This window comes from Ictidomys tridecemlineatus, chromosome 8, assembly GCF_052094955.1.
Source record: "Ictidomys tridecemlineatus isolate mIctTri1 chromosome 8, mIctTri1.hap1, whole genome shotgun sequence".
Lineage (NCBI taxonomy): Eukaryota > Metazoa > Chordata > Mammalia > Rodentia > Sciuridae > Ictidomys > Ictidomys tridecemlineatus.
The window spans coordinates 98,051,637-98,179,716 of NC_135484.1; the positions used below are offsets into that span (position 1 = coordinate 98,051,637).

General features: G+C 34.0%; 1 protein-coding gene across 4 annotated transcripts; it reads right to left on the reverse strand.

Annotated features, from left to right (window-relative positions):
- Positions 1-47,119: 47,119 nt before the first annotated feature.
- Tinag (tubulointerstitial nephritis antigen) lies at positions 47,120-120,138 on the reverse strand. 4 transcript variants are annotated; one of them, XM_078019858.1, is made up of 12 exons: positions 119,657-120,138; positions 107,339-107,402; positions 106,554-106,643; positions 101,502-101,616; positions 92,497-92,620; positions 87,779-87,929; positions 85,457-85,637; positions 83,939-83,984; positions 80,853-80,976; positions 62,494-62,543; positions 57,625-57,670; positions 47,305-47,466 (listed from the first exon to the last, which is right to left on the reverse strand). In XM_078019858.1, exons 1-10 carry the CDS (start codon positions 120,009-120,011, stop codon positions 62,495-62,497), a joined length of 1,299 nt encoding a protein of 432 aa, XP_077875984.1. In that variant the 5' UTR covers positions 120,012-120,138; the 3' UTR covers positions 47,305-47,466; positions 57,625-57,670; position 62,494. The 4 variants fall into 4 exon arrangements, with proteins under 4 accessions (XP_077875986.1, XP_005318605.2, XP_077875985.1 ...); XM_078019860.1 differs by lacking the exon at positions 62,494-62,543 and having other exon boundaries at positions 47,120-47,466; positions 119,882-120,135; XM_005318548.2 differs by lacking the exon at positions 62,494-62,543 and having other exon boundaries at positions 47,120-47,466; positions 119,657-120,135.
- Between the last annotated feature and the right edge of the window lie 7,942 nt (positions 120,139-128,080).

Consider the following 128,080-nt stretch of genomic DNA (forward strand, 5'->3'; position numbering starts at 1 on the left):
TCCCTGCTATAGTCTGACTATTTGTTTTCCCCACCTAAATATATATGTTGAAAGCCTAACTTCCAAGTTGATGGCATTAGGAAGTTGGCCCTCTAGGATGTGAATAGGTTATGAGGTTAAAACCCTCATAAATGAAACTAGTGCTTTATAGAAGATTCTCGAAGGAACATGCTTACTCATTTTGGCATGTAAGGAGAGAAAGTGCCCTCTGTGAATCGGGAAATAACACCCCACCTAAGACCGGAACTGCCAGACCTTGATCTTAAACTTCTCAGCTTCCAGAACTGTGAAACAACTAATGCCAACTCTGGCCAATGTGAGGTAAGAAAAATATGTACTACAAAGACTGAGTGGGAGAGCCAGAAAACCAGTCTTAAAAGAGAGTTAGACTTCAGAGGAGGGTTGGTACTGAGAACCACAATGCACAACCAAGGAGAGGGCTTATTGGAACGTGATGTCTGTTTCTGCCACCTTGGGTTTGAAAACCATTGCATCTGCTAAAGCAGAGATTTGAAACCACCACTCCAGGAATTCGATGCTATTGTTGCCACTGTGTTTAGTATCTAAACTGACCTGCATCTCTTTCTCCAGGTTCAAACTCCCTGAAGGAACTGTTTTGTAGGCTGTGAATAGGCTACCTACTCATGTCCTTGATGGCAGATATGAAAATGGAGATGATTACCCACTTTGGCTCCCTTAGTGAAGGCAGGACACAGCAACCCACTAAATTAGTTAACAAATATTTATTGAATATATATATATATACTGTGTTCCAGTACTAGAAACTGGGGTACAGTAGTAAACAAAACCTGCAAAAATTTCTTCCTTCATAAACTTGGAGGGTAATAGTGTAAGAAAGTTTTTTTGACATGACTTTGCTTAAAGTTTGTTTTCTGATCTGCTATGAATCAGTTTTTGCAAAGATCCCAAAACTAGCCAAATGATTGACTGGTTTTCCGAAATCTATGCTCCCTTACGAATTTAAATCAGCTGTGGAGCTTGAGCTGCTAACAATGGAGAAGTCTTAAAAGTTTGGGAAGGCTGAAAAGAAGCTAAAACTCCTATTTAAAATCTCAGACAAGCATTTTCAATAAGTTTAGCTTTCCCTACTCCAGGTCTCACTTCACTCCTATTCTTTAATTTAACTTGCATGATATGATTAAAATTTCCACAAACCAGAAGGATTTCTCTTTAATCTTTGACAATTTTTGGTTCTAATTTTGTATGCAAAGGCATTCAAATATTCTACAAACAACTGGTTCATATCTATGTAGATTCTAATCTAGGGCTTCCTATGAGAAATGTCCCTACCTGAGGCCATTGTTCACTCAATATCCAAGTTGGAGAGAAAAATACAATTGGTTTGTTAATAAATTCATAACATTCAATTTCAATTACATAAATGTAAGGGGTGAACACCTAAGATGTTTTATGAAGAGTTGCTAATCCCATACTCCTACAGAGCAAAAGGAAACTGAAAGACTTGGTCCTAACGTCATAATGATAAATTAATGATAAATGAAGTATCCCCCAGAAAAAGTAGAATGAATGAATTCAAATGAATTAGATAATAATAATACTTTAAGTACCTAAAGTGTAAGTTATTTCTAAAGGCAGAAATATAACCAAACCAACATGGATATCTTGTCAATATAGGAAAAAGCATTCCTTCTTTGAAATAAGTTACAAATGTTTCCAGAAGACCGTCTTTCATCATTCTTTGTTTCAAGACAGGTCTTACAAAAGGCCTCAACCTAATGTGACTGCCAAACCTCCAAAAAAAAAAAAAAAATGTTTCCCAGGTCCAGAAGTCAAAATGACAGTAGAGGCTCAAACTGTGACTAAACCATGTTATGGAAGAAAATATCCGTCTCCTTGGAAACCTACATGAACCAGAATTATCACTCCTTAACTGGGGAAGATATTTCTGTACAACTCATAAATTTTTACCTGTGGTAAAATATGTTGAAAACTGTTACAAGCTACCAAAAATAAGGAAAATTTTAAAGCTAATTTTAATTTGTCAGCAAATAATTACAAAGAGCCAATATTAGGCTAGGAACTGTTGTAGCTGAGTGTACATCACTAACAAAACCAAGCAAATCTTTGTTTTCTGGGGCTGACAATCTCCCAGACAAAATCTGGGAGAACAGATTTTAAACCTAAAATAAAACATATAAGTTACATTGTCATATATTTAGGTGCATGGGGGAAAAATATAGCAAATGTCAATGATCAGGAACCTGAATTGAGGGGTGCTACATTAGGTAGGGTAGAAATGGAAGATGGCTCAGAAAAGAGAACAATGGGACAGAGAATTGTAAAATGAAGGAGGAAACCAGAAAGCAGACCAAAAATACGTCTATAGGGGACAGACAGAATAGAACAGGGGAAAGCTCTGCAACACATGTGCATTTTGTGTGTGTGACACCAATAGAAATTGTGAGCCAGCCTGTGTAGCTCTAGCAGAGCAATGAACAGCAGGGACACAGAATGTGGGCTTGAGAAGTACAGGGCCACAGCACCAAGAGTTTTGTAGGCCACGGTAAGGCCTTGGAATTCTAAGTAAAGTGGAAAATAAAGCCAGAGAGTTTCAATAGCAGGCAAAATAATCTGATTTTATTTTAAAGGAACTGCTCTGAGGCTCCTGCGCAGGAATGTGAAGGATCCCCTAAGATGTGAGGCTATACCCATAGACAATGTTATTTGCTACTTAGTTGTAATTATTTCTTATTATTTAGTTAATTTCGTTGTTCTCATTTATACATTTTTAGCATGATGTATCCTAAACTTATATGATATTCTATTGATGCCAGCAATAAAGTGAAATACTATTTTTTTTCTAAATTGCCATTGATGTGATTATTTTTTATCCTCCAAAAGTCTTGTGTTCAAACTCTAATTCTGATCTGACTTTTTAAATAGCAAAATGTCTGTTATCTGAAGGCTTCATCTCTTAATTTGCACTTCTCATAAATCTTGATAGCAATGAAAAGCATTGTCTTTGCATTCAACCAAGAAAAAATTTATCAAAAACGTAGATGGCTTGCAAACTGAGAGGGAAAGAATAATGGGATAATGTACATGGGAGGGATACTCATATATTTTATTTATGGATTAAACTCATTCAAAACACAAATTAAAATTGAAACTTAGAGACCTAGATTTAGGATGGAATCCTGGACTGAACACACAAGTAAAATAGGATTGGTATGGAACTCAGGGCATAGACAATAGCAGAGAACTGGAACTTAAAACCAAGCCCAACAAGAGCATCAAATCAGAGAGGCCAATTAGTAGGTCAGATTACAAACAAGAGGCACAAAAACCATACAGATCTCCAAACCAGTACAAGAAGATTTTAAACTGGTGCGGAAAAATCCCAGATTTGAATGAGGTTCCTGAGGATTTAGGGCTTAGCTGCAAGGCTTTCATAGGTCACCTTTAGAGTTAGCCTAGGTGGAGTGGAATTACTGAAGGCACTGAATAGACTAAGATGGACTTGACAAAATAAAATATTCAGTTATGTATTCAGGCCAAGTAAAATATTCAGAATGCAGTAGACTTTTAAATCCCCAAGGCAACATGACTTTGAAAGGAGGAATATCTTCATGTGGATAAACACTCCCTATTGATGAAATGGTGATTCGCTATGACTGCAACTGAATCATTGAAGGCAATCAAAGTATAAGATGAAAGTTGTATTTCTCTGCTTCTCTCCTATTTAGCTACTCCCACTCCAGCATGGAATGTGTTTGGCAATGGGTGCTTCATCAAAAAAATAAAATAAAGACAAGATCTAAACTCCCTGTAAGTATATGTGACATTAAGGAAAGAGGTGAATAGTCTGAAGATATCACTAGGCAGAGAGGATTTCAATGTTTACTAGCCCCACAACTACAGGTCAAAACCAGATTCATACAAAATTATGAAAGTCCTTACCTAAGTCTTTTCTCAAAGTCCATCTTTGGACCAGAAGCATCAGCATTACCTGGAACTTGTTAGGCAAACTATTGAAATCAGAAACTCCAGGGAGTAGATTCCACACTTGTATTTTAAAAAGACTCTCAGGTGATTCTGACTTAGTAGATTTTGCAACCTGCTGCTTTGGCCATGCCTCCTGTAGGCTAGAGTCAATGCAGTCTCAACCAGAACCATTTTCTGAGCACAAGCTCAGCACAGGAGAGCAGGTAGTAGAAGCCCCAAACTACAATTTGAGGAAATCTTTCATTATTGTTAGTCTTTTAAATCCAATGACTTGCTGCATCACTGAAACATCTACATGATAGTCTCTTGGGTGATGCAGGTAAAAATGGACAAGTAAGCAAATAAACACAATATTAACACATTTTTTTAAATGGACTATTAAATTGCATTGCATTTACACAGTAGAACTAGGTCATATTTGACTGTTCTCTACATACAAGGAGAAAAACTAATTTACAAAATAACCAAGAGGACTCCATTTCACTGTGCCAGAAGTACACACATGCACATCCGTCAAAAAACCTCTAAAAGACAAATTTCAATTCATATAAAATTCTTAGAAGGGTCCATTATGCTACTTATTTATTTGAAATTATTTTACCTATTTCCTTCCTTCAGATTTAAAACACACTAAAAATGCACTTACAAAAAGAGAAAATAGTTCAATCTAAAAGAGAGAAAACCTTCTTGCAATTACAGCAAATGTCCTCAAGGAAATGAAACATTAGCAAATGAAAAGGAACAGGAAAAAGGAAAGAGATGGATGGAGTTGTGCTAAGAGAAGTGCTTTCATGAAGAACTTAGGAAAACTAAAATTTCATTTCAACCTGGGTATGTTTTATCTTCATGGAAAACAAATGTTATTGACAGCTAATCACAAAAATATTTGGCAATGTGGTTAATGTGAAACTCTGGATTGGGTGAAGATTCAAATGTGCATCTATTAAAAATTTTTATTTATTTTTAATTTTAGGCAGAAATATATATTAGAAACATGTTAGAAATTTAAACTAGAAACTGAACAGTAACTACTCCGAAAACCACATGAATAATCATAGAATTTTAATATTGGAAGGAGTAATAATGGTCACAGATTCTAAACACCCAGTCTATGCAGAAATCCCTTTGCTGCATCTGTAGTAACAGGTCCTTAAGCCTTTGGTTGAAGATTTATAGCAAGAAGAGGCAGATATATTTCCCTGGAATAACATAATCATCAGACATTTTGTCTGAACTTTAGTTGATACAGTTGCCACAATGTGTCATTTGATCAACAAAAACCTCAGTTTAGGATCCTCGAAAAGTTGGTCACAAGTGTGCTTTATTATAATACAATAGATGATATTAAAAGAAGATCCTGTCTGCACATCTTCCAATGAAGTGATTCATTTTATATTCATGCAATTCTGTCATAAATGGTTGTAACTTAGGGGTGTATATGTGGCTGCTAGAGGGTCGCTGGTGTTTTAGGAACTCTAATAAATCACTTGACCCTAAAATTATCTTTGATGAAACTATATTTTAGTGCAGCACTCATCTATCATCATGAAATATGAGATTTTTCACATATTAAATTTCCAGAAAAATTAAAAAAAATCCTATTAGCAGTAACATCAAACTATTTTAATGGCTCTCATTCTCAAAGTAATAGCATGTCTGTTAAGTAAGCAGATAACCAACCTGCCCTATGAAGGCAATAGGACCTGCTAGCTACCTTGCTTAGAAACACCAAGACATTAGGTCAGAAAAGGACTTATATGCTGAGAAGAATGCATCATATGTCATCATTAAAAGCTACTGTGCTTTTGTGATAGGAAGGAGCATCTTTGTCTAATAAAAAGGGTGTAATAAAAAATTTTACAGCCTTAAGTGAGCAGGCCTTTTACAAAAAAAAAAAATGAAAGAAAGAAGAATGTACAAGCAAAAGTCAAAGCAACAACAAAAACAAACCCTTTGGTACACAGCGATAGACTTAGGGGAAGAAATAAACCATTTTGTTTAAGGCATTTTGGAAGAGCATGTCTAAGACCTGTGGCCTTGCTCTGTTAGTTTCAATACCAGTGAGATTTAAATAAATGAATGTATTCATTAATTTATTATATCATTTATCCAGCAAGAGCCAAACACAAATCTAGTTGCTACGGACACAGCAGAAAACAATTCCTAGGGTCTAAAGGCTCCTAATCAAATCTTTGGGTAAAATAAAAAAAAGATTCCTGTAAAGATTCCAGGAATGTATTTATATGAACACTGTCTCATACTCAGCCTAAGAACCCAAGTACATAGGAGGAGATATATTAGAAAACCAGTCTCTCTGGCATATTGGTTGTGGATCCATAACTGAGGATGGACATATAAATAAAAAATGTTATAATTTTGGTTCTCACTGTGGCACTGGCAGGAACCTGAACCAGCAGAAACATCCGTGCTGCAATGAAGAATCATCCTCCCTCACACTGTCATCCATCAGCTCCCATGCTGTTTGAGAGGAAGTGACTGATAGCAACAACGGACCAATTATTTTTCTGACTGCTTAGTGTCTGAAAATAGTACTAACCTCTTTTTGAATTGAGCAAGCATCTGGACGTTTTGGACAATGGAAGCTGGTGGCCAGATTTCTCAAAAAGAGATAGACTTACTATTAATAAATAATGAAGGATTGATGTCTAATTTGGAAAAAAAGAAGTGGTTATATAGTTATAGAAATAGGTGAATTAGTGGGGTGGATGGTAGAAGTTGTTACTTCAACATGAAAGCTGCTATGTACCAGTCACTGTGCTAAGAGTTACACGTACGTTATTTCTAACCCTCCCAGCAATTCTGTATACTAAGCCAGACTTTTCTTTATTTAATAACTCATGCAATACCACAGAGCTTTCTAATAGAAACGTAATGATATTATAAACCACAGTTAGTATATCTTCATAGTTCATGGCTATCTCTTGTTAAACCAAGAAGTTTTATTACACCTAATGTAATTATATTAAATAAAAGCTTCTCAAAAGAAATGAAAGCCTTTTTTCAATGACTCAGCTCATCACTTTGAAATTCGCAAAGATTATTATAGTTTAATATTACACATGCAGTTCTGGCACTCAAAGATATTTGAAATTGTTTTTGATGATTCACAAATTATTTAACCCTTTCTCACCTCTCCCCCACAAAAAAAAGGTTTCCTTATTATGTGTGTTTTAAACAGGTATCTACAGAAATCTGTCCTTTCTTGGTTCTGTCAATCTGCATTTCTTCTTCTTTTTTTAATAGTTGTTGATAGTCCTTTATTCATTTTACGTGGTGCTAAGAATCGAACTCAGTGCCTCACACATGCCAGGCAAGTGCGCTATCGCTGAGCCACACAGCCCCTGCATTTCTTCTTAACTACAATGATTACTGATCTCTGGAGGAGAAACGTAGTTTTCCCTAGCAATTTTGATATTTTTACTTTATTTTTTTATTACTTGTTCAAAATAGTACAAAGCTCTTGACATATCATATTTCATACATTTGATTCAAGTGGATTATGAACTCCCATTTTTACCCCGTATACAGATTGCAGAATCACATCGGTTACACTTCCAGCAATTTTGATAAATAGCTACTAGATATTGAAAGGACATGCATTAACATAAGATACGATGGGAGAGTAGAGGAAACTCAAACTTTTGGGTGACCTCTGATTCACATGATTCCTTCAAATGCTGTTGTCCTGAAATATCAACAAAGAGGTGAGGCCCCCAAATGAAGACATAAGATTCCCCATAGCTTGCTTGCTTATTTATTTATTTATTTATTTATTTATTTATTTATTTATTTATTTATTTATTTATTTATTTATTTATTTTTGTATTGCAGATAGGACACAGGGACAATTTTCCATTGAGTTACATTTTTACCCCCTTTTTATTTTTTTGTTTTCAAGCAAAGTCTTGCTAAGTTTCTCAGGGTATTCTTAAATTTCTGGTCCTCCAGAAATTTAAGAATAATAAAGCCAGGCTTGCAGCCTTGCAGCCTTGGCTTTGGCCTCCCAAGTCCCTGGAATTACAGGTGTGTGCCATCATCACGAGCTCCTCCACAGCTTTTTTTTAAGCTTTATAGTTATATATCCATAGTAGTTGGATTTATCCCAACAAACTCATACATGCATGGAAATCGACTTCAATTCATGATCCCCCTCCTTCCCTGCTATCCTCTCTCCCCTCTCCTATTTTCCTTCCTTACACCTAATAGACTTCCTTTTGCTTGTCTATTAATTTGCTTTTGATTGGTTCCTCATATTATCTTATTCTTCTCCCCCCACTTCATTTATTTTACTCTAGCTTCTTCATATGAGAGAAAACATTCGACCTTTGAGTTTGAGTTTGCCTAATTTCACTTAGCATGATATTCTATATTTCCATCCATTTATTGGAAAATGTCATAATTTCTTGTTTTTATAGCAGGATGGAACTCCTTTGGGGGGAGATATATATATATATATATATATATATATATATATATATATATATATATATATATTGTGGCATATATATATATGCCACAATTTTTAATCCATTCAAATATTGATAGATATTGATGAAATCCCCATATAACACCAATGATATTCTTCACAGAATTTGAAAACACAATAACTAAATTCATTTGGAAGAAGAAGAGACCCAGAATATTCAAAACATTACTAATCAAGAAAAGTGAAGCAGGAGTCATCACAATACCTTATCTGCGATTATACTACAGACCTGTAGTAGCAAAAGAGCAAGGTACTGGTATCAAGATAGACATGAAGACAATCTGGGTTGATTCCATAATTTAGCTATTGTGAATTGTGTGGATGTCAACAATGAAGTGGCTATATTGCACTACTATGCCGATTTTAGAACTTCTGGGAAAATGGCAAGGAGTGGAATAGCTGGGCCTATCGTGGTTCCACCTAGTTTTTTGAGTGATTGTACTAGTCTGCAGTTCCACCAAAAATGCACAAGTGTAACTTTTCCCCCATAACCTGACCAGCATTTATTGATGTTTGTATTTTTTATAATTGTCATTCTGACTAGAGTGAGATGAAATCTTAGTGTAGTTTGTTTGGATTTTCATTCCCCTGATTGCTAAGACATGTTGAACATTTTGTCATAAATTTGTTGGCCATTTGTGTTTCTTCTTTTGAGAAATTTCTGTTTAGATCTTTTGCCCATTTATTAATTGTTCTCTCTCTCTCTCTCTCTCTCTCTCTCTCTCTCTCTCTCTCTCTCTCTCTCAAGTTTTTGAGTTCTTTATATATTCTGGACATTAACCCCCTATCAGATAGGTTGCTGGCCAAGATTTTCTTCCATTTGTAGGCTCTCTCTTCACACTTTAATCTTTTTCTGTACAGAAGCTTCTTAGTTTGATGGCATCCCACTTATTAATGCTTGGTTTTATTTTTTTCTTCTTTGGGGGTCTTGTTAAGGAAATTGGTGCCAGCAGTTGTAAAGTCTTGATCTAATTCCTAAGTCTTTGATGCATTTTTGTTTGAGTTTTGTTCAGGGTGAGATATACAGTCTAATTTCATTTTTCTACATATACTATCCAGTTTTCACAGCATAATTTGTTCAAATGGTTATATTTTTTCCAAGGTATACTTTTGATATCTTTGTCAAATATCAGATGGCTATAGGTATGTGCATTTTTTTCTGTGTCTTTCTGTTTCATTGGTCTTCATGTCTGGTTTGATGCTAATACTCTGCTCTTTTGCTACTACAGGTCTGTGGTATGATTTCAGTTGAGGTATTGTAATGCCTCCTGCTTCACTTTTTTTGCTTAGCAATGCTTTGGCTATTCTGGGTCTCTTATTCTTCCAAATGACTTTTAAAAACTGTGTTTTCTAATTCTGTGAAGAATATCATTGGTATTTTATGGGGATTTCATTGAATCTGAATATTGCTTTTGGTAGTATGGCCATTTTGGCAATATTATGTCTGTCTATCAAAGAACATAGGATGTTTTTCCATCTTCTAAGGTCTTCTTCAATTTATTTCTTCAGTGTTCTATAATTTTCATTTTAGAGCTATTTTACCCCCTTGGTTAGATTAATTCCCAAATATTTAATTTTTTTGAGATTATTGTGAATGAGATGGTTTTCCTGATTTATTCCTTCACTCAATCACTGCCTCTTGTTTTCTTATTCTCAATTCTATGATTTCAGCAATGATCTTAATTATATCCTCTCTTCTACTGGTTTGTGGGTTAGTTTGTTCTTCTTGTTCTAAGGCCTTGAGGTGAATCATAATCTTATTTATTTGGTATCTCTAAATTTTCGATGTAGGCACTCAGTGCTATAAATTTTCCTCTTAGAACTGCTTTCATATTGTCTCAAAGATTTTGATATATTGTATCTCTGTTTTCATTATTTTTAAAATTACTTAATTTCTATTCTCATTTGTTCTTTCTTTTGTTATAAAATCACCATGTGTTGATGTGCTTTCTATTATTTTTCTTGCTGTTGATTTCTAGCTTCATTCCATTAAGATCTGATAGGATACATGGAATTACACCTTTTTATTTATTTATTTATTTATTTATTTTGTATTTGGTAAGGATTTTCTTAGTCGTCTAGAATAGCATCTATTTTGAATAAAGTTTCATGCCAGGTTGAGAAGAAGGTAAACTCAGTTTTGGGGGTGAAATATTCTGTAGATATCTGTTAGGAAACATTTGATTTATAGTGTTGTTATATTGAAGATATCTTTACTGGTTTTATGCTTTTGTTGCGGGGGGGGGGGGCAGGTACCAGGAATTGAACCCAGCAGCACTCAACCACTGAGCCACTTCCCCAACCCTATTTTGTATTTAAGTTAGAGACAGGGTCTAACTGAGTTGCTTAGTGCCTTGCTTTTTCTGAAGCTGGCTTTGAACTTGTGATCCTCCTGCCTCAGCCTCCTGAGCTCCTAGGATTATAGGCCTAAACCACCATGCCTAGCTGATTTAATGTTTTGATGACCTATCTATTGGTTATAAAGTTCAATTGAAATCCTTCAGTATTATTGTGTTGGAGCCTATGTGGAATTTAGTGTCATGGAGTATTTTATTTCATGTACTTTTATGTGTTAATATTTGGGACATAAGTGGTTACTATGGTTATAGCTTCTTGTTGGATTATTTCCTTTACTAGGATGTAGTGACCGTCTTTGTCTCCTCTGATTTATTTTTGCTTTATCAGATACGAGAATAGCTACTCCTCTTTATTTTCTTGGATCATATTCCTGGAATATATTTTGTCATCCTTTTACCTTCAGCCTGTGGTTGTCTTTGCCTTATAAGACGAATCTCTTGTAAACAGCCTATAGTTGAATCATGTTTCTTGATCCATTCTGCCAATCTGTGTCTTTAAATTGGGGAGTTGAGACCATTAACATGCAATGATAGTATTTATATGCATTTGTGGTTTCTAGCCATTTGGGGTTTTTGCTATACTTTATTCTGTCTTGATTTTCATTTAGTGTAGTTCCTCTGCATGTAGTTTTTCTTTGTGTATTCTTTACAGTGATGGCATGGTACTTATGAATTCTTTTACTTTAGTCTTCTGTGTAAAGATTTTATTTCTCTGGAAATTTGAAATTGAGCTTTGCTGTTTTTCTTAAACTTAGCTGTGAGTCCCTTTTATCTAGGGCTTGGAATAGCTCATTCCAGGACTTTCTTGACCAGATTGCATGGTCACTGTATATTCCCAACAGTTTTTCTTTTCAATTCTTCCTGAATTATTGCTGATAGAGCAAGGGGTGAGGGGTGTTAACCCCTTCTAATTTTCATGTTGCTGTCTGAGCTGCCAGTTAGAGTGGCATAAGATTGAAGCTGTTTGATATAAACTTCAGCTTCCCTTCTCACCACTGTGAGGTATGATGGTTTAGGAAGCAATATCATTTTGTCCAGTTAGACCAGTTTTCTCACTCCCAGGCTCAGGAGTCTCCCCCTGAAATCCAATTGTGGGGTAGAGGATGCAGATATTCCACTCAGTGCTGCCCATGAGCACAGCTTTCCCTGGCTTAGTTCCTGAGTGTCTTCACACCTGGACTCCTGGCCTGCTCCAGCTGGTTGCATTGGACACCCAACACAAAAAAGAAGCAAGCAGGGCTCTCCTTGCCCTTCTAACTGGAATCCCCCTGCTAATGGTCTACTCTCCACCTGTTGTTCTCACATTCCACCATGCCAAGCCTAGATCACTAGATAAGTGCCTGCCAGGATATTCTGGCTGTGTTTGCTTTGGTTTGTTTTTTTTTTCCAGATCTCCTGGGTTTTACAGATGCCTTAGCAGCATGCTTTCCCCATAACAGCTGCCACTTCAGCTCTCCTTGGCCAGTTGAGATATAGAGCACATGATTCTGGTATCAGTATGCTCTGCAGCCTCTGGATCAGCTATAAGATTAGGCAGCATTTCTTTTATATCAGGTATCACGTGAATCAAGACTGTGATTCTTCTCCCTCTGCCTGTGGTGTATCCACACCCTGGCACCTGTGGAGCTGTGCATTAGCTCCAATGTATTCTTTCTTCTTTGTTTATTGTCCCCAAATTTCTGAGTGCAAAAACTGATTTTAGTGTCTAATATTCAATTGTAGTGAAATCCCTCCATCACCCACCTGGCTGAGATGAAACCTGCTGCTTTGATCTCGCAGAACAGCACAGCCTGAAATGAGCTTCCTGTACTCCACCATCTTCCTTTCCTGCACAGCTTTTTGTCATAATACATCTACTTATCTTTTAAGGTATTTTTTATGATAACAGTAGAGAATGGAAAATAAAATTTATAAAGGATCATGTCCACAATTTTTAGTGAAAAATTATTTCTTTACATGAATCTTGAAATAGAATAATATCCACATTGTGTGTGTGTGTGTGTTCTGTGAAGTTTCTGTTTGTATTTCAGCTTTTTTGAGGTGTAGTTAGCAAAAATTATTTATATTCAACATGTGCAACATAACGTTTTGATATATGCATATCTTATGAAATGACTGCCACATCCTATATCCATCACCTCACATGAATTTCAAATACTTAAGACATATTTCTTAGCAAATTTTAAGCATCCAATAATTATTAACCATAGTCTCCATGCCACACATTATGTCTCCATAAGTTATGCATTTTGAGATTGCAAGTTTGTACCTTTTGACCAATGCTTCCCTATTTGTGCTATCCCCTGAGCCCTGGTAAACACCCTTCTGCTATCAATTTTTATGAATTTGACATTTCTAAACTTTAGACTAAAGTGAGATCATGCAATATTTTTCTTTTTCTGGCTTATCTCACTTAATGTCCTCAAGGTTCATCCATGCTGTTGTAAAGGCGGTATTTTTCTTTATTTGTAGCTGAATAATATTTTTTACTGTATTTATACCATATTTTTATCCACTTATCTGTAAATAGACAATTTGATTTCATATATTTACTATTGTGAATAAAGATGCAAGGAACATGGGGAACAGATTTTTTTTTTTTTGCTATTCTAGTCTCATTCTCTTTGTTTATATAATATATATAGATATAGATACAGATAGATAACTATGTATATGAATGATTACTGAATCATATGGTAGTTCTGTTTTTACTTTTTTAGGAGATTTTATGCCATTTTTAACATTTCTGATTTACCTATTTACATATTCACCAACAATATATAAAGGTTGTAGGGGCTTTTTTTGTTTTTTGTTTTTTGTTTTTTATAAAAACCTTGAAAACACCTGTTAGATTTTGACAGTTTGAAAATAGATATCCTAATGGATATAAGCTGTTATCACTTCCTGATTTTAATTTGTCTTTCTTGGATGATTATGAAATTGGGTGCCTTTTCATATATTTGTTGGCCATTTATATGTCCTCTTTTAAGAAATGTTTATTAAGAGTCTCTGACCATGTGGCTGTATAACCAATGTGATACTGCAATCTGTACACGTGGAAAAATAAGTATTCATATCCCATTTGAATCCAATGTATGATATGTCAAGATCATTGTAATGTTTTGAGCAACTAATAAAAAAATTTTTTAAATGTCTCTGCCCAAATTTGAATATTAATTTCTAATTGGATATATAGTTTGAAAGTATTTTCTTCCATTTTACTGGCTACTTTTCCAGTCTGCAGATTATTTTCTTTGCTGTGAAGAAACGTTTCAGTTTGGTGTATTCCAACTGGTTTATTTTTGCTTTTGTTGCCTGCGTTTTCTGAGACATATCTTAAAAAAATCATTGACAGGACCACTGTTATAGAGCTCCCCTCTGTGTTTTTATCCTAATAATTCTATGGTTTTAGACATTAAATTTAAGTGTTCAGTAAAGTTTTAATTGTTGAGAATAGTATGCAATTTCTTTTCTTTATTTTCTTTTCCACTTGTGTATATCCATTTTTCCCAAGAACATTTATTGAAGAGATTGCTCTTTCCCTGTTTCATGTTGTGTGATCATAATTCTGAGGTTTCTCTCCTGTTGAATGGACTGTGTCTTTTTTATGACAGTATCATAACATATTAATTATTATAGCTTTATAGTTCCTTTAAAATCAGTTCCTGTGATGCCTTCATATTTGCTTTTTTTGCTCAAGATTACTTTAGCTATATAGGATTTTCTATGCTAAATAAATCTTAAATTGCTTCTACTATTTCTGTTAAAAATGACATTGGAAAAATGTGGATATGTAACCGATGAGATTCTGCAATCTGTATTTGGGGTAAAAATGGGAGTTCATAACCCACTTGAATCTAATGTGCGAAATATGATATGTCAAGAGCTTTGTAATGTTTTGAACAACCAATAAAAAAATAAAATTTAAAAAAAAAATGACATTGGGAGAGATCCAAGATGGCAGGCCAGAAAAAGGGAGCATTCTGTGTCCCTCCGTGACCTGGGTCTCAAGTAGTGAGAATACTGCTTCTCTGCAAGCAATATTCCTGCTTCCGTGCAGGAATCACAGCCACTGTGCCCATGCAGGGCTCCAGGCCTCAGTGTCAGAGTAGGTCTCCCAACTACTCACCCATGCGGGACTACTGGGTGCCCGAGCAGGACCATCAGCATCAGTACCTGCACAATATTTTCAGCCACGTACCACAGCAGAAATTCCAGACCTCACCCCATGCAGCACACTGGGCAGCTACCCACATGCAGGAACTCCAAACACCATTTCCATGTGGATCCCCATCTACCACTGTAGATCTACCCTTGGTTGCCGCCATATTGGGACTTTGCAGCAACAGAGATAGTATGCTATGCTAGGTGTCCTGCCCGCACCAGGAGATATTGCACAGGCTCTGAGCCTACAGCCACAACACTGCACACCACAGAACGCACATCTGAACACACCTCCCCACACCATCTCCTGGCTCTCCCCACCTAACCCGACACCCCATTGCTGAAAGCAGCCACTTTCATCTTGAGTCACCTTCATCATCATCTTTAGTGGAGTCAACTCCCAGTTTGAACTCTGGCTGGCCAGGTACCCAGGGATAAAGATGGACATTACAAACTGGAGTTTCTAACTCCCCCCTTTCCTCAGAAGCTGCTAACCTGGGACGGTGACTGTCCAACACAAAACAGCTCTTAGCAGCAGGTGTGCAACACTCCCAAAGCATCACACTCAAGTCCCTCAGAGAGAAAGTTCCCTTATTAAGAAGTAGTAAGGGAGAGGGTGAGTGTGATACAGTTTAGATACTAACATAGAGACCAGAAACTTGGAGGTCTTTAGACGAGATAAGGAGATAAGACTAGGCTCTCACATCATATGAGAGGGCCCAAAAAGAGATCCTTGAGGTGAAGTTTCCCTTCAGGAACCAGGGGTGCCACACCTCACTTCCAGATGCCCTCCACACAGGACCAACCCTCCCACCCTTCACTATCCTGAGGGTGTAGATACCAGCTAACAACAGACGACCCAACCTATCAGATGAGAAAGGAAACAGGAAAGATACTGATCTCCAACCAAAACAATCCTTATTTCTTCCTTTGAGATTTCTTTTTTCCTGCTCCCTCTTTATTCTCCCACCCTCACATCCCCAACATATGTGAAACCAAGTACTTTGCCTAAATTAGAATTTTGAGGAATTGGATGTCTGAATAGTATATTATAGTTTCATTGAATATTCTTTTTTCCTCCAATTGTTACTATTTTAACATTTTTAAATTTTTCTTAATATATAAGTGTGTTTGCTTTATGTACTCTACTGTCTTCCAACTTATTTGTCTACCCAAAATGACTTCCTTTCTATTCTCCTGCTACTAACATTCTTCTTTAAATTTCTCTTTCATACTTGCTAAGATATAATATAACTCAATATTGTCACCTACTACCTCCTCAGCATATCTTCCTACCACCAGAAACTGTAAGCCCTTTTATAAACCTACTGAGTATATTGTAATAATTGAATTCACCATTTCTGTACATTGTGACCAAACTGTAAAACATCTTAGTAACAAACATTTGTTTTTAGGGTGTATGTTGTTTATACTGGGATTTGTTAACATTGTCCTTCACCTCAAAGGAGAGGTATTGGATCCCTAGAGGGGCACTATGAGCCTATAGGGTAAAAATAGTAACACCTCAGGTCCACAGTGCTAGAAGGGAAGACACACAAGCAACATGAAAAGACAAGGGAAAAAAGTGTCCCCCCAAATTAAGATACCACATTATTAGAATCCATGGCCAGCACCGCAGAAGAAATTACAGAGAATGAGTTCAGGATGTACATAATTTAAATGTTCTGTGAATTAAAGGATGATACAAGAGAGCAAATACAGACAGCAAAAGGTCATTTTGACAAAGAGCTACATAAACAAATACAGGAAGCAAAAGATTATTTCAATAGGGAGATAGAGGTTCTAAAAAAATAAATACAGAAATCCTTGAAATTAAAGAGACAACAAACCAAATTAAAAGTTCAATTGAAAGCATCACCCACAGATTACACTACTGGAAGACAGGACAAAATATATAATCTTGAAAAGAATATACAAGTTGGAAAACCAAATTCAAGAGGCTTACAGGATGCCAAATGTATAAGATCACAACGGATCCACACCAAGTCACATTATAATGAAAATGCCTAACATACAGAATGAGGAGAGAATATTAACAACCATGAGAGAAAGAAATCAGATTATATATAGGAATAAACCAATTAGGTTATAGGCAGATTTTTCAAATCAGATCCTGAAAGCTAGAAGATCCTAGAACAACATATATCAAGCTCTGAGAGAAAATGGATGCCAACCAGGAATCTTGTATTAGCAAAATTAAGCTTTAGATTTAATGGTGAAGTAAATATCTTCTATGATAAACAAAAGTTAAAAGAATTTACAGCTAGAAAAAGTTTACTACAGAACATCCTTGGCAAAATATTCCATGAAGAGGAAATAAAAAACAATAATAAAAATCAGCAGAGGGAGATATTACACTAAAGGAAAAACTAATCAAAGGAGAAACCAAGTTAAGTTAAATAACAAAAATGGGTGGGAATACAAATCAACTCTCAGTAATAACCCTGAATGTTAATGGCCTAAACTCATTGATCAAAAGACATAGGCTAGCAGTTGGATTAAAAAAAAAAAAAAGACCCAACAATATGCTGCTTCCAGGAGACTCATCTCATAGGAAAAGACATACACAGACTGAAGTGAAAGATTGGGAAAAATCATACCGCTCACGTGGACTGCAGAAACAAGCAGGGGTTTCCATCCTCGTATCAAATAAAGTACTTCAAGCTAAAGTTAATCAACAGGGATAAAGATGGACATTACAAACTGGTCAAGGACACCATACATCATCAAGACATAGCAATTATAAATATATAGGACCCACACAATGGAGCATCTATGTTCATCAAACAAATTCTTCTCAATTTCAAGAGTCAAATTGATCACAACACGATAATTTTGGGTGACTTTAACACGCCTATTTCACCACTGGGTAAATCTTTCAAACAAAAGCTGAAAAAAGAAACTCAAGAACTCAATAATACAATCAATAGACATATATAGAATATTTCATTCTTCAATGAGAGAATACACTTTCTTCTCAGCAGCACATGAAACCTTCTCTAAAATAGACCATATATTATGCCACAAAGCAATTCTTAACAAATACAAAAAAGTAGATATAATACCCTGCATTTTATCAGATCATAATGGAATAAAATTAGAAATCAGTGATAAAATAAAAAATAGGGGCTGGGTTGTGGCTCAGCAGTAAAGTGTTCACCTAGTATGTGTGGGGTGCTGAGTTTGATCCTCAGCACCACATAAAAATAAAATTAATAAAATTGAGGTATTATTTCCAACTACAACTACAACAACATATTTTTAAAATAAATAAATAAATAAAAACTACTCCAAAACTTGGAGACTAAATAATGAACTAAATAATAAATGAACAATGGGTTGCAAAAGACATCAAGGAGGAGATTTAAAAATTCTTAGAGGTAAATGAGGATACTGATACAATATATTAAAATCTCTGGGACACTATCAAGGCAGTACTAAGAGAAAAGTTCATTGCATGGAGTTCATTTCTTAAAAGAAGAAAAAGTCAGCAAATAAATGACATAACATTATATCTCAAAGCCCTAGAAAAAGAAGAAAAAAATCAATAGCAAAAGCAGTAGAAGATAGGAAATAATTAAAATCAGAGCTGAAATCAATGAAATTAAACAAACAAAAAATTGAAAAAAAAATTGACAGAACAAAAAGTTGGTTCTTTGAAAAAATAAATAAAATTGATAGGCCCTTAGCCATGCTAACAAAGAGGAGAGAGAAAACTCAAATCACTAACATATGTGAAGAAAAAACAAATATCACAAGAGACACTACAGAAATACAGAAGATAATTAGAAATTATTTTGAAAATTGTACTCCAATAAAATAGAAAATATTGAAGGCATCAACAAATTTCTAGATTCATATGATTTGTCCAAATTGAATCAGGATGATATACACAATTTAAACAGATCAATTTCAAGCAATAAAATAGAAGATGCCATCAGAAATCCACCAATCAAGAAAAGCCCAGGACTGGATGGATACACAGCCAAGTTCTACAAGATCTTTAAAGAAGAACTAATAACTATACCCTTCAAATTATTTCATGAAATGGAAAAAGAGGGAGCACTTTCAAACTCATTCTATGCGACCAGTATCAACATGATTCCAAAATCACATCAAAGAAAGAAAACTTCAGACCAATATCTCTAATGAACATATGATGGAATTGTCTGAGATCTTGCAGACTATAGTGGATCTGCAGATCTTAAGGAGTTAATGTCCTTGGAGCTCTTGGCAGGCCATAGCAAGAAAGAACAGCAGTCTGTTCTCAGGACATGCTCAGTTTTTGTGGTTAGCTTGCCATCAGTTCCTCTTGAAACTGTGGATTTGCTTCATGTTTTTCCTTTATGGTGAAGTTATTTGAAGAATGTTCCAGTTAGCTGCTAGTATAGATCTGGGACATAGATTAAGGAAATAAATGTAAATGTAGCATTGCTTTAAAAAAAAGATATTTTGGTATTTGTCTGCCTAACCTCAAGGTTTCATTCCACAGTTGGGAACACACTGTAAACTATAAAATGCTGTGCTTGCCAATAATAACCGTCCTTAGCTGCACCAAGCTTTGGATCCCCTAAGTCTCTTCTTTTGTCTTACAGAGCTCTTCAGTCCCCATCACAAACATAGATGCAAAATTTCTCAATAATTTCTGACAAATCAAATACAAAAAAATATCAAAAAGATAGTGCACCACGATCAAGTGGGTTTCATCCTAGGGATGCAAGTTTGATTCAACATATGGAAATCAATAAATGAAATTCATCACATCAATTGACTTAAAGATAAGAATTATATTATCATCTCAATAGATGCAAAAAGCATTTGACAAAATACAGCACCTATTCATGTTCAAAACACTAGAAAACATAGGAATAACAGGAACATACCTCAAAATCATAAAAGCTATCTATGCTAAACCCCAGGCCAACATAATTCTAAATGAAGAAAAATTGAAAGCATTCCTTCTAAAAACTGGAACAGGACAGAATGCACTTTTTCACCACTTCTATTTAACATAGTTCTTGAAACACTGGCCAGAGTAATTAGACAGATGAAAGAAATTAAAGACATACAGATAGGAAAAGAAGAACTCAAATGATCACTATTTGCTGATGATAGTATTCTATACCTATAGACCCAAAAAAATTCCACCAGAAAAATTTCAGGAACTAGTAAATGAATTCAACAAAGAAGCAGGATACAAAATCAACACTCAAAAATCAAAGACATTTCTGTATATCAGTAACAAATCCTCTTAAAGGGAAATGAGGAAAACTACTCCATTTACAATAACCTCAAAAAAATTAAAATACTTGGGAATCAACCTAACAATAGTGGTGAAAGACTTCTATAATGAAAACTATAGAACACTAAAGAAAGAATTTTAAAAAGATCTTAGAAGATGAAAGATCTACCATGTTCTTGGATAGGCATAATTAATATTGTCAAAATAGACATACTATCAAAAGCATTACACTGATTTAATGCAATATCAATCAAAATCCCAATGACATTTCTTTTTTAAAAAGAGAGAGAGAGGAGAGACAGAGAGAGAGAGAGAGAATTTTTTAATATTTATTTTTCAGTTTTTGGTGGACACAACATCTTTATGTCATTTTTATGTGGTGCTGAGGATCAAACCCAGCTCCCCACACATACCAGGTGAGCACATTAGTGCTTGAGCCACATCCCCAGCCCCCAATGACATTTCTTATAGAAATAGAAAAGACAATCATTAAATTCATCTGGAAAAATAAGAGACCCAAAATAGCCAAAGCAATCCTTAGCAAGAAGAGTGAAGCAGGTGGCATCACTATACCAGACCTTAAACTATACTACAGAGCAATAGTAACCAAAAAAAGCATGGTATTAGCACCAAAATTGTAGACCAATGGTACAGAATAGAGGACACAGAGACTAACCCACATAATTGCAGTTCCCTTATATTAGACAAAAGCGCTAAAAACATACATTGGAGAAAAGATAGCCTTTTCAACAAATGGTGCTAGAAAAACTGGAAATCCATATGCAACAAAATGAAATCAAACCCGTCTCTCACCATGTACAAAACTCAATTCAAAGTGGATAAAGGACTAGGAATTAAACCAGCAACTTGGCACCTAATGGAAGAAAAAGTAGGCCCAGATCTCCATCACGTCAGACTAGGCCCTGACTTCGTTAATAAGACTCCTATAGCACAAGAATTAAAATGAAGAATCAATAAATTGGATGGATTCAAACTGAAAAGCTTCTTCTCAGAAAAAGAAACAATCAGTGAAGTTAATAGAGCGACTACGTCTTGACAGCAAGTTTTTACTATTTGCATATCAAATAGAAGACTAAACTCTAGGGTATATAAAGAACTCAAAAAACTAAACACCAAAAAACAAATAACCCAATCAATAATGGGCTGAGGAACTGAACAGACACTTGTCAGATAATCATACTCAATCATCCCACAAATATATGAAAAAATGTTCAACATCTCTAGCAGTTAGAGAAATGTAAATCAAAACTAAGATTTCATCTCTCTCCAGTCAGAATGGCAGCTATTAAGAATACAAACAACAATAACTGTTGGAGAGGATATGGGGGAAAAGGCACATTCATACACTGCTAGTGGGACTACAAATTGGTGCAGCCAATATAGAAAGCAGGATGGAGATTTCTTGGAAAATTGGGAATGGAAGCACCATTCAACCCAGCTATCCCACTCCTTGGTCTATACCCAAAGGACTTAAAAACAGCATAATACAGTGATAGAGCCACATCAATGTTTATAGCAGCACAATTCACAATAGCTAAACTTTGGAACCGACCTAGATGCCCTCCAGTAGATGAATGGATAAAGAAAATCTGATATATATGCACAATGACATATTACTCAGCAATAAAATAGAATAAAATCCTGGCATTTTCAGGTAAATGGATGGAGTTGGAGAAAATAATGCTAAGTGAAATTAGCCAATCCCACAAAACCAAATGCCAAATGTTTTCTCTGATATAAGGAGTGTGATTCATAATAGGGTTGGAACGGGGAGCATGGGAGGATTAGAGAAACTCTAGATAGAGCAAAGGGGTGGAAGGGAAGGGAGGGCATATTGGGGTAGAAAAGATGGTGGAATGAGATGGACATCATTACCCTAAGTACATGTATGAAGACACAAATGGTATGAATACACTTTGTATACAACCAGAGATATGAAAAATTGTGCTCTATTTGTGTAATATGAATTGTAATGCATTCTGCTGTCAAATATAACAAATTAGAATAAACATAAAAAATTTAAAAATCACATTGGAATTGTTATTGAATCTATAAATTACTTTGAATACTATGGGCATTTTGACAACATTGAGTCTTCTGATCCAGAAACACAGACTACCTTTCCATTCACTCATATCTTCTTCAATTTATCTCATTTGTGTTTTATAGTTTTTAGTTTTTATAGTTTTTAATTTACTTCCTTGGTTAAATTTATTCCTAAGTATTTTTATGATGCTATAAATGATATATTTTCTTAATTTATTTTTCAAATATTTCATAGAAAGTCTATAGAAACACAGCTGATTTCTTTTGTGCTAATTTTGTGTCCTGAAAAGTGACTTTGTTTGTTAGTTCTAAGAGTTTTTCATAGAATTTTTATATGTAGTTTATAATCTATATATACAATCAAATACTCTGCAGAGATAATTTCGCTTTTTCTTTTCTAATTTGGATGTCTTCTGTTTTTTCTCTTGCCCAATTCTCTTGCTCTGACTAGAATGTCCAGTATCTTGAGGATTAAAAGAGATGAGAGGACAATCTTTCTCTCATTTTTGATCTTAGAGGAAAAGCTTGTAGTATTTTTTTAGGAATATTGACTTATAGTTTTAATTTCTTTAGTGTCCTTATCTAATTTTGGCATAAGGGTAAAGCTTACCTCTTAAAATGAGTTTGAAAATGTTCTCTTCTTATCAATTTCAGGATAAAAACGAGAAGGATCAAATTCATCCTTCTTTAAATGTTTGTAGAATTTATCCATGAAAAGTCCTGGACTTTGGATATTTGTAAATACTGATTCAATCTCTTTACTTGTCATTTGTACCTTCAGATTTTTTCTTCATTCTTTAGTATTTATAGGTCATATGTTTCTATGAATTTATTCACATTTAAATACATAAAAATGGTACTTGAACATCAATACAGTTAAAAGGTCCAAGACTAAAATTTAGAGGTACTGCTGCACCTGCTTCTTATTTAGGACTACTTTTGGATATGTATAGCTGTTATTTTTTCTTTGGTATCTCTTTTTTCAAAATCATTAGGCATTTCTGAATTTATGTTCTTCTCTTCTTCCAGTGCCTTCTTGTCTTAATCAAGAGTTCACTTCCTCCAATAAATCAACAACTTTATTCACTGCAGGATTCTAAATCTTTATATTTTGGGAAAGACCCTTAAATTTCCATATGCTTTCTACAAAATAAATTTTATTTCAGTTATTTGATTACTTTCCTCATTTCCTTCTGAGGACTTAAAAAGATAAAAGATGATATACTTTTTTAAAATTTCAACCACAAGTTAGATAACATATTTTTATCAGATGGACCATCTTACTTCACATCAAGACCTATTCCATGAAAATCCTCCAACAGTGAACCACTAACCTAGACCATGCATAGAGAAAATACTGACATCCTTACAAACAAATATAGTTCTATAAATTCTATGAATACTAGGTTCAGAAGAACCAATTTCTAATTGAAATATATTACTTTATAACCTAAGGAGGCTTCATCCAAAGAAATTCTATAAAATGTTGTCTAAACAGTATAATTTAGAATAGAATATTTATATACAATGACAATAAATCTTCCATAAATACTAATTTACCCAATATATGAATTTTTCATTAATTCATAAATACCTAGTGTGTATCAAGCAATGCCTATTGTTTTGAGGATAAAAAATGGCTAAAAATGACAATGCTGTTAATCTCAAGAAATTGACATCCTTATAGGAGGAACATCAAATGAAATTAATTGGTATAAACATTTATATTTAACATACATTTATATTTATATTGAAGTATAGATTTATATTTATATAGAAGTATTGTGATAAAGTCTATGGAAATAAGAAATTGACCTGAGCATAAGGGGCTACTATGAATGGAGTTGTCAAGGAAAACTCTCTGAGGAAGTAACCTTTTGTTCAGACCTAAATAAATTTAAAATTTAATTTAGCACTTGGTCGAAATTAAAATTATTTTTGTAAAGAGAAGGTTTTGAAAAAAACAAAGTACATAAATGAGAGTCATAAAATTCAAAGGAAATGAAAGTAATTTAAAAGACACATCAAATGAAGGTTCAGGGTGTATTTTTTTTAAAGCAGACTTCATTATATTGATAAGAAAGTATTCACTGGACATGACTGAAACCTCAAGTGAGTGCAAAGAACACTCTGTACACATTAAAGTGATAGAAGGAAGATAAAAAGCAGGAGTTAAATTAAAGATCACCTATCTATATTTTTCCAAGGATGGCCCATATTTTCTCTTTCAATCACCTCTATAGGAAAATAAGATTTTTCATGCTGGATTACAATATTGTTCTGTTATTTGTGCAATCATTCCAGCAAGAATCAAATATTTCTTGCATCAGACAAAAGCAGAAGCTTTCAAAACAGGGCTGTCATATTTGTGCTTTCAACTGTAACCAAATAGAACTACATGCATCCATCATTGAGCTCCCATTTCAGATAGAAGATTTTTATTCAAGAACTATAAGACCTTTTATTTTATAGAGGTTTGTATACAGCTGAATATGATCACATTTTCCAGCCTAATTCTTCCTCTAAAATCTTTCTTTTTTAAAATCCAACATTTGTATTCCAGTTGGCTTTCTTGAAAGATAGAGGAGATACAAAAGTAAAAAGTCAGTTCTAGAGCTGCAGTTGAGGCAAGTGTTACATTCATCTTTTAGGCTATACTGTGGGGTTTTTTTTTCCTGCCTCAAAGAAACTTCATGATGTTTGCTTTACCCTGTTTTACAAAAGATACATAATGTGATTTGGGGTACATGAAGCCACAGGAATGGTTCTGATTTACTCAGCTTTTTCGCTGCTGTGACTAAAACTTTTGACCAGAACAATTTTAAAGAAGGAAAAGTTTATTTAAGGGCTCATGGATTCAGAGGTCTTAGTCCATAGAAGGCCAGTTCCATTTCTCAAGGCTCAAGGTGAGACAGGAGAGTGTGGCAGATCAAGTAGTGAGTGAGTCTCCACTTGCCAGATGCACATATATACTCCAAAGCCACACCCAATTCCCACCTCCTCCAGCCACAGCCTACCACTTCATTACCACTCAGTTAATTCTTATCAGGGGATTAATTCCCTGATTAGGTTAAAGTTATAACCAATAATTTCTTCTCCAAACCTTCTCGCATTATTTCACATGTGAGTTTCAGGGGGACACCTCACATTCAAACCATAACAGGTTCCATTGCCATTGTCTAGGACCCATTTTGGTCATAGTTCCCTAAGAGCCAGTATGTACCCTACTCATATTAAGATATGATTAATTGTGGTTTTAATTCTTTACTGTATAGTTCAGGGATAACATATATCTCTACATTCAAATCATATTTGCTTTAATATTAATATTTTCTTGTATAATATAGCTGTTAAATAAATGGCAAGCCATCAAATACATTTGTTTGTATTTAATGAAAGAGTTTAGGCCAATGAAATTAATTAGGATAACAGATATACTTGGAATTGTTATACTAAATTATTTTTTATTATTTCTGAAGTGTATATACTTTAGCATTTTCTTTAGTGTGAATATGCAATAACATACTAACTTTTATTTCTCTAAAGTATCTTTAACTCCATTTAAAAGTATTTTCCCCCTAGTTGTAAGACTCTAGCGTTTGTAGGTTATAAGTTGTTTCTTCCACCATTGAAGTTTTTAGGCAACGTTGTGTTTTTGTTTTCTGGGTTTTGTTGATGTTGTTGTTTTGTTTACTTATTTTTCATGTTTTGACTTAATGTGCATAGGGTGAAATATCTAGCTAATGGTGGAACTGTCAGATTGAAAGCCACATTGCAGGGAATTGGCAACTAAATATTTTGATATAGTAGAAACCATGAGTATAGACAAATTTTTTACAAAATTTGCTATAAACAAAAAGTGAGAAGAAAAAAAAAAGTAAATTGAAATGGACATGGGAACAATAAGTGTCACTATGTTTTAGAATGAAACATAGTTTAGCAAAATGAGTCTTTTTGCAAAGACAGTCTATTTTATGCAGGTGAAATATTGGTCAGTGTTGTAACATTCAAATTATTAGTTTTAAAATGACAAACATTCTTCTAACAACAACTGTTATTTAATTGTTAAAATAATTTTATGGTGTGTTAATTTACATAATAAATATTTTTATATCAATTATGTGGGAGGACTATAAAAGAATCAAGGATGAATAGGACATTTGTTCTGTCTTCAAAGAAGCTTTTTATGAAAGAATATGGGATTTGCAAATATATATCAGGTGTCATAAAATAAGATAGGATAGGATTCAAGGTGATGCAAAGCAAAGGGGAAGGTTTCTTGTGAGCAATACTCAGGAAGAGCTTGCTGTGGGAAGCCTAGCCTAGTCTTGCAGGATAAGCAGATTTCACTAATAAAAATAGAAGGAAATCTGGGCAACGAAATTAAAAAAAAAAAAAGAAGAAGATGACCTCACAAAGGTGAGAAAACATAAGGCATTTTTGAAAATAGCCAGCATACTATTGCCTGGACATATCTTCATAAATCTACTGTATTATATATCATGACAAAATTTTAATGTCATGTTTCTGGGCATGTCCACATGAAATAATTAAATAAATGATTTACCTTCAATGATTTTTTTTATAATAAGTTTTAGTAATTTAAATATCTTGACCCATATTTTTCTGTTAGGGAAATTAAATCCTTGTTTAAAAAATCCAATTATAATTTTAGTTATAATGTTTTTTTCTAAAATATTATGTGGCTCACTGTGGATGCTTCATGAATATGCAATCAGATGTGTCAAATCAGTATCTTTCCACTAGAGTCACATCCCTGACAGGCAAAGTATTCTCAAACCCTGAAAGCTTTCGATTTCCTTATAAATGTGCTCAAATTAGAAGTATTTCAAAGAAAACAGCAATTTTCTCAAGGATAAATGAATATGAATTAAAATTTTATCCTCAAACTTCACAAACCAAATATTTATCTTGATTACCAAGAACCAACCACTGCAGCCAATTTTTATAGTAAAAATAAATATTCATATTATACTTTGATGCTAAAAGAAAATAAAACATCAGGAACCCAAAACTGAACTTGAGCTGATTGAAATCTGACGTCACTTTGTAATTCCTTCAGTATCCTCTGATGTTGTATGGAACCTCTCTTCTTAGGACAAGGATGCAGCACTGGATCTCATCTGGGCCTGCCCCAGCTCTAGGTGCCTACTTTATTGTTAGATTTGTGAATCTGGGGCTCTCTCTGAAGACTCTATAGTCCCCACTCTATAGTCTGCCTTTTCTCTCTTTCTCAACAAGGAGAAAGTTAATAATGAAAATTATTATACAGCCACAGCTCTCTCAATAAGTCACTCATTCTAAATAAAAACACCATGGCATTTATTATTAAAAAGAAGAAATAAAACTAAATCACTTGATTTTGAGAAATGTATTGAATAGTAATCTAAGATTTTCCTCAGCTGCAATTTTCAGACTTTGTCCATTTTTCTAGTAATCTTTCAAACTTTATAATTATCCCTCATTTTTTCAGCTATATTCAAGTCATATGAGATATCTTTCCTTGAATAAAGTAAAGAAAAACAAATTGCATTATTTATTAGCAAAGCAAATGTTATCAAATCAATCCTATTGTAATCCAATCCATGGCATAACCATATGTATTTTATTCTAAATTGTAAAGACAAGCTTGTTGTAGAGTTTATTGTAACTTAATTGTTCACCATTGGGAAAAAATGTATGGACAAATGATTCCAATGATTCATCTAATTGCCTTAAAATTATATCAGAGAAACATTGGAAGTTTCTTAGGACTTTTTAGTTTAAGAGGATTTAATTCTGTGAGTGGACTATGCTTTGATAATGTACTGACCAAAAGCCATCATTGTCTTTCAACATTCAATTTTAAATGGGACTCAGCCATTTTTCCTATTTCAGAGTTAGTGATTGCCAAAGTCATGGTTATTAGTACTTGTGGGCCTGATTGTGGTTTCTCTTGTCTACAGGGAGCTAACTGCCTCCACTTTATCCTTTTGTGCTGAAGGTCTTATCAACTGTGTGGACCTTTTAGCTCCATATAAAGCCTGAGCCCTGTGAGAAATAGAGCTCCATCAAAGGGCAAACAGAATTGCATGCTGTTCTCCTTCCCCACATTTATGGGTAATCAATGTCCATTTAGTTTTGTTCTCTAATGGATAGTGTCTACCCAGTTACATAAAATGAAGAATATTTTTATGCATGTTAATAGCACTTATTGAACTGTTTCTGGTGTCTTAAAGTTAGAAAAGCAATTTTTAGGCAGGAAGAAATTTATAATTTCAAATGATGATAATCCATTTCATATCAAGAACACATAAAAGGCCTATATTCCTAAGTAAGTATAATTTAGGTGTACTGTGTTACTAAGAACTTTCTTTATTGGATTTTAAGTATAGAATATATGAGAGATGGGAAAGAAAGAGTATTTGGATAATAGATGAAAACCTCTGGAGGCAACAAGCTACTCCTTGTTAACAAGTATCTCAGTGGGGAGAAACTTCTGTGCTTTTCTTTTGCCAACAGAAACAAGGTTGAATTTGGTTCTTTTCTAGCCCAATAGGTGTTGCTACATCCAATAAACATCTGGTGAAAGAGGAAGGATTCAAGAATGCAGAGACCTGGAACAGGATATGAGGGATCGACTATAAGGAATAGCAGAGGGAATTTGCCCAAGAACTAGACAGATGAGAAGGTGAGATGTACTATGGGTTCATATAGCCTTTCAGATGTTCTGTTAAATATTTATGCCTTCATATTAAAAACTGAAAAATATCAAATGGGAACAGGTGATATTACATTAACATGGGTAATCTTAGTGACCAGTAGAATTGTATCTGATAACATATATTTATGATGAAATATATCACAGTACAAGGTATGTCAGTAGATATGAACATTTTTATAAGAACAATGTAGTGGTTTTTGACAGAGTTCTTATCCACTCTATCCCTATAGGACCTATAAAAGATGTACTTGAATATTCAGATGAGGTTCTTAGTGGCTAGGGAATGAGGAGAATTGATGAATTATGAAAAAGATTCACCTTCAAATATTTGATCCTATCGTCTCCCCATGAATTTCAATAAATTGGCAAAAAATGTAGTCAAATGAGGGATAGATGCAAAAACAGGAGGGTAGGTAGAGGCAGCCTAGGCAAAGATGAGCATAGATAAATAACTTGCTTGTTCTGGTAACTGTTCTTTGTGCCATGTTTTTCATTTGTTAGTTCCTCTTCGTTGCATTTCTGAGTGTAAAGAACTCCAACTTTTCAATCAATGTCGGTTTGCCTGTTCCCTCCACGGAGAGACTATTTTGATAAAACCTATGCTACCCTGAAAAAATTATTGCTTCTTCCTTCATGGACAAAGATAATTTTGTTCTGGACATTTATTTGTACAAAATTTGTGGTCAGCAGTGATGTTTCGTCCATCTTCGCACTGAGTACTTAGCACAGTTATCAATAAATGTTTTTGGAATAGAATGAATAAAAAGCAATGAAAGGACTTGAGTCAGAGTACCAAAATTTTGATAAATTCCCCATTATCTTAATCACACACCTAAGCCTTTACCATTCTACTGGCATTAAGCTACATTTTCTTCACTTTTATCTTTTTCTAACTTCCTTTCTACAGTATCTTTCCTTTTCTTACCTTACCTTCTTTTTTCTCTCTTTATTTAATGGAGATCTTAATTTTTAGAGACCTTAATTTTTAGGTATAATTTTAAATTTACTATTAATTCAACTTTATTTTTTTCATCTTTTTATTTATGTCACAGAGCTTTTCTTGTCCTTAAATTTTTAAGGAATGAATTTTTAAAAATTTCTTTCCATTTCCACTTTCCCTGATCCATCCAACATTCACAAGATTCATAATAGAGTATAACTGAAGTTACTTTAATTTGTTTATTTTTTTAAAGTATAGACAATTTTTTGATGCATCTATGAGGAAGTGACCATCAAAGGAAAATTGTTTTTTCCTGCCTGGTGTGTGAGACTACTTATCCCTGGGGTCTTGCTCTTGATTAATCCTGGGAGCTTCTCAGTCCTTAAAGATAAATTGTATCCATAAACAGGATAATGTCCCTGGAACCACATAAAAATATGGAGATTTTAACTTTCTTTTCTTTTTTTTTTTGAGGAGTATTTTTTAAATTTGTTTTAATTAGTTGCACATGACAGTACAATGATCTTGACATATCATACATTTGAATCAAATGGAGTATAATTTCTCATTTTTTCTGAATGTACAGGTTGCAGAAGATTTTAATTCTTATGGCAGAAAAATAAATCAGCAAATAAAAGGTTATCAATTATAATTTCTATTTGTTGTTTAAGAGGTCAAAACTGATATGAACAGTAGAGGGATTTGTATGTATTCACCACAAGGAATGATCAATGTTTATGGTTATGATATGATAATTTTCCTAGTTGATTACCACCACTACCCAGCATGCACATGGATCAAAACATCACATTTTACCCGCACAGTGCTGCTTGCTTTAAATCCCAGCAGCTCTGAGGCTGAGACAGGAAGATCTTGAGATCAAAGCCAGCCTCAGCAAAAAAAGCAAGGTGCCAAGAAACTCAGTGAGACCCTGTCTCTAAATAAATACAAAATAGGGCTGGGGATGTGGGTCAGTGGTCAAGTGCCCTGAGTTCAATCCCCAGTACCCAGTACCACAGCAAAAAAAAGTCACATTTTACCTCATATATACTTACAAATTTTATTTGTTAACCAAATATGTGTGTGTGTGTGTGTGTGTTTAACTCCCTAGGCTTTTCTTTTTTGAGTTTTTGGTTTTCTCTTTTCCACATTGTTTTATTGGTACAGGGTTTTATTTTTTCCCCCTAATAAGCTAAATGATCTTGTTTTAATCAATTCTTACATTCAAGTATATTTTCCAAATAATTTATATTTTTATTGAGGTCAGATCATGTCCCTTCACCTTCAAAAATTATTTACATTTTAAAAGACAATATGAAATATTTGCCCTCAGTTTTCTAGCAATTCATTTCTTGTTTTGGTTTTGAAATAGAGACATTTGTTTTGTGGAGGATATTCTACTCAAACACAAGGATAATTTATATTACTTTTTGATGCCAAATACTTTGAAAGCCAATTCTCATCAGAATGTCCCAATAGACAGAAAATAAATGAGTTATCATTCTTATTTTTATAGATGAGCACACTGAGTTCCAGTGAGTTTAAGTGACTCAACCAAAAGCATGAAGCAAGAATAAGATGGACATTTATAATCCCTAAACAAATATCTTATGAAATCTCATTTCTTTTTAACTTTCATGGTAATATTGAACCTATGCTATTATAATTATGGTTTATTTCCCCTTCTAGCATATTCTTTTGGATCCATATCTATGATAAAAATCAACACTAAAAGGTATCATACCAGTCCAACAGAAGAGGCAAATAAATACAAGTCCTTGATAGAGCAGAGGTAAATTCTTTAGAGTAGATTACATTGTAAAATACATGAATCACCTTGGCATCCCTGTTGATGTTCAGTTTTTAAAACCAATCCAATTAATCTCAACATATGCACTTACATAGCACTGGGGAAAATAAAAATCAATTATAATACAGTTAAATATGCAACCATCTGTCAGAATGTCTCACTTCTTCATATTGTTCTGACTTCTTAGTTTCTGTCAACAGTATACAACTTAGCTAGTTTAAGGTTCATGTAGAAAGGAATATATTAGTCCACATTGAAATCTAAGAGAATCACTGGACCTCAGACTCCAGTACTAGGAACAAATATCTCCTGCTACAGAACTGGATTGAGAAGACTCTTTATGACCCTTATAATTCCAGAAGAACTTTGGGCATCATACCATAATTGAGGGTCAGAATTTGAAATGCTGTCACATTTCAAACTGCCAGCTTGAGAAATTCCATACTGAACTGGCTCAATTAGGGATTTGTCACTGATATTCATTAAAAATCAAGTCTCAAGACAGTTTAAGTGCATTTTCCATGGTGAGCCTGATCCATTATACAATGAAATTATAAATCAAAGTGTAGGAAGTTTGCGCCACATTGGAGGAAACTAAATCTTCTGTCTGATCTTAGTGAGAAGGGGCCTCCGTCTAGCATTCAATTAAGAGAGAATTCAAATACGGAGGCCTATCAAAATGTGGAGGAAATGTTCAAATTATTTGAAGCATATCTGAGTGATATGACATCATTACATCTGTGAAAAAATATTTGTAAACATATATAGAAAATCTAGAAGAAAAAAATTAAATACTAATCATTCTTCAAGTTTTTGTTTGATTTATTTTGTTTTTGTGCAAATGGCTCATAGCTCATTTATTCTCAGGCACTTCCCTAGAAAAAAGTTCTGAGGAAAGTTTATTTTTAAGTTGTAAAGTTTAAGTGTTCAAATATCTTAGTTGTAGTTGTTTGAGAGGTAATTAAAGCAGATTTCTAAACCAGTGATTTTAAAAGTTGAAGTATCACTGGGATTAGCTGAAATGAATCTGTCTGATGGTGAGATCATTAATGAGGTATACTGCTGTCTAGGCTTTCAAAACTCAATTTCTATGGATTTAAAATATAATACTAAACTTTATTTATCTTTAATATATACTTTTAAGCTTTCACTTTCTTTGTAAAATTTATTAAATGCAATTAATTCTAGTAGCTTATTTTAGAAAATATTCTTCATCAATAAAGGCATACTATTTTGCTGTTGCTAATTAATCCAGTCTGTGATCCATCTTCTTTTTCCTGCATAATTGTTTTTTTTTAAATTTATCCATGTTATTTTAAAGTTTCAAAAAAAAAGGAAATTTCATTTGATGGCAGCATCATTTAATGATTTAAATTTTACTTAAGAAATGTCCCATAAAAATGTATGGTATTATGGCCACATTTGATGCTGTAGAAAGAAAATATCCACACAACTTATATATAAAGATATTTTATTCCAAAGTAGTTTTTCAAATAGGTTTACCAATTTTACATGTCAAACTCTACAAAATATTCAGTAGTATAAAGTATTAGTTCACTGGTGATTGATGTCTTAAGAAATAGATACACATAATTATTTTGATTTACCATTAAAGTGATATTTAATTTCAACATATATTTTTTCTCTGCTTCTCTATCTCAGTTTGGTTTTGAAGAGTTCATTGGCAGAGTTCAAATGGTAATAATGTAGGGACAGTAGTAATATCTCACTTACTTATAAATATTCCAGCACCCTATTTTGGAAGATGCCCATAATAAGGGGAGAATCTGTTATTTTTTGATATTTTCACTATCTGATTAACTAATTTTCAAGTGACTCCAATCACAGAAGTCTAGATTCATTTCCAGAAAGAAAGGTGGGAGGACATGAGAGAGTGGTGCAGAGAAGGACAGAAGAATTTTGATGATCCTGCTAGTTAATTAACACAATAAGAATGCCTTCCTTGCATGAGTTCTCAATTCCCCCACAGAGCCAGAATCAAAGCCTTTTCATCTTTTATTTTGCCCCCTTTTTAAGAATCTTTTCTTTACTCTTCACTGAAAAGTCCTTCATTTCTCATTAATGCTTTAAGTACAAAGCTTGCTCTGGTGATGATATAATTTTTCCCAAGTCTAAATTAGATTTCATACAGAGCGTTACAAAGTCAAAAGGCAGAGCTCATGCTGTTCTGCTATTTTACTTAGTGTGTATATAAACCAAGAAGCATGGCAGTTCAGAAGTTTATTTCCCAATTTCTTTTTTTAAAAAAATCACACATTTGTAATTCATCATTCGTTAAACCCAAAATATCAAAAGTGTTCAGTTTTGATAGTACTCATCATTAGACATTTTATTCGTGTCCAGATTTCAAAAGGATATATAGAGTGTCATCAACAAGAATTATGTATGTAAGCCAGGAATGAGCTACCTAAATTTTTATTAAACAATTTCTATGTATTTGTATAGGGAACCATGGCCAGCGTCTCATTGTAGGGGGGGGGGGGAGTTTCTTTCTGCTCAGGATGGTGTAAGCCACCTGAAGTCTAAAATAATTACTGAAGAACAAAAGACAAAGAGTCGTATTTACAAAAAGCAGAGACTCTGTTAGATCCATTTCACACAAGTGCTAGAACTAGACAAAGGAAAGATGGCTCCGGTGGTTTATTTAAGGGGATACATCAAAGGCAGAGATGAGGTTTCAAGGGCAGAGTCTTGCTTCATGAAGTCTTTCAGTCAGCAGGTTGATTGGCATCTTAGCAGGTTACACCCATCTCAGGTGCTGTGTGGGATGGGGCAGAGGGGCCTAGGAATTCATAATGTGTCAGGGTAGTTAACCAGAGGAAATGTCCACTGGTCATTCCCAGACACCAGATATTCCTATCCACTAGGCTCAATGTGTGGTGGCCCACGTGCAGCCCATGGATGGCTCACGACAAATTTTCATCATGGAAGGCTCTATAAAATTCCAGGAGCTATTAAAACTCAACTTTTATTTGTTTCCTTGGGATTAATCAGGATTATCTCATTCTTCAGACATTACTTTTAAGGAAAAATTTTGACTAAATATTGGAATGCACACCAAAACTTTGCAACGGTTCATTTATATTATTTGAGCTTTAAAATATTGAATATTCATCAGAGAAACTGTATTAAACATCTGCCTACAACAAAAACTACACTAAGTTTCTGGGACAAACTGTCACTTCCAATAAACCTACCAGTTCACGGCAGCTCTCTTCTTAAGGGAATTATGCTAGAAGTTCCTCCGTAGGGAGGCTGCCGCTGTTCCGATGGGTCTTTCTTATCCGGTTAAAGTGGAGACGTGTTTTGAACGACCAACAATAAAAAAAATAAATAAATAAATTTAAAAAAAAACTACACTAAGAATTATTGAGGATATAAATCTCCTTTCTCAGGATTTCTATGAACAATGAAAGGAATATACATGGTAAAAATAGTTTTTCTTTCTCTCTACTCTCTGCCTGCACATATATACATACATATGTATATATATATATATATATATATGTATATATATATATATATGCATTTGGCACTATGTTATGATGGAAGAAAGCTCTGTCATTAATGGTGCTACAGTCTATGTGCTGATAAAACTATATCTTCTTCAGCTGCAAGGAACACCTCTCAAATAAAGTGAGAAATTTTATGAACTATATTTATCATGTCACTCAGTACATACCAAAAGCCAATAAATGTTAACACAATTAATGTATTAATTGAGTTGAACAATAAAATAAACAAGTCACAGAAGTTTAGTCACTTCCCTAAAATTCCAAAGCTACGTTTCCTGGTAATTAAATACACATAAGGAGTCTTATTGTATTTCTCAGGTGCTTTTAACACTGGATTAGAATAGAAAAAATGCTAATCTTATTGCTTCACTCTGTCTACATCTAAATCATTCCATAATCCTTCTCAGCACTGTTCATATGCATGCAAATAAATGAAATATTCAGCCAAATAATTAAAATGTGGCCTGATCTACACATGGAGCTTCTCAAATCTAAACTAATATTTTTTCCAAAGAAATCTATCTCGTGCCATGTTAAATCATGAACAAAAGCAAAAATTAGACAGAGTTCATTAAACACTAAAGAGATTGTAAATGGCAATTATATGCAATGATTGCAAAGTTAAGAATAAACTTACTTCCTTTGGCCAAATTTCCTCGTGCTGGAAACATAACTGAGAATTAACATAGCAAAATACTAAAATAGCTTCAAAAGAAATATAACATGCTGCAGAATCTGGAAGAGTAAATGCGAAAGTCATTTACATTTCAGATGACTTTTTGCTATTCTTCTTCTTCTTTTGTCTCTGTGGGAACCTAGTTCGCTAAGGAAAAAAGTATTTTTTTAAAAAAAAAAAAAAAGACCTATATCTTACAGTTCTTAAAAAAGAGAACATTGGGACTGGGTTTGTAGCTCAACAGTAGAATGCCTGCCTAGCATGTATGAGGCACTGGGTTCAATTCTCAGCACTACATATAAACAAAAACAAACAAACAAACAAATAAATAAATAAAGGTCCATCAATAACTAATAAAAATAAAAGAGAGAGAGAACATTGTCACCTTAACTTCATAAACTACTATTTAACCATCTGGCCACAGATAGTGAACTACCCTTGGAAACATGGCTTTTCATGAGTAAACACATTCAAGAGCTATCCCACTATGAATTTTCTAGTTTCAAATACATATCAGAGACCTAAATAAATAAAACATGTTTCTTTCAGAGCAAAATACATCAATGAAGTTAAGTAATCAAATCACTGCTTTTTATGTTATTGAATTATTTTTACACTGTATTTGTAAACTTACTGAGGGGTATTATCTGAGGACTACATGAAATACATGGAGTTGTAGATCCAGGATGGTGGGCCAGAGGGAGGCTACATTCTGTTGCTCCCTGACCTGGAATTTAAGTAGTGGGAATACTATTTCTCTGAGAGTTATTAGAGGACCCCCAACAGCTGCTTCCACACAAGAATCCTAGCCACTGTGTCTGCGCAGGTCCCTAGATCTCAGCATCAGTGAAGGACCCCCAGCCACTCACCCTCACAGGACCTCCTGCCAAGCAGGACCACTGCCATCAGCTTGCACAAGACCCCTGGCTGTCCACACACACAGGAATCCTGGCCACTGCCCACTCACAGAACATCTGACTGCCACTCCTGTGTGCACCCTCATCTACCAAGGTGGGGCAAGCACAGTCGACTCCATTTTGGGACACTGCAACCACTTCCATAGTCCCCTACATGCGGTAGTCTGTACCAGGAGACATCGGACAGGGTCTGGAGACAGCTTCCAGCCACAACATTGCACACCACAGAGCTGCATCTCTGAACATGCTGCCTAAGGCCACCACCTGGCCTCACCTTACCCAACACCCCATCTCTGAAAGCGGGAGCCTCCATCTTGGGACACCTTTGTCGCAATCTTTAGTTCAGACAAATCCCAGTTTAGGACAGAGGCTGGGGCCTAGAAGCAGTATCAAAGTACCTATAGTCCCTAACTCTCCCCTCTCCCCTGCAGCCACTAACATGGCACAGTGCTTGCAGCCAGTCAATAGCTCTAAAAGCCTGGTCCTGAACTGCCCGATACAAAACAGCTCTCTGTGATAGGTTCACAGCCCCCAGAGCACAGTCCACAAGACTTCCAGAGAGAGAGAGGCTCCTGATTGGAAAGTAGAAAGGGATCCGGTGAGTGAGATACAGTTTAGAGACTAAATTAGAGACCAGGAATTGTGAGGTCTATAGGCGAGATAAAGAGATAAGACCAGGCACCCACATCCTAAGAGCGGGACCCAAATGAGATCCTTGAGGTGCACTCTCCCATTGGGACCTCTAGGAGCTCCGCCCCCAAGACCAACCTTCCCACTCTAATAACTTTCACCATCCTGAGGGTGGAGATACCAGCAAATAAACAAACCCAACTATTGGATGATAAGGGAAGCAGGGAAGATAATGAATTCCAACAACAACAAAAAATCTTTGTATTTTCCTTTGAGATTTTTATTTTTCTCTCTCTCACTCACTTTTTTTTTCTTTTCTTTCTCTGAAGGGAAGCACGAAACATACAAACTCCAACAAAATTCTTGTATTTTCCTTCGAGATTTTTTTCTTTTCTCTCTCTCTCTCTCTCTCTTTTCTCCTGCGGTCACATTCCCAACATTTGTGAAACAAAGTCCTTTTCATGGATTAGACTACTGTAAACTAGGATGTCTGAATTTTATATTACAGTCGTGCTGTGAATTCTTTTACCTCCTATTTTACATTTTTTATTTGTCCTAATTTTTATGTTTGTTTTTTGTACTCTCTATTGTATTCCCACTTACTTGTCTGCCTCCAAACACTTTCTCTCTTTTCTCCTGCTACTAGCCAATTCCTTTAGATTCCTCTTTCACGTTTCCTAAGATCTAAAAACTCTATATCCTCACCTACTACCTCCTTAACATCTCATCCTACACCCCACCCCCAGTTTACGCTTTGTAACCACCATCAGACACTATAGACCCTTTTGCAAGCCTACCATTTATATTGTAGATAATAAGTGAAATCACCATTTCTGTATATTGTGACAAAACCATAAACATCTTAATAGAAGCTTTTGGTTTAAGGCTGTATATTGTTTGTATTGGGATCTGTTAATATTGTTCTCTCCCTTAAAGGAGAGGCATTGGAACCCTGCAGAGACACTATGAGACTATAGGACATAGACTCTAACACCTCAGATTTGCAGTACTAGAAGGGAAGACACATGAACAATATGAAAAAACAAGAGAAGAAAGTGCCCCAAACAAACAAGATACTACATTTTTAGAATCCATGGCCAGCACATGTCAGGGAAGAAATGTCAGGGAAGGAGTTCAGGATGTACATAATTAAAATGTTCTGTGAATTAAAGGATTATGTAAGAGAACAAATACAGGTAGCAAAAGATCATTTTGATAAAAAGCTACATAAGCAAATACAGGAAGCAAAGATTACTTCAGTAAAGAAACGGAGGTTCTGAAAAAAAAAAAACAAGACACAAATGGTGTGACTCTGTACAACCATATATATTCTGCTGTCATATATAACAAATAAGAATAAATAAATAAATTTTAAAATTAAAATTAAAAAAAGAAATAGATATAGTTGAATTGACACAACTTTTCTCCAGGTTTAATTACTCAATTGTGCTTTTAAGAAAATTGACTAATTAAACTTTTAAACAGCCAAAAGATACAAAGATTATAGTGAAAAGTATCTTATACAGAGCACACTACATAAATGCCTAACTTAGAAAAAAAGCTCAAGTTTAATGAATTGAGTCCAACTTAAGAAGCCAGAAATAAATTGTCAGAACAAGTGCAAAAAATTTGAAAGAAAATAATCAAGATGGGAGCTGAAACAAAAGTCCATAAAGAGTATCAATAAAACCGTACCAATTTCTTTGAAAGAGAAAATGAATGGATAAGTATTTAATGAGCTTGTTCCAGAAAGTAACAAATACAGAGAGAATGCATAAAGAATAAATAATGTTAGAAGAAAAACTGAGAAATAAATTAAGAAAGATTGTACCAATATTAATAATACTATCTATACTAATACCATAGATAATAAGTGAATATATTTCTATATATGAATTACTTCAAAGTAATTCAGGAAAAATATAAATATACTCATTTAATGTTTACTTTTAATGCATATTGTATTATACTATTGACAAATAAATTATAATCTTTTACCCTCTCTCCAAAATAATTGAACAAAAAAGGGGAAATTCTTCCAACTCAACGAAATCAGAATAGTCTTACTATTAAAATCTGTCAAGGATAGAATATAATAAAAAAGGAAATCTATAGGAGAATCTCATGCACTGAGATGTAGAAATCCTCAACACAATCAAAAAGGTGTTTTAGAGATTTATAAAATTATATTCTATGTCCAAGTTGGCTTAATTTTGAAAAGGAAATAGATTATCAACATAGAAAATGCAAGTATGATTTACCACATTAATAGAATAAAACAAAAATATGTAATTATCTCTTTCAATTTGAGAAAAGTTCACTTGATAAAAATTGGATCCCCATTAATGATCCAAAAACACATGAAGAAGAAAAAACTCCAGGCACATGATGACTGGTCTTAGCACTTAACAATTAGTGCCATAAATATCTGGGGACTGAATTGGAGAAAACAATGTTATATGCATTTATGAATATGTCAGAATGAACCCCAGGATTATTTGTAACTATAATATACTAAAATAGAAAAATAAAGGAAAGATCCCTCAAAGTGGTATGACTAATTTGATTGACTTCACTTCCCCAAACCTCCTCTTCATCAAATTATATTTCCTGAATGTATGAATATGAAACCCGCTATTCTTTATATTTAATATGTACCAATAAAGCTTTTAAAGTGATAAGACCATATAAATGAAATACATCATTATAGTTTGCATCAAAAATTGGCAAAGAAGCCGTCTTGAATATGTTGGGGGATAAATAAGGAAATTTAAACACAGACTGGGTATAAAGATTTATTGATATAGAAAGAGATTGATAAATGAAAATAGCAGATTACAAAACAGCATACATAGTAAGACCATCCAAAATAGTGCTCATTTTTTCTCTCTCTCTCTTCCTACTACAAGCATAATGGTATATTACTTTATAGCTAAAATAATGGAAAACATTAGGAAATTGAAAATGCCGTGTGTTGACAAGAATGAGGATTAATGGAAATTCATATATTGCTGGTAAGACTATGAATAAAGAGCAATCTGTCGTTGTCTTATAAAGTTAACAATTAGATGTCTCAAACCTGATGGTTTTATAATATATACAATACCCACACACATACCCACCAAAGCAGTTATTCTCAAATATTAAAATGCATAAATGACCTGGCAGATTTATGAAAGTTTTCTGGACCACCCCCATCAAAAATTCTGATGCAGTAGTTTAGTTGGGGGACCTATGAATTTGCATTTTTATCAAGTGCATGGATGCTATTCCTCAATAAGTCCCAAGTTTTCAATTTTGCAAGCATAATAAATATTCAAATGTCATTTCAAAATTACCACAAGTGGTATATTATTTATTTAATTTATATTTGTAAAGGTATTTCCTATTTGGGATTACAGGATAAAATGTGTTAATTCTTCTGATCCCAGAACCATATTTTAGAACCACTGCACTCAAGAAATTAGTCACAAGCCAGGAGCTATTCTGATGATATTTTTCATAATAGCCAATAAATCTAGACTTATGCTAAATATTCACTGGCATGGAACAGCATAATGAATTAATTACTGTTACACACAACAACATGGATAAATCTTGGAAGGCTGCAGAAAATTTTATACAGTATGACTACAATTTTTAAAAAGTAAAAATCATACAATATTAGACAATATATTGTTTAAGTGTCATGAATATATAATAAAACTATCTAAACTGATAAACAAATCTCAGGATTGTGGTTCCCTCTGGGGCTAAAATAAGGCGTTAAGAATAGTAAGTGGAGTGCCCAGGTAGATAAAATCATATTTTTAGTGTTTTTCTTTTATTTGTCAAATGTGCACTTTATTTTTATGTTTCAGTAGTTATGCACTTGTTGCAAATATTCTACTGTATATCAACAACATAATACATTTAGGAGACTGCTATAAAAGATAGTATAAAATAATATTGGCTAATATGAAGATTGCTAAGTTTAAAATGTTATAGGATTACTATACAATGGGTTTTTACAACTAAAGTGAATCTTTTCCTTTTGAAACTACTTTATTGAAGTATGATTCGCATACAAAATATTGTCTAACTTGATGAGTTTGGCAATAAGAATATCGGTCTCCCAACCATAAACCTGTCTATCATCTTTAAAAGTTTTCTCTGGCCTTCTCATTTCTAATACAAGGACATTGGGAAGCAATGAAAATGATTACTGTGGAACTGCAGCTGATATGCCCCTCCACAATGGCTCACTAAAACCTGGCAAGTCTAGGGTTTAAGATTCACAAAGAATAAATCCTTGAGGTAACTTATTTATATAAATGATTTCTGGGTCTAAATGGAAAATATTCTTTCATGAAATAAATACAGTTCTATCTGTAACCTTATACACCAGTGCATTGTCATAAGAAACTTTGTAGCAGCTCAGACCTAAGGTACTTTTATTTAAGGCTGTATTTTGATAGTGGCACCAAAGGTAATTTTTAGAAAATCGTAAATGCTCCCTGCTATATTAAAACTCAGAGGTTAGAGTATTCCAGTGTCTCCCTAAATACTCATTAAGGAACTTTCTATTCTAACTGCATCTAGGCCAGTATCTCCCAAAATGTGTTTTAGAAAAGAGTAATTAGTGAGTAAGACTGGACAGGGACTGTCTTGGTAGTTGCCTGCTGTAGGCATAGCACCTGGCATGGTAGCTACCACACTGCAGAAATATTGTGAGTATAGCATGCTTACTGGAACTCTTCCACATAAAAGGGTCTGAGGTCATATGTGGAACTACTGTGTGTAACTGAATATATTGATCACCACAGAGTGCATGATTAAAGTGAGTGAGTGCAGAAAAACTGCTGGAGCTAAACTTTACTCCTGGATTCCTCAGCAGCCTAACTATGGAGTGTGGCTCTTTCTGGCAGATAAAGTATTAAAAGTATTATAGTCTCTACAACTTTTTCTTTAGAGTCTCAGAAGACAAAGTCTGAGACTTGTCTTTCCACATCTTGGGAAAGATCAAACTAAACTGCTTACCTTAGAGGGTGTGGGAGATGGGGGCTGTAGACAGAGGGAATAATTATTGCTGTTCATTTCCTAACTAATGGGGCTTCTACTGGTGGTGAGAAATCCTACTTGGCTAAATTTACTTGTTAATGGATTTTTAAACATTTCCATTATATATTTTATTAAAATTGTGCACAATAATATTCACAGTTGAACATGTGAAGCTTTTCCCCATAATTTAATCACTCCATTCTTGATGGTGTTAGGCTGATTTCCCACACTTTCATTGACATCTCTGGAGAGGATACTTCTGTAATCCTTTATCAGTTTCCATTTTGGTACAATGGCACCTGAAAGAATGATGTTTTACTCTCCTGAAACATTTTATAAAATGGTTGCTATGACATTCTACTTTCTTTTTCTCCCTTTTATTATCTTTGAAAATGGAGCCAGGGATGGTATTGCACACCTGTAATCCCAGCTACCTGGGAGTCTGAGAAAGGGAGGTCACAAGTACATTACTAGCCACAGTGACTGGTCAGGACACTGTCCCCAAAATAAAAAAGGGTTGGAAATATAGCTCAGAGTAGAGCACTTGCCTACCATGAAATAAGACGTAAACTCATCCCTAGTACCACAAAAGAAAAAAAAAATACAATCAACTTCCATCCAAAGAAAAATAAATGTCCTGAGACAGATGATCATAATCTTTCTGATAGGAAATGGTGGTAGACATCATATTAAGTCCTGTGAAACATTGGCAAAGAAAGTTGACTACAAAACTCTCCGTGTACAGATTATAATTTATTCCCCATATGTCAAGAGAATAAAATCGTGTAACAACAAGCATTACATTACTCAGGCATTACATTACTTAAGACACATGTATTAACTAAGGGACTGAATTCATAAACTGTCAACCACTGATAAGCTATTCCTTAATATAGCCTCAATTTCTAATATCTATATGAGATCAATCAACAGTTTGTTTTCCATGATTTATCTTGCCCTCGCTGTACTCTGTATCTGATAAAGTATGGGAGCCGACCCTGACTGCTTGATTTCATAACCTCTTTTATGCTTGCCTTTCAATAGCTCAATGCAAGTTTTTGATGAGAGTTTAGAAACTGTGCAGTATGGAGAAGCCTCTATTTCTCCTCCATTTCTGTCTCAAGTGGCAAATTTGACAGCCCCATATCATTCCATGGCTCCACCAGACTGAACTGTTCGGTCATGTTTACAGATACTGCTGTGAAAAACCCAGCCCACAGATTCCAGCAACTCACCTTTATCTTCATTTTGTCCTTCACTCTAGGAATGAAAGCAGCTTCCCACTGCTGCTTGCCTCTGGGCTGGTTGACCAACCCTGGTAACCAATTGCTTTCTCTATATTCCCTCTATTGTAAATACTGAGAAAAATTTCCTTTTTACTGGTTGTACCCCAACTAATGAACATCTTTCCAATTTATATATGATTAAAAGAATTTGTAAATGTGCATTTTAAAAACTGAAGAAACCTTTTTCATTGTTTAAAATCAAATGAGATAAGATGTAAATGCAGTGAAACCAGCATGAAGGATCCCCGACTTTAAGGTCTTTTCTATGTTTTCCTTTTGCATATTTCTTAGTGATTCCTGAACAAAGAGTTATTATTTGTTCAGGGGAGTGGCTAATCATTAACTCAATGTCTTACAAGAGTAGTATTTCATCTTTCCCCAACAAAACCTTTATATAGTAACTAGTTTAAACTACACCCCATAAAAACATGTAACTGTCACATATTTCTGACTAAGCAGGAAGAAAACCAGGTCTTAATGTTCACAGTGTCATCCAATCTGAGACATGTTGTCCTGGATAAATCAAATTATCTTTATGGATGGTGTTTCTCTCCAGTTCTCATGATGTGAAATGATAAAATCCCATTAATGTAAATAAGTAGAGACTGGAAATGACATACACCAAATGTGTTGTTCCTTTCATTGCCTAGTCTAGGCTGAAGTGAACAGGGACCACTTGCAGGCCCCCAAAGTCACAGCTCAGGAGAAGACCATATAGATATCTACCCATAGTTCTTCAGCTCCTAGGTTGGGTCAAGGAATATGCCAATGCTAACATCTGAAAGTTGTCTCAAGGTTCTTGCATGATAAATAGAACCAAACATGATCTTTAAAGTTACAAAAATTAAGCCAAGTGGGGTGGTGTACACCTGTAATGTCAGCTATTCAGAAGGCTGAGGAGGGAGGATTTGAGGCAGTCTGGACAACATAGCAAGAAATACTTTTAAATAAAAGAGCTGGGTAGGGGCTGGGGATGTGGCTCGGTTGTAAAGTGCTTGCCTGGCATGTGTAAGGCTCTGGATTTTATTAGTAATTCAAAACAGAAAGAGACAGAGAGAGACAGAGAGAAGGAGGGAGGGAGGGACAGATGGAGGGAAGAAGAGAGGAAGAAATAGAGAAAGAAAGAAAGTTGCAAAAATGAGAAGCGACATTATAGAAGGAAAGACTCTGACTCAACAGACTTCAGGAATAACACTATTCTGATCCCACTGGTACACTCCTGGCGCAGTTAGTTTCAATATCTTTCAGTTCTTGTTCTGTAATTGCTGGATAAACACACTTCTGTGCTTTCCTATGAGGTTTACTATAGTGGAATTTACTTTCTTTCTTTTTTCTTCTTTTTTGGGTACAGTTTTCTCCTTATTTGGAATCATTAGAAAGGTAGGGAATTTTAAAATGCATAATAAGGGCCCACAAGCCACAATGTAAAACTTGATTTTAATACCTTTATCCAGTTGAATAACAGACGGAAGTGGAGTCACTTAATCCCATAAGTGCTTTTAAAAGGAATGTTAGTCATCTGGTGCTTTCGGTATTATAAATTTGTTACTTCCATGGTTTTCAACATCCGAAGAATATTTTTAAAGTGCTTTACTACCCATACAAAGCCCTACCTATTTGCCTCACTTGTACTATTTCAGTGGACCTCAGACTGACATTGTGCAAGGACCAGGACTTGCTTTTATTTGTTTGGGGTGTGTGTGTGTGTGTGTGTGTGTGTGTGTGTGTGTGTGTGTGAGAGAGAGAGAGAGAGAGAGAGAGGGGGGGGGGAGGGAGGGAGGAAGGAAGGAAGGAAGGAAGGAAGAAAGGGAGGGAGAGAGACTGGAATGTATTTTGCCCCACTCTTTTGCCATGCTTGAAAAGAGGAGAATTCATGAACTCCAGAACAGCCCTTTCCTTGGGTGGCATAGATCTCTGAAATGTAATTAACAGTCCCCAGTGAGATACGAATGAGTTGCCCAGGGTGGATTTTACCTGCGGATGCACCCTTTATCACTAACAATGACAGATAGTCACTCCCCACTGTCTTCTCTTCCAAACAAATTATTTGTACACAAAACCTTTTTGTAGGGGCTGTTTCTACAGGAACCTAGACTGAGAAAAAAAAAATTATTTCTCAATCCTCTGGGGAATGTTGGCCAATGCTGACAAGGTGAATTGCCCTCCTGTAAGTTTTCTATGAGAGAACAGAGTGAATAGATACTTCTTCTGATAAAACTTCAATGATTAATGAAAAGAACAATTGCAACCATCACTTTTCTTCTCTGCTTCCTCCCATTTTCAGCATGCCTGGCTTATCTAATCAGGGTAACTTTGGACAAACAACATAAAAAATTCCCACACTGAAAATTAAGATGATATAATGCTCAGAAATTCAGGTCTTGGTTGTACTGCCATTGACTACAAATGGCTGTGCTCACTTACAGACCAGCCTTACTTCTTTGTTTACTAGTTTGCCATTTAGATGGCAGTGAATTATTAAGAGATTATATCCTTTCCTAACCATTATTATGTTTTTGTTTGTTGCTATTTTTGCTTGTCTGACTATAGAGAAATAAAATCACAATTAGATGCAAATTAGTGCCAACTTAGCTTACTTTTAAAAATCTCAAGCAGTGAACTGAGAAACACTTGTGATAAAAGTGTATTTATTTTTCTGAGTCATGGTATCATGTTGCTGTTTTCAAGGTAAATATGTTATCTTTCTAAATATAGTTTTACAGCTAATTTTAATAAGCTGCACAAAGTATACCTGCTTCCAAAAGTAAAGGTGTATGTGTGTCCACACTGTGCTTCTATTTCCTTACTCAATATCTTCTCTACCTTGGAGACCATTCCATAGGACTGTGAATAGTAGCTATTTTCTGTGCATGGTTGCTTTTCTCTTGTGACTAGATTACACGTTTAGGTAAACGAAGAGAAACAAGATGTTAGCTTATTGAGAGAAACAACTAATAATCTATTTCCATTGCTTTTAGCAAAACATAAGCAAGTTTGGATTAAGAAAGGCTTATTTAGTTGAAAAAAGGAAAGTCATAGATATGACATATTGATGAGTTTCCAATTTGCTTTTTGTTGTCTGAAATCTTCTTTGGTCCAGGAAAGCAGCCACATCGTTTTTGTAAATGAGTGCAATGACTTTTAAGACAGATCTGGTCATCTTGCTTATAAAGACAAAGGGACATTATCATGAGAGAAGAATAAAGACAATGTAAGAACTTTAAAGGCAATTAGCCACGCTGCTGCCTTTATTAATGTTTTCATATACTCAGTAATATAAAGAAAGTAAAAGTATAGAGCCTGAGGTAAAGCAAGCAAACAGGCAAAATTATATATATATATATAGGGTGAAGACACAAAGTTCCACATTGTGAAACTTCAATTTAAGAAGTTACTTAAATGCATGGCCTTATGGAAATTTAATATGTTATGGTTCATCTGAACTTGTCAGTTGGCCCCAAGCTGCGATGATCAACTTTTCAATGTCAGATTCATTTACTCCACGAAGAATCCTAAAATAGCCATTCTCTCCCCATGACTTTCCCCAGGAATTGGCAGCAATCTAAAGAAAAACAAAAATTGAGAATGGTGAGTTTAATACCTTGGTATCTTTAAATTCTATCTATAAAAACACAGGAAACTCATATGTATCTTTAACTGCCTTTGGCATTATAGATGATAATAGCTAAGAACCTAAATGTTGTCAAAGTAATAATCAAACAGTTTTATTACTTATGTATCAATATGGGCATATGTGTGTAAGTTGGCAGAATCTAGAGCTGGTGTGACTTAACACATGCTTGAGAGTTTGAAATGCTACATCAGAGGATGACACACAAACTACAGATACAGAAGTCTCCACAATCATGTACTAGGCACTGGAAGACCAAAGAAATATGATTCTGTGTTCAGAGAGTTTATAATCTAATAAAGGATGGGCAACATAAGGCTAGTGGTAAGGAAGAAATGAGCATTAAGTGCTATGGAAATCAGTGTAAATACATCTCAATTATTTAGATAGTTCAGAAAATCCTTGTGGAAGAATTGCCACACGAGATGCACAGTAAAGCCTAAACATAAATTCACCAGATTAAAAAAGGAGAAAGGGAGGTTCTGGGGAAGGGAACCAATAAAAACACAAGTACAAAAGCATGAAGCAGCATGAAGTAGTGAATTGAGGTAATGAGCTTGTTATAATTAGATCCTAAGATGGAAGTCAGTTATGAGGCAGAAAGGGGAGGTAAGGACATTGATACTCAGAGACAGTGGTAAAGATGATGTGAAGTCATGAGTTCTCCCAAACAGAGGAGGAAGATGGGCAATTTATGTTTTTATTACATTGTCCTATATGATATGAGGTAGATGGATTTAAGAGAGAGACAGAGCAGGGAGACAAACTTGCAAATGCCTATAATGCTTCAGATGGGTAAGCAAATTGGGGCAGGGAAAATAGAGAAAGTACTTGAGAAAACTTCAGAAGGCAAAATCAAAAGGAATTAGCATTTTTTTTTCTTTTATTCTTTTTCTTTTTAAACTATGATGATGGTTAGAGAGTTGGGATAGGTCCAAAATATCTCGTGGATTTAAAGCTTGAATGAATAAGTACATGTTGGAGCCAAGACATTATGGAGAATATCATGGAGGCCAAAGAAACGTACCAGAGGGAGTTAGCTGACCACAGCTTAATGAAACAGACAAGCCCAGTAAATCAGAGACTTTACAACAGCTGCCACACTGGCTCATATTCACTTTGCACTAGGCCTAAAATGGAATAATGGTCTAGGGCACAATCTACACTGATATTTTCAAGGCATATGCTGGTGCTTTGAGCTTTCTCTATTTCTTACCACACAAGAGAGTACAGATCCATTCAGCTTCAAAAATTGTCATGACAACATTGCTTTAAGAAAGAGCAGATTACCATCAATATTTCTTTTTTAAGATTTGACTCTTTGCCTCCTTAATCAGCCTTGACACCTTATGGAACACTCGAAAAGATGTGTCTAAAATTATGAATTCAATTTACCACTTCAAAGATGAAATGGACTTTGAATAGCTGGAAATGGGACAACATCAAAGTGTGTGAGAGCTTTAGCAACAATGAATTAAACTAAATTACAATTTCCATATTTTCTAATCAGTACCAATATACATATTTCCAAAGGCCAGGAAGTAAAATAAAAATAGTCACAACTTAAGATAAAATTTTAAGAATATTAAGATTATTCAATTCTTGAAACTAGAGATTATTGACATCCAAAATTTATCATTATGTCTTTGGCGAGTCTGGGAAAGGTATCAGAAGGTTTTTTTAAGCAATTTTGTGCTACTGAGAGCTAGCCATAGATTTGCAAAAAAGTAAACATAATGACAAAGAATGTGACTTTGTAATTTAGCACTAATAAAAGGCATCTCAAGACATATATTTCATTTATTCATCTTATCCTTCATACTCTCATCTCTTCCCTTTACTTAACTGTTTTGTTCATTTCTTTCAAAAGCCTGAATTTGTATTTCTTTATAAACACTTTTTCACTGAGTTGTAATGTAGTCACATGTATAAAGTGCATTAATCTGGAGTGTACAGTTTAGTGAATTCATACCCATGTTCATGAAGTTTATGCCTGTGTAATCTCCACTCATGTCAAGATATAAATAGTTTATAGTGCCCAGGTCTACCATGTTACCTTCCTATCATCATCTACCCTCCTCCTTCCTATCACTTGTACCTCTCCTTGGTCTTTATAGTACTGAATAATGCAGTATGTACTCTTTTATGCCTCAAAAATGTCTCTGAGATTCATCCATATTTTGGAATGTCCACGCATTTCATTCATTTCATTGTTGTATATTTTCATTTTGTGACTGTATCACAGATTTCTTATCCTTTCTCCTGTTGATAAACAATAAATATAAATACACCATCTTCATATTCATCAATAGTATGTGAGTTCTTGTTATGCTCTACCCTCACACTTGGTATTATCAATCTTTTAAATTTTACCAATGTAGTGTTTGTATAGAGATATCTGTGTTTTTAATTGGCATTTCCCTGATAACTAATAAAGTTGACCATATTTTCATATGTTGGCCATTTGGATTTCCTCTTTTATAAAATTCCTGTTCAGAACTTTTGTCTAATTTCTATTTAATTTTTTTTTATCTTCCTACATACTTGTAAGAATTTCCATATGTTCTATATGTGAATTCTTGCTGGATATCTTTCTAGGTAGGTAGGTAGGTAGGTAAGTAGACATACAGATTTTCTCTTGTCTATGCTTACCTTTTCTATTTCAAAATTCTGTATTTGGAATAGGTGTTCTTATTTTGATAAAGTCTGATAACCCTTTTTTATAAAGTTAATTCATTTTGTGTCCAGTTTATGAGAGGATTGTCTAATAAATACCATTAATGTATTTGCCTATGTTTTCTTTGAGAGACTTTATTAATTTGCAAAACCATTTAGGTAATATTATCCATCCCAAATTGTTTTTCAGTATATATTCTAAAGTAGGAAAACTGGTTAGTTTCTTTCACATATATAAAATTTCTGTAGAAAGGCATGGGTTAAGTTGGCTCATAGGTCAACCTGGCCAGTGGCCTGTTTCAGTGTAGCTCATGAGCTAAGAATAATTTTCATTTATTTATATTTTAAAGAGTTTATATTTTTTTAAAGTCAAATATGTGACAGAGACTATGTGTGACCTAAAAGCCTAATGTATTTACCAGCTGGCAAACTATGTACCAACAAATATTTTGCAGATTCCTGTACCAGCATTATTTACTACAAATTATCTCTTTTCTCATTTGAGATACAATGGTGTTTGTTGTTAAAGAAGTGACTATATTTTGTGCTTCAAATCTGCATTATTTATTTTATTACATCAGCCGTTTCTCTACTACTGTGTTGATAGAATGTCTTCTTAATTACTGAGGTTTTACATTAAACCTTGAATTCTGGTAGTCTAAATCTTCCAACTTTATTCATCTTCACTGAGGTCAACTTAGGTTAAGATTTCTTTAACTTTATAGATGACTTGGTGAAAAGGAATATGTTAATATAGAACTCTCAATTATGAACATGGTGTCTTCCTTCTATCTACCCTAGTCTTTTTTTTTATTTCTCTCAACACAGTAAAAATCTTAGACAAATTTCATTCGAGTATTTCCTAGAATTTTAAGTAGTTATGTAATTTTAGATAGTGTTTATTTTTTTATTTTGATTTACAATTGTTTCTTGCTACTATAGAAAAATAAAATTTATTTTTATGTATTTACCTAATATCCAGAAACCTTTCTAAATATGCTTCTTATTCCCAATAATTCATTTCTATATTATTTTTGCATTTTTCACATATATAATCATATCATCTGCAAATAATGTCAGTTATATTTCTCATCAAACTTTTCCTTTATTTCTTTTCCTTGCTTAATTCCATTAGGTTGAAACTTCAGTGAAATACTGATGGAGGTGATAATAATGAATGTCCATACTTTACTTTGCAATGATAAAAGCATTTAGTGTTTTATAATTAATTGTGATATTAGTTTGTAGAGTTTTTATAGACTATAAGATAAAGGAAGTTCCATTCTATTTTTAATTGGCTAAAATTCTAGATCATGAATGGGTTCTGTAGTATACAGAATTTTAAGATGGGCCCCGAAATTCCTGTCCCTGGTGTAAAAATTACCAGTATGGTCTCTTTCACTTTGGTGTGAACAGGATTTGTATAATATAATGGAATGTACTTTTGTGATTATATTATGTTATTACAAAGTTGAAGATATGATTCAAATGCCCCCCAAATTAACTGTGGCTTAACCAAAAGGGAGATTATTCTGCACATGCCTAACCAAAATTTGGTAAGCCTTTGAAAAATCCAACTTGAAGTCAGAAACTACATTTTCCCTAATGTTCTAGAAGACGTAACCTGCTGCTTTGTGAGAGCACTTGTGAGAATATCTATAAAGGGACCACATGAAAGGAACTCCGATCATCCTCCAGGATCTGAGAGTAGTCTCAGCCAGCAAGTAAATGAGGTCTTGATCCCATTACCATAAGAACTGGATTCTACCTACAATGTGTAGCTTAGAAGTGGACCTCAAGCTCCAGATGGAAAAAGCCCCCAGTCAACACTCTGATTTTACCCTTGTAACACTCTGAGTACAGGACCCAGCTAAGTTGACTGGACTTCTGACCCATGGATCTCTGGGAATGATAAATGCATGATATTGCAAGCTTCTATATCTGTGATCATTCTTTAAACAATAGAAAACTAATTAAAGTGCTGACTTTTATTATTAATTCATTGTATGCATCAATTATGATAAATATGTCTTTGTCCCTCTTTGTTATTATGTGGCAAAATATATAAATTTCAATATTTAAAGCTATCTTTGCATTCTAGAGATAAATCTCATTTGACAAAACATAGTATTCTTTTAATATATTTCTCAGTGCAGTATTTTGTTTGCAATTCTGTGCTCCTAAGAAATATCAACTTGTAATTTTCCTCTTTTGTACTGTCCTTTTCAAGTTTGATATTGGTGTTATGCTGGTTCATAAAAAGAGTCAGGGACTCTTATTTTCTGTTGCTCTAGATATAAAATTGGTTTTATTTGTTTCCAGATGTATGGAAAAATTTGCCAGTAAAGTATGTTAAGTCTGAGTTTATCTACATGATTGTTAGATAGAATGGAGTCTTTTTTTACATCAACCCATAACTGTTAATGCTTTCTATTTTCATTTCGTAAAATTTTGATACGTTGTTTTCCAAAGAATTTAGTGAGCCATTTTATTTATATTTTCAAAGAGATCATCATAACTTTTTCATAATATCTTCTTATTATCTACTTACTATTTATGAGTATATAGTAGTACTTTTTTCCATCTCTGGGTTAATTTGATTTCTCTCTGTTTCTTTTTTAGTTTTCCTAAGAATTTAATCTTTTCAAAGAATCAACCCTGTTTTGTTGATTTTCTGTATTACATGTCTGCTTTCTTTCTCATGAATGTCTATTCTTAACTTTATTATGTCTTTCATTCTATCTTGAATTTGTTTTAGCTTATAAAATCAATATTTAAATCTCTTTTTTTAAAATACACCAATCAATATTTAAATCTCTTTTTTTAAAATACACCAATGTGAATATTTCTTCTTTTCTAACACACACATATTTCTATTAAATTTCATAATGCTTTAGCTAAATAACAAAGTTTGACATAGCATGCTCTGTAAAATTTCAATATTTTAATTAATCAAACTTGCCTTATAGCCTAGCACATGGTCAATATTGGCAAATATTTAAAGTATTCTTTAAGAGAAAAATTCTGTTGTGGTTTCTGGTTACATAAAATATCTAATTATTTTTCCAATCTTCTATATCTTTATTTAGATATTAGTTTCTTTTTCTATGAGAGACTGAGTGTGTTAAAATATTGTATCTATTTCACTTTTGTTCTGTAAGTTTTGATTTGTAATTTTTGAAACTGATATTTCAGCTTTTGTTTCTAAATGTTTTAATTTTGATTTTATGTTGAAGAAAACTGTCACCAGATATAAAATTCTAGGAAGACAGGTATAACTTCATCATCATTATCATCATCATTGTCATTGATGTACTTCAGCCTGGTCATATTGGGTTTTTTTTGTTTTTTTTTTTCCTGTTGAAATGTCCCTTATCATTTCTAAGGTTTTGTTGTTGTTGTTGTTGTTGTTGTTGTTTAAAGATTGAACTCAGGGCCATAGACCACTGAGCCACATCCTCAGCCCTATGTTGTATTTTATTTAGAGACAGGGTTTCACTGAGTCACTTAGGGCCTAGCTTTTGCTGAGGATGGCTTTGAACTTGCAATCCTCCTGCTTCAGCTTCTCGAGCTGCTGGGATTACAGGTTAAGGTTGCTTTTTGAAAGGTAAAGCATTATATTTTTTAAATTGGGATATTTTAAATTTTTACCCCTTATCTTTTATTTTGAAATATTTGATTGAGATGTTTTGGAGCACAATTTTCTTTACTTCTCTTGCTTGGAGTTTATGGAGCTTCTTGAATCCTTTGTGTAATATCTTTAGTTTTAAAAAAACTTTGCTAGTAGGGATTCAAATATTAATTCTGTCTCCTTCTTTGTATTGTCCTTCTGGGACTATTTTAAAGAATTTGATTGCGTCCAACCTATATTTTCAAATTGTTCTGGATTTATTTTGTTCTTCATTGTATTACATTTTCTTCTGTGTAATACAGTATGATTATATCTCATTGAACCTTATTTAGGAGCATTAATTCTCTCTGCTATTTAACCCATACTATGGAACATGACATTCACAAATTCAAGAATTCATTTAAATTTAATTAATTAATTAATTAATTTTGGTACCAAGAATTGAACCCAGGGGTGCTTAACCTCTGAATCACATCCCCAGCCCTTTTTAACTTTTGAGACAGGATCTCACTAAATTACTTAAGTCCTCCCTAATTGCTGAGGCGGGTTTTCAACTCGAAATCTTCCTACCTTAGCCCCCTGAGTCACTGTAGATTACTGTCATGCGCCACTGACAAAGAATTTATTTGATTTAATTTTTTTATTGATCAACTTCTCTATCTTTTCATTTATATTTCCCTTAATTTTTTATTATGTTATTATTTTAAAGCCCACATCAAAACATCAAAAATATCATCTAATTACTTTTGATAGTTTTTAATCTTCATTATTGGTCACATTTTTCTTCTTCATTTGTCTCATAATTTTTAAATGTATACTAGAATTTTTATGACAGCTTAAAGACTGCTTTTAAATTATTATTATTATTATTATTATTATTATTATTATTATTATTATTATTATTAATGAAAAGAAGGCTAGCACTTTCTTCCAGGTACATATTTCAAGGGATAAATCACCATATCTGTATCATCAGAAATTCAATGAGGTTAGGACTGGAGAGAAGCTTTTGTCCATAGTTGGTTTTAAATGTTTTATGAGTATGTGTTTTTTTCTAGGTTCTTCAGGTAAATCTGTTCCCAGGCTCTGTGATGCTGCAGGAGATTTCTCCCTGCCTTTCCATTCCTTCTCCTTAGCTCCTCACTCTATTCTCTCAGGAAATAGTCTATAGGAAGAAATGGCTGTGTGTTTGGGGTTCCTCTGGATTCCCATCCAGCTGGATTTTCTTTCTCTTAGAAGTTTTCTCAGCCTGTTACAAACCCAATTCTCAGCTTAAGCCCCGACCTACTAAACTCTCCCAAGACAGAAAAACTCCAGATTAATATCTCTCATTTCTTTTAAAACACAAGTTTGGAAAACTATGCTGTTATTATCTTCCTATTTAGTGGAATTTATAGCTTGTTGTTATTTATTATATTTTATTCAGCAATAGAAGCCATCCAATTATTGTATTATAATAAAAATCCTATTTTGTAGGTCTATTTGTAAATATTTTGAAACATCTGTGTATAAGTGGGAAAATAAAACTTGCCTGAGTTTCTTAGTGCTCCTGCAAAAAGTCCTAGAATCATGACAAACAAAATGTATATAATATAAAAATAAGGAATGTTTGCTTTCACTTGTCTTAGAAATATTTACTCTCTGCATGCCAGGGGAATTAAATCTAGAGTCATTTGTCTAGTTAACTAATCTGATCTGAAGAGATATTGAAACTCCTTATCTCCTCTAGAGAGCTAAAGAGAGCACAAACAAGGTCCTAAATTAAGCCCCAAGGTGCCAGAAGTACTGGAACATTATCTCCCTCAGTATTTACATGTCAGAAGGGAAGAAACCCAGTATTTGCACACATTATCTCTGGAGTTTATCTAGCTCTCAGAAAGACATATTTATGTTTCTAAGGGTGAGGGTGAGAACACAGGATCCTTTCCATCACATCTTAATAGAATAAACATTTTGTTCTTTTACTTTGGGAAAGGAGGAAACTATCTTTCTTCAGTATAAAACTGGAGATAATCCATTGTTCTCTGTCCCTCAGTTACAGGACACATACTGCTAGCTTCATATAGTACTTTCACCGGCTCTGATCAGATCACTTACATGACTATTGTGTGGGTACCCACAATGCAATGCTGTGATGATCTTCTTCCTACTAATCTGGTTCTACTATCAATTACAAATGCTTTGCTTCTGATCCAGGTGTTCTGTGTGTGTGTGTGTGTGTATGTGTACATGTGTAGGATAACATCTCAGACATTTTATAACTTTTTTATACAACAGTTCTATAAAACTTAAAGATTTCATATTTTCATTAAATCACTCTTAAGTTTTACAATAAATTAAGATTACCTTAATGAATGGACTAACTTTTCCCAAGTGCACAAAACTATTCACTCACTCAATGACTATTGTTCATATTCTCACTGTTTGTCACCCTAATTTTGCCCTTTGGATACATTGCTGAATAAGGCAAACATGCCCCTAATCCAAGATGAGTATACATGAGTATACAGTGTAATAGAGGAAGAATCCAGCCAAAATGTGCGACGTAAAAACTTATTGCAAATTTCTGTCTGATTTTTATATTCCTGCAACTTACATTCAACAATTTATCCAAAAGAATCACAGCAGAAGGAAATCCTGCTTTCACCCCATGAAGTAAAGTTTTCATTGAAAAATGCTTGATAAATAGTACTTCAGAATTGATAGTAGCTACAAAAAATGATTGAAAAGGGTGGTGTGTAGGTATGTAGTAAATAAATCACAGTGAGCATGAGCACAGATGTGTAGTGGCGGGTGGGGTACATATACAACACCTATAGGCTCTGGTTAGAAATTGTCAGAAGATACATTAGTCAAATAATGTATCTTTTTTATAATCATTTATATTAACCATTAGACATTAATTGTTATCTACTAAAAGTTTTATTTTAGTGAGAAAAATATTTTTAAAATCTGTTTTTGTTTAAAGAATCTTTATACTTAAAACATAATAACTTTATATATCAACCAGACAATTGTAAGGTATGGTCACATACTTAAGGGATTAATTATAGGAATTACTTTATTATGAAATCTACCAAGTTATTCTGGTGAGTATGCATACTGATACCCAGTGTTTTGTAAGCTACAGCACACTTTGTACTGTGTATTACATGTTGTTAGAGAATTACACTTGCAGCTATTGACAAGTAACATTACCTAGACTTTATACTATTTCTGCAATGAAAGTAAATAAAGACTTGAGAAAATTGTCCAAATTCATAATTAAATGAATGCTTGCAATATCACATTCCAATATTTTTCAAGTTACTTCTTACCTATATTTTATGCTTTTTTGAGGCTAGACATTGGTTATTCCTTAATAAAAATCTAAGTGTGTGTTATAATTAGCAAAATTTTTTTTAACTTCTAGAAAATATATATGAATATATAGTACTATATACTATATATGATATAATATAAAAAGAAATCAAGTTGATTGGCATATGCATATGCATATATGAAAAAGCTTAAGCATTATTTTAACATAATCAATTGTCCTATTGATTTTCAATTTGAAAACAAAATATTGATTCTTCTTGTACGATTTGAAATAAGAAGACTTGAGGAAAACCCTCATTATAGTGTAGATTACTTCAGTGAACTTTGTGCTAGAGAAGACTCCAAAGTTATGAAAAACTGAACAGAGACTTAGGATGTGACTATATAATACAAAGCAGAGAGCAGAGGGACCCAACAGTCTACACTTCACAGCAGAAATTCAATTAATAAAAGTTACATACCCAAAATTTTTCTTTCTTCTGTTGTGCTCCTCTCAGTATGCCCCATCTACAAATAATAATAATAGGCATTAGTGTTGTTATGAATGTTTTATTTGTATGCAGTTTATTGTCATTTAACTTTCATTTGCCCTACTCTGTTTAAATGAAGATGTTATCATTGCCTTATGGAAAGTCTTTGTATAACTTTCCTCTTTATTCTAACATCATTTATGTGCACATAGAAGATTCATCTATATCCAAATACTTTGAAATATAATTCATTGACCAAAAGAGAGATGTCCTAAGGCACTGGGGTACAGTGATTTTCAAGTACTTAAATATTGCCCCTCTCTATCTAGCCCTCTGAAATGCTATCCTAAAAGAAATAAACAAAAAAAAATCTTGAACACTACTGATGAAAATCATAATGGAAATGTAGATAATTGTTGTAGATTAGGAACTTTATATAAAATATTTATATTCATGTATTCTTTAATTAACTGGTAATATGCCAAATTTATATATCCATCAGTATATATGTGTGACTATTGAAACTTACGTTTCCAGTATTAATTCATTTCCTTTTTGTTTTTTTCAGATACTGGGAATTGAACTTGGGTGCTTTACCACTGATCCTTTTTATTTTGAAAAAGTGTTTTACTAAGCTGGCTCAACTTGGGATCCTTCTGCATTAACTTCCCAAGTTGCTGGGATGTACCTTCCGTTCATGCCTGACAGTACTGGTCCATTGTCAGTGCAGCATATAACAGTTCATAAGGAACCTAAACTTTTAATATTTAATTCTATTAACAGAGTTAATGGACATTTGTCCAAAATCACATAGTAGGAAATGTTGGGCTAGGAACCCAATGTTCTTGTTAACATATTATATTGCTCTTTTCCTTATATAATCTCCAACTGCAGGATGTCCTAAACAACACTGGTTTTTATAGAGAAAGCACATTGAGTACCACTTTCATGGAGTTTGAAGTATTGTGAGAATATAATTAATTCTGCCATTTGTCATCTCATTACCTATTCTTAATATCCCAAATCCCATCATCAGAGTTCCTTTGCACTAAACTATGACCCACCATTACACTACAACCATTCCTAGGGAAAATAAACAAGGAGAGAAATGAATTACAGTAGATGGGGTAGAGAGAGAAGATGGGAGGGGATGGGAGGGGGAATAGTAGAGGATAGGAAAGGCAGCAGAATACAACAGTTACTAATAGTAATTATGTAAAAATGTGGATGTGTAACCGATGTGATTCTGCAATCTGTATTTGGGGTAAAATTGGGAGTTCATAACCAACTTGAATCTAATGTATGAAATATGATATGTCAAGAGCTTTGTAATGTTTTGAACAACCAATAAAAAAAGAGATACACTTAAAAATGTATTTTTCAATATGTCAGTTTGCTGAAGTATGTCTTTGATGGAATTTGGAATAGAAAGATGGTATTATAGCAAAAAGTTACTTTCTAAAGATGACAGGAGGTCTTCTGAATCCTTTATCATAAAAGCAAAATAGACAAAAAAGTGATAGGATGGGAAAACTCTAAAGACAAACTTTGCACAAATTTCTTTTGTCTTGTTTCTGATACAGAGTGGTAACTGTACTGATCACATTTCTTTTTGTGCTTTACTACACTGTTTAAAATGTTCTGGGCAGCTTGTGTAAGTCGGGTTTGGTTCAATTTTCAAAACCATTTCATAGTTTTATAAGTGATTTACATTTTTGCAACTTTTCTTTAAAAACTCATTACCACTGGAAAAAAAATTGATCAGTTATAATATAAGTGCCCCCAAATGTTCAAAGCCCATTGCCTATTTGAATTAGTAGACCACATCTGAAATCTTCAATTACTTATTTTCTATTTATTTATAAAACAACTTTCAATATAATTTCCAAAATCTTTACTAGTCAAACTTTCTTTTCAGATGATCTGGATGATCTTTCCAGGTGATCTCACACAAAGCCATTTGCATAAAATATAAAATCCAAGGCTAAATCAGAACCATCTACAGACTCATTCAGTGCTGAGATTATACACACAGGGCAGAGACTTCATATTATCTGAGATTCCAACAAATAGGGTAAGAAGTTATGGAAAGTCCTGCTTAAACCACTATGAAGACTCCTACTAAGAAAGATCTCTCAATTAAGAAACAGCTATCCAAGCAAGACAAGCTTGGCCCAGTTATGAAGCCTTGGTCTAAAGGGAAGAATAGCAACTGAGACTCCAATTTCTTGTCTATCACTCAGAGCTGTCCAAGCTCAGCTCCCACATTGGACTTGACTAAGGTAGGACTTAGGAAGGGACTCAAAGACTTGTCATTAGAAACTAAAAGAGCTATTTCACTAAATACTGTATTTTGTGGAACACTTTTAATAACACTCAAATAAAGGATAAACCAAAAGTGATCAATGTTTCTTTCCCTCCTTGTAAGACTGTTCAAACTTCTTGAACTCTAGTGTACTGAGAGTGAAGTACAAGAGGACAAAATAGTATTTAATAGAGGAAAGAGGAAAAAAATGAACAAGAAAAATATACCATAGAATAAGTGCTGCATTTACAAATATAATCATTTGATATAATCCCAGGGACCCTCAAAAATATTGAGATAATATTTAAGGGATGAAGAGTCACAATATCATATGGGCTTAAGATTCAGCAACATGAAAACCAGACATAATTCCTCTATCAACAAATTAAAGACACAGGAAACAAAACATTTCATCACAAAGGGGAAGAAGTATTTTGTAACATACTTGTGTAATTTTTTTAAATTTTAGGATTACTAAATAAATTATATGTGAAATAAATTGTCTTAGTTCAGGGGCTTTTAAGAAATATGAACTTCTTTCCACATGCCAACATATTCATTATGTTTCCATATAATTCATTGTGATTATCTAAAAATATTTTTGATGATGTAAAATACTGCAATAATTCCTATCTTACAAATCTATCAACTCTTTTCCAGAAGCATGTTTATTATAACTTTAAAGTGCTTATAAGACTAATTTATTTTTAAAATAATTTTATTTTTAAAACTTTTTATTCATGCATATAATTTATGCAAAATAGTGAGTTTTGTTATGTCATATTTATGCATGCCTATGACAATTTGGGCAATTCCATTCCCCAGTATTTCCCCCTTTCTCTCTCCTCCTGCCTCTCCAATTTTCTTGCTCTATTCTACTGGTTTTCCTTCTATTTTCACAAAATCCCTCCACTTTTTTTTCTCTCTAGCTTTCATCAACAAAAGAAAACATACAACACTTCTGTGAGTCTTGCTTATTTCCCTTAACATAATGCTCTCAAGTTCTGTCCATTTCCCTGAAAATCACATAATCTTGTTTTTTATGGCAGAATATTAATTCTTTTTTATACATACCACGTTTTCTTTAACCATTCATCTGTTGATGAACACCTAGACTGGTTCCATAATTTGATTATTATGGATATTGTTGCTATAACATGGGAACACAGATATTTCAAAATAATTCTTCAATTCTTTTGGATAGATTCTGAGGAGTGTATAGCATACAGTACTTTCATTTTTGGGGGGGGGGTTTAAAATAATCACCATACCACTTTCCATAGGAGCTGTAATAATTTACATCCCAGTGACCATGTGGGTTCCCTTTTTCTTGTATTCTCACCAGCATTTATTGAACAATACACTCATTTTAAACTAAGAAAGAACATCAGGATTCAAATTATTATAAACCTTTTCAAAATGGACAACAAAATAAGTTAGTCAAGTATTCAACTAGAAGTGAGAGAAGAAAAGGAAAGTAAGGCAGTTGAATAAACTTAATAGTTTTAGAGATTTGCTTGTAAAAGAAACATTTAAAAAAAGAGTGTTAACCATTATGCAAAATTCAAATAGGAAAAACATACCACAAACAGAAAAAAATATCACTATAGAAGACATTGTTCAGTTCACCTATGTTATAGTCTCTGGGTGAAATGACAAGCAAGATCCATTCATCACAAAGTTTAACATTTGCACTACGACCCTGGACTATCACTTCTGTCTCTCATCTTCTGAAGACAGTTCCTAAGATGGTAAGCAAGTATCTCAGAATTACATTGGGGTGTTGTAAAGAAATAAACCTGTGGATGGTTTTCTAAATATCCCATGCTCTGAAAGACTAGAAAAAGTCACTTTGTCCCAAATAATTTCCTTTTGGTATTATAGAAAAATTTATGTGGTTCAAACCTTTATTCATATAAGGTTGACTAGTGCAAAACAAGATTGCTTATTCACTTTAGAAGAAAATTTATATTTTCTTAATCTGTGGAAAACATTTTTTCTTAATATAGTTAGTTATGTATGTTTCTGAATTGTGGACTTCTACTGACATTTATACCATTGGGCTGAAAATTCTAGAAATACACATATATTTCCCCAATCTCCACTTGTAAATCAATGACTATCTTTGTGGACATAATGTTTTTTGTTACATTTATATTCAATATAAAAAATAACTATTTCCCTTTATATATACCTACTAATTTTAAGAATTGTATACAAACGAGTTCAGATAGACTAGCACCTTATTTGACTGAGATTATTTCCATAACCTTGCTATGTAGGTTCACCAGCTTGAGAGATCTTAACACTGACTTTTCTTGCCTGAAGGGAATCCAATTAATTTGAAATTTATACTATTTTTTTGAATTTTTTCTACCTCATCAAGTTCAATGTTTTCAACTATTCAAGATTTATTAATACTTCTCTCAAAATTGAGGAACGCTTTGGGAAATGCTGGTTTTGAAAAAATCTGGGCAGGTCTTAGCCCATGTACCACATTCCAGGAGTGTCTTCCGGCCCTCTTTTCCCCCTGTACCAAGATGCAGGTACATCACCTCAGTGCCTGTGTCCATCAGGTTTTATCTTGCTCCTCACTTTTGAATACCTAAAAAACAGAATTCTATTTTATAATATGAAAAGCCTTTAAGGAAAGACTTTTCCTTGAAGTTCCTCAAGTAAAGCCTTACAGTACCTAAAAAGAATGATATAAGATTTTGTATTTCTAAGGTTATTGATGTCTTTATGCCCATTCCCTTTAAAAGAGACATTTTTAGATAACAACATTAAGTGATACTAAACTTCTTAAAATCCCATTTTAAGCTATGTCTAGATAGTAAAATGATCAGAACAGAATAATTAATTGGGGTGAGATTTTAAAAGATAGAGTTTTTCTCCCCTTTGGTTTTTGTAGATTTTACCATCGAGGCCCATATACCCTGTGATAGTATGATTAAACATAAGAGATAGCTGAAGATACAATTTTATTGAAATAATATTTACATTCCCATACATATCCCTTAGAAGGGAACACAGAATGTCTTATGAATTTTATCCATTAATTTCTGCCTTTATTCAACAAAGTATCATTTATTCCAGAAAAGATACATATTTTGCCTTCAAGAAGCAGAGTATTTCGTGAGAGTGATGCTGGGAAATAGAAAATAAACACAAATACAAATAATTAGAATTCACACAAGCATGTTTTATAGATGTCCACAGGTGTAGATGAATACATGAACTGTGCTGATGGCATAGATAACTTCCTTCACAGATCTGAGTAGAAGCTTTTTGGATTGAAATGGGAGTGTAGAATTTGAGGAATGATAGGTGCAAAGTCATAAGAGAGGCATGCAAAACTCTATCTCAGAATGTCTTAGGAGCAGCACTTGGTCCTGTGTGGAGCAACAATGGCAGAAGCAGGAAGTGAAGTGAGAAGAGCTGTGTAACTCAACTGGAAAGAACATACAGGGCCACCAAGCTCAGAGCTTACAATCTTGTGAGTAAGAGTCATCCAGCTATGGGATGGAACACAATCCAGAAGTGCTTTGAGAAGGGCAACTCTGGTATTAGTGTGAAGCATGGATTTGGGGAAGGGGAGAATAGAAGTAAAGGAGGAATATGTAGTTCAAGCAAAAAGTAAAGAAGTTCTGCTTAAGACTATAAAACCCTTATAGCAAATATTGTTTATTCTTTTTGACAGCTTTATTCCCAACACTAGAATAGTGACTCTCAACATTTGACTCTAAATAGATATTGAACTGGTAAATTAAAGTACGGTGGCAATGTGAATGAAGAAAAAGCCAAACATTTAAGAAATACTTAGGAAATAAAAGTGATGGAATTTGTTGATTAGTTTACATGGGCAAGAAAGGAGAAGAAAGCATCAAGGGCTACCCAAAGTTTCAAGGTGAAATTAGTAGGTCTGTCTAATGTGCAGTAGTTGAGGTGAACTTCGCCTTGCACAGAGACATGTTCCTGACAATCAGGATGTCTTAACATTACCAAAGACTGCAATTAAAAATTTGCTTCACCTTCTGTTGGGTTCTTTCTAGTGGTGGTGGTTTTGCATATTAACCTTTAAATAGAGGCATTTCAGGATCACTGATAAGGAATTCAGCTAAGGGAATTCATCAAAGAATCAAGGAAAGTTGACTGTTAAAAGAAATTCAGAAAGAGCCATTCTGCACAGTGAAAAATTCTTTTGTAATGAGAATAATTATTTTTCCATCTTATGTATCAAAATCACATTGCTTAAGTATTGAGATCCTTACAGTAAATCTCACATCCAAGAATCTAAATTTGTAAGAATAAGGAAAAAAAAGTTTTATTTTATTTCTACAGTAGGTATATCACTTTGTAGCAGAATCACCCAGACAAAACTGTTGCAATGTCTCTGAAAATATGCTATTTCTGGGGTCCTAGCACATGCCCAATAGACTGAAAACAAGAATTTCAATTTATGTTTTCTTTGTAGGCCAATTCTGTATTAGCAAATATAGATCCAAACAGATAAAAACAAAGTCTATAGATAATGTATACATAAAGAAAAGTTATGTAGTAGAGTCTAACTGAACAGGAAATTTTGGAGTAAATAGGGAAGAAATACACCAGAGAGCTTGATGTGAAACTGCAACGCTTTTTATTAAGGAAATTAATGTTACATAGGAAATAAGTATAAAGAGACCACCAGACAGGCTTTGGGTCAATAACAATAATATAATACTCTGGACATAACATTTTGCTTTCAGAGGTAAGACTGAAGATAGAATCTCAGCTCCCTGTGCATAAAGATTTTAAAGATAACTGCAGTAAGAATGAGGCAGAGATATTCAGGCTTTTATTTCCTTATGAATATTCTACCAGAGATGCTTAGAAATTTCATTTTAAAAGCTGTTCATGCCTAGTGAGTGTGGCAGTGTTGAAAATGATAAGGAGCTATCAAAAAGTGCTAATTAATGCTAGATCAAAGATGAATGGAAAGAGACTTCACAGGAAAGAAAAGAGAAATGAGAGCATTCCTTGCACCCCAAAATTTATTTTCTACTTAAGTAAAACATAAATCAAACCAAAGTTCACTAACTCTAAGATTGAGTTTATTTATTGGTATGTTCTGCCAAGAAAATACAAATTCTATCATAGATTTGAGAAGCAGATGTAGATTTTGGAAAGATTGTTTTTGCATAAAATATTGCAAGTCATTATGTATATCTAATATTAATTAATCATCCAACCAACACTCTGGAGTGCCTACATATTAAATGTCCTGCCATATCTAATACATCAAGAAGCAAAAACCTCACATTTCATATCATCTTGTAATTTGTCCTATCAAAAGAAATATAGAGAAAATTGATGAAAGGTGATACCCAGTTTATAACCTGGCCAGAATGATTTGTTGTATGACAGAGATAACTATCCTTCTTCATTTAATATATTGACTGATGTGTGTCAGAAATGTGTCCAATTGAGGCTGCTCAGTGGTAGAGTGCTTACCTATCATTTTCTAGGCTCTGGGTTCAAATCCCCGTACTGAGGAAAAAAAAAAAACAAGAAAGAAAAAGAGGGAAAAAAAGTAAAAGATTATGTAAAATGTACAGGGGAAAAGAGGGAGAAAAACAAAACAAAACCATCCATTACTGTCCATGACAAGTAACTAAGTGGTACCTTATCAAGAGAATCATTCAAGGAGCACTTCAGCCTTTTGATGTTAGGAATATTAATTACTTTTTTTTTATATTCTTATAGAATTGTAGCACTGGAAGGAGACTCAGTGATCATGGTATACTCCAGGAAATGTTCAATAGAATAAATCACAATCAATGATAATTAACTAGGGTAATGTCTTCTGAAGAGCTTCTGTAATGCAGAACTTTAGCCCGTTTATATTAGGACTAGACATGGCTCAAAGAATCTTAGCTCTAGAAGGAGGCTCAGAGGTTATAGTGTACTCTGTGATTTGGCCAACTATGGCTGACAGCCTATATCTGGCCCAATGTCTAGCTTTCCTAAATAATATTTTATGGAATCTATCCTCATTCATTTAAATATTATGTCTGATGATGGCATAATTGAATACAGTCAGACCATATAACCCACACAAATAATCTGACTGTAATCTAATTTCTTTATTTCACAGAAGAGGGAATAAGGCCCCCAAAGAGTAGTACCATTCCAAGACTGTGTGGTCAAATGGCTAAATTCTCACAGGTGTCTGAGAAGCAAGTAATAGCACAGCAATCAAAACTAGGAACTGAGGAAGGAAGGAAAGAGTGAAAACATTTCTGGATATAATAAGGAAGAAAAGTACAATGGGTTTTCAATAATTTGTAGAAAATGACTCTGAGAAATGAGGACACATCTAACATGAGCATGAAATACTGTAAGGAGTTGGCCTCATGAACTCATAGAGAAGTGATGAGAGTTTGGAAGGAAGAGGGTTGCAGTTGGTCATAGGAAGATAAAGCTGGTGATGTGATGAGGGGCTGGGGCTACAAATAGAATCATATTATCTAAGATCATGAAAGAGACAGGTGTTATGGCTCAGTGGTAGAGCACTTGCCTAGCATATGTGAGACACTGGGTTCAATCCACAGCACCACATAAAAGTAAATAAATAAAATAAAGTTATATAAAAAAGATCATGAGAAATTACATCACATTTCCCAAAGAAATAATTTCCTCCTATAGTCACATTTTTCTTTTCATTATTGTCCTTGCCTATCTACCTACATTCTCATAGTAAGCTAGACAATAAATACATAAATAAATGATAAATTGAAAAAATGTAAAAGTATATCATATCATAGATAAGTCCTCATTAATACAATAATTAATATCACTTCTATTTTGTACTTTTAAAAATAATCTTGAGTGAAAATAGGTTAGAAGTACTAAAGAAAAAACATGGAGAAATCATGAATTCAAATTTTTTTTTAAGTGTATAATGAGCAGCCTATGATGTGACAGATTCACTATCCCATCTAATTCTCACCACAAGGCAGTGAGGAAAGCATTATGATATCAATGGAACTGCTGAGAAAACTGAGATGTAGAGAGTAAGTAACCTCCCAGGGATCACCCAGGGAGGACACAACTACATTTAAATCTGAGCTTGACTCCAGTTCCCTCCTATTTTCTGCTGTATAGCATTTCTTCACAATCAAGATTAGTCAGCTCTTAACATGGAGCAAAAAGATTCTCTCTCTCTCTCTCTCTCTCTCTCTCTCTCTCTCTCTCTCTCTCTCTCTCTCTACACACACACACACACACACACACACACACACACACAGAGTTTTGTAAACCATATTTTTCTAAGAATGACTTTTATAACACTCCTACCATACCTTTCCCTAAATTAAAATAAACCTTTTTCCTTTTGAAATGGTTGCTTTTTTGTTTAGTTGTGTTGTACTGTGTCAAAGACAGTTAGTTCATAGTAATAGGGGTGACAGAGTAGAACACAGCTGGTCCTTGTTAGAGATAACAAATCAGTGAAAGGACAAAGTCAAACAAGAGAAAACAAGTGGAACATAAACTGTTCTGTCAATTTGATTCAGTACTGACAGACAAGAGAGGATTCAATCAGCACTCAAATACAACAAAAATAAAACCCATTTATCAGTTCAATGTCCCACTCCACATCTACTTTCATGTCAGTACCTTCACGTCAAAAGATCCCAGCAGCCCTAGGGGACCTCCCAAGGACTTCTCTAGGTGACTGATTGATAGCTGCATCAAGTCAATGGGTCATAGTTTATTTTCTTTTATGTTGTTTATTAAGGCTCTTCATATTATTCACCTCTGTATTTCTAGCACCTAGCAATACCTAACATCATTGCTCAATAAAATTTATTAAAAGTTTGAATTGAAAATCAATGTGAGAAGTATCTATGTGAATTAAATGATCACATCTTTTTTCACCCTCCACGAAGGTTCAAATATTTTTGGAAGCCATTCAACATAATAGCCAAAAAATTTTCTTAGCCTTTATATAATTATAACTTAATAGTTTTTTTTTCCTTCCCCTTCTATCAAGTAAGTTCAATACACACAATACGGAAATATGTGAGTGTCAAAAAAACCCATATAAAAGAAATTGAATTTGTCAGGATTTAAGGTATAAATAAAGTAATTTTCACATACAGTCATAACAACACATACAAATTCAAAGGTTTAGTGAGAAGAGCTGTCATTTTTCTTTATTTTTCTGCAGACTTCCATGTCAGCAGGCTCAAAGAACATTTTCCAGTTCCTTTTTTACTTGGCTTCTCCGTATGATTACACACTACTAACCGTTCCTACTTTTTTAGAACACTTTTTCTCCCAGGTGTGAGTAACATAAAATTCTCTAGTTTTCTTCTTTCCCTGACTGGCCATTTCTCCTCAGTTCGCTTTGTCAGCTACATACACTTTCTCCACTTGACCTCTAGATGTAGGGTTTCTTCAAGCTTTGGTCCTTAACTCTCCCTTTATATATTTCCATGTTCTTTCCCATGGGCCATCCTCCACTTCCACGACTTTACTGCCTTCGAAATGCTGACCATTTTTCAATGGTTTGGCTTTGGTTGCTAAAAGTTCAATGTTTTTTACTCCAAAGAATATACATAGTTGTTTACCTGATATTTTCATTTGGATACCTCCCCAAATCTCAAACTCAATATATCTAAATTAAACTCTTGGTTCTCCTTCTATATTTATGATCTCCATATCAATAAATGACACATCTGTGCAACTTGCTGTGCATGAACGATACTTGAGAAAAACAGAATTACATGCATACTTCTTGATTACTGTAAAGACAATCTATCTTGAATCAAGAATGAACACACAGTTGAAGATTAAACCTTGGAAACATCCAACTTAAAGGGGAAAAGAACAATTACTCTTCTATTCCAATTGGTGAGTTCTAAAAGTTTTGGCAATTTAATAAGCCTAAAGAAAAGATTATTTTTAATGTACAATAGCATATTTCTGTACATATCAATACTCAAATTTATTTTTCTTTTCTCAGTTTACTTTCATTATGGTCTTTTGATTAGCTAAAACTATAGGCTTTAAATTTTTCTTCTGTAAATCGCTGCATGTGGGAAGATAAATAACCAAGCAAATGAAGAGAAATTGTGTTAGGTGACCTGCTTACAACCTGTTTGCCAACCCAAGAGCTCATGATTCACATCTGAATCTTAGCAATATTGTATATTGCAATAGTTCTTGAATTTATGGGATATCTTGTAAATTATGAAAATAAGAACTTTAAATTCAATAAAGTCAAAGATCGACTTTGTTACTTTTTTACATCAAACAATAATAATCATTATTTTAAATATATATATATACCTACATAAAATTTATATTTCATCTAATATACTATTTTATATAGGTTTCAAATGCATGATGCAAAAATACAAAACTTCAAATAAAACAAATATATTTCAAACCAGTTTTCTCTCAAGAATGTTTAGGAAGGGAGCTTAATTAGCTATGCATACCTCCCATTAGGAAGAAAAGTGTAGGAAAGTACTAAGTATTTGCAGTTGAAAGACACCATAGTACTCAAATTAAATGTTTTTGTTGTCTATACTAATCATCACACATTCATTTGCATTTGCTAAATAAGCATAGTAAAAGTGTTCATTCAGCTGTCTTAGACTTCCTTGTGCATCATAAACATCTAATTAAAACATCTGCTCAAAATTTACCAATTTGCCAGGGGTTAAACATAGCATAGCAGGGAAATGCAGGCTTAGTATTAAGTTATTATTCAAAAAGACAGAGGGGGAAAATGATGAATGGGGAAGAACAAGTGTTGGCCCTAATAAACTGTGTCAGATAATTGTGTAATCGCCCTTATTAATGCCTTCTGCTCCCTGAATCCTTGAGATTTATGTCTGTAGAAAATGTGGGGAAATACATCAGAACTTCAGTTATAAAGTATTAGTTTGATGCTATTTTAGGGGGCAAGTATTTTTATAGATAGATACATGGATGATGACAGATGGATGATGAAGATAGATATGATGGATCAATCAATCAAAGGTTTATGGTAACAAAGTAGTATGACAACATTATTAGGAACCTAATGTAGACAATCATGGCTTTCAGTCACACAATAAGGCCGTCTCCTTATCCTGTAAAATATTACTTACTTATTATTGCCTGATTATTTTTCTCATAAATATTTTAAAAACAACACCAATAATAAAAGGATATTAAAGAATCATAAAATCAACAAGACTAGAATTACTACAGCCTCTAGCCCAATTATTTTTCTATTTTCTCTAAATCCCTAAATCCTCTCCTTTTATACCTTATTAAGCTTTCTGTCATTTTAGTAGCACATCAGCTTCTGTGTCCTAGCCACTTTTTTTTTTTTTCTGACTCTTTAAGGCAGCCAGCTAGAAAACCGTCAGTATTGGATGAACTCAACTCCCTGTCTTTCATGTCCAGCTGCACAGTTGGCCCCACTGCAGAAAGCACACCAGAGGGCAGAGTGGCACTGCTGCCACTGCATGGCAGGCCTTGGGGTTCCTCTGGTCTCCTCCCTCTCCTGAACATCTAGATGGCCATTGAAAATCCTCTTTATTTTCAGCAAAATTCTGACAAAGCATTCCTCTCACCACCTCTTCCTTCTACAGGTAACCTCAGCTTTTACTTCCTGGAGAGATCAATGACACAATGTGGTAGGAATTTTCATCAATATACCTCATTCTAAATGCTAAGACTTTGTCATCTAACCTCACCTTCTATCCCAGTACAGAAGAGTCACCACATAGTCCCTTACAGGATCCATTTCTACACATACTCTTTGAATTCCAACCCTTACAGCCTTGCAGATTTCAAAGAAATCTCACACTGACTACTTTTCTTTCTATTATTCTTTTCTGTTAACTTTCCTGGCCTCTGCTACTCTGTCTTCTGCACACATCATTTTGTGGTCCATCATTAAATACTGGATTTTCTCATGACTTGATCTCAACTATGATTCTATTTAATCTCATCCATCTTTAAACCTTATATCCCCTGGCCTTGAGATCAAATGTATCTATCTGCTTGTTCTGTCATTCACTTGTGTTTGGAATGGGGGTGCTGGGAATCTAAACCAAGACTTCATGCGTGCTAGGTAGGAGCTTTACCACTGAACTACATCCCCAGTCCTCATCTCATGTCTCAAAGTAATCCTCACGTCATCAGGCCCAATAGTGCACTCCTTCCCTATCACCTTGTATGACACCACTCCTCATCCAATTTATGAAACTATGATTCTAAGAGTGAACCATCTTGGACTCTTCCCTTACCATGCTCCATTATAGCCCCACATGATGTCCACTAGCTTTTCTTCTTAACTATTTCTTGCTCTACCCATATGTCCCAAACTTTTTCACCATTTTACTCAGCCCAAAATATTATTAGTTATTTAGGGTATCAAAAGCTGCCTCTTTTTATTACACTCTTTATAGTCAGAGTAATATTTTTAAAATGCAATAAAGTTCAAGCCATCTTCCTACTTAAAAAGATTAATAACTTCCTGTTATTCCTTAGATTATTAATCAAATACTTAATATCCTTCGCTGAAATCTTTATAATGGCCTCCAAATTTTTGCCTCCTGAGATTCAGCAAACACAACCTTCTTGTTCACAAAATGTCTACATTGTAGTCTCAGGGCCTTGAAACAATCTGTTCCCTTTGTTTTTATGCAATTCATAAAATCTCAGCTCAAACTTTATTTCTTTTTATCTTTCCTTTATAAAAGGTCTCATAATTTCACATTTTTATGTGTTTTTATTTAATGTCTAGTACTCAGTATTGTACCAGGAACACTGTGGATTAGCTTTTAATATTTGTTGGGCATACAAAAAAGAATAACTTAGAAATCATTCTATTATGCCCAATTTGAAGTCATATAATGGATTTATATCAAAGTTTACATAAATTTCTGATTCACATTTTGATGATTCACTTAAACCAGATTTCTTCACAGTAATTATTGGAAACATAACCAATTTATATCATTTTGCAATGGTATTTTTTAATGTATTTGCTGGGGGTATTTGATTCAAATTTTTTTAAAACTGTAATCATTATCCAAATTATACTTGGAAATATTTCTTTGTTATTCTTAAATCTGTCAATCTTTGGCTATTCTAACATTTGTTTACCTTCTGGCCTACACCTCACAATAGTTGGTCTCCTCTCTCTTTGAGTAACTATTCAGTATTCATATGTAAAATAAATGAACATCAAAAAAGTTAATATTTTAGTATAAAATAAATTTCAGTATAAGGACTTTGGCCATTATAAAATAACATAGTTTTCAAGTTACACATCTCGGAAAATTGGGAATGGAATCACTATTTGCCCCAGGTATCTCTCTCCTCAGTTTATCCGCAAAGGACTGAAAAACAGCATACTACAGGGACACAGCCACATCAATGTTTATAGCAGCAGAATTCACAACAGCTAAACTGTGGAACCAATCTAGATGCCCTTCAATAGATGAATAAATTTTAAAAATGTGGCATATATACACAGTGGAATATTACTCAGCAATAAAAGAGAATAAAATCATGGCATTTTCAGGTAAATGAATGGAGTTAGAGAAGATAATGCTAAGTGAAGTCAGCCAATCCCAAAAAACCAAATGCCAAATGTTTTCTTTGATATAAGGAGGCTGATTCATAGTGGGATACAGAGCAGGAACATGGGAGGAATAGAGGAGCTCTAGATAGGGCAGAGGAGTGAGAGGGGATCGGAGGGGGTATAAGGTTAGAAATGATGGTGGAATGTGATGATCATTATTACCCAAAGTTCAGGTATGAAGACATTAATTTGTGTGAATATACTTTGTATACAACCAGAGATATGAAAAATTGTGGTCTACATGTGTAATAAGAATTGTAATGCATTTCGCTGTCATGTATAAATTTTTTAAAAATCAAAAAAAAAAATACACATCAATCAGAAGCATATAAATTTGATTACGACCAGGATGTTTGTCTCTTTTATTCATGGACTTATCCCAGTCCCTAAAACAATACCTGACACACACATACATACTCAATACTTACTGAATAAAACATTATTTAACATGATGAAAATAGTCTTTAAATTATTTTATTTTTCTTTCTTAGTGACATGTGGAGTAATTTTCAATACAACTCTATTCCATGAGCAGGGATAACAATATAAAGAAAGTCAATGTTTATCCCAATTACATCCCTTAATATTCTAAAATTTTGACCTGCTGAATTTACTCATTTCAATTCCAGCAGGGATTCTTGAGAATCATATGCAAAGCAAAAGGAACTTATGCAATACTTTACCAACTTCAGACTTGGTGGTTAAGTAAAACTCAGAATGTTGGATGGACAGGAACACAGAATAGATTGTGATGGGCATAAAGATGTAGGATATGATCATAATATAGGGAATAGCAGCTTTGATAAGCTTTTCAAATGTTGATTATAAAACAAAATTTTTTCATATCTTACAATTAAAACAGTTTAATAAATAATATTTTCTTCATATTAGTGTATAAAATGTAATGACAAGTCTCAAAATATGTGGGTTTTTATTCAATTAAATGCTTCTATAAATATAGCATCTATAATTAGGATGGAGAGAGGTTTTGGAGAAAAGAGAAAGGATGGCAATAAGGATTAAAGCCAGGAATTACAAGTTTGCATCCTGTGCAATTTACTCCCATTCTGTGCTTTACGTATGTGGGAATATATACACAAAGCATAAAGCTGTATCATCTTATGGTGGAATCAGTTGTGGATATATCTGCCTCATTCTCCAAACTCCTTAAGATTAAGGCTAAATATTAATCCTCCTTGTGTTCCCCAGTGCTGGGCACTTGATAAAAGCTTAAATTCATTTCCGTTTTTCTTCCCAAGTTTAAACCTAATAGCTTTGTCTTCTACAGAAAGGGCAGAAAACAATTTGTTGAGATAAATTTGTCAGGCACTTCATAGGAGTATATTAAGTTCTTTGATAAGGAACATTAACCTCCTTGAGCTATTTGATTATGCTCTAATTCACTGATGCATTAATTTCCTGAATGTAGTAATTACCAAATAAGGAATTGTTAATGGGAAAATGAATGAAAATCTACTGCTCTGGAGCACCTAACAGTACCCAGGTGACCAAAAAAAATTGAAAAAAACTAGATATATCCCCCCCAAAGCAATTTCCCTACTGACAAGGTTAGCCTCATTAATTGTCATGTTGTGAGGCAAATTTATAAAGATCCAATTTTCTAGGAGTTTTTGAAAGAAAATGTAAAAAACACTACTACAACTGATACACTGGATACAAGGAAAATAGAAACAATGGCAGAGAGATTAAATGCAAACAGAATTATATCATTTTCAAACTCAGCATTAATGAATATAAGAGTAGAGTGAAGAAAATATGACTAGCATGACTACATAGGTGGTAGAGATGACCAAGGATCGGTTTGAATAAACCAAGAGAGGCTCCATGTCAGTGTTGTAATTTAGAGAATTCGTAGAATGATAGGAAAAATTATATCCATCACCTAATGTTTAGTGGAAATTATTTTCTAGATTAAGAACATTACCGAGAAAACAAAAATTAATTATGAAACATATATAAGGAGTTTGGAAAAATGCAACTTTCAGACTGATAAAAAATGAAATCAAAGCAGAGTTGAATTTTCAGGTACCAGTCACAGTATGAAGAAGTTTCATTCCATTTATCTTCCTGAAAAGTCACTGATCAATTAAGAGCCGAAAAATGAAGCAAGTTTCAAATCCTCAATATCTTTTTTTCTATCTTTAATGAATCATGCAGCAGACATAATCATAAAACCTAACTTTGAGAAATAATAGAAAAACTCATTTTGTACTGTACCAAAAAATAAGAATTGGTGGTGAGAGATGGCACTCACCACTATCCTCTCCCTCTACCTCTGGACCTAAAGAGAAAAAAATTCTCCCATTAAAATATGGAAGACATTCCAGAAATACTTTCAAGCTATTCTCAAGGACCATTTTCAGGCTATGACAATGAGATGCCATAATCCATTTGCACTACCTATGTTAGCTAATTGAGAAAGAAATCACAGGGAAGCTGGTTGCACCAACAGAGTCCCAACCAGCCTTCCAGAGGTAATGACTGAAAGAGGGCACAGGGTGAAATGAAAAGGAAGGCAAAGAATAGCATATGGCAGCAGACTCCTGCAGGAGGGTTATTATAAGTCCCACCAAGCCTTCTGAGTTATAATGAAGGACCAAATATTTCCAGAACAAAAGCAAGGGTCAATCTGTTGAGTTTGGGTTCAATATATACAAACTTGAATCAAAGCTGAGGAGTTCATCAGCTCTTTCCAACTACTACCTACTCTACTTTTGAAGAAATAGTTACCCTACTTAAAGATGAATAAAAACAAAGGAGAACTATCACAAAATACAAGCTAAAAAATTAATTTGTTGAATAGAAAAAGCATTAAGTATATTATGGTTTCCCCCATGCATTAGGTGATTTGGCAACATCTGTGAGTAAGTAAAAACATCTGCTCTTTGGAGCTTCATTCTAGTACTAAAGATAGATGGTAAATGATCAACGTTAAAAGATAATTAAATTATACACTGTGTTAGAAAGTGATGACTATGTGACCATTTAGAAAAATAGTGCAGGTGAGGGAGTTCAGGATTGCTGGAGCAGAGAACAAGTAGCAGATTAAATAGGAAATTCAGAGAGAGGGCTATACTGAGAAGTGAGATCTGAGCAGAGGTGAGATGGAGGCAGAGAAACTAAGGAATTGAATATATGGTAGGAGAGCATTTTAAGTAAGATCCTGAGTGAGGTGGGTGTTGCTGACACGGTACAGAACTACTAAAGTAGGCAGAACAAGTTACAGGGGAGTCAAAGCTGAGATCATAAAGTTGATGCGGGTGGGAGTAGGTTCTCAGATCATGTAGACCATGGTAAAAATCTTGACTTTTACATTGAAGGAAATGGGAAATCATGTAGTGTTCTGAGCAAAGGAGTGACAAGACTTGAGTAAAGTTTTAACAGGAAAATCATTGTTTCTATGTTAAAAATAGACTGCCAGAGGGAAGAGGTAAATGAAGAAAGACCTGCTAGAAGTGACTTCAGAAATCCAGGTACAAAATATTGACTAATGGTGACTCAGGCACCGCAGTGGAGGTTCAGAAGGAAAAAATGGTTGGCTTCTGGAATCAAAAGTTAAAAGTTAGTTGTGAGGAAAAGAATAAAGGACAACTCCAGGGTTTCTCACCAGAGCATAGGGAAAGATGGAGTTGTCATCGACTAAAATGGAAAAAAAATGATGCTATTTCACAAGGATAAAGGGAAAATTGGGAGTTCTGTTTTAGAAGTGCTAAGTTTGAAGCATCTCTTTCCCTAATAATGTGCATGCAGGTTTGAGATATTAAATAGACCTGGGAACATGCAAATTTGGAATTCAGGAGACAAGTCCTGGCTAGAAATATAATTCAGTTGGTGCTAGCTTCTATATGGTGCTTAAAGCCAGGATGAGTTTGGAACTGATAAATTCACCAGATTATATGAGTAAGGATAGAAAGGAGGGAAGGACAAAGACCCAAGACCAGGGCATCCCAGCACTGTGAAGCACAGATATATAGGAAAAGAAAAAAAAATGCATTAGCAAAAGACACTGAGAAGTTGTAGACAACAAGGAAAAACCACATGGGGGGATGGGCATTCTGGAACCTGTTAAAATCTAGATTTTTAACAAGGTGTAGGCCATTGAGAACCTCGAAATAATTGTTTTGAGAAGAGGAAAATAAGGGATAGTGAGAAAGTAATTGGGAGGTTTAACAAAGAATTGGAGAAGTGTTAAAGAAAGTGAATACAGGCAAATCTTGCAAGGTGTTTGCTGTAAGAAGAGAATAACTGAAGTACGGAAAAGGTGAAGTCAAAAGAAAAGGAGCTTTTTCTTCTTCTAATCTAAGAAACACCAGCATGTAATAACATAAATAAAACTGATTACAGAGAAGAAAAAGGAGAAATTGTCTCTGCATAGTTGAGAGGGACTAGGGTACAATATGCAAAGAAAAATTCAGACTGGAGTGAGGATGGATCAATTATGTAAAAGGTAGAAGAATGATTATGAGGGAGTATGTGCTGGTAGTGGCACTTATGTTTCCAGGAAGTGTTTTCTGATTGCTTCAGTCTTTTCAGGGAAATAGAACACGAGGTTATCATGAAGAACAAGAGGCGGGGAGGTGTTGGGAGATTCAAGGAAAAAGAACAAATTGTGAGATAATCACCTAAAGAGTAGGAGAATAAACAAAATAGTCATTCAGAACATGATTAACTGATAGTATTAGACATCTACTTGAAATGTGTCATTATAAATTAAAGTGAATCAACATAGTTGCAAGTTTTATCAAATATGATCAGATGCAGGTACAAAACAGATTGATTCAAATTGAATCCAGAATTGAAGTCTGGAAGCTAATTTATGTCAAACAAGGGACAAGAGTCCAGGGCATGTGTGGAAGGGGAGAGTGAAGATTCACTGTGGGATTTTAACCAAGTAAGGAAGACTATGTGGGCATGAAGGAGAAGAGAAACAAATAGCGCTGAAGGTAAATGGAATAATAACACATTGCAAGCATATGAAGAAATGTTGGGGTCACAGGAGAAGAGTGTTATGTGTAGAAAAACAGGAAGTGCTAGAGAATGAAATGCACATATTTGTGATTAAATTTCTATAAATAATGCAGGAAGAAGATATATACCATGCTTGTATAAATATATCAAAATATATTCTACTGTCATGTATAACTAAAGAGAACCCTCACTTCAAAAAATGCAGGAAGAGACAAGTGAAGAATCTAAAGCTCAACATGAATTATTCAAGGAAACTGGAGAAGTCAGATAAAGAAAAATTACAAACATGATTTCTCTAAATACGACTCAAATAAGACCTTAAATGACAACGAGATAAGAGGAAAGGAAAAAAAAAAAAGAAGATTTCAAAAGCAAGAGCCATTTGGAGAATGAATAGCAAATACAATAAACTTTGGGAATAGGCAGATCACAGTAGAGAAATCATATACGATAAAATGCTAAAGAACTATAAGATAAATATCATTATAAGAAAAATAATAGGAGATGTAGAAAATCTGGCATAAATAAAAATGTGTTAAATGCAAGGATTACAAAAATTAATGAGTGAACTGGGCGCAGAGGGGCACACCTGCAATCCCAGAAGCTAAGGAGGCTGAGACAGGAGGATCAAAGACAGCCTCAACAAAGGCGCTAAGCAACTTAATGAGATCCTGTCACTAAAATATATATATTTATTTATATATATATATATAAATATATATATATATTTAGTTAAATGCACTTGTTCCATTCGACTTAAGAAAGCTAGGCACCAGGAACTGCCATAGGACTCTAAAATGGTGTGACTATGCAGAATAGACCTAATAAAATGAAAAAGGGAAACACTCATCACTTGAAAGAATGTTGAAAAGCTACCATTTTTATATACTGCTAATGAAAACATTAGCAAAAATTTCCTTCTTATAAAATTTTAATACTCTAGTACCCTATTTTCACATGAAAATTTTTTCTTTTTCTTTCTTTCTTTTTCTTTTTTCCTTTCTTTCTTTCTGTTGTCTTTATTTTCCTTATTGTTATTTATCTAGGATATAGATAAAAGTATTCCAAATTTTCAATAGAGGTTATCTCTAGATGGCAAAATCATATATCACATATCTTTTCTCCTAGCTGTTGTTTTTTAAATCAATATCCTACATTAACATGAAGTACTGTATTTTTCAATTCTAAGACATACATTTTCACATTTCTGAATCAAGACAAGTCATAGATTTTTGGATCCTTGATTAAAGACATGTGATAATTCTGTAACTGAAAGACTGGAGTATTTTAAATAAGTGAGAACTGAGGGTTAGCGAGACACCTGACGGATAGATTGTCAATATACCTTAGAATTATACTCAGGTTTCCCAAATCAGTAGAAGATAACAATTTTGTTGTAGGTGAGGTTGTTTTCTGCAGGCTTAGTAAATTTTTTGGGAATGACAAGCTCAACTAAGAATGAAGTTATTTACAAAAAAGGAAAGGTGAAGAGAGAGTTTTGGATGGAAACAAAAACAAAACTTTTCTGTAACATTTTCTTTGAATTAGAGTGAGATATTTTGAGAACAAATTTGCAAACTGAGACACAATCAGAATGAGACTGAGAAGGTTCAGTGGGGAAGTGGTTTTTTTGGGGGGTGGGGTGAATTGGTTTTATAATGGTCTGTCTTTTAGGCCCTATTTGTGAAATTATTTATCCCTGAGATCCAACCACCAAACAAAATTATAAACTTTGTTTCTTGCCCTTGCATAGGTGAATATATTTTACTTTCAAATTTGATCAGTGCAATTTCCTCACTTCTCATATAAATATTTTTAAAAACCTTATATCAAACTAAAGATGACCTTACCCACTTTGCTACTTAATAACTAACATTTGTAACTCCATTAAAAATTTTCTCCCTTGATTATAATACACTTCAGAATTGCACCTTCTCCTTGATTATGTCAGATATAAGAATTTACTCCAATAATATATTTCAAAGGGAAATACATTCCCTTATCCTTAGAATAGATTCTTAAGAACATATTCACAAGTGGGAAGCAGGAGATGATCATCTTTCCTAGAATATTGAGTTAGGCTTCCATGCTCTTCTTTTTTAATTTGTTCTTAGATATACATGATAGTAGAGTGTATTTTCTTGACATAATATATACACAGGGAGAATAACCTATTCTAATTAGGATCCCATTCTTTTGGTTGTACATAATGTGGAGTTTCACTGGTCATGTATTCACATTTGAACATAGGCAAATTATGTCTGATTTATTCCACTCTTTTTAAAATAATGACAAAATAATGGCCAGGTTTGGATAATTTTTCAATTGGTAAAATAATCTCTCTCACAAAGGGGAATTCCAGTATCTACATACCTTAAGTATTATTATGTTCAGTTTCATTTTCCATAAATGTACCAATAGCTTCTAAATAACAAAGCTTTTAAGAATTTAAGAAGACTTTAAGTAATTAGAGAAATGCAAATCAAAATTACTCTAAGATTTCACCTCACTCCAGTCAGAATGGCAGCTATTATGCATACAAATAATAATAAGTGCTGGCGAGGATGTGGGGGGAAAGGTCCATTCATACACTGCTGGTGGGGCTGCAAATTGGGGCAGCCAACATGGAAAGCAATATGGAGATTTCTTGGAAAATTGGGAATGGAACCACCATTTGACCCAGCTATCTCTCTCCTTGGTCTACATCCAAAGGACTTAAAAACAACATACTACAGGGACACAGCCACATCAATGTTTATAGCAGCACAATTCACAATAGCTAAACTGTGGAACCAACCTAGATGCCCTTCAATGGATGAATGGATAAAAAAATAATGTGGCATATATACACAATGGAATATTACTCAGCAATAAAAGAGGACAAAATCATGGCATTTGCAGGTAAATGGATGGAGTTAGAGAAGATAATGCTAAGTGAATTTAGCCAATCCCCAAAAAACAAATGAGGAATGTTTTCTCTGATATAAGGTGGCTGATTCATAGTTGGGTAGGAAGGGGGAGCATGGAAGAAATAGATAAACTCTAGATAAGGCAGAAGGGTTGGAGGCAAAGGGAGGGGGTATGGGGTTAGAAATGATAGTGGAATGGGATGGACATTATTATCCAAAGTACTTGTATGAAGACACAAATGGTGTGAATATACTTTGTATAAAACCAGAGATATGAAAAAATGTGCTGTATATATGTAATAAGGATTGTAATGCATTACACTGCCATCTATAAATTTTAAAAAATTTAATTAAAAAAAAGAAAAAGGAACTGCCTTACCCAGTAAGTTTGACTGCATGTGTCCGAAATTTTCGATATTTTTCTGATTCTTCATTTGTGCTGGTAACATGTCTATATATTCCTGTCTTATAGTGAAAGAAATCCTCATGGACTTGCATTATGGCTAAAATAAAACCCAACAGGAGAATGGCAGAGTTTTAAAAAATCATCTTTAAAAGTCTCCAGAAATTCTACAAAAATAATGAGTGAATAAATTGCAAGGAGCTAAATCTATGAAGAGATTGTTTAATTCCCTCATAATTTTCTTTTCTACTTAATTGATTGATTATAATACTTTCCTATTCTCTTATAAACAAGTTTTACTTACTTAAACATTACTCGACTACACATTATACCTTTAAATGCCACTCAAGCCTTATTCAACAAAGGCACTGTTACCAGGAATGGAGCCCCTTGCAGGGAAGGGCCACTGCAGTAGATCAATGATTGCTATTTCTTGACTAATGTTGTACTTCACCACAACCTTCTCAAAATCCCAATTAAGCTAGCAGAGAAAGGTGAGTATAGCAAATTGGGCTTAAAGCAATTTTCCTTAACCCTTATAAATAAATACAAACCTTTCCTTGCAGAGTTTGAACAAAAAGCAAAACCCTGGCAGAAGAATACTCTGACAGGATTTCATCCTCTCTGCTCTACAGAGCTAAGCCAGTATTGTATTATTTAAAAAGTAGAGCTGATGCTTCCTAAAACTCTCCTTCACACCCTCACCTGCACTATTTCTTTTCTATATTGTATGCCACTTTGTAGAAGGAATTGGACAGTTCAGGGTGAACACTTTAAAATTCTTCTCCAAAGGTTATGAATTGAAGATTTTCTAATTGGGACTAAATGTATATAGTCTGATAATGATAAACAGTGCTAGCCTATCTTAGTTTGACATGGATTATATAAAAAAGGACTAATTTCACTAGCACTTGGTAGATACTAAAATTAAATTCATATTCCAAAGTCAAATATAACTTTTTAAGTTTTCCACTTTTTATTTCATTTTTTAAAGTTCCATGTTTTTTTGTTTTTTTTTTCTGATGCTGTTCAAATAGTCTCAAAAGAGGTTAGGCCTTTTTTTATCTACTATAAAACACATTCCCATAGGATTTAAAGAATTTATATAACTACTCCATGCAGATTTCTACTTTTGTTCTCTTTTCATCACCTATACTTATTTTCAATTGTACAATTTTAGAAGCATGCACAGTTTTATTTATTCAACATTCTATTCTTTTGACATTCTTTTGTACTGAGATGGGGGAAATGCTGAATGTTAAACCAGGCAACAATGAGCACACAATCACATTGCATCTACAGCAAGAGCCAAACAGCTTTCTATCCATTCATAAAAATGGGAAGATATTGCTAGTGATTTTTCTTCTCCATAGAACCATTGATTCCTTTAATTCTTATGATTTAGTTCTGCCATAAGCATTATGAATAAAATATATCCTCCATTGCTGAAAAACACTGCTAACTAAAGAACAAGGTGAGAAACCATCATAATCAATGCAAAGATGACATTGCCTTCAATTTCTGACACCAAACCAGATTTGATGAATCCACAAACACATAAATATATAAACTACTGCAGTGCAGTTCTAATCTTGGAAAGCTGCAGTAAACTCATTGTACAAAACTATAACATTCATGCATGAGGAGAAGACGGAGCTGTCTTGATTACTGCTGTCTTGCCCCTGGCTTGAGTTGGCAAGAAACAGGTTCTCAACAAACATTTTCTGTGTTCAATAATTCACATTTTTATTTTATTGGTTTGAATTTTTATCTTTATTTTTGATTGATTATGTGAAATTTATGCATATGGTAATAAAGCAAGCCTAAGGTGTTCTCAACTTTAAATAATTATGATTCAAATTTCTCTTGAGTCATTAAAAATAGAGAAAGAAACCCTTCAAACAATAAAACCATGATTTGAATACTTAAAAGGGTTAGGTAAATGGCCAAAAATAATTTAAGTGGCAAATATCAAAGTTGGACCTTTAAAAGTTAATCTAGTGTTCAAAAGTCTTGGATCCTTAAGTTTCCCACTCTTACAAGAGCCAACAATTTATACAGCTGTAAAGGAGAAAGAAGGTTCTCATGTTTTTTTACGATTTTGTGTAAGGTTCCAGGATTTCTTAAATTCACAACATGTTTAGTGTGTTTTGTTTTCTCCGTAAAACATAATTTCAGCACAATTAGAAACATCCATGATCTTTTTCTGTATGTTAAACTAATCAAATCAGCATTCAGGCAAAAAAGAAAAACTTCCCAACAGTTTCTTAAGTATATAGCAAATATTTTAAATTTAATTGTTAAAATTTTTTATTCCAATGTACTGATAAATAATTGGGCTTTTTGGTGTTTACAACCTGAATTCCACTTTATGCCTCATTGAATTTTTTTCTTCCATGCACTTCAAGGCTATGTTTGTTTAGAGAGGGAATATATTCTGTGCATTTTTTCTTCTCCACATCAATGTTACAAAATAAAATTCAACAAATAAGCAAAAGTAACTATTATCAGAGATGATATTCTGAAAATCAAAGTCAATATACAGTGAGTCATTACATAATTTTGTTATTGACTGTTAGTTTATCTCAAAGAACACATTTACAAAATTGTCAAGTTTGAGGCCTTTTGTAAGGCACAAAAATCATATTGGCTTACTTGATTTCCTTTGAACCAATACAAAAGAAATGTATCTAGTTTTTTTCTATTATTAATTCTCATTTTTTCCAATCTGTTACCTAAGGTGAAGGTGGCAATATCTAACATTATGTATGACTCTTACATATGATTAAAGGGAAGAAAGTGAGCTTGTTGTGAATTAATCACTTGGCATTTTATGTTTGAATGTCTGTTAGTCCATGATCACTTGAAAATACTCAGCACTTTTATGAAATTAATCACTAATATTTAAGAGTTCAATATAGAAGTGAGTCTATCTCTTAAAGTAAAATGGCAGATAATTAAGTGATTAGCTAAGCAAATCTCATAACTGAACGGATTTTAGAATTATTAAATGCTTATGAAGATTCTTAAAGCAATTTTTATTAAATATCATGCAAGTTTACCTTGAACTGGTCCATTTTGCATGATTTCCCTCATTATCTCAGTTTCCTGGAATGGGAAATATCAATAAGTATCATCATCATTATCAAAAATACTAAACCTACAGTTTGACAGCTGTAGTACAATTTAGGTGTTATATAATCCGAAATGATTTGATCACTTGCAGTTTATTTACTCTTAATCATAGTTTGAAATACTCACACATGAAATACAACATTGATGAAATTGCTAAAGATGTGCTCATTTTTTGTTGAGTTTTATCACTAAATAATAATTTTGGAGTGGAGAGAAAGTGTATTAACTTTTTATTGTGACAAACAAAAAATATCAAAGCTAAGTTAAAGCCATGATTAATCAGTGGAGATCACAAAAGCTATCTCAGATGTTTAATGAGGTCCCTCTACAGCTTCAGTACAAATATTTCTGTGTTGCCACCCAATGTACCCTCAGTAGGGAGGCAGGGAATTTCCTCCCTCCCTGTCTCCCTCCCTCCCTCCCTTCTGTATATATTGAGTACAAAGTACAGTCTAAAAACTATGATAGAAACAAACACTGACTATGCACCCATCCTCAAGGTATTTATATCTCAGTGGTGTAAACAGACATTCATACAACTAATTTCATTATTATATAATAAGTTATATTATCGAGAGAAGCATAGATTGTTATGGCTACAAACCACAAAAGGAAATTAATCCCACTTAGAAGTCCAGTAAAACTTAAAAAATGATGAAATTTTGCTCTAGACTTTGACAGTTGTGTAACATTTCACCAGATGGAACAATGGGTTAACACCTTGGGTCACAGAAATTATCACCTAGCTAATTACACATGCATGGATGAGTGTGATGTATCTGGAGAAAAGAGACAGATACATCAGAAGCATTGTGTGCAGGTGCACAGGGCAAATGCTGGCAGGACATGAATCTATAAAAATAGTAGGATAGACTCAGTTCATAGAAAACCTGTTTACCATGGTAAAAATACTGGACTGTATTTTGGAGATTGCTGTGAGTCACTGAGGAGTCAGATATTTTGGAGTCAAGAAGGCCAGGTGACACTGCTATCATGGAATAAAACTTGCCTAGGATTTTAACATGACAAACTGGAATCTAAGACTATTTCCTATTGTGACTATGCTCACTTCCATTATCTTGGGGAGTAAAGGATTGATAAATTTAGCACCACCACAAAAAATTCAGTGAAAGCAGGTTTGACTTAGCTTTACTTATCAAGTTTGTATACATACACACACATACACACACACACACACACACTATAAAACATAATTTAAGAACTTTATTTTCCTGGTCATATTGTAAATTAAGCCCATTTTGACACTGATATTAGGAAAAAACAGAAACTGTACTCAAAGTCTTTAATGGACTCTGTAAGAAAAAAAAATCTGAAAATATAATATTTCATTTTTAATAGTTTTAAAATTTTTAAATAGTATTAACAACAGAGCTATATATGTTTGAGGATGTCAGCCATTATTAGTTCTTGCTATTTAGACTTACATTGGAAGAGACTCTGTATGCAGGAGAGCATTGGTAAATCCTGTTAGACTTCTCTATGCTGTTGGGACATGGCTTGGTGGCATGCCTTTTTCCCCGCCCATCAGACCTACTAGCCATGGCACAGATATTATTGGTGCTATTTTGGTCCTTAAAAAGTGGATAGCAGGCATGAGATACCAGTCTATGAGAAATAAGCAAAAAAAAAGGTAGTATTTAGGGAAATACCATAATATTCTGTCTATGTTCAATTTTGCTGAACTAAACATTCATAAATTTTGCTGGTTACCTACATGCATAATTTTAAAAATATCAACTGACTCCAACATAGCAGCTCAATGACACTGCATTGCTCTCTACCCCTGTATTATTTCTTCATTATTATCTTTGAAATTTTACTTCAATCCACTTTTAAAAAATAATTCTATCTTCAATATAGGATTACCTGAGGATGAAAAGTAGCCATTAATAAAGCTGGTGGTAATATTAAAATATAGATTATAATTATGTATAATAATGTATAAGAGTCTAATTAGATATGAAAAGATAATCACTTTGGTTATTTACAGATAAATCATGTACATTTAAGGGGTTTTTAATGGTTTGTTGATATTTTATTTAAGTTACAGATACTATCTTTCATAAGACTTTAATGATTATATGTCTGTAGTTCATGATACTTTGGGGAAATAGTATAACAATTATATAACATTTAAAGTAGAAACTTATGAGATAAACACAATGCACAAAAAAGAATTTTAAATATTTTGATTTCTGATTTTGAAAGTAAATTTTGCAAAGTGCAAATTATTTGATTCCAAATATAATATAATCCTATTGAATACAAAGGTTGATAATAAGGGAACTGAAACTACATAATTGATTTTATATATATTTAGTGCTGAAATGACCATTTAAAAATCCACTAAAATTGGTTCAAAAAAATGTGACAGTGTCCAACAGAGTATGAAAATCTCAGCAAGAAACATGATGAAAACAAAGCATAAAATATGCCACATTTACATTGATATTAAATGCTGAGTGGTTTAGACTGAATTGTGTGAATCTAAAATTCACATATTGAAGTTGTAAGGCCCTTGTGATGGCATTTGGTGTGGCCCCTTTGAGACATAATTAATTCAAAAGAGAGCCTAAGTGTGGAACCCTCATGGATGGGATTCTGTGCCCTTATAAGAAAGAGGAAATAACCAGAGCTCTTTCACCACCATGTGAGGACACCTCAAGGACACCTGCAAACCAGGAAGAAAATCTCTGCCTCCTACTGAATAATCCAGCACTTTGACTTTGGACTTTGCAGTCTCTGAGACAAAATAATCCCTGTTTAAGTCACCCAGACTCTGACATGTGGTTATGAGGGCACAAGCAGACTAATACAATGCAATTTAATTTGATATCAATAATAATTTATATTTTGAAACTCCCAAAAATCTTTTATCTTTATCATAGCATAAAACAGAAGCCAGTCAAACTCTAGTATACCAGGAAAATTTCAGCCCAAGCTGCCCATTCAAATCACCATTTTATTAGGCAAATTACATGAAAAAAAATGTTAACAATTTAATGCTACCTATCAATATCTGACACTTTCCCTCTTTCATAACATTTAACTGTTGTATGACAAGTTAAGGCCACTGACTGGATGGTGAAAAATGGGAGTCACTCCGCATTCTACTAGTTGTCAGGTGCCGTCCTTAGCCAAATAATCAGCTCTGAAGCAGATCAGCTCTCCAGTAGCCACATGATGCTGTGCTGGTGTCAGCTGTGAGTAAGGATTTGCAACCTGAGAATTTTCACCAACTAGGATGAACACAGTAATGGCACTGATGAGCTGAAGCAACTCTAAGTTACTTTTTTTGTGTTATTCTTCTGAGATTTTTAATCTAATTTTTCCTCGAATTTTATCTCTATTCATTGACCTAGCTAACTAAAAGGCACAATTGAGGAATCAGCAACATTGATTACTGCATTCCCTCTGAAGGAACTCACTGGAACCACTTGGTGCAGAACAGCAAGAAGAAAATGCTGGTTTGAGTCGTCAAAAGAAAAATTTATGTTAATTTAGATAAAAATGCACACATTCTTTAATAACTATTTCCAATGAATTCTTATCTCAGAAAATACCACATACAGTATATATCTAAAAGTAAAATTTATTTGTATTTATATATATGTGTGTGTGTCATACTTTTAGATTTTTTGTGTTTTGTAAAAAAAAAAAAAAAGAAATCTCAAAACATTTTTCTTATTGTCATTTGAGACAACGTTCATAAAAATCCTAGAAACACGTGTTGGGCAGCTATTTACCCACGTTTTCTCAGGTACCACCAGGCCCTGTCAATGCTTCCACTGTTGCATCCATGACGGTTCTTAGGACAGCACGAGATCAAATTCTGAGGGGACAGATTGGCTGTGTATCGACCCTTAGACTGAATTGCTATTCGGTCAGCTGCCACACCTGTTTCAAATAGAATACTGATTAATACTCAAATGGTACACAACATGATGCTTCTAGTAATTCACATATCCTTTTCTGTTGGAACCTTAGTTTTCAAAATTGTACATTATTTGAGATTAAGAAGAAATGTCATTTATAGATCTATGTATTTCAGTCAGTTCAACAACAACATAATTTCAGTCATGATGTTTGTATTCTATTGATATTACTCCTTTAACTTAGGAAACTGAAAGCTTTGCTAACTTGTTCCTTTCATGTTCTGTATACTTTTGAACCTGTCATTAAGGAATCTGTCAAGTGGCAGTTTTCTTGAGGCCAATATGTTACTTATACTTCTATCTCTGACATGGTATCTTGCATGTAATTATGGTTAAATACATTTTTAAATGAATGTAAGTAAATTGGAGAAATTAAGAAAATGGATTGTAAAAATATTAACTGAAAATTCACCCATGTTAATTTGATATATTGGAGTAAATTGAATCCTTTCTTTTTAAATTGATATCTAATTTAACTACCCAGGAGAACATACTTCAGCTAATTCAAACTATTATAAATTTATCTAATACCTTAAAGCTACATAGCACACTTTTATGCTTGTAATATGTTGAAAATAATTATCTTAATCTTATTTCATTAAACATAGACATCACTTTTATATAAAAAGTGAGTATGTTTTTAGCTAAATATACTTAAAACTATCATTAACTATTATAATTAATATTACTAGTCAGTGACACACAATGATATAGTTGCAGTAATTATGTATATTATATATAATACTACATTGTTGGGACCTCTGCTGACCACAGAAGTGCAATTGCTGGGGAAAGAAATCCCCAGTCTTATGATTCTGATTTTGTGATTCTCCATGTATGTGACAGTTAGAGCTTGAGAAATGTCTTCCATATACGTGCCTGAATGGCCCCAAGATATGGCTCTCGCAAACACAAAGAATAACTCCCCAGCAACAGGGCACACATACCTAATGGGGTACTGTTTCTGTAACTAGGGTAACGGGGCTCTGTTTCTGTAACTGGGTTGCCTAGGCTACCCCATCCTGGGGTAGTTTTCACTACTCTCTGATCTCTGATTGGCCCCTGCCTTTGCCCCTACCTCCTTCTCCTCTCTCTGTATAAGTCCTCTCCCTCCACAATAAACTGAGTTGCTGCGCCATCTTGGCTGACTCAACTCCCGACTCGGTGTGATTTTTGCCAGGCTGGGGCGGGCTGGGTCAAGACACTTACCCTCTTGCTCAGCCCAGAGACACTCACTAGCTGGTCTAGTGATTCTCCTCAACCTCTGTAAGAGGGCGGTCCGACACTACATATACTTAGTGATATGTATTATACAATTTATAATACAGTTTTAACTATTATTAATATCATGGCTATTAATTAAAGTTACTAGTTATATTGAGAAACACAGTGATCATTTATGATTGACTATTCTGTTTAAATAATTCCTTGGCATTGTAGTAGCCATAAGTTCATTCCCTCCCTCAATACACTTACTGAGCACTACTAGGTCAAAAGCATGGTAGCCTTAAAAATTACAGTGAGCAAGAATTAAAAAAAATATATAATTCTGCCTTCATAGAATAATAGACTAGAAAAACTAACCTACCAGTAGCAGAAATCTACATGTCATCATTTTGAACATGATTTCATGATATTGTAAATGATGAGACCATGAAAAAATTAGGGTGAGTAGTATTTTAAAAACAGATTTTTTTGTTGTTGGATAACTATAACAGTATCATTTTTGGTGTTTACTATCAGGCTAACCCTTACTCACTTTTAGTTAAAGCCAACAGATAGCTTTTTTCTTTCTTTTTTCTTTTTTTTTTTTTGTATTCATTCTTTTTCTCAGGGGAAGTCAATTTTCTTCCCATCAGAATTATGTGTGGGGGCTGGGATTGTGGCTCAGCAGTAGAGTGCTCGCCTAGCACTGGCGTGACCCAGGTTCAATTCTCAGCACCACATAAAAATAAAAAAGGCATTGTGTTGTGTCCATCTACAAAATAAATAAATAAATAAATAAATAAAAATAAAGATTCTCTCTTTCTCTTTCTAAAAAAAAAAAAAAATATGTGTGCACTGGAACCCCTCAAAATACTCATTTAAGTTTTTTTTTCTAAAATAATTCATTTTAAATAATGCATTTACAAATGTATCTCTGTATATGAATTTTATGTAACTACAGCATGTGTACCATTCCATAGTGCAATTGCTAATACAGTTTATATGCTTAATAAGTATTAAATCTATAACCTCCACTTCCTTCTCAATTACTGTCTATTGAGGATGCTAGGATACATTTCATTAGGAGTAAATGGCACTATACTAATATTTCTGAAATCCTCAAGGGAATAATTCCTTGTATCATAAAAGAAAATAGAAATCCTTTGATGCTTTGACATTCACTACAAGGATTCAGAATCAAATATAAATTTTTAAATATTAGTGAAATTTAATTTGTTCAAAATACACTTTCATGGTGTCAATAGTAGTCGTGTCTCCTGTTTTGGCTCTAGGTGAGTCACCTAACCTACTGGGCTCTCTTTATAAGATGTGAGGATTGAAAAGGAGGACCTCTAAAATTTCCTTAAGCCCCATCAGTCTAGATTTCCACTAAAAGGTAAGTGTGTTAAATCATAATGTTATGCAATATGTTGCTCTATGTTATGTAGACATTTCTGGATCTCACTGAAAGTTTCATCCAAATTTACCTGAAATGCTTGGAAAAGGTCAGAAAATTTAAGAATAACTCAGTTTAGTCTATTGTTTTCTGCTCTCTTTTTGAAAATTTTATTGAATGTTACCTCTGAGACACACTATTATTTTCCCTGTTTGTTTTATTCTGTCTCCAAATTTACTCTGTGGCACATATAACTCCCACCATTCCAACACCTTTACCTCTTCAGCTTCTGTCAAATGCTTGAATTCTATTTGGTTACATAACTTTTCTATATATGTACATACTATAAGTTTTTCTTATATTCCATGTTGTAGCTTTTAGTTTCTCTTTAAAATATTTTTCTTATTTCAACTTCTACCTCCGGATACAATTTTCTGTATATCTTTAGAACTTAGTTCATTTTTTTAAAATTTAACACACACATACAAATATAATAGATCCAATTTACCATATGTACTACATGAAATACACAACTGAGTCCTCTGAAACCACAAAATAATTTCAAATAGTCTTTGTGGGAACCATTTGAATTAGGTGGGAGCACAATCTAGACTTGGCCCTGTGCTAAGGCTATCTGTGAAGCTGTGACCTAGAGATACCAAGACAGCCTCCAAATCAGTCTAGCAAGTCTCTCTAAGTTTTCACTGCTAACAACTTTCCTTAAATGTCCAGAAATACTAATCTAGCTTAAATTTAAGGCAAAGTTGTTATATATCACCTTGGAGGTGTAAGTCATTAACCACATGATTATAAGTGGGCAAATGATGTAAATGATTAAATCTCTCCCAACCCATCTGAAACAGGTCTTAGAAAAGTCCCTAACTTGGTAAATACAAACAATAGAGCTCCAGAGAGCATTTACACAGGAGGTCTGGGCAGAAATGTTAAATTAACAGATGCAGCCATTCCAGAGGTGAGCATGGCCAACATTCCAGTTCTGCTAAAGGCATCTCTGGAGTAACTCACTGATACCATGAAGCAATGACATATAGACAAAGATGTCAGCCTACTTCACAGCTCGCTGCTCCAAGACCCTATGCATTTACTTTGTAATGTTTTCAGTGCTTTAAATTGTTTTTGAACACTCTTTTGAAATTATCTATAAAGCCTAGAACTCAAGATCTTTGATAGTGTCCAGTTCTCATCATGTCAATTTTTTTTTAAATTGCTGAAATACAATCTGTACTTTTTTGAGGATAATTTTGGACATAAAATCTTAGGGTGACCCTGAGTAACTTATTTAGTGGACTTATGAACTTCTATTAAAGTAGCTATAAAAGAATCATTCTTTTCATTTTTGGATCAACATTAATATAAAACTGTAAGTTAATTTTATGTAAACATTAGTTATATCACTTTAGAGTCAGAATTAGTTTTATTTCAGATGAGACAAAACATATTTGATAATTTAATTCTAAGCTTTACTTCAGAATAGTCTAATAGCTATATATATATATGTATATATGCATATTTATACATACATATATGGTGAACTTACTAAAAAATATGTAATAATTATGTGAGGGTGTGTATATTCATATCAGAAGTACAGATAATTCTATGGGTACAGAGGAACCTTAATACTCTTCTTATTATCTGGCTTTAACTCCTCAAAATTGAACAAATTCTGGCAACTTTACTTTGTTAAACTTTGAATTCATTCTGTATCTAAAATTAGATGTTAATGATCAATTTTTAGACTAAAACTTATATTCCTCAGATAGTTTTCTCTTGCCAGAGTATGGTTTTATTTTAATTGACCATATGTTAATATTTAAATATTTTAATTTAAAAACCTTTTTAATTACCCTCTTAGGCTCTAGAGTGAAAAGGGAGTTTATGAGGAAGTAATTAAAATGACTATTACTTGCGGTGGAAAATGCCCAGGATGCAGCACAATTTTTTTGATCCAATGGCCCATGAGTCCATCCAGGCCACTTATAAGAAGCAATAAAAAACTCTGGAAGATCTGTCTTGGCAGGTAAAGAAGCCTAGAGTAAAGAAAGTCAGATAAATCAGATTTTCTCAAATGTATCCCAACAGCCATTATAAGAAGATATCATGCCTTTTAATAAAGCTTATAATTGTCTTTCGATTTTCTTGTATATTCAAGTTTCTGAATAAAGCATAATTATATAGAATTTTTACTTCACTCTGTGTTTAAAAATGGCAATTCAGTGTGTGGAATTATAATACAAAATCACAAGAACAATACATAGAATGCTTTTTCTGAGTTACCATGCAGTGCAAAATTTCAGCCAAAGTTTCTGTCATCTTGAATCAGAGTTTGTTCATCCATGTGAAAGACCACATGAGGTTATTTAAATTTGTTCTCATAAAGAATGTTTTCTTTTCTGTCTCTCCCATTTTGGAGAGTAAGTGTGATTCTGAGGTGAAATTGGCTTTGAGATGATGCACTTATAGCAACTACCTATTAACACACTTGGAGCCCCAAGGAACACATCAATTCTACACCAGTTATTGGGAAACTAAACCAAAATGAACTGGTTGATGTTTATTAAAATTTTGGAGATTAAAAAGGACATTAAGTGTGTAATACCAAATGTGCAAAAATTCCACATTAAAAGCCTGAGTCAATCTTTATTGTTGTCTTTCCAAGACTGCACATTAAATGTTATGAAATTTTTTTCTGTTTATATCTCAAACAAAATCTGTAGCACCATACCATATTCTCTTCTAAACTGTACTAGAGAGTGATGACTTTCACTTCCAAAAAAATCAGAAATCCAACCAAATGAGGATTTGTTTATTAAATTTTCTTCTTAGGTTACATGTCCACACACATACACACACACACACATGTGCTTGCTCATAAATTTTTGAGAGTATTTTAAAATTTTTCAAAGTCTTTAAATATTCATTATTTTTAAAAATATTCTTAGCAGCCCTATGTGGCATAATTAGAGCAAATATTGTTGACTCTTTTTTGTGGATAAGGTAACTGATTTCTAAAAGCTAAGCCATGCTAAGGACTCTAAGCTAAATAAGATTTACTCCTGGAACTATATGCAGTGCAGGTTTTAGAGTTCTTAAAATCATTCTCCATTTCTATAATTTTTCTACTTTATCAGAAATACAGAGATATACTACCTTGTAGCAGAAGTAAAATGTCTGTAAAAGATAAAATTTTACCTGTTTAAAAATTTTCTGATTATAAATTGAACAAGTGATGCTACTGATCTGATATCTTCCAAGGAATTATTTCTGACAAGTACATAATAGCTTCTAAGTCTAAAGCCAGGAAGATTTAGAATTTACATATCTCTTTAAAAGGTATCCATCCAAAATAATTTATAAATTTGAACAGTAACAGGAGCACTCAGTTTTGATTTAGAGAACTATTACCACCTGATAAGAAAGTTATTAAATCTTGCATCCATTACTAAAAACACTGCTACTTAGATAATGGAATAAAGTGCCAAGAACATCATCGGATCACAGTACAGTCCCTGAATGATAACTTAAAGAGTAGTTTTATAAAAAGACACGTGATTTGGGATTCTAATGCCATTAGATGGACAATAACACAGAACTTCAAAGTTGGAGGAGAACAAATTTATTGCTCTGAGTAGAGTAGTTTCAGAGATAAAAACTCTGTCTCCAAGGTATCTTTCTAAATGGGGTAGAAATACACATACCTTCACATTTTTTTTATCAACCAATCAGTGTGCATTTAGCCATTTATCATGAAGCTGCCTCAAGTTTCCAGAAAAATAAGTGGAGCGTCAGTTGTTATTTTATTACTTTAGAATTCCAATTTAATAACACCTAGGATATATCCCTTCTGCTCTGCTGAAGCAATAAAGATATAACTATTACTTTATACACATTTCAGTGGCATTAAGTTCTTCAGAATGTGACTTCCACATTCAAAGACTACCACAGTGCTTTGCACATGGGAGACAATCAATCTGATAATAATAATAGGATATATATATATATATATATATATCAGGTAAATTTCATCTCTTAAAAATATATTTTCCCTGAAGGCACTTTAAGTTAAATTATTATATCAGCATGCATTTGTTGCTTTTATGATTTATTCCTTAAAAATAAAAAGTATGACTGGGTAATCCTTCTTAATAAAATAAGGCATAGAGAAACAACACTCAAAATGACATTTTTATTGAAAACATATTTATGAATCCACTAATCCAGATGAATTCATAAAGTTCATATATTGAATTTTTAAAGATTTTTACCAATCATTTAATATTGCGTTTTCTAAAAATAAGCCTCTGGGACTTAAGTGGATCAGACACATATTATCTTGAGATTCTTTTTCTTTCATGATATCAGATAATCTAATATACTAAATGCAGAGAACATTTTATATTCCATTATTCCATACATATTGTAATCCTCTAAAAATATAAGATTGCTTTTATAACTCACAAATAAAGGTTAGCCTTACAAAATAACAACTTTTAGGAACTGGTAACAGAACTCTGGTTTCAATGAATGATAGATTTTTTTTTAAAGTTTACACAATTTGTATTTTTGTCAAATGATAATTTAATAAAGGAAAAGAATCAAAAGAACCATCTAAGAGTGAAAGAAATTCCAAAATTGGTGTTTCAAATAAAATATCAATTTAATTTTAAGTACAATTTCCACTCTTCCATGTGAGAATTTTTAATTCTTTATATTGTCACGTTGAAAAAAGTTCAATTATAATTTAATTATATTTTCAAGTATGTATTAGCCAAATTTGTGGTTAAACTTAATATTTACCTTGCTTCAATGTTTTTATTTAAAAATTAGAATTTAAAGATATTATGGACAAATATGAGAATTAAGCACAGTGATAAACAGTGGAGAAATTGTCTCCAATAACTCCCACATCTTATTAAAGTAAAATCTCTGAAGGAGTAATGAGAATGCAATCAGAGAGCAGCTTGAGACAAACTGATCAATTTTATCAACCACCTCAGAATATACTCTGTACATCCTTACTGTTGAGCCTATACCTACACACAATCCATTATGTGGATTGCCCCCTCCAGCTCTAATTGTACTTTTGCCCCACTTTTATTGGATAATCAGAGACATCTGAGACTCAAATAAAGCAACAGAAAATATAATTCTGTTCTGATTACAGTCTGAGGTCATTGGCTATGAATATTAAGAATTTTTTTCTAAACTATTTGATATTAAGAAAGAAAAGGCTTATTTTCTGGTTGCTAGTGGCTAAATGAAACTCTCATCTTCAATGATATTTGCCTTCATGCCTTAACATTTAAAGATTTATCCTTTGATATTTCTCTGGTTTCTAATTACAGAGTAATTTTCAATGATCTTGTAAATATCAATACTCAGTGATTGTTCTATGTCAGGTCCTAGCCCCTCTTCTAAAGAGAGCAAAATGACTGTTTCCCACACCTCTCTGCTGTTATTACCATTTTCAGGCTTATGAAAAAGCCATAAGAAGTTTCTTTAAGAGACGACTGGCTCTTGACTTTCACTGTTTTTTTCTGGGTATTTTGATTTTTGTTACTGGCAGGAATTTGGGCAGTAGAGATGGACATGGAGCAATTTTGTTGAACCCTCATATGACCTTGGAAATAAAGGCCCTGTGCAATGGAGCAAAAAGAAGAAAGAAGTCTGAACATTCAGCCTCATTGAGTATGATTTCATTGCAGGACAACCCACTTCTAGATTTGCTAGTGAGATATCAATGTCTGCATTGTTTATGTCAGTGTCACTTTCAGTTTCTGTGCCTCACAGCTGAGCCCAGTCATGACCAATACAGCACACAGAATTATTAAAGCTACTAGGGTAATGCCATCTTTCATTGACCCCACCACGTGATCAAATGTTAAGAAAGCATTCCAATTTCAGAGGTGTTAAAAAGTGAAGAACACATATATCTGAAAATGGATGAACCACATTTCCTAAAATGAGTTTCTTAGAACCCTATCCCTGAGGGATTTTAACAGGTAATTAAAAATGAAGAAGCTGATTAATCAAACAGTTCTAAGGAACAATTGTTTTTGAAATTAAATAGATATTTGTCTTCTCTGCAATGTGTTTTTACAAAATGCCAAATTTTGTGAGGCTCTAAAAAGTGAAAATAATGTTCATGATTTTTTTCCAATACAAAATATTTTATTTCTTTTCACTTCCTATCATTTCTATTATGAATTGGATCAAAGCCTCAAGTGTTTTGTGTAATAGACTTTGGGAAGAAACAGTATATATGGAAAAGACAGACCCAGGCATGGGAAAGCCAGAGTAGGTAACTGTTAAATCAACACAGGAGATCACCTCAGGAATCTACTTTTTATCAGCCCAAGGTATTTGTTCATACAGACGAAAAAATAAATTTTCACATTTCTTTTTGAAGATTTGTCCTGCAGTGATCAATTTAGTCCCACTGCGTTGGTCAAGTCGTGTTCAATTATATCACAGTGCTACTCATCTGACTGTGACTAGTATAGAAAGACAAAACTGAAAGCTGGAAAACCGATTTGAGACACAAGAGAATCATTCTGCCACAAGAGCAGGTGAACAAGGAGTGAAGTGGCATGTGTCTTTTCTAAAGGTTACGAAGGGTTTGGGGTTCCATTCTGAGAAGGGGGGTAACAGAAAAGAGACTGGAGAGACATAAGTAAATGTTTCGATGATAGAGACATAAGTAAATGTTTTGATGATTTTTTAATTTTAAAATCCTTAATTCCATGTCAGTTAAAATAACTGTCATCCTCCTCTGTCCTTGGCTTTTCTTTCTCTCAACTACATGAGAAGATTATGAGTTGAGCTAAGTGAACATATATGTAAACAAGGACTCTATCAAATCTGCCCATGTCCTCCACCAATGCCACTGACTGTATTTTGGAACTCTAAGCCCATATGCCTTATATGCATGTATGTGGGAGCCAAAGATCAATTTTATGGGAAAATATGGTTGTTTTTGTCCAATGTTTTGTAAAATACATAATTACAGAACTGTATTTTTTACTTTTGTAGTCAATGTTTTGGTTTCTGTAGAGGCTTCTATTTACACAGGGTCCATATTCTTGGAGTTAAGTTGAAGATATTCATTTGATCAGTTATTCATAATTAAAATTTGTTTTCAATAACCTAGGATTAGTCAAAACCTAAACTTGGAAAGATTTGATTTTTCCAAAGGTATTTCTCAAGTCTTAGTACTTGCCATCATTGAAATATTTCATAGAGGTAAGGAAAAAATAAATAAATTTCTCCTATTTTAACTAATGACTAGAGAAATAAATCCAATTAATCAACTATGTGTTATCTAGGTAATGATAAATTATCCAAATGATTCAATGATTTTTTTAAAAATTTCTCACCTAAAAATTGGTGATTTTTAAAGTTTATAATATTTATATGTTATATAAATATTATATATTTATTTATTATAAAGTTATTTCATCTTAATTTCTAACAAACCACAGAAAAATTATAACATGTTTCTTTATTAATTTATCCAATTAAACTCATTCATAGTGAGTGACTGAGAAAACATGTTTTGCTAGTTAACTTAAAAAAATTATAATATTTTTACCTACACCAGTCACATGACATAGTATAGGTCTATAGGCTTAAAATATCATGCCAGTCTTAATTTTTAATTATTCTACCTTAAATATAATACCTAATTATTCTTTCTGAGGAGTCAGCAATAATAAAAAAAACCCTATTATATTTTTTAAACTGAGCCACATATAAAAGTAACCTTTTAATTTCCACATTTCTGGGTGAAAATAGTCTTTTTTCATTCAAAATATTTTCAATATTTATAATGAAATACAACACAGGGAGGCTCTTCAAAGCTATCTTCCAAATTCAAAAGTACTTGTTTGCTAGTCTGGAAAACAATCATATGCAGAATTGATTTGATTTGATCTGAGAGCATAACAGAAAAATTTTCAGGTTCATCAGAAATATGTAATCTCCATCAGAACCAATGAATCAATGCCTACACTTCTCTATATGAAATAAAATGCTACAAATGATGAAGGTTTGGATACTTAAATTCTGGAAGAATTGACCTGTTTCAGAATCCTATTTTTCTCTAGAAGTTAATAATACAAGGGAGAGAAACAATGCTTAATTCTAAATAATGCCTAACCGTATCCTAAGTACTTTGATAAGCACTGCTCACCCAGAATTTCATGGAACTCATACAACCCTAAGAGCTAGGTAATACTACAGTCACCATTTTATGAAGGAAGAGAGAGGCAACAAGTGGAGCAGCCAGAATGAGAACCAAGCATACTGGCTGCACTGAATATACTGTCTCTAAGGAGCTTTGTTTTTGCAGTGCTGAGGCTCAAACCCAGCGCCTCACACATACTAGAGGAGGACAAGTTTATTTTGGCTCATGGTTTCAGAGGTTCAATCTATCCAATGACTTCATAGCTCCAGGTGGAAGATGAGACAGAACATCATGGAAAAAGGGTATGGTGGATGACAGCAGCTCAGGACATGGCAAACAAGAAGCAAAGAGAGAAAGCTCTGTTCACCAGGGACAGAGTATAAACACCATAGAAATGTCCTCAGTGACCTACTTCCTCCAGCTGTACCCTACCTGTCTATTAATTAATAGTTATCAGCCATTTAATCCACATCAGTAGATTAGTCCACTGATTAGGGTACAACTCTCATAATCTAATCATCTTACCGTTGAACATTCTTGCATTGTCTCACAGATGAGCTTTTGGAGGATACCTCATATCTAAACCAAGCAATTATCATCCAGAAAGGCCTCTCCAAAGTCTCCAAGTTACCTTGTCATATTTCTGGGAATTTATTTTATTTGACCAGTTATTAGGACAACTCCATCACTCAGAAACAGTCCATAAGCCACCATGCCCTAGAAATAAGAAGCTGTTTTCTTGCCTCACATCATTAGCAGTTAATGGAACTCCCCATAGGCCAGGAATTTCCTTATTGCTTTCCTGGAATTACTTGGCAACCATATGCATTAATTTATACCACTAACAATTTTAAATTTTCTTAAAGTATTAATCATTAAGAATTTTCACTTATATATCAACACAGAACCTTTTATGCAAATAAATCCCTAGGAGCCAATAAATGATTTAGAATTAGATTTTTTTCTGCTACGATGAATGGCAACTTGAGAAAGAAATATACTTCATTTTCTCTAGACTATAAATCCTTCCAAGCTACAAAAATTAAAATCTAGAAGGGAAATGTTATGAATAATACTGAGGAAACTCCTAAATAAATGTTTGGTCCAACATGGCCCTCAAAACAAAGAAAGTGGAAGAACAGACCTTATAATGGGTAAGTATTTTCTTTAACAATGCTGCTTCTTTTTTTCCCAGATGGGGACAAAAAAAGAGAAAATAAAACTGTTATAATAAAAATGACTCTTTTCCAACTGATCTTTTAATTAGGTCACTGAAAGATCATGAATCTGAACTATTACGCCAAAGATTTTAACTTACTGATTGTAGCAAAGGTCCAAAAATATCTTTAAACTGATCATTTCAGAAAATTATCTCTGGTTAGGAGGTTAAAAGGCTTTTTTCTTTTGCTGCTTTGAATCTGAATTGGCCAAAGCTAACTGACTCTACTGGAATGCTAAGGACTATTTTGGGGAACAGATCCTTGTAGATGTCCTGGATCTGCAATTTAATTCTGTGATGGCTCTTAGCCTCTCTGACCATCATTGTGACTTAACCTCTCTACATCTTAATTTGCTTGTCTTTAAAATGTGCGTAATGATTAGTACTGATGACATCAAGCGGCTGAGGAAATTAAATGAGATAAAGAATAAAAGAGCTTAACACACCACTCAGTAAAAGTCAGTTATTATTATCTTCTCTGAGATTAATTATAATTTAACAGATCTTGCTACTAGAATTTGAATTGGAACAATAATTCAGGTGATCAAAGCTCTGTAAATTCAGTGAAATTAAGTTCAGGTGAAATGTTTAATGAGTCACCAGTGGGTTTACAACTCATCCAGCTGCAAACAAAAACCCTGCTGTCTCCAGGTGCTGAGAGCATCTTGGCAGCCAGAGCCTGATTTCTTCATTGCAGACTAGAGAAGCTGCACTCAGTGGCCTGAAGTCCCACCCCGCCCTGGGCATCAGTGACAGCGTTGCACAGAATCAACATCTCAACTAGAAAGTGCATGTAATGGGTAACACCACACACTGGGGTGGAAAGCTGCAGCTCTCTGAGTGAGAAGTTTACCTAGAGAAATAGAAATTTCTTTATGCAGCTTCTCCATTAGCAGATAATAATACATCTTACAAAGGAAAACAAAAACCAATACAAAGTACAAAGTGTAAGTCTCTTGGACACCCAGGCAATTTTACAAAGAAGTTTTCCAGGTCACTCTGCACAAGTGAAGGTATTTTCTTAATGGAAATTTTGAAGATTTTGAAGGTTTTGTTAATCATCGTAACAAGCATGTTTAAAGTTGCCAGCATTTATTTCAATCTTATATGATATTGAGGAGTCCAACAGGCATCAAAACAGAGTTTAGATAAACTCACAGAATAACTCTGTAGTTAAAAATAAAATAAGAGTGAGGACTTGAGAAAGCACTGACAAGCTGAACAACCTGTCATAAAAAAATATGATTTTCTGTGAAACTATAGGCAACACCCCTTCATTATTAAAGGACATGATGTGTAATTGAACTTTCAAAGTTCACATGAGACTTTTGTAGGATAAAACAATCATTTTGGGAAAATATTTTCAAATTGATATAAAGAAATTGTATTTTTGTAACTTCAAAGGCTTACAACTCACTATTTTAGTTACTTTGAATTGCTTTGGACATACATATGAAATACCCCTATGCAAACACATGCACAAATGTGAATCAGGAAAAGCACTTACTGTCATCTCATTCATGCTCAGAAGCATGGGGCTGGGTGGCAAGGTGCCAAGGCGAAATTTGAAACCTTCTTCTAAAGTCATTCCCCAGAATTGGCTGTAGTTCTGCGCTGTCCATCTGCCTTACAAACGAAAATATATACACACATACACTCAAATGCACTTGCTGATTAAGTAGGTATCTGTTTTCTTTATAATTTAGATTTGAAAAGAAATTTGATAATAAAAAGAAGTGCCATGAAAAATTGCAAGCAAAATGATTGCTTTTTTTAAAAAATTACATCTGTGATAATTAATTAGATGTTGAAATGGTCTACCTTTTGTTAAATGAGTTAATTTGTGTAAAGTCCTTAATACTATTAATTACTAATAATAATATAAAATAAACTGATGTGAAGTTTGGTAAAAAAAACATAGATTTCTTTCTAGATATATGTTGTGTTCTTAGAAAAATAAATGTACTGTTTCCAAATTTAATATTGACATTTGAAAACAAAATTTCTTTAAAAGATGAGAGTAGATGAAAAATGAGAAAGTTAAAAGTATTTATTCATTGCTTATTTGAATCATTTACAACTCAAGGGCAAGATAGTTTTACTACTTAAGTCAAGTATAAATTTTATCCTGTTTTGTTTATAATAAAAATTATGTACAATGTGATAGGTTCTTACAAATGATTATAAATGCCACTCAAGTTTTAATAATGTGCCTGGCAAGTTAATGCTCTTCTTTCATAAGGCCCATTAAGTCATAAATTTTAAACCACCTTATAGCTATGATTTTAAAGTAAAATCTTCATCCACCTAAGGAATTTCAATAAGAAAACCCCTGAATATATTAGATACTGTGGAATTATTTGAGAGACTAACAGGATCCACCTTGGAAAAAATTGTGAAATCAGTAAAGTATATTTTCATTGTCCTACACTAACAGCTTGCAGGTATCAGGCCAGAGACATCTGTGGGTTACTTCATTAAGCACTCAATTGAGTGAGTAGGAATAAGCATTTTAAAAAATAAAATAAAAATAGAAGGCAGCTGGAGAGGTAGCTCAATGGCAGAGCTCTCAGTGGTAGAACACTGGCCTAACATACACAAGGCCCTGAATTCAATCCCCAGGGCCACAAAAACTAAATAAATATAGGAAAATAATAGGAAATATTAGATCTCATTAAAAATAGGGAGGAGCTGGGTGCAGTGGTGCATGCCTGTAACACTGGCGGTTGGGGAGGCTGAGGCAGGAGGATTTCAAGTTCAAAGCCAGCCTCAGCAAAAAGCGAGGCTTTTTATGCAAAGCAACCTAGTGAGACTCTGTCTCTAAATTAAAAAAAAAAATAGGGCTGAGTATATGGCTCAGTGGTTGGGTGGCCCTGAGTTCAATCCACAGTGCCCCCCACAAAAAGGGAGGAACCCTACTTTACGAACCTATTTTTAAGAACCGTTTTATGTTCCTGTATGTGTATGTATACCAGATCACAAAATAAAATGTGTGTTTTACTGTGATATAGTTTCAAAAAACTGTTAAAGGCCCTATTAACCTGCATTGTTCTCCTTGATCTGGACTTATCGCTTTTCCTTAATCCAATTTAGCTTTTATAGAACCTTCTTAACTTATCTGTCATCTCATCTGGTAAATACCAGAAACACAAAAATGAAAAACTTTCTCTACCCTCGAGGTGCTCGTACCCTGACAAAGACTAGAAAGAAAGAAATGATTTCAATATGGCAACTTCATTAGCAGTAGGTCAAAATGTGATCAGAACAGAGGATTCAAACATAACTCTGCCTGAAGGAGTTGGCACATTTTCATAGAAAGTGAATTTAATGCTTAGCCTGGAAGGATGAGAATGAATTTGGAGGCCAAATGTGAAGAAAAGCGAACATTTATTCTAAACAGAGGTAACTCTTGAGCAAAGCATGAAGATTTGGAATTAGTTTGCACACATAGGGAGTGGCAGATAAGTTAAATGATGAGAGGGGATGGGGGGGTGGCTAGAAAGGGTATAAAAGGTGTGGTAGTGAAAAACCTTTACATCTAGACAGTCATTCATGCTAAGAATAATTGTTTTTCAGAAGGATTTTTAAGAACATAAGTGGCAGAATCAAGGCTTTATTTTAGAAGGATAGCTATGAAAATATAAAGAATAGACTGGAATTTAGTCAAACTGAACACAGAAAGACAATCAGGTCATTTCAAATGATATGTGATAAGGAAATGCACTAAAATAGAACCTAGAGAAACGTTGTATGTGGGAATTAGTAGGATGTGGTGACATGGTTAAAAAAAAAAAAAAAAGGTGAAGGGGAATTGAGCTAACCTCAAATATTTTGGTTGGCCAGATGGAGGCAGATGACAGTCACCAAGGATAGGTCAAGGTTGATCCCTTCAGTTTGGCATATGTTGATTTTGAGAAACAAATGCAAAATCTAGGCCAAATTATCCTCTATATTAGATTTTGAAGTCATTAAAAAAAATCAAGTTTAGACACTTGACAGATTCAAAATGGCCACAAATTATTTGCAGCTCTCTCCATCAAGAGAGAATCTACTTGCCTAGTCTTTAGATGTGGATTGGCCTACTCACTTGCTTTGCCCAAAGAAAGCAATGGAATTGATGTTGTGTAGCTGTCAAGCTTAAGCTTCAAGACAGAGCTTGCACAGATTCCATCCACACCCTGTTGGAACAATGCCCTCATGTGAAGAAGCCAAAGCAAGCCAGCTGGAGACAGATGGCAACCAGCACCAGCAGGCAAAAACAGAAGTAAGGCCATCTTTGAGAATTCAGCCTCAATTCCCAAAGAAGTCAACAGATATATGAGCAAGCCCAGAAGAGACCAGCAAGAGCCTCAGTTGAGTCCATTCCAAATTACTGACATGAACAAATGAAAAGCTTGTGGCTTTTAAAGTGCTAAGTTCCAGAAGGGTTTCGTGCACCGAGCAAATAACAAAAACAGTTGTGGGTCTCCCTTTATTCTACTAATTTGCAGATTATGATTTGTGCCATTGATTTGGTCCTACATTCTGCCCTATCATTAGAAATCCTTTTACAAGAGCTTGACATGTTGGCACCTCAGCTAAATTAACTGCTCCAAGACAGAAATTATTGCATCCTCATCAATGCCACAAATGAACACATTTTATTAATGTTAATTGATTGTCTTGAAAAATAATGCGGGGACTAAATAAGCACTGATAGACATTATGTGGAATCAATAAAGGCTGGAATCTAAAATACTGCCAAGATTCTGGAAAGAAATATTTTAAAGCAAAGGTTTATATTTGTTTATAAGTTATTTTAAAAAGCACTAATAAATATTGAATAATATATTATAATAATATTTTTTCACACAAAACCAATTTGAGCTTCCTGAACAGAGAACAACAAACAGCAGAAAATTAGAACTTTCTTTTAAATATAAGAAATTTTCCACTTTTGTTTCCCAGTGAATGATTTTACTTTTATTCCTTTTCTTCATATCTTGTTTCTTTTAACTTTTTCTTTTTGGTCTGTGCATGTTTCCTTTTCCTCAAATATCCTTCCCTTATTACTCTTTTTAAGTCATGTACTCTTTGGAAATCATTGAGACCCTGTCTCTCACTAAAATACAAAATAGGGCTTGGGATGTGGCTCAGTGGTTAAGTACCCCTGAGTTCAATCTCTGGTACCAAAAACGAAACAAAACAAAAACAAAAAACTCTAAAACATGCTCAAAATAAACAAATAATGGGGGAAAAAGTTCCTTCTCCCAAGGAAGGCAACATTCCCAATAAATTCTCAACTTCTGTGCTCCTAATTAAACTTTTTTTCTACTGTGGATTCTTATGTACTCTATAACAATGGGCTTATCTACCACAGTTTCTTGGAAGCATGTGCTAGTTAGGTCCAGCATTTAAATCCTCTTAGGAATCTTTTCAATTCATTTGTCAAGACCATGTTCCTTGAAAATTTATATGTCACCTAGCCACAGAAAACCGTAATTGGTTTTTCCTAGAAATACTTAACAGTAATCAAGTTATCACCTAAAATATTAACCACAAACACAGAGAAGAATTGAGAATGATTTTTTTAAATGTTAATATCAACAAAAGTGACTTTCTATATTTTGTCTTCCACGAAAATACTTTGGGCACATTGAACTTCAGTGTCCCCATTGTGCTGGGAAACAAAGTGTTTTATGTGTAGAAGAGAATGAGATTTCTATTTTTAAAAACAAACATCTCAGAATGACTTCACTTTTATAGCAGCTGGACAATGGATCTTTTTATATGAAGCCTTGTACAGAGTGTGGAAGATGTTATCAAGGGATACATAGAGATATATAGAGATTTGATCAATGGTAGTGGAGAAATTTTGAGACAGGTATTGGCCATCCTATCCCTCTCTCAGTTCTGTATTGTGCTGGTGCCTACATCTTCATTCTCTCTATGTAAGTGGTGAAGCCACCTAATTTTTAATCTATGGAAGAGCATCAAACAATTTTTCCAATGTTTAAGTGTAAGTCATTCCTATCTTTATATTACTAGCAAAAGTGGTTCAGTCTGTCTTTTGAATGAGCTATAAGTGAATTGGCTAAATATCAGTCACTTTAGAGAGACTGTCTAAATTAACTTGTTATATGAGGTATCATCCAGATAGAATACTGTCCTAAGAAGGTTGTATCCTATCTAGGATAGCTGAGCACAGGATTAGCTTGGTGATACAGCAGCAGAAAGAAAATGATGAGTGTGATAAATCAATATTGCCAATATCCTAATTTTGCCTATATACTTATTCAGTGTAATACTTCCTCTACTCCCCACACCCACACCATGACACTTCTCTTTCCTAAATGATTCAATACTAGATTGTACCATTCTTTTTTATTTGTTAATTTTAATTTAATTATTTATTATTCACCTTGTGCATTCTAAGTGTACACACCTTTTATCTCCATTCCCAATTTCCTCACTCTTTCTTTTGAATAATGACCATTTTTAGGGGTAAGTAAAAAAATTGTTTGAGATCTGAGGAGTAATTAGGAGGGCCAAGAAACTGGTAATGCAAGATTCAGCTCACCCATAGTCTCCTTTATTGACATGTTCAATTAACTCTGGACGAACAAGGCACGTGTGCTGGGAACATCTCCACTGCTGTCCTGAGCATGTGCTATAAAGATACAAGAATTACAAATGTGGCCTGGCCTTTATAGAGTACTTTTCAGAATTAAAATCAAGAGTTGTACATTGTAAAGATATAAAACATAATTTCATGATTAATGTTAACCATATGGCTGTTTGATTATTGGCTAAATACATCATAAAACAGGTATTAGCAACCACTCAATGGGCTCTTAACCTCTGCTTCAGCAAATAATAAATGATATGGCAACATAGATACTAAAGTTTTAAAACAGGATCATTTGGCAAGTAGATTTGATTTCCTTGTATGGAGAAATTTTCTCTATAGTCTAAGCCTTTTAAAGTAGCATGTTTTTCTATATAGTCATGCTAAAAACACAGCTTGTCTGTAGTATATTAAAATCTGAAGTATATTAAAATTTTTGTTGTTAAGATGCATACCTAATGCAAAACTGCTGTATGATCAAGACTCATTATCAAAAACAAAACATCAAGCTCAGGTATTAAAAGATACATGCATGATTATATTTTCAACATTCAATAAATAGGCCTATAAAATTTACAAGTGTATGATGCCTTATGGAATATGACTTTGTGTATACATACTTCATTTTGTCTATTTGTATTTAAATGTATGTTTTGTTTCAAAAAATCTTCCTTTTATTTGAAGAAAAAAAATACATAGACAGTACAATTCTGTTCTGTGTCACTTAAATTCATTACCAGGAGTTGCAATTTTCCTTAATTACTGATCCTTCTTCATAATGTTGACCATCTCTGAAGCAACCTGTCAATGTAACATGTAAACAAATTAAAATTCTAATCTGGATAAAATGCATTAGCATTACAATTAATGTAAGACTGTGGTTAGTTTTTCAAACATGAGAAAGCATTTAGTGCCAATCTAATCCACATCTTGTTCATGTCAAGGTTGATAAATCAAATTCTTCTGGCCTTGTTTATCTTTAAACTGTGTATTATGTTCAACAGAGAGGATTTATAAAGCATGAAAACTCAATTAACAAGGAATTAATCACTAACTATGCTGCAAAAATAATGTGTTTAAATAGGTAAGCAATATAAATATTTGAGTGCAACTATTTGAATCAGTTTATAGTACTTATTTTAAAATTTATTCAAGTCTCATAATTGAGTATAATTAATTAAATATGACTAGAGCAAGTAATTAGTAGTGTGGCCCAAAATACAAAAAAAAAATTCATTGAATTTACCTTACAAAGATAAATTCTATTTTTTTCGTCTTCAGGATTTGGATCAGGAGAAAAATTTATGAAATAAGTAAGACTGTAGCCATTTGTCTTCAAAGTCCAAATATTTCTTAAATTTTAATTGAAATTAATTGATAACTGTTTTGTAGAATTGAATATTCAAGAGATCTATGGTGAATCATCATCATATGAAAACTGTGTAAATTGCTGTGAAACTAGTACCCCAGTTACAAGTTAAATAATTTTTGAAAATATTATTTGATGAATTAGAAAAAGAAACTTTAAAAAACAGTTGTTTTTAACAAAAACATGTAATCTATGTACCATATAAATAATCCCTGACTTATTTATAACATCATAGTGAAAATTAAGTACTTCAAAAATTCTCCAAGGGAACTATGCCACGAGTCACATTATGCCATGAGTCACATTATGCCACAAGTCACATCACTAGTCCAATTTTGTATTTTTTTTTTTTTAGAGACAAGGTTTCACAGACCAGTGCTTTGATTTTTAAAAAATATTTTTAAAATTAAAAAAATTAGTTGTAGATGAACACAATATCTTTATTTTATTTATTTTTTTAGGTGGTGCTGAGGATTGAACCCAATGCCTCATGCATGTGAAGCAAGGGCTCAGCCACTGAGCTACAACCCCAGGTCAGTGCCTTGATTTTTCTGAGGCTGGTTTTGAACTCCCAATACTCTCACCTCAGCATCCTGAGCCTACATCTCCTGGCTCCTTTGATTTTTTTTTTTTCAAAAAATTTTTTCATGGGAAACTTTTTACAACTTCTCCCTGCTTAGCTCATATTACATTTCACTTTTTAATATTCTGCTTAGTGAATCTAAGCCTTTCATATTTGTATCTGTTGGCCCTTTCCCATTGAGTTTGATATTCCATAATCATGAAGAAAGAGAGAGACCACATTTCTTAATGCAGCAAACTCAGGTGATGGGGAAGAATTAGCTTTTCATTCAAGTTTAAAATTTTAATTGCTACACAGAAGCAATAAATTAGATATTTTTAATAACTGGAACCATGTATATGGAGACTCTAGAAGTTTTTACTACCTAGGAGCAATAAAGAATTTTAGAACAATCGAAGTTTGGGTGTAAATCTAAGGGAAGAACTTCCCTAACTATTTGTAAAGGAGAATGGGGCCAAAGATGGGGTTAAGATTTTTAATCATAACCTCATGAATCTTGAGTATTAGGCATACCGGTTGCATAGATAAAGGGAACCAAAATTACAAAAGTCATAAGGGAAGAAGACTGTCCCTTCTCTGACTTGTACTCTAGCTAATAATGTGGAAGTCAAAAGAAGTCCACCAAGAGGTCTGCCCCACATCATTAGCACTAAACCTAGTGTAAACCAAAGCATTTCTTGTTCATCCCTCCTTAATATCAAGCCAGAAGTACCATGAGAAACTACATTCACTTTCCTCTCACAGAGTATTGGTTTTTCTAACAAAATCCATAACCAGCTACCTCTAACCTTGGTCAAACTGCTGACACAGGCTTCTGCTCAACACAGACACGGTCCTCTCCATCCTTTGCTATACTCCTTCTCAGTGTGCTTCTCATTCCCCCTACAGACTGAGAAGAATGTTTTAAAGTTCATATCATGTTACCTCCTGCTTAAAATCCTCAAGTTGTTTCTCATCAAATTTAGAATAAAGTCAAATTTTACCGTGTGTGTGTGTGTGTGTGTGTGTGTGTGCGTGCATGCACACGCTTGAGAGAGAGAGAGAGAGAGAGAGACATCTAGGGAGAATTATAAGTGATGAACTTGCCCTATTCACTCCCATTGTGCTGGCTGGGATGGGGTTTCCTAGAAGAATGAAGGGTTACCATGACAACAGTAAGGAGAGAAAGAAATTGATGAATATAATTTGGAGTAAAAGCAAATGGAACTCACTCATGGATTGATCTTGGGGAACGAGGAAAAAGACGAATTAAGATGCTTCATTAGGATTTTGGCTTGAGCAATAGAAGGACTGTGAAGTTATTACTGAAAAAAATGAAGTCTTGTGAGAGGAAATCCAGAGTTCTACTTTGGGTATTTTAGACTTAGATTAAATCTAAGTTAGATATCTTAATGGAAGTGTCAAGTTGACAGTAGTTGTTAGAAGTACAGAGGTAAGACATAACTGAGCATGAACTTGATGGATACTAAAATCTGGGACTGAGTCAGTGTCTATTGGAGGAAGTAAATACAGGAAAGGAAAGGTTCTCTAGGACTGAGCTCAAAACACTGTAGCTGACAGACACTCAGAAGAAGAAACCAGGAAAGACTGTGCACAAGTATCAAATTCATGAGAAGATGGTGTCATGGAAACCAGGAGAAGGAAGTATTTCACACAAGCAATATGGTCATCTCTGTTTAGTACTGATGAGACATCAAGAACAAGAAAACGGACATCTGATTATTGCATTTAATTATATCTAGTTTGTCAATAACCCCACCAAGAGAGGTTTCAGTAGAGTAACTGAGAGTGGCATGCTGTAGGAATAAGTTCATAAGAGGCTACGAAGTAAGGAAGCAAACTTTCAGATATTCCCATTAAAGGGCTGAAGGAAATAGGAAATGGGATGGCCATAGAAAAGGGAAAAAAGTTTATATAGAAAGGAAAGAAGGTGTGTGTGTGTGTGTGTGTGTGTGTGTGTGTGTGTGTGTGTGTGTGTGTGAGAGAGAGAGAGAGAGAGAGAGAGAGAGAGAGAGAGAGAGAGAGAGAGAGAGAGGTACAGAGACCTAGGGAGAATTATAAGTGATAAACTTGAGAAGACTAGAGAAGATGGGATTCAGAGCCCAAGAGGGGAGATCAGTTCACTATAAGCAGCAACTGGGATGGAAGGAGGTAGGTTGAAAACTAAACGGTGGGTTGAGAGAATTCCAGTCTGATAGATTTATTTTTTTCAGTAAAATATATATGAAGCATCTTCAGAGTGAGTTAGTCACACTGATTGCACACATAGCATCTTGACTGAAAAGTGAGACAAAATATTAAACTAATGACTATTGAAATTGAAGGAGTTTTGCAACTTTAAAAGCCTTTAAGACAAAATTAGGTAAATTAATATTTGGAGAGTGAAATAGTTGGTCGTTGGTCTTGTAGGTTTGAGGAAAGATGATAACATGGTGGTACAATATATTTTGAAATACTTCATCAGAGTGTGCTATAATTATCTTTGCTGGTCTAAACTGCATTGTAGGGAAGCAGTCACTTGCCCTAATCAGAAGTGCACACCCCACAGGTGGTCAGTGGCATTCATTCTGAAAGGCCAGCCTTCAGGGTAGCTGCTGCAAGAGCTTCCATTATCCTTATTTTCATCAGCACTACAGTTAGTTAATGAATGTCGGAAAAGGGCTCTCATTGGCAAAAATCAGTGGGCTTGTTAATCAGCATAACAGTTAAGTAATCGGCTCTCATTGGTTAAATGGATAATATTCATTTACGTGGATTAGTTAAATAATTATACCATAGTCCATCTTTGTGCACACAGTTTTAATATATATATATATATATATATATATATCTTAAGGTCAAGGTCAAAGTCTTGAACCTTTAGTCCTGGTGCCTATGAATTGATCTTGTGCAGTGTCCTGTGTCAGCCACTAAGAAGAAGAATTTCTCCTTCCCTGATACCCACCATGAGGTAACAGTCTTATCTCTGTCATAATATTACAGGTATCTCCAAGACATTTTTTTCATGCAATATAGATGTGGGAACACCTAAAAGGAGAAAAAGTGGAGTTTTCATGGAGCTTACAGAGGATCTATGAATTAGATATTTCTCTTTACCAAAGTGTATTTTTGCAACGGTCAATATGTGTAGCAGATTTTGAACTGTGATTTAACTTCATTATAATATGCTTAAGGATGTTGCAAAGGAGTGAATCAAATGTGTCACCAGCTTACATTCTTTTTATCACCTACACAAACACAGAACTGCACATCATCAAATTAGCTTAGGTCTGTTGGTGACAGATGGTACACCAGCTATTTTCTTAAGATCTGCTACTCCAAAAGGTTATGCCTAGAATGTCTCCTCTGTCTCTGTTTTAAATTCTATCACAGGTTTTCTGTCTGGCATTTGAATATTCAATTACTGGAAACTACCATCAGATATGGGTGACAAACACAGAAGTAAGATATTTATTGATATGTTTGTTCTACTTTCAGCTATAGAGAATTGATACATTTATTTTTTAATCCTTAAGAAAATGTATAGTTTGAACTTGTTGACTTAAAGAGTTCTTAGGGCATGCATAAGAAAAATAATAAGAAAGTAGTACCTAAGAAAATCACTGAAAATAATCTCTAATGGATTTTAAATGATCAACATAGCATCTCAGAGAACAGTTCTTCATAAATTGCAGGAAAAACTGTATAAATAATATACCTCTGTCTTTTATTTTAATTTTACACTTTTCTTTCAGTTTTGTGTAGTATTCTTTTTCTTTCCAACTAATTACTTCTCAAAGCATGATAAAACAAAAGGAAAAATTGCCTTCGTGAGAGTCAATTATAGTCTCATGTGAACTTTTTACCTCTAAATAAAATGATTAATTGCTTACCTCTGTAATGAATGGAGCAAGAACTTTACCTGATACATAAGTTCTACCTAAAATGTGAACCTAAATTGCAATCTTCACAAAATTCTAGCTCTTAAGCAAAATTGGATGTTGAAGAAGTGCTAACTGCTCTTCTGAATGGACCATATGCCTTAAGAAAAGCCTAAATATATTTTAGTACATCAAAAGCACTACAGCTTGTACAATGATGCCAAGACTCCAGATTGAAGCCAGGTATGGTAGCTACTCAGGAGGCTGAGGTAGGAGGATCACTTGAGCTTAAGAGCTTCAGTCTGGCCTGAGCCACATAGTGAGAATACCAGCTCAAAGGGGCAATAAATAAAAAAGATATTAAAAATTGAAATAATCATTTAAGTTAAAATGCAATCATCTAGATAGCCATTGTTTTTAGAGAACAATACATTCTTAATTTGGCACACAGCCTGCTGTGGTTGTTCTCATTATCATTCTTTACTATTTTTAATCCTGTAGCAGAACCCCATTGTAGGGAGGCACATTGCCACACAGCAAAATAAAACTAGCTTTGGTATCCAGCCTCTCTTGATAGTTGGCATGGCCATGTCACTACATTCTGTCAAAAGAGATAGGAAATGGAGATGTTCTTCTGTGCTCTAGAATACTCCTTATAATGTGGGGACCACACCCTCCTTCTCAGTTTCATCTACTGGGACTTAACTGTGATGTATGGAGTACGAGGAACCACACAACATGGGGGCCATGTTGTAGTGCTGTGTGGGAAAAGAAAGCTCAATGGAGCCTGGTGCTTCAATGACATGAAAAGTCCAGACTAAAACAACCTCATGTGTTAAAATATGTATGTTAATTAATGTTGTCAGCAATCTGATATAATCTTCTCTAGTACATGGTATTTATTAAGTACTAACTATTTTACTATACTCTACTTCCCAGGGGAGATTGTTGGATTATATTATCATCCACAATGAACACAAATGGGACATTTGATTGTTACTAAATTTCAATGATATCTAATTGTTTCACATACCTAAATTTTCTTATCCACATAAAGAATATGTTTCTCAAAATCCCAGGCTTTATAATACTCTTTTCTTATCTCCCCCAATGCTTAATTTAATGATAGATACATAACTAATTTAAATATAAATTATTCTTGTAAAGATGCCAAATTCCAAATGATGGTAAGTATTGACCAATGGGTAAACAATACTTTACAAATATATTTTAACACTACTTCTTGTATGAAAATAAAATCATACTTTTGAAAATATTCTTTAAAATTACATAGAAATAAATTATTTATTTATTATTTGTAAATCATCTGTGTATTAACTTAGCAAACACTGAACTTCAGAAAATAAAAATACTCTAGATATCAATTCAATCCAAATCAATCAATGTTTACTAAAATTCTCCCATCTCATGGCACTGTAATTAGTGCACAATAATTAAATCATCATACTTCCCCTCTAATCAGCTTTCTATATAGTTGATATAAAATAACTAATCCTTTTCAACAAAGTAGAAGAAAATAATGAATGAAGGCACCAGAAGGGTGCTTGAAACAGTTGTTCGATCCATAATAAGTGCTCAATAAATTTTAAGTTAGGAAGATGAATAGTAGGTTCAATAAGGTGATAAAAAAAAATGCTACTTAGGTGTGGTAAAGAGACATCTGTTAATTGTCTACTATTTGCAAGGTGATCTAAGAGGTGAATTTACCTTGATCAAGGAACCTGATTCTGTCACTAATAGAAATCATTCTTACATAAGAATATGATCCCCAAGTAATAACATGATGATAAGACATGGAAATACATATATATGGAATACAATGACATGTAATATTACATTATTAGAATACAACATATTATTTAAGTTCACCAATTATTTCAATGATTATACCAATGTGATAAAATACATAAATTCAACAAACACACATGAGCATTACTCAAAGTTATCACTCTCTTTAAACCCAAAATACATAAAATAGTAGTGATCTACAGTTTTCATGTACATTTGTGTAAGCCTGGTAATGAATAACAGTCAAGACTCTACTGACAGAAATTACAGATATACGAATGTTTTCCTTGATATAAAGAAGCTGATTCATAGTGGGATATGAAGAGGAAGCAGGAGAGGAATAGACAAACTCTAGCTAGGGCAGAGGGGTTGGAGGGGAAGGGAGAGGCATGGGGTAAATAATGATGGTGGAATGTAAGGATCATTATTATCCAAAGTATCTTCAGACACAAATTGGTGTGAATATACTTTGTATACAACCAAAGATATGAAAAATTGTGCTCTATATGTGTAATAAGAATTGTAATACATTTTGCTGTCAGATATAAATAAAAAAAGAAAGAAATCTTAGATGTATTGATATTGGCAGAAAATGAAAGAAGTGGGCCAGAAAAGGAATAGCAAATGGTGGGTAAATAGCCAAATGGAAAGTATATGTGTTACCAAAAGTGACATCAACAACTCATCTCCAACTGATGGCTGTCATGCATGACAATAGGTCCATAATTGTCACATCTAGCAACATTTCAAAAGGGACTAGAAATTTGGATTTTAAAATGAAAACTCCTGAATTTTAAATGCTTCTAACACATATTATGCTATATTCTGTTGTTCTATTTTCCATGTATCTGTGAATCAATAATGAGATTTTATCTCTTTCCTTCAGATTATATTATATCATTTTTTTTCTTAAAGTATTAACAAGGACCTTCTTGTTAAACAGTAGCAAAGATAGTTAACATCGATATTTTGTTCTTAATTTTAAAGGAAACACATAAGCAAACTTGTCATTATGCATACTGTTTATTTTAGGATTTTGATATGAAAATATGTACTGTGACAATGAAATGTATTAATATTTCTAATAAGAGAATTGAGAAAGTTTTCCAGATAGTATATGACCTTTCATGAATAAGTGGTATTTATCTACAATAGCAATAACCAATTTATAATATATATTTGTTAAACTATATAATTCAAAACAAATCTTAAAATGATCCAAAACTAATGGAACAGTTAAGGCCACTAAGGAGAAAAAAATTTAATTCCATTTAAAGACATTTTAATGATAAGAATAAGGGAAGAGATATTCTACACTCTTGGATGAGATGTATTTTTAAGACTAAGATGATAGAGTTCAGTTGTCTTCATATAAAGTTTTAAATTCTTGTGCTTACCAGAAGTTTCAGAGAATAGAGGGGGGTGGAAAATGAGAAAAAGTTGATCAATGGGCACTAAGTTTCACTTAGATAGGAGCAAGAATTTCAATGTTGCAACACGGAATGTCCATAGAGAATGTGGATTGCAAAAAGGTGGAAGAAAGCATGTTGAAAGCTTTTGCCAAAAAGAAATGATAAATATTTGAGGAGATAAATATGTTTAACTTGATTTAAGCATTCTACAATATATGCATGCATGAAAACATCATGTCACCCCATTAATACATTTTTATGCTTTTATGCAGAAATTAAGATAAATTTAAGTAAAATTATAAATTTATGAAATATTGCTCAAAATTTAGCTTAAGTTTTGAGGAACTAGATAAACTCTTTAAAAAAACACACAACTATTTATGGAGCCAAGCTCTGAATGAATGCCTATAATTCCAGCTGCTTGGGAGGCTGACACAGGTGGATCACAAGTTTGAAGCTATAATTGAGACTCTGTCCTAATTAGAATATGATATACTCCATATTTGCACAAATATGTCAAAATAGAGTCTACTGTAATGTATAACTGAAAAGAACAAATATAAATAAATCAATAAATAAATATTCCTGAGGATGTAGCTCAGTGGTATAGTGTGTATCCAGTATGTGCAGGATCCTGAATTCAATCCCCAGAAGCAGAAAAGAAAAGAGAGTAAAAAGTGTTTATGCAAGATTAAATGTCTACATGCCCTAAGTCACCCTATAACAAGGTGCAAATAAGTAGATTTGCTCTGCTAAGTATTAAGATATATTTCTGTCTGTGCATGGCTCAAGATGAAATCCCAGTATTTATGAGACTGAGAAGTTCAAATCTATTAGTAATCAGAGAAATGCACATTAAAATAGCAATGAGAAATCAAGGTTTCCTGATCACAGAAATAAAGATTACAAAGCCAGATGGTGCCAAGTACTAAAGATGTGGGATAGACAAGGCCTTATAGTCCAGGGGGAGTTTGGACTAATGCAGCCACTCCTGAGAGCCATGCTGCCGCATGGACTTAGATTAAAGGAATATATATCCCAAGCCCAGAAATCCCAGTGTTATCTTTGGCACACAGATCCATAAGAAGACATGTATGAAGTCGTCCATTATGGACTTCTTTATGGTACCAGAGAGCTGTAGGTAATCGAGTTGCTCATCCATCATGAAAAAAAGCAGGTTGGTAAATGACAGGGAGGAACATCACAGAAAACTAGGCATCAGCCCAAAGCAACAGACTAGGTATACATTTTGGAAACAGAGAGCTCCCTCAACAAGGTGCTGGCTGGAAAAGGCCAGAAGCAGAATTTAGTCTCTAACATAGTAGAGCTTATATGAATTATTAATTCAAGCACAAAGAATAAAAGTGCACATAAAAGCCAAAGAAGGGCAAATTGGTTGTGGAGGAAGATGGGAATGAGTCATAGATATAAAAAAAAAATGGGGGTGGGATGGGGTGGGGGAAGAAGTGAAGAAAGACAGAGAGGAAGTTAGAAAAGGAGGGGGCTGGGGGAAGAAAAGAAATCCATTCAAAAATAAGACATAAAGCTTCGTGGACCAAAGATGATACTGTGCTCTAATAAAGTTTAGCTAACTCAACTTTCTAGTCCAGAGGGTATAAAGCATCAGCCTTATATAATACCTTTAATTTTGTTTTAATACTGTCTGTGTGGGTCAAACAAACTACATCTTTCAACTGGAATGCCACGTGAGACCTCTTGCACAACCACTAGTGTTGGCATTTAAGAATATTCTTATTGAATCCTTCTTAACTTCTTTAATTTTCCTACCTAATGACTGACTCTGCAGTTTCTTATAAACTCACGCTGCACCTACTACATTCTTAAACCTATCCCCCCTCACTCTAGTCCCTAGCTGACGTCCACTCATGCTTCGTGACTCAGTTTTAATGTCCTGGGTCCCATTGGTTTCAGAACTTTGCTCCCGCAGCAATCCCTCCGATGTGTCTTTATCTTTAGTAAGGTCTCTAGGGGAAGACTACAACTTATGAAGTTTCCACTTTGGTGCCATCTGAGTCTATAATTGCTACAAAACTAGTCCACACCACTTTATTTTCTCCTCCTCAACAATATTGCTCAAAATGCAATATAGATGTAATATGTGGGGACAAGTGAAAAAGTAAAATTTGGACTCTTGTCCAAAAATTATTCAGAATTTTAAGATGGTAACTTCAGAGAATTAGACCCAGCATAGATTGCCTGTGAGCAAAGATGTCTTCTGTGATTGCATGTTATACATCTAAGAAGGCAACCCTATTCTGGCTTAACATCTTTCAAAGATTTCTCACACCAAATAAAACCTCTAATCCCTAACATGGTCAGAAAGTCCTGTCACAGTATGACCTCTACTCACTTCTCAAACCTCATCTCGGTTCACCTCTTTTCCTCATTACTCTCTGGAAACAATGGATGTTGTCCAGTTCCAAGACCATGAGAAGTTCCTCTCTCTCAGATCTGCAACACTCTTATCAACTTTTCTCCTGTTCACTTCATTCCTATTCCTCGCCTGTCAGCTTAAATGTTTTCCCTCAGTGACTCCCCAGTCAGGTAAATGTTATACATTATGTTACATCTTAATGTTATATTGTGTTATACCTTCCCAGAACACCCTAAATATTTTCTTCAGGGAATTTATCACAACTGGCAGTTGTACAGCAAATTTAATAAGTATCTTACACATGCCCCCAACTTGACTGTGACTTCCATGAGACTAAGATTTTTGTCTCTTTTCATTATTATTATTTTCTGCTTTGTGTCACCAGCACCAAGCACATTGCCTACCACAGCACAGGTACTGAATGAATAATTGTTGATGAAGGACTAGTTCTCCCATTCTTAGTAGAGTATCTGCCTCTTTATAGGATGAAATAAATGTTTGCTGAGCTGCTGTCTATTGATAAAATGCAAAGCCTAAGACAAAGGCAACTCTATGGAAAATTTTAAGCACAAAAATATGGTTTAAAGAAGGAGTTTTGTTTTTGTATTTGTTTTTTTTTCAATTTGACATTACTGAAAATAAAGTAATTGCATTTGGATTTTAAAATGAGATCTGGGTTTTTAAGTAAGGATATCAAGTCCCTGATTTATATATGTTATGTTCCACCTAAACTTTGTCATCATGAGCACCCACTTAGTAGTATGACAGAATTCTAATTAACCCAGATCTTCTGCTAAGGAGATCTGATACAACAAGAGACAGAGAGAGAGGCTCAGATCTAAGTATATATGTAGTATTTTTTGTCCCAGAGCTTAATTATATCAATTACTCAAAATCACTAGCTATTCTCATATAATTAGAGTAGTACAGTAAATTCTACTATTTTCTTTGTGGGTCATGTGCACTTATCCACTCAATATTATGCATTCACTACTCTATATGAAGCTCTCTTTTCTTTTAATGATCTAAAAAACTCCACACTGGCAAAACAAAAATACATATGAAGAATTTACTTGGTATTACTTAGGTAAGGAGAGTGACTGACTTTATTTTGCTTTTTTTCCTGGTTTTGACAGCATTTTTAATACCAAAGATTCTAATGCTAAGGATCCGTTTGGCCCAGGAAAGAATAAGAAAAATGTTACATGAATCTGTGGATGATCAGGTATGTGAGAGTCTCCTGGAGGTTATGCTCAATAAAGCTTGAAGAGTTCTAACGTCAGCACATTTTATAAAGAAAGAAAGAAAAATACCAAAACTGGAGACAGATCAGCGCTCACTTCCCTCGGACCAGAACTTTCCTGAAAGTGCCAGTATGATGCAGATGTCCTGCAACTGAATCAAAGCACTTTAATAATCCAAAGAAATATATCCTGGCATTCATAATGTTTATGTTTACTTAATTGAAGGAAAGAAAAGGGAAGAATGGAAAGGAAGGAGGAAAAGAAAGAGGAGGGTAAGAAGGAAGGAGGGGAGAGAAAGGGGGAAAAAAGGAAAGGAAGAAAGAAAAGATTGTCAGATCTTGTCATGCACTAAGACAATGTGTAATCACATCCCCAAAACCTACCTTCTGGGTACCAAGGCTGGGTGTGAGGAGGCCATTCTTTCTCTTCCTGGCAAAAGGACTTGTAATCAGGACAGCAATCGGAATTTTCCCTTTCACAGAATTTATCACAGTAACACAATGCATTTGCTTCATAGAACTCAGTAACACAGCCATCATCTCTGTCTTCACAACAACCAAAAGTTCTACAGTACTTCCCCTGGAAAATGGCCCTTTTGAATCGAGTACCTTCCAAAATGGTGTGATTCCTTGTGAAAGAGGCTCCTAGGTCCACTTCTCTTCGAGATAAATGACGATTTTCCATCCAGATTTCTGTAGTCAGATAAGAAAAGATTAAGATCTTATATCCGGTCCACATTCTCTGGAGGTTGAGGAGCACTTCCTCTTTCAATTATATCCAATACTGTTGGTCTTGGAGGCTTCTCCTTGGAGTATGAATTCTGATCATCAAGACACCTCAGCCTAATCCCTGAAACTGAGTCTTCATGCGAACCAAGTATACTTCCTATAGTTAAATATTAATCAGGAATTTCAATGTTTGCCCAAGATAATACAAATGTTAGACATAGACTATTATAATTATAACAAAGTTAAAAATTTATATTTCATATAATGTCAAAGATTGATAGTACCCTCAAAATAAAACCTAAATTCTTATGCATAAATGGTACACTGAAGATTGCTTGCCCCTAATAAGTCTAGAGTCTTAAATCAAAACCTCCATGGTATGTCCATGGCCCAAATTATGGCTGGAATGCTACTGGCAAGGTATAAGAATTTCAAAAGTCAAAAATGCAATTATTCATTTCACCTATTTGCACTGTATCTAAAATCCAGGCTCTCATGAAGTTGCCTGCTAGGATCTGTCATATCAGTTACAGTTGCTCTAAATCATGCCTAGTCCCACACTGGCTTGATTTTCCATCTGTACACCATTTACACCAAAAGCATTTTGATTTCAAGGCTTAGTGGAGCCTGATTCATCTAGAAATTCCCTGAGGATGACCTTATTTCTTCCCACCAGTATCCCTACTTAGCATTAAGGGAAACTTGCAGTACCTGTAAGGCAATTCATAACCAAGAAAATTTAGTATTCTCTGCTAGACAGCTGTGGAGGAGGGGAGTTGTAAAAGAAGCTCAAAGGTCACGGTGTCTTTAGTCTTTCTGTAGAGCTGTGCATTTACAGTGGATTTTGCTAAACTGTATTTATTCATTAACTATAATAACTTGGCTTTGGGATAAGTAACCAGGAGACGATGATTCAGCAAGAGTGGCTGGGTGGACTCATGGAAAGGAGCTGTCTTGGCAATGAGAAACCTGGACGCTGGTCCCCAAGCTCCTGTTTAATTGGCTCTATGACCTTGGGATAACCGCTTACCTCTTTGGCCCTCAGTTATTTTTCTATAAAACAAGGGTCTCCCTCTCTGAGGCTATTTCATAATTCTAATCCTTCAAACTTCTGGCTTCACATTTTATTCAACTCACTTTTATAATCCTCAATGTGCCACTTTTTTTCTGATACTTCCTTCTCAGAATATAAACAAGTGTCTTTTTTTTTTTTTATTTTTAGCTCTGCATCTTGCTGTCACTATCCATTATTCCCCTATCTCTTCAACCCAAGAAATGCTGCTTCTACCCCCTTGCCACTCAGGAAGCCACTAAATTACTGCAAAGTATTTTATTGCCAAATACTTCCACTAATGATGTCTTAATACCCAATTCCTATTGCCCCACATCATCTTTATGATGCATGAATCTTTTACAGCATTCTAAAAGTTTACATCTTAAGTGTACTCTGAAAGAAAAAGAAAGAAGGAGAGAAGGAGAAAAGGAGGAAGGGATAAATAGAGGGGGATAAGGAGAAAAGGAGAGAAGAGACAAGACTGGGAGGGAGAAAAATAGTAATTGTGTGAGGTGATGGATGTTCATTACCATGTTCATGGTGATTATTTTATAATGTCCATCAAAACACAAAGTTGTGCACTTTAAATATATACTATTTTTATTTGTTGATTACATCTCAATCTGGGGGACCAAAACAGGTTGCCTAAGTGTTATCCTAAAGGAATTCAAATTCTTCCATTCAAGTCTTTCCACCTACTGGCAGCATGTCTTTGGTGACAACTACCCCAATGGGTCAGTTTCCTCATTGGTAAAATTAGAGTAATAATATCATTTGGACAATATTGTAGGTGTGGTGCATGGGAAATTTAAATGTAATAATATAAAATACTTCACACATGTCGAGTGTCAGTTGTAATCAGTTAATCATTATTGTCTATCTTCCACATAGAAACTTTCCTCCTTTGCTTTCTTTGATTTCATTCTCTCCTGATTCTCATCTAGTTCTTCATAAGGCTCTCAATTGACCAGCTTGCTCTTGGATCCATTTCCTTCCATTCTCAATGATCATTAGAAATATGCTTTAAGTAACGACCTCAACCCTCCCTGCCCCACCAGCCCCCACACTTTATATTCCCTCAAACTTCTAGCACTGGATCCATTTAAAAGCCACGGGCCACAAGACCCTGTGCAAGACGAGTCCTCAACCTGATTTCCTGACTTCCACTCACACCACTTTACCACTTCCTTATATTGGTTTCATCTTCATATTAGGGTTCTTGCCATTCCCCCAACATGCCTGGCACTCTCCTATCTTAGGACCTTTACACTTGCCTTCTGAGTGCCTTCTCAGGTACTCCCATAGTTCCACAGCTCACCTCTCTCTCATTTTTAAAATGGCACCTTCTCAGAGAGGACTCACCCACACTCCTTATAGAAAAGGACAACCATTTTTCTGACCCAGTGCTCCCATTTCCAGTTTTCTATTTACCACTGATATATTATAATTTTATTTGTTGGTTTTATTATTTTCTGCATTTCCTCTCCAGATAGTAAGATCTGAATGTTATAAAATTTTGTCTATTCTGTTAATTCCTTTAACTCTAGCATCTACAACTGTGCCTGGTGCTCAATAGGTGTTCAATAAATATTTATTTAATAAGCAAATAAATCTCACAATTTCTATTTTTTACCCTGTAATCTCAGATAAACAATCTATTGAGTACTATTGAAAATGATTTACTAGACCACAGAACTGGCACCATTACAATTTTTTGGGGGGGGTAGTGGTTATATCTTATCTGAGTTCTTAAATGTTGCTCACATTTCTTTAATATGTCTACCCTTTCTTTTTTTTACTGTTTCTTTTTAGTTATACATGACAGTAGATTCCATTTTGATAAAATTATACAAACATAGGCTATATCTTACTCTAATGAAAACCCCATTCTTGTGGATCTATATGATGGTGGGATTCACTTAGGTATTTTTTCTATATGTACATAGGAAAATTATATCAGATCCATTGCACTGCCTTACCTTCTTACCTTACCTATTTCTATCTTTCTCCCATTCCCTCCATTCTTCTTTGTCTAATCAACTGAACTTGTTTTATTCACCCCGATTCTTTTTTGTTGTTCAATTTCCACAGAAAACATTCAACCTTTTTTGGGGGGGATTGTCTTATTTTAGTCAATATGTTAGTCTCCAGATCCATCCATTTACTGGCAAATGGCGTAAAGTCATTCTTAATCGCTGACATATGTATATATATATACATATATATATATACACACACATATACACACATATATTATATATTACTATATAAGATATAATATATGAAGATGAAACCTATATAGTAATATATATTATAAATTACTATATTGGTTTCATCTTCATATATTATATCTTAATGGCTGAGTAATATATTATGACTTTATGACATTCTTAATGGCTGAGTAATATATTTTATATATATATATATATACATACACATATATATAAATATATATATATATATAATCACCATTTCTTTATCCACTCATCTGTGTAAGGGCACCTATGTTGTCTCCATAACTTAACTATTGTGAATTGTACTGCTATAAACTTTCTCTCCTTTTTCTTAGCAACTATTATAAATCTACTTGATTTTCTAACCCACTCCCTCATTTTCTAGAGATGTGCTTCTCTCAGAAGTTATAAAGAAAACAAAGAAAAGTTAGTCCCACACCTTCCTATCATCAAACTCATAAGCCTATCTACTTTGTAGCCATCCTTCCCATCTTCTTTCCAGACTCAGAGGTTAAGGTGATATCCACGTGCCAGATAATTCCTCCATCTATGACTTTAGTCTAACACCATTTATCTGATTCCTTCCCTTACCTCCTAGTTCCCACATGTCTTCAATCTCTCTCCTTTTCCTTTGTGTGCTTGGATTATTTTAATACAATGTCTTCAGTATCAACCAGGTCGTCACAAATAACAAAACTTCCTTCTTTACAAAGGCTGTATAGTAGTCCACTGTGTATGTATGCAATATTTTCTTTTTCTTTTCATCTTCTGATGGCACTTGGGTGGATTCTTGTATGTTGGCTATTGTGAATAGTGCTGCAATAAACATGGGAGTGCAGATTTCTCCTGAACATAGTGACTTCGTATCCTTTGAAGTACATATGCCAGGCAGCTCCTGTCTTAGAACCTTTGCACTTGCTGTCCTCTTCACCTATGAATATAAACACACCACACACACACACACATACACACACACATACACACACACATTCTTTAAAGTGGGATCAATAGACCATCTGATAATTGTATTTTTAATTTTTTAAGAAGCCTCCACACTGTTTTCCATAATGGCTGTTCTAACTTACAATCCCACAGCATGTGTCTGAGGGTTCCCTTGTCCCCATATCCCAAACAACACTTGTTTTCTTTTGTCCATTTGATTACCCTATCCTAACAGATCTGATGTGACTATTCATTGGAATTTTTATGAGTATTTTCCTGATGGTTTATGAGGTTGAACATTTTCTCATATACTTGTTGGTCACTTGTTGGTCTTCTATTGAGAGATGTCTATTTAAATGGGGTTAATTGTTTTCTTGTTACTGAATTATTTGAATTTTTATATAATTAAATATTAACCCCTTCTCAGATTTATAGTTTGCAAATATTTTCGCCTGTTCTATAGGTTGTGTTTTCTCTCTATCGCTTATTTCTTCTGATATGCAGAAGCTTTTCAGTGTAATATACTCCAGTTTGTCAAGTTTTGCTTTTGCTGCCTGTGTTTTTGCATAGGCAAAAAAAAAAAAAGAAGAAGAAAAAAAGAATTGCTGAGACCAGTGTCAATATCATGGAGCTTTTCAGAAGTAGCCTTTATAAACAATGCCTTAAAAGTTGGCATATAGCTACCAAACTTCCCCTGCCCTTGGATGGGTTGTCTCCGACACACACATCTATATAGCACATATCCTGCGGCAATAGTGAGGGTTCTATAGTGAGAGAGATGACAGTGCCATCCTACTCACTTGTTTATAGCACCTAGTTAATACTTCCTTTCCCCAGTGCCCCGTGAGTTGTATGTAGTGATTACCATACCTTGCTTTATCTATTTTGCCCTCTCAAAACTGAAAGATTAAAAAAAAAAGCTTTTAAAACCCCCCTGTAAAGAAATTTCACATTAAAAGTGACATATTTGACACAAGTTTTACAACTTCTGGATTCATTTAGACCAGTGGTTCTCCATGGGGTGGTTTTTGTCCCCCTTCAGGATTTTACAGTTTTATTACTCCGACTGGGGACGCGCTACTGGTATTCAGTGAGCAGAGGACAGGGAGGCTGCTCACCATTCTGGAATGTGCAGGAAATAAACTTAACAACAACAACAACAACAAAATTATCTGGCCTCAAATGGTAATAATGTTATTGCTGATAAACCCTGACTTATACAAGTCAAAAAGTACTAAAGAACTAATCATTCTTCTTGGATGAGCCACATTTTAGATGATAAGAAAAGAGCTGCTATGCTTCTTCTTTTATTTGTTTTACTATCTTCATTGCACAAGGAACTATGGAGGTGATCAGTAGCCTCCTGACTTCACCTGGAGAAGAATAAAGTTAATGCAATGATCTCCTACCACAAGGTCTTAGCTAGATGCCATGAAAACAAAACGGACAGTGGAAATTCTAATTTTGTCTTCAACTGTCAGCTTTTAGATATATTTAAACCTATATGATATGAACTCAAAAGAGATTATATTGCATTCTACCAAAACCACTCTCTCTAATCTGTGTTTTTGCTCGGAAATGGAATTGTCCCTTTTATCAATGTAGAACAAAGTCTTGGAAGAGAAGAGAGAGACAGAATAAGAAGCTAGGCTTGTTAAAAATAATTTATTTGGTTGTCTTAAATTCTGTCATTAAAGATGAATTACTTTGAATTATAGAGAAGGAAAAAATTCTGTTTGGTAGTTAAGTGCTCTTTGTTGAGGAATTTTGAGTAACAGTAACTCACTCTTAGAATTAAGGGCCCAATCCTTTCACTGCAAGAGGTCTAGGATGGTCTCATAAGGTGGTGGAGGCCGATGGGGACAGCAGGGAAAGGGTAAATTTAGAGAAGACTTGAAAAAGCACAGGGATGTTTCCTTATACATCCAGCTGTCAATTTTTATTTGAAGCTGCCATCTTATTTCAATTCCACTGGGTTAATTCAAATTTTAGATTAAAAGATTTCAATAGGATTAAAGAAAGATTTTTAGCTGTAAGATGTATTTGTCTTTGGATTAAGCTGCTGAGGGATCCTAAGGGAGTATATACATTACAATTTCAAGATATATCTACATATATACATATATATGTCTATATCACAATGTACATTGTATATTAATGTATGTGTGTAGGTGTGTGTGCATGCACGTGTGTTTAATCTCATGTGATCCTTGACCAGCATGTGACAGCAGAGATTATAAGTATTATCCCTGTTTTTTTGAAGGACTCAGGTTCCAGTGACTAAGCAAGGTCACACAGAGTGTTCAGCACCATGCTGAATGAGCATTTCCCTGCCTCATCCTGCCTGTGTCACATATTCACTTGGATTTCTTGTCTGAAGCTTGGCCTCAACCCATAACTTGGAAAATAATAACACGAAACTTTCTCAACCTGATAATTCCTGAGGTGAAGGGAGCATAGGAGGGGTGGGGGGAAGAGGTAGAGATCTAGGGATCTTCACTGGACATGAAAACGGGGTATTCACTAATTGGTTGTGTATTGTAAAAATACACAAGTAAAACTGCTCTCTTCTGTGGAAGCTTACCAGTTATTGCTGATTTTGTCTCTAATTATACATTGCCAAGAAGATTGAACAAAAATTAAAAACTTAACAGATCCATGAAATGGAAAAGAAGATCTTGCTATAGATCTCCAACTGACAATAGTTCAGGATGCTGACCAAGGTCAAGACTTTTAGAAATTGCTCCAGGCCTTCTAACCTCTAATCATAATTAAATGGGTACTTTGTATTACACTTTCCTCTTGATTTGTAAGCATTTTTTCCCCATTTATTTCCCAACACAGAACTGCATGATATGATGATGTGTGCATTTACAGACTAACACAGCCTGCAAAAGATATTTGGTCTAGACCATCAAGAACCAAAGAAAACTTTAATAGAACAAGAAGATGCATCCATTTGAGCCTAAAAAAGAGGAAGCCCTAACAAAAGCCTTATTTCACCTCATATTACAGGCTACACTCTGGCTCAAGGACCTCTCATAGAATTTAGGTTGCCAATTTTTTTGCCTCAATGTGGGCTGGTAAGGAGTGACTCAAACTTCATCATGACAAAAGCCAAAAATAAACAAAAAAAATTAAAAATAGAAAGAAAACAACAAAGAGTAACAAAAGATTATGATGGATGAATAACGATTAGGGAAATGTTATTAGCGGGAAAATTTGCACATAGATGAAAAATAAAGTTTTTTTTACATCAAAATTATAATCCAATGTATTTAAGCAAGAAACATTAGAGAATACAAAAGCATTACTTCTATAGCTAATAAAAATTGTAATTAGTACTTTATTTCAGAAGAGGCACTTGAAAATAAGAAACAGGCCTGCTATCTCATGCTCAGCACACTTCTTGTTGTATAATTCTTTGAGGAAAAAACAGTTTTAGTCACTCACTTCCTCAAAAAAAAAAAAGTTGAACTCTAAATATATTCCAGTCATTGAGCTGTGTTGAGCAGACATATAGATCATTTAAACCTGACCCTAATCTTTAAAGATCAAGCCCATGTACCCAGGGAAGCCAATTTGTAAGGAAATTGTTGCAATGTACTTAATAAGTCTTTTTATAAGAACGTGTAAAGGGGACAAGGGGGAGTAGTCAGCCTTTCCTGGTGGAATTAGAGAAGACAACACTGAAGTAAGTAGGACACTTGTCATGTAAAGTATATGTAATTAGTAGCCTGAGAAATATAGTACTATCAGCACATTGGAAAGATGGTAGGGGCCAGATGATTTGGGACTTTTAAGCATACTTTTCACTTTAAAATCAATCACAGTCAATTGCTGTGGTGT

What these genes read in the sequence shown, in the direction of transcription:
- Tinag (XM_005318548.2), bottom strand. Translation starts at nt 120,011, where the DNA reads ATGTGGACCGGATATAAGATCTTAATCTTTTCTTATCTGACTACAGAA. An exon ending in CCAGCCTTGGTACCCAGAAG is followed by an intron (nt 107,403 to 119,656) that starts GTAGGTTTTGGG and finishes TTACATTGACAG; the next exon opens with GTTGCTTCAGAGATGGTCAA. An exon ending in CATGCAGTCAAACTTACTGG is followed by an intron (nt 57,671 to 80,852) that starts GTAAGGCAGTTC and finishes TATTATTTGTAG; the next exon opens with ATGGGGCATACTGAGAGGAG.